The 144,179-nt window shown below is 43.0% G+C and overlaps 3 protein-coding genes and 1 long non-coding RNA gene across 8 annotated transcripts; 2 read left to right on the top strand and 2 right to left on the bottom strand.

The window, feature by feature from the left end:
• Positions 1-8,602: 8,602 nt before the first annotated feature.
• On the bottom strand, positions 8,603-32,835 carry runx2a (RUNX family transcription factor 2a). Its single transcript, XM_064330708.1, has 6 exons — positions 32,557-32,835; positions 29,481-29,637; positions 25,276-25,380; positions 18,375-18,551; positions 16,966-17,127; positions 8,603-13,136 (listed from the first exon to the last, which is right to left on the bottom strand). The coding sequence occupies exons 1-6, from the start codon at positions 32,833-32,835 to the stop codon at positions 12,643-12,645; spliced, it is 1,374 nt and encodes a 457-aa protein (XP_064186778.1). The 3' UTR covers positions 8,603-12,642.
• supt3h (SPT3 homolog, SAGA and STAGA complex component) lies at positions 32,719-115,464 on the top strand. Of its 5 annotated transcripts, none has more exons than XM_064330739.1 (12): positions 32,719-32,858; positions 42,209-42,306; positions 82,952-83,060; positions 95,378-95,464; positions 96,438-96,531; positions 100,240-100,373; positions 104,839-104,914; positions 105,088-105,200; positions 106,400-106,510; positions 106,826-107,008; positions 107,187-107,297; positions 113,969-115,464. In XM_064330739.1, exons 2-12 carry the CDS (start codon positions 42,209-42,211, stop codon positions 114,008-114,010), a joined length of 1,158 nt encoding a protein of 385 aa, XP_064186809.1. In that variant the 5' UTR covers positions 32,719-32,858; the 3' UTR covers positions 114,011-115,464. The 5 variants fall into 5 exon arrangements, with proteins under 5 accessions (XP_064186809.1, XP_064186825.1, XP_064186790.1 ...); XM_064330755.1 differs by having other exon boundaries at positions 82,976-83,060; XM_064330730.1 differs by lacking the exon at positions 32,719-32,858 and adding an exon at positions 34,847-34,998.
• Positions 83,071-91,039, top strand: LOC135252555 (uncharacterized). The gene is made up of 2 exons (XR_010329424.1): positions 83,071-86,147; positions 86,499-91,039. It is a non-coding gene; the product is annotated as an uncharacterized LOC135252555 (long non-coding RNA).
• A 15,448-nt stretch (positions 115,465-130,912) lies between the features above and the next one.
• On the bottom strand, positions 130,913-142,594 carry cdc5l (CDC5 cell division cycle 5-like (S. pombe)). The gene is made up of 16 exons (XM_064330780.1): positions 142,407-142,594; positions 141,429-141,532; positions 140,927-141,088; positions 140,473-140,600; positions 140,196-140,295; positions 139,472-139,690; positions 138,960-139,104; positions 138,595-138,783; positions 136,851-136,999; positions 136,447-136,609; positions 136,159-136,323; positions 135,877-135,957; positions 135,246-135,488; positions 134,551-134,748; positions 132,182-132,394; positions 130,913-131,753 (listed from the first exon to the last, which is right to left on the bottom strand). The coding sequence occupies exons 1-16, from the start codon at positions 142,449-142,451 to the stop codon at positions 131,646-131,648; spliced, it is 2,412 nt and encodes an 803-aa protein (XP_064186850.1). The 5' UTR covers positions 142,452-142,594; the 3' UTR covers positions 130,913-131,645.
• Positions 142,595-144,179: the final 1,585 nt, after the last annotated feature.

Below are 144,179 nucleotides of genomic sequence, written 5' to 3' on the forward strand. Positions count from 1 at the left end.
TGTTTGTGTAAAGAGAACTTGCGTGTAGACATGTAGAGAAAAAGGGTGCACATGTGTGTGAGTGTGTTCATAGAAAGCCATTGTGAGTTTGTTTTTACAGTGGAAATGAGTGCATGTCTGTATATTTCTAACGTAGGAGTTGTCAACTCTGGTCCTGGACACCCAAAGTGGTCTGTGGGTTTTTTGTTTTTACCTTAAAATGTGTTCTGTTCCCCCTCTTCTTGGACAGAATAAATGCCTCAATACTGAGCCATCTATCAGGGCAAGAGTTAATCTGTACCCTGTTCTACAGATTCATCCAGTAAATAATGGGCCTAGCTGTGCACGATGCTAGCCTAGTTTCCATGAGCCTCTTAGTCTTCCTCTTTTTAAATGAAAAAAAGAAACATTTATCTGCTTTGCCATGTAGCTTGCAAGCCAACAAATAAAGCTACTAGCACATGTGCAGACTGAAGATTTTTATAATTGTTTTGTGTGACATTCATAAATTACTGCAAACCAAATATTCCAGCTTGCTGTTTAAGCAAAGCAACCAACAGTGTCCACCAACATTTTTTAAATATTATTTTTATATTATGTAGTATATATTATTTTTGCTGTATACTTAAAGGGTAATTACACTTGATAACACTTCTGCTTCTCGTGACTGATATTGTCCTTCTGATGAATGTGTCGCCTTTCATTTTTCGATTAGTTATTTCATTATGTTATGTTTTATAATATTTTACGCTGTTTTGTTGTTTTCCTTTACAAATGCAGGAAGTAGACCCAGGCAGTTTAGTGTCAAACTCGAGGATGCTGATGCTGTTGCACAGGCGTTTCCTTTTGCATGGATTGTTTGGCTATATTGTTTATTATCTTCTTTAGAATTTCCATGCTTTCACTGCAGCCATTTTTCAGTTTAATTTTTGTTTTGGGGGTGGGGAGTGGGGATTCTTCAGTCTCCTTTTCAGAAAGTGAAATGCATGCTTGACTGGATTTAAATCAGGTGACTGACTTGGCCAGTCCAAAGCTTTCCACTTATTTCCATTGAACACCATTTTTTTGGTTGCATAGGCAGTGTGTTTGGGGTCATTGTCTTGCTGCAGGATGAAGTGCCGGCTGATGAGGTTGGAGGAATTTCTTAGACAGATAAAATCTGTCTGTATGCCACTGAATTCTTTCTGCTGCTGCAGCCATCTTCCACTACATTGTCAATAAAGACAAGTGAGCTTGTTCCAGATGCTGCCATACATACCTGCTGATTTTTTCTAGATCGTAGGCCATTCCTTCCTTTCTCCAAATTTTCAGCTTTCCATTGCTTTGTTTTATTTTATTTTATTTTATTTTTTGATTTCATCTGACCTTAAGCCTTTGTTCCACAACGCTTCTGGCTCAACTTCGTAATTTTTTGACAAATTCTAATCTGGCCTTTCAATTCTTGCTGCCAATGAGAGGTTTGCAGCGTGCAGTTTTCCTCTATAATTCTTCTCTCTAAGTCTTCTGCCTGTTGTGACTTAACATTTTCACCCCTGCCTTCTGGATACTGCAGACGATGTTACTGACTGTTGCTTCAGAGTTTTTCTTCAAAGCTCTGAGGATTTATCTATAATTGCAGTTGTCCTTGGCTGCCCTGCACGGTGAGGTCCACCAATGGTTTCTTTCTTTTTCAAGACTTTCCAAACTGCTGTACTTGATATACCCAGTTTCTCCACTATCCTTGTAAATTACTTCTTCTGTTCCCTCAGCTTGCAGATTAGTTGTTTTTTTTTTAGCCATAGTTAGGTCTTCATGATGATGTACCCCTCTGACTTCAAATGCAGTCTCCACAAATGAAAACAAAGGTTAAAACCAAGACTAGACACTCACTGCTTTTTTATGTGTGAACAGCCCACTCAGAAGAAAGCACCAAAGCAACTGTTATCACCTGTCAGTCACCCATTTTGCACAGCTGAAAATGGGAGGCTGAACACAAAAACAGTTGTTTCTGTAAAATGGTGAAACATATGCGCATGCAAATGCCATGAAATAAAAGCTGATTGTCTGTACTTTAATCTCACATTCATCTTTTGATCTCAAATCCAAATGCCTTGAAGTATACAGCCAAAATAACAACTTTCGCTCTACTATTCTCATACCTTTGGATGGCACAGCACCTTAAGTCAAAGTGTTTTTATTTATCAAGTGCACAGTATAACACAGGGTCATTCTGAACAATGAAATTCTTAGGACATGGCAATCAACAACTACGTAGTAAGAAAAAATATAACAAGAATAGCAAAAATATCACTAAGCACTAAGTATATTTAGTTATTCCAAAAAGTTTTTTGGAGGGGGGGCAGGGGGGCTCATAATCAGAACCTTGGACAGCAACTGTGGTTTAGAAGAAAGCAGCTGCTAAATCAGCAACATTTACAGGAAAGAACAAAGAAATGTATCCTTCATTGATGTGCCTGCATCCAGTAAATAATCGCTGTAGCTGGGCCACATTCTCTCATCCAGATCAGAGATGCAAAAGCTTGATATTCACCTAGATCTGGTCTGATAATACTACCTTCGCCTGGAACATTGCTCTGCCATCGCAACACCAGCCATTTTATCTTTCTTACAGCAATCAGCAATGGGATTTCTGTGATCACACCTGCACTGTCTGTTCCTTGTTGATTCTGACCACCTCTGGCACCAAAGTAGCCAGGTAGCCAGGTATGTGGTCTGTGAAATCCCTATGGAACAGGGATTCCAAAAGCCATCATTACAGTGGTTCGCCAGAAGAGGACGCCAAATCCCAGTCTATTTAGATCTTACTTTTTCCTGGTGTCAAAACTGCAGCTTTTTTGACTGCTGGATGGCTAATCCTGTTAGGAACTGCTCTAGTTGCCGGGTGGGCCCATGGTCTGGAATTGAATCCAGACTGTGCCAGTGCCAACTGTGTCTTAGTCCTAGGGCCCCATGGGGAAAAGAACTGCAATTCGATCTAGTGTATTCCAGTGATGGAGGAGTTTCTGACAGCTAGGATAACAGGGTCTCATTGCACATCAAAAACCCTCTGGTCAGTTGGACACTTGTGGTATAATTGTTGAGAAGCACATGACGTGCCTTGCTCTGATTCATGCCTGTGTGAGCTGCACTTGTGAGCTGAAAAGTGGTTGAGATCACATACTTCACAGGACAACACATGTCTGTCCATCAACAAAGCTTGAGGTGTGAGCATGACTGGGATTTCCAAACTGGTTAGAGAATGGGGAAAACAAACATTTGACAGTTGAAATGTCTGAACACTTGTTTGTATTGGACAGCCTTTCTTTTTGAATGATCCTCTGTGCTCAGAATTGTGTTTGCTTTTGGGTCAGGCCATTTTTGGTTCAACTGCTTATGAAAAACAGTTGGGTGCTTTTAAAATGCATTTTCTGGTTTTAGACTCTACTCACCCTAAACACCCTTTCAGCAATCAGGACTCCATTGACTTCAATTAAATAATAAGGCCTCTTTCTGAATGTCATTTCAAATAATTCTAAGTCCTGAGACATGAATATAAAATATGTATGCTGCATATAATATGGCTTTAAAAGGGCAAACCAGCCTTCAATAGACCTTAAAAGGGTGTCAATCTACAGCTCATTACAATATAGAGTGGAATGAAAATTCAAAATTCAGAGTAGAATTATTGTTGGAATGAAAAACAGGATACACATTGGGACTGTATGTGTTTCAGAACCGCAGAAGGATAAATAAAAATTATGTGATTTTTGTACTGTATAAATGATACGTTAATAATCAGCTGCACAATGGCGAAATCTTAAGATTTTTAATGCAGTATTTTTTTGACAACCATATTTACTGTATTTTCATTAGGTTAAAAAATATATGATAATCGATGCAGTTTTATAATTTTGTTATAATTTATATGTACCTAGATGAATATATCAGAAATTGCTATTCCCAGCCCTGTTGTGTGATATTCACTATTGCGTTTTTGATAAAAGCAAGCAGTCATTTATTCTAAAAGGGAAGCAGTACCATCTAGTGTTACAAAAATGTAATGTATTGCTTCCTTCTCCTCTATATTTTCTTCCACTAGCCTGCATGGATCTAAATTAAAGCTCAGTTTTGCTCAGATCTGTCCTTAACTTTTATAACTTGGTACCAATAAAAGTTTGAGTGCTGTTTTGTAAACTCCAGATCCTTGTTTTTGTTTCATGCTCTTAAAAGGCAATCCTTCTACAGTGCCTATTTGCATGAAGTTGACATCCGATGATAGATTTGGAGACTTTGTGTCTACAGCACGCAGCCAAGTTTTATGGGTTTCCAACTGTAGCCTTAGGGTCTTCACCCAAAAAATGCATTGTGCAGGGGACAGGACGATGCACTTGTATCCTCTACCAAGCAGGTGGTTTTAAACTTTTTAATTATTGGCTGAATGGTGCAAAGTGTGCCATTGGTTTTTTTTAATTTTTTAAAAATTTAATTAAATTTTTTGTACTTTTCAAGATTTGCAGAAGTCAATAATTCTTTGTCTTGTCTCTTCTGAAAGTTCTTTGCCTTTCCCCATGGTGATGGATGTCCTGCCCTGTGCCACCTTATTTATGCACTCCAGCAAAACAGAAAGCCGTAAAAACGCCCTGTCATATAGGGGCAAGTTCACTCATGATTGAGGTGAGGAACTTATGCACAGTAGCACAATTAATTCCATAATGTAATTGTGTGTTGTATTAAAAATAACTATTAGACTGATTAGGTCGGGTATGCTACATGAATAGGGTGGACAGAGCTTATGGGAACTCATACTACTGCACAGTTTGTGCAAAGATTTTATTTGAAATAAGATCACTTCATTTCAGTAAGGTACAACCAAAGTGCACAAACACCTATTAAAATAAAAATCTATTTTCACAAAGAACTGGCAACTCTTGACTTTTCTCACAGGACACAAAGACGCGTCCAACAAAAACAGAGAAATGATTAGCTAAGTTGAATATTTGTTCATTTTTAGGCTTTCGTTTAGACATTTCCTGTGGTTCAAATAAAATCTTTTTTGTTTTGTCTACTGGTAAACTCTGTGGTTTTATTTACTACCAACCGGAAGGGCTGAATGTGTTTGGATTGGTGTGCCACTGAATTTCATGAACCACTGCTTTCAGGCATGAGTTTGGTAATCTTTATTAATATGGTAATGCAGACCAATGACTATAAAATTACATTTCATACATGGTGGCTTTCAGATTAAAAAAAAAAAATAGTACAAGCAAAATAAAGATATTGAACATTAGACACAAACTTCAAACTTGTTGATATTAGCAATACTAGTAAAGCGTTCACCTGTTTCTAAATTTTATACCACCATACACTCTTTTCCCACAAGTCTTATGCAAGTTACAGAGCTTGCTTCTGAAAAATGTAAACCTGTGAACCCAAAATGTATGGAGGATAGACGAGACCACTATCCACTTTCTTGGGATCCCCCTGCAGTGGACAGAGTGAGGGTATGACTGCAGTAGCACAACATTTACAACAGGTGATGCTATAACCTATTGCAGAACGCCTGTGCAATTACATCCCATTTAATTGTATGATTGTGCAGGTGTACGGCATCAAACACCTACACCTATACCGCTTGACAGTGGTATATTAGTCCACGGTATATTATGTATTTTTGCATGGTATAGCCTACTATAGAATGCCGTTCATTTAAAGAGCACTTGGAGTATTATCTGTAGCAATGTTTCAAGATGCAGTCCCTTTCTCTCTTGTTTGGTGTTACAATATTATTTAAAAAGAAAAAGGTTTAATGGACATTCATCTGTAGCTTATAGTCCTTCTTCACAAAGAGCGACTGAACTTAGTAGTAGGGCCTAATACGAATCTGAATACTTTCTCTTGATGACCACATTCGATATATTGCTGTGTAACATTTAATTCATGTTTATTTGTGGAATTAAATCGTTGGAACTGCCCCCTTTTTGCCACAATACTGCAAGTATAATCTCACGGTTCGAATGAAGAATAAACGACTCGGTGCGTGCTAAATTTGTATGTTTAGCATGTTTAACACAAACTTTGTAATGTCAACAGTAATTTGATTTCAAAGAAAACAGACATTTGGAAATAATCAGGGGGCGAAACTGGATGTGACAGGGGCAGTGACGGGCGAGGTGCCGATAACGTGCGACCCTCGTTCCACGCCGGCCCCTGACAGGTCGAGTAATCAGAGCACAACCCTGTTTGCGAGGCTCCTCTGAATTAAGATCGCAGACATGGATGCAGATGGTTTGAATTTCCGATGAAAGAATGTGTCGGAGCCGAGCGACTTCGGGAAACGGTTTCCTCTACAGGAATCCCAGTAATGATATCCCGTGAGACGTCGCGTCGAATCCCAAGAGAAGCCGGTCGGTAGAAGGAGACTCTAGTTTCTTCGTTGACAGCGCCAATCTGATCTCCTAACGGGGATTAAATTGCTGAAATATTATTCTCCAGAATAATGAACACTGCACTAATAAATCACAGAGAGGAAAAACAAAAATTAGATGTCGAAGTTGAAGTGGAGCTGGTTTTCATTCGTTGCGTTCTATCTGAATAATTACAACAGGACGGCTCCGAAGAGAAACCCTGCCGAGAAAGATGTCAAGCATGTCTGCGTTTCCATCGTATTTGAGATTTGACTAAAGTTTCCTGTATTTATGAAATGTGTCAACATTGTCGAAAAAACTTTTTTGAACGGTATTCTTCCACTAATTACTGCCTAAATCCTAAAGTTGTGTTATTGGGAGAGACAATGTGCTGTATCTGAAAAGTACTGTAACAGAAACTGGTTTTTACAAAACACGTTAAAGAGAACAATATGCTCTGGCTTAAAATATTTAACTCAAAGCATTTACAACACTTAAATTGTCAAAACCTCTATTGTTAACCTCCATTGAATAATATGTAAAAACGTCAAAATATTTAAAACATGACTTCTCAAATCCTGGAAAAGAACATTAATGAAAACAGTGTGCAGCTACAAGTCAACAATTCATCCCACCAGCTGAGCTGCACAGTCATTGTGTTTGAAGAGGACACTTCATGCACAATAGACCACAAGAGTTGTACTTGCTCAATAGGATAGGGGCAATTCCACTGACTGAATTCTTTTTCTCGATGATGCTGGATGCCTAGGTGCAGCAGGCATATACCCGCTCAACGTCTCAACTGAAGCATGCCAGTGTCGACGTTGTTTTGAAAACAATGTTGATACTGTGCCTCAGTACACTGGTGTACTTTGACTGGGACTAGTGCGGAAAAAGTAAGTTGATGTACTTAGGTAGAAAGTAGTTTTCAATTAAACCGTGCACACCAAGGTTTGTGGATGTCCGTGAGCAACAGTGTCATTATATTTGTAAAGAGACTTTTCTGTTGAGCTTTTTGAATTTACATTTCTAGCGCTTTGAATGCCGCAAACATTAGTCCATTTGAGGTTTGTTGTATCAGGTTGAGGTGCAGTGGATATCTAGAAAACCCATCAAATTTCAACATAACTATCTGGATGGATAGATAGCACTTTGGGTAAGTGGAAATACAGCTTTTTTTGGGTGAACTGGCATTTTAACATATACTTCAGATGGCACACCTTGTAGGAACTTATGGTAAATATAATGGGTTATGATAATTCTGATGGAATAGTCGGTAGCATACATGGTGTACTGACCATGCCCACTAACATTCTGCATAATGCATTTTACCTCTGTTTGATCCAACATTCTCAAAAACCTTCAGAGGTTTAAAATTTCACCCCCTTTTTGATACTTTGCATTAAACATGCTGGATCACTGCAATCAGTCCGTATGGTGAGCATTATTTCTATTGAAAGTCATTTCTCCAGATCTAATGCTTATATAACCTTACTTTGTAAAGAGGTTCAAAATGCGACCTGCCAGAATTACTTCGCATCAAATATGTCAGTTCCTGGGTTGGCAGCCATGTTGCATGCAACAAATACATGCTAATGTTGTGGAAATTCATTTCTCCCTGAGCATTGCCCACATAAACTTCACATTGTAAACACGGAGGCGTTTTGAATTGCAAAGTTGGACATTCTTGAAGGGTGTTTTGGGATTTTTTTTTCATTAAACAGGCCTTGGAAGCCTCCAATGGTGCCAGCCGCATCAAGTTTTTATTTTCATTTTTTTTTTTCATGTCAGGAAAGAAAACAGTCAAATCCACTAGAGAGGGCAGTGTGCTGCCTGCCGGTGAACTTTACAGTTCCTTTAATAGACCCACATTTCTGCAATGTTCAGGAAAAATATTCTTGACAGTTTTTAATATTCTCATCCACTACCCACCCTTCACATTATTTAAATCTTCTTTTCTGTTTTCAGCACAGCAGAGAAGAAAACATTTCAAGACAATAGCACATCTTCTAACAACTGTGAGCTCTAACATTCTTTTTGTGATGTATGTCCATTTTAATAAACTATTGTGTTATTTGGAGCACATTTGTTGCCTTTCCCCCCAAGTTATATCACTAATTTAGGAATGGAAGCCTTTTTGAGCCTGTAATATTTTCTACATGACAGATTTTCCCCAGGAATTTCAAGACAAAAAAGGTAGGCTGTTAAAAAAAAAGAAGAAATACAATGAAAGAGCTCCATTCTTACAAAAAGGTTTTTTATTCTTTGAAAAACAAATATTACAACCAAAACCAGACATATCAGACCGCAAACCGGTCGGTGTGGCTAGTTTTTGATCATCCTGAAAAAGAAACTATTTCCAAAATCAATGGAGTATCAGACACAAAGACAATCTGAGCAAACAACCAAACTGGACAGTCTGTACAGGATGTGCTCGGAGCACGACAGATGACTCAGTTTTTATACATGGTACAATAACGTCTTCTCTTTACCTCTGTTTGCAGCACTCGGAAAAAATGAGAAGTGTAACAGAAGAACAAACTCAGAGTAAAAATGCAAAACAGAGGTCTGCATGGAAATACGACCGGCAGATTCTACATCCAGCATTGTGTAGATGTTTATGATAAAAGTCTGCTGAGAAAGAACTTCCATTATGTAAACAAAGTCCAGCTCTTCTCTCTGTTTAAAACAACATAGTGTTATAAATCCTTGGTTTCAGAGTCAGAGACAGCAGTATGTTCTCATCAGAATCAGCTATTCTGCTTCACGATCACACGTCTACTTTTGTAATATTGGATCATATATTTTTGCAATATCGAATCATATGACTGCTGTCACACAAACATACACCAGGGGGCATTTCAAGTCCTCATTTAGCCAATTTCCATCTTCCCTTCACAGTCAAGGGACATTAAAGCCTCATATTACAATGTGGTCCAGAATACGTATATATGCATCTGTGCTGGAAAGATCATTTCATTTGTGTGTCAATAACTGTATATCCTCCGATGTTCACTTTCATAGGTCTTTTAAATGTAATTCAATTTGAGGCACAAATGTATGGTTTGTAGTCATATTCTGCTAGGGAATGCAAAAAAGAAGAATAATTCTCTGTTAGTATGTTATGAAGGCACTGATCCAATGTGCAGCCTTCTTCAAATTTGGTTTATCTAACTTTCGAATAAGGAGGGGAGGTCTAATTGTTTAAATATTTCAAGCATCACCAGTCTTTTGTTTAAAGTAACAAAAAAACATGCTGAAATTGGTTAAATACTTAAACACTTTACTTTTAAATACTTAAACAATTTGCGATAAATTGCAATTCATTTAGAATGAAAGAAGGCAAAGGCTTAATTCAATCTAATTGCAATTTGCTTTGGCCATATCTTTGAGGGGCTAATACAAGCATGTCTTATCCTATTCCTTATGTTCCTACACTACATATTTCATAAAAGTAAAACTCTAAACCTTGTGTCTGTCAGGCACTAAGTTGAGCATATTGTACATTGTAGTTCAGGACTAGGTGCTGAAGTCTTATGCTGCCCAAGTTTCATGTTTTGTGATGTTGCAACTGTGGCCTCTAAATAAGACTGTACTGTCCACGGACCCATTTTCCAAGAATTTATCAAGGCCTCAGGTTTTAGAGATGAAACCACCAAACAATAAGTGCCATACTGTACATATACTGTACACACAAAATCATTATTATTACATATCATGCTTTCCCTGGGTGCTGCCTGCAGCCTGTTTTTTAAAAATGACATTTTACAAAACATTTTTAAAGCATACCTACTGTACCACTCATTACAAGAGTATAACATTGTTATACATTTCACTGAAGCCCTTTTCACCAATTATTAAAAAAATATGAATACAAATATAGTACCTTTTTTCTTTTTGTAAAATAGATGACATTTTGAAATGGTAGCATTATTCTCATGAATCCTGTAGTCAGACACTTTCATATAAGTGCTGATATAAAATGACTGACACAGGACATGAATATCATTCGCAACAAATAAAGGAATTCTGAACACATTAGGAACTAATTCTTTTCTCATATCAAAATAGCTCAGGCAATAAAACAATGGCATTGCACTCCTTCTATTAAATGCCATAGTTTCTTCAGTTTTAGAGGGCATTTGATTTGTTTTTTCTGTGGAAGCACTAGTGAAAACACTTTCAAATATTTTGTTCAGCATACTATGTTAAGCACAACTTTATTGCTTACTTTTCATCTTTTCACTTTCCTTGAACGGAAGTCTTGAAAGAAACAGATTTTAAGAGTTAAAGTCTAGTTACTATAAAACCCGAGCATATGAAGAAATAATTAGTTGAAAGTACCCGTTACTCATTCAGATAGAGCCAATGAGTAAACCTGTGCCGTGTGCAGTATCTGCATGTAAACTAACAAAACTTTTTACAGCCTGTTTTTGATTATGACAATAATCCTGCAATGTCAGCTTTCCCTTAAACCTGTACACACTTGAAATATTTAATTTTACCTCAGTAATTTGTTTGGGATCATAATTTATAGGTAACATATCTATATACTATCATAGACTAAGTAAGAATTATTTCAAAGGTAATGCTCCAATTGAAGTTCAAAGGCCGGGTGTGAGATGACAGAGCAAACCTGTCTATGAAAGAAAAATCAAGCAGTGAGAATATTAAGGAGGGTTTTTGCATTCTTTAGTGAGGCTAACCTCAAGGGGGAAATGGTGTTTCATTCATTATGATGCAGACAGAGAAACTACTGCATGTAGATGATTTTATTGTCTCATTGTTGCCTGTTTGAGATTTCGATGGCGACTGAAGCCTTGCCCATGTTTAAGCGCAAAGCTCGATTATTAATGTATCATCACCCATTCATTTTTGAGTGACCACCAGCTTTTCAAGATCAAAGAGAACAAAGATTGTCCATGTTTATATTAGTATTTCTATTTTTTACACATACTGTAAGGCAGCATGTATATAAAATAAGAAAGGCTCACAAACTAGCTTCAGTTAACGAAAATATTCTAATCCTTGGGTAATTGTGGATTTTTAAAGAAAGCATGTGAAAATAAATTAGTTCAAGAGAAGGAACCAAATATAATTAACTTTAAACTCGGAGAGAGAAGAATGCCCTCTCTTCATGTACAATATTGGTTTTTCCATAATGGAGGGAAAATATAAGCCTGTTGCATATGATTATCATGATCATCCTTTTCACAATACATGTATGTACAGCTTCATTACACATTAAATACAATGTCTCAGAAAGAACCAGCATGCATATTTCAGCTTTTCGTTTTTGCTTACCATGATGCGTGTCTTGACAGCCGATGTTTGCTCTTCCAGTACCGTACTGTACATTACTGTAACTCATAATAAAATGAAGTTTCAGATTGGTGATTAGGCCAATGAGATGGAGATGTGTTCACAAAAAAACAATTCTGAAAAACATACATCTTGTTTTTTTTTTTACAAATCATAGCTGACAGTTAAAAATCTGACCTTCATAGTTTTCTTAACTTAACACAAGTTAACAAACAGCATGTCTTTGGCTGCTTCAAAATAAAATATATTGCTTAAATTACTAACATGAATACATTATTAACTTATAAGAGATGATTCAAAAATAGTATTCAAGCGTCAAAGAGTCCCCTTACGCTAACATTATATAACTTATGGCTTTATAAGACATTTAATCTGCGCCAGATTTCCAGCTACAATTTACCATTTAAATAAAAGTCTGTAAGACAGCACAAACACAGAGATGTACCGCTGGTGTTCAACATGAACCTGTGCTTCTGTCACATGCTAAAATACAGCCAAGGCGAGTATGGACATTCAGTGTTAAAACTGAGTCAAGTTCAGTTTGTATAGAAAAATATGCTTCGATGACAAAAACTATGAGCGGGGAGATGCTGCCGCTGGCTATGACCAGAACCAGCAGTGGAATGTGGAAAATATGGGGGTGACGCCTGTACCCAGTGCCGCTTTTATCTGCCCCAACCCCCCCAGTGCAGCTCTGAGAAAAGTCTGCTCTGTTCCAGTCGCACACAGGTCTTCAGTGGCAATGGCGTTCAACGGCGAATCCTGGTCACCACTGAATTTATACAAAAAAAGAAAAAAATTGATGGTTCCTGTAAATGGAACAATTATTCCTCATGATGGTTTGTGCCTTAGAAAAACAACAACAAAAAAAAAGATCCTGGTTTCTGACTGGTGATGCTCTACTTGAAGGCTGTAGGGCCCTTGAGTTGACTCCGGGTCTTCTGACCATCAGGCGCTTTCAGTATGGCCGCCAAACAGACTCATCCATTCGTCCGCTGGAGTTCAGCACTGTCGGTGAGCTGCTGTGGCTTCCGTCAGCCTCCGTCACCTCCGCCTGACTGACCAGGGTGGGGTTGAGGGAGGAGCCTCCAGTGGAGACGCTGGTGCAAGGAGGGAGCATCCTGGACGGTGAGCGATCCCCCCCAGGGACCATGGAGAATTGGTACGATCCAGAGGAGGCCCCATAGTAGAGATAGGGTGTGCTGCTGGTCTGGAATGGTCCACTCTGGTTTTGGGTGGAGCCAGGGTAAGGTGGCGGCAGGTATGTGTGGTAATGGCTGGAAGATGACATGCCCAGAGACATGGCAGAGGTGACGGGGGTAGGCGTGTAGGTGAAGGTGCCAGGGTAGTGCATTCTGGGATTGGAGAAGCGGCCCTCGGTGATGGAGGAAAGGCCAGGGAACTGCCGCTCAAATTGCCTCGGGTCCGAGAAAGGGCTCAGGTCAGCAGCACCTGCAAAAAATGAAATAATTAAAAAAAAAATTTAATGGCATTCAAAAAATAAATCAATGAATAAAATGACATACAGGTCCAGTATTTACGACACCTGTGATGAAGCTGGCAAAAAAGCTTTTTTTCTTTATCAAGGGTGCCAATCATTATGGACATGACGTGACAAATCCCTAATTTATATGAAAAAATAGTTATTTATTTTTTCCCTTTTCCTTTTATTGTGAAATCTATGGGATTTATATTACACACAGGGCAATAATAATAATAAAATGATAATGTAATCATTTGGTAAACCTGACCATAACTCTATCCCACTAACTCTTAACAGTGACATGAATTCACTCCAGCACTCCGCCAAACAAGAGGCTCTAACCGACGGAGCCAAGATGTGTTTATACACAAAAATTAAACAGTCCAATCGTAAAATCATTCTCTCCATTACCTCTAAGCACTCAGCTCCCAACCCTAGAAGCGATAATAATGGATATACTGCTGAACACAACGCCTTCGTCAGCACTGTCTGGCAGCATAAAATAAAATTTTGGATCACGGAGGGTATAATTTCATTAGCAGCCCATATTTTGAAATTAAATATCAGCGTAATAAATCACATGCACACACACACACACACACACATACACACACAGGCTGGCTATGCTAAACTGAATAATTGCATTATTGCTTCCTTGTGGAAAAAAAGCTTCATGGCTTTTTTTTAATAGGGTAGCTTTACTAACACAGCGCTGAAGAAGTTGATAATGGAGAAGTAGTGAAATGTTTTTAATCGGTTTTGAAGAATTAATTGGCCACATTCACGCCGCATCAGAGAGACTCTGCACAGGAGTTATGGAACAGGTGGGGACACAGGTATGAAGAGCTTTTTGATCTTCTGGCTTTTTGAAGTTGCTCTGTTGGTATCTGAATAATAATAAATGCCCCGCGCGTCTGAAAAGAGACTTTGAACAAAAGCGTCGAATCAAAAGAGCCTTGCTGGCCTCAGACACTTTCATTCTACACCCGGGTGGCTATCAAACCAGGGTAATCAAAGACAGATTTGTAATAAAAAATTATGAAGATTAAAAAATTTTTTTGACTCCAGTAAAAACTTATTACATTGTATTTACAAAGCATTCCTGTAAAGTTTGTAGCTTCATATTCTTTGGCAGAAAAAACTGTTTTTTTTTAAAATGGATTGTTGTTCAGCGTGTTCAAGTGCGAAGTAAATGGTCGTAAGTGGGGGCATGATCCAGCCATGGCCTTGGTTGAAAAACATACACAGATACAAAGAGGTAATGATTATGAGTGTCGTCACGCTCACATCTTGCCCGCAGGAGAGTTTCCAAAATCATGATGGGAGTGATGGGTGTGGCCATATCTTCTTTCCTGGGAGTTCCACAGAACTTGGTGTGTTCATAAACATGTGCGTTTGTGTTTGCACATACGTGCGTGTGCACGCATTTCTGCACATTTCCAGAAAATCCAGCAGGATAAATTGGGAGCTGCACATATGGAAACACTTTCTCTTTTTTTTTGCGAAGAAAAAAAGTTTCCATGGAGACACATAATGGGTCCTGGCCACCCTTAGAAGTGGCTGCGTGTCTGCCATTTGAGGGTGGGGGGGGGGTGGAGGGGTGGTTAGATTGCCTCTCTCAGACCTTCTCTTGGGTTTTCTAAAAATGAAAAAAACCACTAACAGGCTGCTCTGTATAAGAGTCCTTGGGGCTGTCCCCACAGGACTTGGTTATGGGCCTGAAGCAGGACGGTGCGGGTTGGCCTGGCCTGTGCCCGATAACATGAGGCCCATTAGAACTACTCCCTCCTCTCAGTTTCAGGTCTCTGCCCTAGAATCCGCCCTGAAATCAAGTCTGTATTGGACACAGATCATCCCTACGGTTTGAGAAGTGGTCTTCTAGAGACGGTTTATCGCTTGTTTCTTCCTTCATATATTTATCTCATATATTTATATATTCTCAATCACTTCTAATGTACAGTGATTGTCAGCTGGTACCTAAAAATGTCACTGGATTTGGTGCTAAGCTGCAGAATTAGCAAACAAAAAAATGAAAGTATGAAGTAGCATATCGAGTGCACTGCCCACAGCAACAGCTTTCTGTGTGGATATCGCTTCTCTATTGACAGTACTAAATAAAGGTTCCCTCCAGCCTTCATTGGACATGTAGAGTGACAACTATGCTAATACTGTGACAACTTCTCCTGATATTATTTACTACATTGAACAGACCTTTGCATTCCCTACCTGAAGAGCCACCAAGATCAATCAGGTTACATGGTTATTCCTGTAATCAGGAACATACACCATAGAGTCTAATTCTATCTGAATTAAGAGGTTTTAACTCACTGGAATACAATTTCATCACAGAAGAGAAGCAGACAGAGCAATGGGGAAACTACGAGGGAAGTTCAAATATGAAATATTAAACACAACGTCGGCGGCTTGGACAACATCTTTTCCCTCCTGTCGAGTGGCCGTGACCTGATACGGCATGCTGGGAAAACTGAGATGCCGGCAGCCAGATAGAACCATGGCAATAAAAAAAACACACACACACACACACACACTCACACCTGAGACAGTGAGTCAGAGGCGAACCACGCCCTGAGCCTGTTGCCCCTGAGGACAGCAAAGCTCCACGTCCCTTCGAGATTAAAGACGGCGAAACCCGGAACGACGGGACTCCGACCGAGCGTTGGCGGGGGCGGGGGCGGGGGCGCTGCAGTCGCCTCGCGGCTCAGTGAGAAACGGCTGGAGGCAGAGCCGCGAACAGCGCGAAACTGTCCGGCAGGAGGTCAGTCAGGTGCACGGGAGAAAACCCAGCGTGCGGCCGAACTTTAAAGGAGCTCTCTGGTAAAGCAATAGAAATAAACCGGCAGACGTCTTCAGAAGCACCTCGGTTATAACAGCACGCTGAGGCTCCAACGGCCTGCCAGTCAGTGCTAAACGAGCCGCCCGGATCGCTAAAATTGACCCTATTGGCACCCATTGCTGAGAAAGTTCTCAAGATCAAAGCCTTCGGTGGAGGAAACGAGTAAACCTCATTTTGTTTATGGATTAAACCCTTCTCTAAACGACCTTCTTTTTCTGTGAAGGCCCTTGAGGCTTGGAAACATTGGCACCAGGTACTTTTTCCACGTCTCGAAAGGATTTGTTAATAGGAAGAAATGAAAACTACGGTTTAGCGTAAATTTGTGGGTGTAGACCCAGAGGTTTGAACACACAAACAGAATAATTTTTATACAGATGAAGATTAACCGACAAATTGAGGAGAAAGCACACAATCCGGATTTAGAGCTAAATTTGCCATTATTCACCTACTCAGAAAAACTCCTTTTCTATGGGGACTCGGTTTTTACACATTTTCCAGTGATAGAGCCTGATGTTCACGGTAAGTGCTGCTATCTCAAGGGCACTACAGCAGGATCTCACCTGGGATTCAAACCTACTACCTTCTGGTTATACTACAAAAAGTACCTACTACTCCTGACCCCTCAGCCTCCGACCCACTGCACCGCAAACAGAACCCCCCCCCCCCCCCCCACACAGCCACCCACCCCTGCCTTGTCCCCGTCCCCCTCCCACTTATCAAAGTTGACCCCACAATATGCTTCTCACCATGTGATTTAGTAGAAGCACGCCTACACCTGGTGGGACAAGGTGGTTTGATGGGGAGTGGGGAAGGCAGGTTTGCAGAGAGACGGGAGTGTGAGCTTGGTGAGATTGGGCATCCAGTTAGAAGTGGGGAGGGACAGGCTCAGGGACAGATGGGGGGGTGGGGGCCGGGTGAGAGACGGGTGGGGGCAGGTGAGTTACCTGACAGCCGGCGTGGCACATCGCTGATGGCGGGGAGCCCTGTCGCGCGGGTGGAGGAGAGGGGCGCGGTGGGGTGGATGGCAGGGGGTGTCACCTGGCTCAGGTAGGGCGTGTAGGGCTGCTCGTAGGACCAGGGGGGCGGGGACTGGGACTGCCGTGGGTCTGTGGAGAGAGACGGGGCAGCTGTTCCTCAAAGGTGCATGTACTGTAACTCACAGTGCCGACACTATGAAATGCAGACCAGTGCAGCTTAATTTTGTAATAGAGCTCCTTTCAACACTGCGACTCTGACAAAGGCCATAAACCTGCATATGCAACTTGCTGAGGTAACTAAATCCTTGACAGTTAATGTCTGATAACAAAGATGTCTGATGATGATACGATCAACAAGACACCACAAAAAGATAAGCAACATTAAAGCAACGTACTGTATGCTTTGCAGGTATTTACCGTCATAAGCACTGTATACTTATATACTCATGTTTAGATCTTTAAAAATCTCATTTAGCAATTTAGAAATTACAGATTAAAATGTATAAACTACCTGAAAGACTGTTGTAAAGCACCAGGGCATATTCTATATCTTGCAACTCTTCACACTTAGTTTGAAAAGATTCTGTGAAGTAAACGAAAGCTAAATTACAATCTTACCTTTAATCTCAGATCAAATTATCATATTTCTCAGACTGACTAATCAGTGCACCGCCCGGGGAACGCAGGATTAACTCAAACAAATTTAGTTGGCAGAGGTACAGCAGAGAGATCTAACTGCAAAAATACCAAATAAAACCAATCGTCTCTCCACTGGGCGACACCAGTATTCAAATTCAACTTTGCCCGAGCCAAGCATGCCTTACTGTTCCACCGGTAAGCAAAGTGCCTCTGCTCGCACAAGTTCGGCTGGCCTCTGTCCAAGGCAGCGCAACACACCGACATTCCCGAGCGAACCGAATTTGCATAGCAGCCTGTTCTGTTGAATTGCAGATCTCTGTTTACAGTAGGCACTGTTCACCTTGTCAAAAAAACAGCTTTATCTCCAGAGAGACTGAGAGCAGGAAGTACTACGGTTTTTCAGTTCTTGGACTATAAATTAAAAAGACAGAGTTCTGATAGACTGTAGAACTCACACGAAAAGTGATCTCCTCTTGTTTTGATTGGCAGCATTATGGAACACAACTCTTATATACTACGCATGAATTTTATTAATAAGTACTTAATTTTCATGCGTTTCATGAGAGAGAAACTTACGTCGACAGGATTTGTTCATTTTTATTTTGATAAATAAAAAAACGTTTTTCTCAGGAAAAGTGGTGTCACGTGACTGAAGCAAGGCCCACATTCAGACTTGCACCCTCTTTCTCACTCTCTCAGTCTCTCTTTACACTTCCCTCCTCTCTCTCTCTCCTCACCCGATAGCTGCGTTTGTCCCTGGGGGGTGTAAGAGTTTGGCCCCGCGTTCAGTGTCGGGCGGGGGCTTTGTGTCGGCATGGCGACCCTCATGGTGGTGTGGCGCAGTCGCTCCAGCTCGCTCAGGCGATCGGCGAACAGGCCAGCCTTTGGCGCGTCCTCCAGCTTCTGCCTGTGTCCTGCAAGGACATCGCCATTGTCATAAGAAATGTTACGGTTATTACGCTCACGGTCTGTCGACTAAACTTAATGATAATTATCAAATAAAAACCAGTTTTTTTTTTTCATTTGGGCTCAGCCTCACTGCACCTGCTTTTATAAACAGCGAGCCACACCCTTCGCCTGCCCTCCTGTCTGTTAGAAAATATCACTTAGGAGACAATAACACGTTAAACCCAGCCAAGGTCTATCTGCACAGAGACAAAAAAACCCACAGCTACCGGCAAACAGAACAGAGCCCGTTTCTGCCATTGCAGTGAACAGTAACTTTGCCACTGGGACAAAATGGCACAGGCCATCCTCCAGCAAGGAGCACCTATCCCAGCATGCACCTGCCCCAGCCCCTCATTCACTGTGCCTCAAAACACCAGATGCCGTACTCTGCTATATTCATGTGATAAAGGCTACACACACAGGCACGCATGGAAGCATGCACACACTCACACACACACACACACACAGACACACACACTCTATACTATGCGTTGGCAAAGAGGGCTGTGTCTGTTTTAGCATTTCATGCCAACTTCTGCACTTAGCTATTTAATTAGCTCAACAATTTATGCAATCCAACATTTCAGCCACATTTCTTCATGACAGGTGATGATTTCGTATCATTATATGAAATACTGTACTAATTGAGCCAGGGCAATTAACCCAACCTAACAATTAACCTAACAAAAACAACCCAACACACCAGCCCTCCACAAATGGATTGCCCACCTCAGCACTATACACTGCAATATTAACCTGAAAGCCACACACACACACACACACACACAGACACAGACACACAGACACACACAGTTTGACTTGGGGTACTGTTATTGTGTCATATGCAGTGAGAATAGAGAGTTTCATTGGCAGAAGCCTTTCTGTGCCTTACAGTGAGAACAGTGTGATACACTGGGAGAACCATGTCTGTGTCATACAGAGTGAAGACAGGCGGAGTGCCCTCAGAGTGTCAAGCCCATTCTTCTCAGCAGAACAGGCCTTCCCGTCAAACCTTGTGAAAAGTTGGAAACACATGGCAGAGAGAGAGAGAGAGAGAGAGAGATGCCTGCAGGACCTGGCCCATGACCAAATGGCAAAGTCAAAGCTGCTCCCTCCGAACTCGCTAAACCGGCCCTGTGCCTGGGCCCTGAGCAAACAGCAAACTCCATTACAGCCTGCCTTTATGAAGCAGGCTACAGGTGAACTTCTTTAAAGAGCCTTCTCTTTCAGAGCAAACTGCAGGCTGTGTGTACAGCCTAATCCCCAGAGTATTCTCCACACATGTCAGCACAGGGAACACACAACTGAGGACCGAAGAAATGTTCCCATTGGACCGATGAGTTCAGGGAACACCTGACTGCGCACAGCCTACTGTATTTTACATCTCATAAAAGGGGACAGGATCAAAGCCTTCTGTGACTGATTTACGGGCTTATGGGCGCAACAATAGTGCTCTCCCATATCCAAAATCTGTGTTGTTCATGCTTCTCACAAAAACATTTCCATAACCTGAATTGGTGATTAAATCTACCAAACAAGAATAATTAAATATTTGAATTGATTGAGTGCAACATGCACCGTCAACTTTCTTTAGTTTATGAAGGCACTAAAGGCCTAATCTACAAATATCTTTAGCATGTGGAAAACCAATAACATGACCAATGATTGGTCATGGTACTTGTTTTACACCAATCACTAGTTGTGTTATTAGTTTTGTGTGTGCTAAAAGGTTTTGCATGTGCTAAAGGTTTTAGTAATCTGGCTCTAAATGTATAATAGTTTGTGCTAAGTTCTCAGACTGAGCAGGCATAAATTAAGGTTGTCACTAATTCTTGCTTTAATTGTCTCTGAATCATATGGATTTGGACCATGTGTCCGATCAAATGTCCAAAGCTTTTAAAATTTCTGTGTTGTCACTGTACAATGACAACCTTCACCCAGCTCTTTCTCAGATTAAAATAACCCACACCCTTGCCTGAACAGGACACAGTTATTACACAATCCACTGAATAAGAAAAGGTTGCAGATTTGCAGAATTTTAAACACTTCATGACTACCACAAGCTCAGAGTACAAAACACTTTGCTATCGCATTGCAACAAGACCCTGTGGGTCACTGTTGACACTGGCCTGCCTTAAAACATCCCATTCCATCTCAGATCTAGATGATCCAGATGAGAATGATATATGAATGTACAGACTATAGAAGCACACCTTTCCAAAATAACATACTCAATCCAGATCACATTCATCCAGCATAATTTACTCATTCAAAGCCCACACCCAAAATAACATACTGTTCCATAACACATTTACTGTGGGTGGCACTGTACCAGGCACACATGCAAGCACATACACACAGACACACAGACGCACACACACACACACACACACACACACACACACACATACAGATATGTGTGGATGACCATGCAGGTGTTGACCAAGGGGGTTATTTCAGTTTTCAGAGAGCAGAATGAGCAAAGAAGGAGAAGTGAAATGGCTCCAGACATCCATCTACTACTGGGGTCTACAGAAGGAAAAACAGAGAGAGAGAGAGAGAGAGAGAGAGAGGGAGAGAGAGGGATAGAGAGGGGAAAGGGGAGCCAGGCTGCAGTGGATTGAGGCCAGAAGCCTGTGTGGTCCAAGGGCAGGAAGCAGCGAGGGCCAGGAAAGAGTATACACTCACACACACACACACACACACACACACACACTTTATACACACACACACACACACACACACATACACACTCTTTCACACACACACACACATACACACTCTTTCATACACGCACACACATACACACAGAACGGGAAATGTCTGCTTGTAGCTGGGATGTTTTAAGACTCAATTTAAAAATCAGTAATTATAGAGTTTTTCTATTTGTACCAGGGGCTCTGGCAAAATGCGAAACACAAGTCCTTTCCATTACACAGAATCTCACACATACATTTTTCACACACCCAGATTCACACTCCCTCTCACCCTCTTTCTCTCTCTCTCCCTCTCTCTCTCTCTCTCTCTCTCTCTCACACACACACACACACACACACACATAAACACACACTCTGTGGAGGAGCTCATAGTGTGGAGGGAACACCCTTCAGGCTAGAATGGTTTTCTCTTAGTCATAAATAACTCATATTTTTATCACACAGCAAACATTCATTTAGGCATGAGAGACAATGTTGGGGGGTAAGACACTCCCTCTCAGCAATGTGCCAAACTGGACTGACTCCTGATGCCATTGGTGGATATGAAGACCAATGGTGTCAGATCATTTTCTGTACACATGGTCACATTATCTCATGCTGGTGGGCTTTGGAGGGTGGCTGAAAAAATACACTTCAGGAGAGAGCATGTGCTTGTCAGCACTCTCCCAAATGAATGGAGGACATTTCAGATGGGAGAAAAACAGCAAATAAAACTGTTAAATCTGACAGCAGTGAGACATAACAGTGAGACAGCAACACGGGGTGTATTAAGAGACTCAAAGACGCTGTGGTGCTTGATATTGCTCTTTCCTCTATCGCTGCCAGTTGTGGGAGCCCCATCAAGGCATACAGTGAGTTTTACATAATTTCCCACTTAACTAGTCCATCAAAAGATTAACAAAAAACATTAATAAATTTCCACTTACATCTCTGATCAGAAACCCACAGTATTCTTCCTCACTGTCTTAACCGTTCCTCAAGAAGCCTTGTAAAAAATGGAAGCTGGCCTCCTCTGACAATCACTTCTAATATGCTTGATCAAAGCATCATCACCAGTTTCATAATAATCTAACAGTCAAAAATATTGTTTTGATTAATCTCAAAATATTCAACATGTATTTTTCTATCTTGGACAAAGGGATTGTTTTACCAGCTGGTGACAGATTTCATTTTAGCTTCTTGTTTTTACCAGGCTGCCTAACTCCGGAACCCTTTAATGGAGCTCCCTTCTACACAGAGGTACACATGGCACAGGGGGGAAGGGGCATACCTTCAAAAACACATCTTTGAGGTGATATTTCTGGATGGTAGCATAGTGCAGTGGTTAAGGAACTGGATGTGGATTTGTTGGTTTGGCTGCATGTTAAAATCCCATATGGGGCACTGATGTAATGTTGTACACCTTAGCAAAAGGCACCTGACCAGTTCTTCAGTAAACACCTCGCTGCATGGATGAATAATATGCAAATTTAAAATACTAATTGCAGAAGAAAAGTGATAAACACATCTGCAATGTGATAATATTTCCCGCCTGTAGCTGAAAGCCCGAGGCAAACAACAGCTCTTCTCAAGGCATGACTGAACCTGCGGACACAATGGGAGCTTTACCCAGGTGAGCCGAGCACCTGAAGCACCTTAACTCAAACAGAGGCGTGCCCCACCCCCCATCCCCCAAACCGGGAAACAATTCCAAGTTTAAACGCAGCGAGCCTGAGCAATGCTAACGTGCTAGCCGTCTGCATAACGTGCTACATAATAATTTTGGTATTTAAAGACGTCTTGCCGTTCGACGTAAAACGGCGGCTCGTGAACGCACGCACGCCCACCCGCAGACACATGAAGCTTTCATGTTTACGTCGCTCGGTCGTCTGAGTGTTTTGGAAGCCGTCCTGAAGCTTCTTGCTTTCATGTGCGGTTGAAAAACCCTGGCAGATGACTCAAAAGGTTCGCGAGATCAAAGGGAGGGCGCGTCGGGAGTGCTACGGGGCGCGTTTAATCCCGTAATGAATGAGCGACCGGCCCTGGAATGAAGCGCGTCGGGCCCCGCCGCCAGATGTGTTCGTCTGGAGGAGAGAGAGCGAACGGCGGCGACCGAATCAGGGCCCAGAACGGCGGGGGGAGAAAAAGACACACAGTTATTTTTATGAATTAAAAAAAAAAAAGGCTTCTCAGAGCAGCTGCATGCCAGACAGGCTGGCATCACACACGGTGTCTCTCGCCCCCACCTCCCGCCTCCCCTCTCTCTCTCTAAGCCCCATTAAAATGCGCTGAGGCTAGCTCTACTCTGGAACAATATGTTCATGGGCAGTATGTGGGAGAAATTATTAATTGCTTTCTCTGAAGGAGGAGGGAAAGGGGGAGGGGTAAAAAAAAAACAACATGACTGTAATCACAGTGCCAGTGTGGCCCTAAAACATCAATATGGGGCAGCAGTGGTGGGGGGGCGGGGGTTAGCAAGCCTGCCTCATATTACCATGTGTTGTGAAATAATGCACATGCATGTTTTTTATTTAGTGGAGTATTTACTGAAAGCAATCATAAATGAATATAGATTTATACTACAACGTTTATATAAACTATCTTAAAGTTTCATGTTTTAAAAACTGGTTTAAATGTTGCATGGTTTAAGTGTTATTATAACCTTGTGCTGTGTGTGGCATAAACACATCATGCTTCCAAATTGTTGGCAAGTGTGATTGCGTGGTTCCAAGTCATCTCATCCAATATGTCTACTATTGCATAACTGCATAATTGTTTAGGGGGATTTTGAAGGCTGTTTGAGTTTAAAAAAAGAAAAAAAACCTCTCCATTAAAATGTTTAATATCGGATGCCAATGATGTCAGCAGCCATGTCAATGCTGTCATGCCTTACCCATAATTAAGACCTGCATTATCCAAGCAGTGAGACAAACAAAAATCGCTTTTTGCAAAGTTACAGCCAGACACGTTAAAATGCACAAGGTATTTCATATGCGCTCATCTGTGTACCCTCCTCCAAAATTTCTTTCAGTCTTGGACATTGAAAATTCCAGAAATACATTACAAACTGCAAAATACAGCGGCCTCAGCTTTAATCACACTTCTTGTACGCTAAATCTAAGCGCCGGTTTTGTGAATATGCGCAGGTACTGTGTACATAGTGCATTATGGCAGGTTAGCATGCACGTTTACCACGCGGGCGCTAATGCTAGGTAAATCTGGCCCGCAGGGAGCAGATGTAGTTTGTTCTCACAGGGGAAGAGAGCAGAGTTTCTCTGCTGTAGTCTGTTTGGTTTCAGCCGTACGGTAAGGATGACAGGGGAGTTACCTGCCCGGGCTCCGCTAAAGAGAACAAACAGCCGAACGACAGCGAACCCTGGAATTCATCTGGAGGGACGACAATAACAAACACACCTGCTGATTGTTCAGCTTGGCCCCGCGATTCGCCCGCACCTGCGGAGCATTCGTCTCCGCGCTGTTTCATCCCGGCAGCTGCCAGCGAACAATGCCGCTCTGAACAACAGCGCCGCGGCCACAAAGAAAACCGGCACAAAAACCGCTTTAAAAAAGAATCACGGCTCATTTCTTTCCCCCGTGAGCCGGGTCAACCGGGTACAGAGGCGTACCCTTAAAGATGACTCTGATATAGCAATCCACAGAAAAACAAACCCTATCTCAGACAACGAGATCAGAACCAAACATATACTTAGAAAATGGCTGCCTAAAAATGCTAATGTGTCAACCTTCGCCACTTTTCTCTTTTTCTCACATATTATGATTGCACAATGGAGGCCTTGGCAGATGAATGACTATTGAGGGCAAAGGTGTATCAAAGTAAATGATTACTGGGGCAGTGGTCACCAAAGTCAAAAATCAATAGGGTACCGGGTTACCATTGTAAATGGCTATTGGGCTGGTGGGTTATTCCTGTATATGGCTATTGGAGCAGTGGGTTACCCTAGCAACTGGTTATTGAGGGTTTGAGGTTACTCACGGCGTGGTTCACGTGGTCCATCCACAGTAACCTTGATGGCTCGGTGGTAGGTGGCCACCTGGGGCAGGTTGGAGAACACAGTGATGGTCAAAGTGAAGCTCTTACCTGCAAACACAAAAGGGTTAAAGCTCTGTGAGTCACATGCATGACATATGCTTTTACTAGCACTAACCCCACCCCCCTCACACACATACAGCTCAGAGCTCTGTTTGAGGGGGTTCAAGGCTTTTGAAGGGACAGCTTTGTGAGTGCTTGTTGGACTCCACAGTAATGAGTGAAGTATGCGGGTGGTTAGAGGAGTCACACAGTGAGGCCTGCAATCTGCTGAAGAAGCAGGAAGAGGTGGGCAGGGCAGGAAGAAGTGGGTGGAGAGCTGGTGAGTCAGTATACCGGCCAGCCGCATGCAGCTCCAGCCATGTGTCAGACTGGACGGTGGGCCATCTTGCCCCTCCTACTTCTGTGGCCAATAACCCACTGGGCAAACACTCTTACACCAATCAGCAGGCATATGTTAATTATGCTGACCAGCAGTCAAATTCATCTTTTTGAAAAAAAAAAAAAAAAAAAAAAAAAACAATAACAGAAAAGGTTTTCACACTTTAAACCAAACTGCAACGTCCCTCCCAAACCTGTTCATGTTTGCCCTGATGGGAGGTGTCATGTGCTGTTTGTCCATGAGGCTCTGAGCCTCTCTCTCTCTCTCTCTCTCTCTCTCTCTCTCTGACCGCCTTCTGTCTCTGTCTCTCTCTCACATCCTATGTGATGGAGACCCTGTTCCTTTTGAGACCTTTCTAAGATTGCTAGCATGGCACATCCTCCTGCTATGCAGTGACTCTGAAATTTGAGTGATTCACTGCCCCCATCTGAGCTGGCGAAATGTTGAGCTCCATACCAAAGTTCTTTGATCTGAATTTCCAAGCACTCCTCAAACCTTGTGACACATGATCATTCCTGACAGACAGAAGGTCACTCTGTGCTATGAGATCTCTCAAACAAACAGAAACTAAACAATAAACATATTGACATCTAACAGCAGATTAAACAGCTTAGTCTCAGCGAACAAAAAGCAAGTGTTCTGGGGCTTTGTTGCATTGTGCATTTGAGGAACAATAGAGGTTGTCCTGCACTGCTATTCCACCTATAAACACTTTGAGCATCTCCACAAAAAAACCCATGACACCTGCACATGACTTCACTTTACCTAAGGATAATGAACGTGGAGCTAATGGACAGACTGCGCCTATCAGATTTATTTGTTGGGTGATGAGACAGGGGAGGCTGAAACCCTCTCTCCCCGAGTGAGTTCTGATAATGCTCCGCCCCTGTGCTGCTGCCCATCAGCAATGACACAGTTAGGAATCAACACCAGACCGTGGCATGTGTAACTGCAGTGAGAAGCAGTGCTTTAGCAGGTCAAGCCATTGAACAGTGGTCCAGTCCAGTGATGAGAGAGGTTCCAACCCTGAGTGGGGCATAGCCAAGCCAGTGCAAACCACAGCCCACTGTTCAACCCCTCAAACTTAATTGCATATCTTCTGCTTCTGAAGAACAAACAGAGGTTCTGTCTTTGTGGGGCACCATCTGGGGGAAAACCAGGGGTATTACACACCATGTTCAAGTAGTGTTGAGGATTGTGACATGTATTTTCATGTTCTGAAAGTAACTAAGCGGCAGGGGATTCACACCATTCTGTTTTAGACCAGTGACAGCTACTCATACTTGTGATAGCAATTCCCTAAACCAGTGTTTCTCAACCCTGGTCCTGGGTACCCACTGCCCTGCATGTTTTAGATGTCTCACTGCTCCAACACCCCTGATACAAATGAATGGGTCGTTATCAGTCTTCTGCAGAGCTTGATGATGACCCTTTCATTTGAATCAGGTGTGTTGGAGCAGGGAAACATGCAGGGCAGTGGGTCCCCAGGACCAGGGTTGAGAAACACTTCCCTAAACCATCTACGTAATACATTAAATAATATATGTGCTAAGGCCACTGACAACTACTTTTGTGATAGCTATTCTCTAAACATTCAAGGTAACACATTATGTATGCGCAAAGGCTGGCCAGTAAAAATCCGGCAGCAGGCAAGGGAACGACAAAGGGAAAGTGTGTCCCAAAGTGCCTGTTCTGAAACTATCACCTTCTTCCCGCACCTCACTACAAGCCTTCTCTGCTGGTTCACTGATGATGCAAAATGGCTCACTGAGGGGCCCTGACATGAAAGGAAGAGGGTTGAAGGGGTGGTTTGAGCCATAGGGAGGGAGCTAGAGAAGGGAAGAGGGAGGGCAGATAGATTGGGAGGGAACACCAGAAATATAGCCATGGAGGAACAGATGGAGAGAGAGACAGTAAAGCACTCCTCCTTGGGACACAGAGGCAAGTCTGGACTACACTCGCTCCTTCCCTCTCACCCTCCCTCGCTCCCTCAGGCACAGGGCCGCCCGTAACCTTGATCCAGCTGCTGGCCCCACCCTCTCGAAAGGACCCAGAGTGAAGCAGGCCACTTCAGCCCTCATGACAAGAATGGAGTATCAGGGAGGGGGGCCTTATTTTTCATCTTCACATGAAAAGTCGGCCAGCTCCGACTGCACAAACATCTTCACGTGTTCAAAGAGATATATCTAGAAATCTACAAGCGCCCCCAACATCAAATGCTAGCACTGCTACATACGCTCACACTGTCTGAGCTCTGCAGTTAAGCATGTGCGTGTGTTTCCTAAGCGCGTGAGTGTGTGTCGATAAGCAGTTAGGGTGTGCCGCTGCGTGTACTGTATGTCTCAGTGTTTGTGAACGCGAATGTATGCGCATGATTATGTTTTATGTGTGCATTGCGCGTCTTCGTTTTAATGAGCAAACAGTTCCACATACAGCTGGTGTAAGCATGCTGGTGCGTCTCCAACTTTGATATCGGTAGAAAGGAGGAGTCCTTATAGAGAGTTCTCATTCCATTTTTTTCATATTTATATTGATATATTCTGAGCTTTTGCTACAGAAATGAAAAAAACTGACAAAACATACAAGTATGGTATCAATAGTCAACTCCCTTGTCATGAAGGATTCCCCATGAAAAGATTTTATATCTTGGTGAAACTTTCCTAGAAAAATTAATAAAATCAATACCACGAAAACTACCCAATGAAACCACCCTATTCAATTTCAAGTCAGAGTAATTAGTTTATTTGTAAATTTCAAATGTTACACAAAGGAGGGGGACATCTTTTAATTTATCCAGTGCTCAGTTTACCTCATGGCGCATTCTGTCACTGATAGTAATAGCTGGCTTATAGTAACAAAAATGTTTCCGATATCTACAACTGCATTTGTGCTCTGTGTCAGCTTATCGCATGCTCAAAATAGAGCCCCTCATCTTCCGGGAAAATATCTACCACCTTGAAAAACATGAACAGATGCACCTCCAGTAGCGCCTGTGTTATTTCACCGTAGGCTGTTCATTGCACAGCTACTTTGAAACATAATTATCAGATTCCTCACGCGTGCAGTGGATAAATAAGAAACACCGTAACACCCTCTAAAAAATTATGCTACATTTTAGTGGCTAACCACATGTAAAGGGGTTGCTTCTGTAAAGTAAAATGACTTTGTCTTTTCATGTGGGTTGGGATGTAGTTTGACAGGTATACCGTGTCAAAAGAATAAACACAGACGCTCTTCTACCTCAGGACATAACCTTTACATGACAGATGTGGTTACACGCAGGGCAACCTCATAACAGACGCACAATTGGAGTCTTAAGTAGTTTAAATACTCATGACAGGGCACGGAGCACAACTTCACATACTCAAGAGCAACGTAACGTGCGGCTCAGTCTGAATGGAATTCCACCAACTCAAGCAGCTCAAACGGTCAGCAGACCGACTGGGAAACCAGGCCCGTAGCCACAGACCAGGTTTTATTTTATTATTAAATAATAATATGATGAATTAAGGTTCATTCATGCATGCATTACTTGCCTCAATAAACAAAAACAATACATTAAATAAGTACTACATTGTAAAAAAGTACAAATTCAAAAAATGTGTTTTAGATTATACTGAATTCTGATTTTATTTAAATATATTACTTACTCCAATAAATAGAACTGATAGGCTTTAAGAATATTTTGGGAATATACAATATTATTAATTGATATATTAATATGCAAACATAAAAGATATGTAAACATTCAGTGAGCGAGTTGACTGACCTCTTCCACTCCGGCCCACGAACCTCAGGTCATTGAAGCGGGCCACCTGGTTCTTCATCACAGCCGAGGCATTCCGAAGTTCAGCCGAATAGTTCTCATCGTTGCCCGCCATCACCGTGACAACTGTCCCATCAGGCACCTCTCCCAGTGCCACCACCTGCGTGGCCAAGAGTGCAGCCGTTGAGGAGACGATCTAACGCATAATGCCCAGGCCCCGCAGTGAATCATATTCCTCTCTACTCGCACGCACAGAGAGCTGTGGAATGAAAGGACTCTGGCAGAGTCTGCACAGTACCGTGACAGCTGAAGATCTTTCACTTAACAGCTGATTGTAACGGCACGAACCTTGCTGAAGATCTTTCAGTCTACAGCTGACTGTGCAGGCCCTGCCGAAGACCTTTCAGTCTACAGCTGACTGTGACTGTGCAGGCCCTGCCAAAAACCTTTCACTCACTGCAACTGTGCAGGTCCTGTTGAAGATCTTTCACTCTACAGCTGACTGTGCAGGCCCTGCCAAAGACCTTTCACTCACTGTGACAGTGCAGGCCCTGCCGAAGATCTTTCACTCTATGGCTCACTGTGACTGTGCAGGCCCTGCCAAACTACTTTTCACTGTGGATCTTACTGTATGCTGCAACATAAACTGTTCAAATGAACTCCAGATGGTGAACCCATCCACAGACCTTATGTTTGTTGGTTGGTTGGTTGTTAATAACCCATTTGTAATAATAATAATAATAATAAGCATTTAGTTTGAACATGCAACGTTCCCAGTGAGCATACATGACACTGTACATGTTTCTGTTATCATGAGCAAACTTAAATGGCTTTAAGCTGCATTTTAAAAAGTACCATCTCTCTCTCTGGGATTACAACCAGGGGCCATGTGGTGTAAAGATATTAACTAAACCACCAATCTACCAAATGGCCTCGTCTTGTGCTTCCAGATCAAAGGAATGTTGAGTGGCTGATTTCTAAATGACCAAACCAAATAGAGAAATCCATATGAGTCCAAATATACAATTATCTATTAGGACTTTGCGATATTTATTACTTAGACCTGTGCAACATCAATAAGAAGATGAAGAAGAATTAATTAATGAATTTATAGCCAGGTTGGTGTAGAATATACTGTGACTCTCAATAACTGGACGTTACATCATTTTGTATACAGCAATAGCAACAAACTTTTCAGTCATGTCTCACTGGTAATGAATATTCAAGAGCTCCTGCCTTGACCAGCAGTGTGTCAGTATAACGACAGCAGGGGAAGATCTTTCAGTGTGAAATAATGAGTGGAAACGGCCCACAAAATGCTGAGAGGAACATGTGACTGAAGCTTTACCTTATCTATACGTTCAGTATACGAAGCAGAAGTAGCTCTTTTGCGCAGTTACTTAAAATGCAACTCTGCTGCCAAAGTGGGTGATCTATTGACATTTTATTGTCTTGTATAATATTTGAACAATTCCAACTCTCTCTTCTGTGACTGTCTTGTGAGGTGTTTCTGAAACTATGCAGGGAGTCAACTGAATTTTTTGTGATAAAGAAAAAAAAAATCTGAATGAGCTTTGGTCAATATTCTCATATATTATGATATGCCACATTCCAGATATTGTCAATATCTTCCTCCTAGGTGCACCACTACAGTGTGATGGTAGAAACTGAGGCTCACTTGAATGTACATGTCTTGATTCCTGTCAGGGTGAAGGGTACGTGGGTAATTTTTGGTAGCCTAAATTCTTGATCAATATTTTCGGCACAGCTTGGAGACTTCTTGAAAAAAAAATTTTTTAAAAATCTGTGCGTGCTTCTTCATGGTCCCATGACCAGAGTATTTTCTGTGAGCTTTTGTCATAACCCTAAATAACCCTGGAATATTTTTAAACACTTAAATCAATGCCTGTGCTATGTTTTCATTTAATCCATAACACACACATGCACACGCACACACACGCACAACACACACACACAACACACCCACACACATTTTATGGGATTGATTAATACTGTTTACAAGGAACAAAATATTTTCCTTTTCGTTTTGAAAAATATCACTATAACATCACTATCAAGGCCTTCTGTTATGCATCTGCAGTCCAATCTCGTAGCTCTTTATATATTAATATAGTCACTTAGTCAGGTTACTGTCCTTTCATAAACAGTGAATATTTTTTTGACTGATTGTCCCGGCGACAGTTTGCCTTTTATGCTAATTTCATTATAATAACCCTGTATCTTAATTTTACATTTATTTTTTATAAATATATATCCCAATGTAAGTAATGTAATCTCAGATTAGCAAATGAATAAAGGGAACAAAAAAATTATTTGTCCAAGTTCCACAAAAAGTTCCGTATCAATACAGAGACTGACACTTTCAAAGTATCCTATTTTAGGTGTTAAAAACTGTGTAAATAGTTACAGTAAAACTTTATCATCCTATCGTGTCCCATCACTACATTTAAAAATGTGTAACGTAAAAAACGTCCCAAAAGATATACGCGCGTCACTGTGCAGTGAAACAACTGTCTGAGAATACTGCCCTGAACCATGATTATTAACTGTTTCTGACAACAACAAAAAAAAAAATACTGAAAGACACGCACATTTCAGCTGTAATGAAATTCCCCGTTTTTTATTAGCCACGCGATCGCAAATTAATGAAAGATGCATGCGTCCGTCGCTATGAATAGCATGCCTTTCTCGGATTTCAGGTGTTTCCAACAGTGCGGTAAACATGTGCGGTAGCCCTTCTATTTTTAAACATCGACTATACTTGTAACTGCATAAAAAACTTAATTATTTATCTCATTCCAAGCATGGTATTGGGAATACAATCTGCTTTCCGCATCAGACCTAATTAGAATTCAGTGCTTTTAAAAAATATATAATTTATGGAAATTATCCTGATCATTTCCAAAAAATAAAGATCTAGGCTGCTGTAAACAAAACTAGCTTTTAGTTCGGGTAATGTGCAGAAGTGATGCATTTCTTACGATTGTTTCACAAAGATATCGAGCAACTATTAGCTGAGAACATTAAGATAAAAATGTGAACAAAAACACGAGCTTACCTTGAAAGCGACGGGTAGAGTTTTATTACACCTCCAATGAGATGGCAGGATGGAGCAAAGGAAATTTGGACTGTCAGTCCGGACAAGTTCGGCGGGGTGGTCAGCGATGATTTCCACCATGGTGCGGTTATCGTGCGGCCGAAGTCTCGGCACAGCTGGAGACGTGTCTTGCTGCCCTGTCGCTGTGTTCACATCGCTCATTTTCCCCGGGACAGGCTGCAGACTACTGGACGGGGGGCTGAACCTGCGGCTCGTGCTGGGATCTACGGGAATGCGCATCACAACACTCTATATTATAGAAGGTAAGACGGCTGAAACAGACATACAACTTAGTTTTTTTGAACGATAAAATTTCCCCTTCTAAGGTAGCAAGTAGGCTACAGCTGCGCAGACAATACAGAAGTTCGTTCTGAACAGCGCAAGTGTCGGAGTGAATATCTTCGGCGTTCTCTTGACACACGAACTTGGGCTAAACTTTGATCACTGCAGATGTTCGTTAAAAAGTCACTTTTTCCTTTGCAGCTGTCCTAAAATAACTCCTTGCCGATTCCTGTCGTTGTGAATATGAGCGCTTCCTTGTCAAAGAAAAAAAGAAAGAAAGAAACCAGTCTGGCCAGCATGTAGTACTGTTGAAGCAATTTTTTTGCTTTTAGTTTTCGCGAAAGAATAACAAAAAGTCTTCGTCGAATTTGGTATCCCACACACCAAGTGACACTAAACACCACACGATCAGTCTACCACAAGAACAAAGCCAGAAGCCTTTTCCAAGTAAATGTGATATTGCGTAATTCGAACAGGACATTAAAGGAAAACAAGTTAAACAAAAGCCAAACAAAAACTTTCACGGCCGCCAAAATATCTCAGTTCAATTATATTTCTTCTTTCTTCTTTCATATTGTAGCCAACTCGACATAGTTGCCTATTTCCCCTTTTGAAACTGGCAGGTAAACTTTTTCAAATGTATCCACAAAAAATAAAGAAGCGTTTGATAGGGTTAAGGGGTGATGTAAGAATTGCGGTTGTAGGATGAAGAAGCCGAAAACTGCCACAAATTTGTGTCCCGAAAGTGTGGTTAGTCTTTGGAGGGAGGGATGCCCAGCGCTTGGGTTTTGTGGTTTATATATGTATATAGCCTATAGTCAGAGAGACGATCATTATGCTGATGAGACCCAAACACGTGGTAGCCTGTTCAACGCCCGTCATCAAAGTGTATTCAAAATAAATACTGCAATGTGGGAAGCTCTGATCCAATCGCTCTGTATAGTCCATTCACTTCTTGACCTAGATATATCCTTATCATAATATAAAATCTAAAAAAAGAAGAAAAAAAAACTCTCAAATATAAAAGCCCCTATGTCCCTGTAACATTTCCGCGAGAGAATGAAACGCTAAGGCTCCGCCATCGGGTAATAATATAGCCTATAGCCTACATACGGGTTTGCGGAAAAAAAACAACATAACAAAGCACGTCTTTGTTAACTTTTAGTGTAAGCCTGTCACATGAAACAGAAAAATCATCCAAGGATCCGAATGTTCAACTTATAAGGAGACGTTTCCTGAATAACACAACACACCTGAGTGTAGCGATAAACTACTTCCACTTTCGCAGCATTTCTCCTCTACTTCCAACTGCAGGATGCATTCTGACAGACCTATGTACCGTTAAACTTGACATATAGCATATTCTCATAGCTTTCATAAAAAATAGAATTAGCCTATATGAATGGGAGAAACTACCGATTTAAGGAAATCTCACAAATCTCTTTATTTTCTTGAACAAACAGAACCTCCAACGAACAATCTGGCCGTGAGGATAAATGAATGACTCATTTCCTTTAGTCTGAGTCAGAGAAAAAGACATTCAGCTATATTTCGGTCATAGACGACCGATGTATCATGAGGGCAGTGCATGTCTGTTGCCCTCATTCTTATTTATAAATATAGCTTAGCCTACTTGTCTTTGTTAGGCCTACATGTTGGCTAGTATTGCGACATAACAACAACAGCAATAATAAAAATGATGATGATAATAATAATAATAAAGAAGAATTACAGCCAAAAACCAATAACAGCTAAAGGGAGATTAAATACACAGGAGCTATTAGGTTACTATACATAGGCTATCACATAGGCTATCTTTTTCTGTCATAAAATGTATATTTTGTTCTCTTGTTAAAAGACTGGTAATTGCACAGACTTTTATAAACAATGAGCACATTGCGAGAACACACTGGTCGCGCGACAGTCATTGCTGCGTGTAGTTGAACGCGTCACAAAAACTACAAGACTTGCATTTACTAGCGAGGAACGTTGAGTTATGTAACAAATAAGAACTACAACGACCAGCACACAGTACTTCCGTAGGTTGTTTTGACGTCAAAAAAAGTTGCTGAATTGCGGTGTGTACGAAAAAGAACGTTTTGAAGTACATAGCTAATAAAGGTAAGGAGACGCTTTCACACGCAGCTCACTGAGTTTGTGCCACGAAAGCTGAAAAAACAGCGTGCATTAGTTATACCATTTGTTGTAGATAGATAATCGATCGACATATTTATCCAGATTATCTCCATTTTGGTGGAAAGTGACTCGTAGCTAGCTAGTTGGTAGTTTTGATTATTGTATTGTGTTAAGGCTCACATGATCGCCAGCCAATCTGTTCAGTTAACTAGACGAGTTCGCTATAAAAATGCAAATTGCATACTTTTACATTCATATATGGCTGGCTTGATTGCAGTTTGTTTTACTAGACAGCGGTGCAGATAGCAGATAGCTGGTCAATGCCACGGGAATGCCCAAACTATTCCTATTACTTATCGTGAATACTAACGAGATGCTGTTGTTACTCGCTTACTTTTTAAAACGGCGATTAGCGTCTGAATATAACGTTAACATAACGATAACATAAAGATAACTTGTCGTTGGCTACCATGTTACCAGCTTTATAGTGGTCCCGTTATTAAATACGCTACAACGGCTTCCAGTTTTGCTGTGTTTTTGATTGGACCAGAATGTTTTTTATGTGCGATTAAGGCTAGTTTATACACTTACAGTAGTTACTGACAACCTGTCCACTTTATAATGACCGTATATGGGCATGGGGTCCGTGGTTTTAAACGAGAAAATATACTTGAAGTTGTTCAATGCGGCTTATATAGCGATGCTATGTTTTCAAAGGCCCTACATATGGACACATTCGTTACATAGACTTTATTAACAATAATAAACACAAAATCAGTTTTTATTTCAGTCCAGTACGTCTTTCCTTCTTCGTTTATATGCACATGAAGTTCTTGTCTGTGTGAATGTGAATGCCTTAGCCTACATTAGCCAAGATACTTAAAATGGGAGGGATTATATGGAAAAAGGGCTGTAATTTGGACACGGGTCACTTGATAGATGTAAATACCATCACATTAAAACCTCACATTAAAGCTGAAAGTGTAGCTGCATATTAATTGTTTTCTTAGAAATCCACTGTACTGGAGTACAAACCCAAAACAAGAAACATTTTCTCACTGTCCAAATACTTTTGCATTTAGCTGTAGGTGTGTCGAAAGCTACCATAAAGACGACTACACCAACATTACCTCAGAGTGTTCACTGCAAGATACAAACTACTGGTAAGGCCAGCTTAGTGTTTGCTAAAAAAGTAAATTACAGAACTTTTGAGTTTTGGAACAGTCTTATGGACAGATGAAAGGAGCATTAACCTATACCAGAGTGATGGAAACAGGAACGTATGGAGATAGAAAGGAACTGCTCATGTTCCAAAGTACCCCCGTCATCTGTGAAACATAGTGGAGGTAGTGTTATGGCTTGGGCGTGTGTGGCTGCACTGGAACTGGCTCAATTGTCTTCACCGATGATGTGACTGCTGACGGGAGTAGCACAGTGAATTCTGAAGTATAAATAACCATTTTATCTGCTCAGATCCAACCAAATGCCTCAAAACACATTGGATGGTGCAGCAGGGCCAAGGAATAGAATGTTCTCGACTGGCCAAGTCAATCACTCGTCCTGAATCTAATGGAACACGTGTTTAACTCACTTAAGGCAAAGTGCCCCAGAAACAAAACAGAAGCTGAAGATGGCTGCAGTACAAGCCTGGCAGAGGATCACCAGGGAACATACCTGTCTGGTGATGTCTATGTGTCGTTGACTTCAGGCAGTCATCAGATGCAAAGGATTTGCAACCAAGTACTAAATATGACAACTATCATATTATGTCAAGTTGTCCAGTTACTTTCGTTTCCTTAAAATGGGAGGTGCTGGGACGCTATAAAAAGGGCTGTAATTCCTACACTGATCACCCGATATGGATTAAGGCCGATAGTCGGCACTTCAACCTCATATTCACTGTTTTATTTTAAATCTGGTGTGCTGGAGTACAGACCAAAACCAACAAAAATGATGGCACCCTCCCAGTACTTTGCATTTAACCTTACTTCCAACGGAAAATAACACATTTAAAAAATCAGGTACACACGCGCAACCTCTAGTAACACCGATGTTCGGAGAATCCTGTTAATTGTGGTTCTACAGACATGATTAACATGAAGACTCACTAGATTAATTATTTTACGGCCCAATGGAATCTATTGGTTTTAATATGCATTATTGCGCATGTAGTACATGCGGAAATAACATACGATGACCGACCTACGGCTTGGCGTACATTAGTGAAATATTAATTTCTGTTGCTTTTTTAGGATGTGTGTGGGTGGCTGTGTGGGCAGGGGTCTATTTTAGATCACTATTTTGGATCCACGTTGAAAACATTTCGAAGTGAAACATATTTAGGATTTACACGCCTACACTGTTTCGAATTTACGAGAAGATACAATATTATGTAGCCTATTTTTTCCTATTTTTTAAATTGGACCAGACTAGCTTGCGAACAACAAATTGCTTTCTTATAATGTCAAGAATGCGTGTGCATATTCATTGAGACTGGTTCCAATTATTTTTTCTTAGTGTTTTCTTATAGTGTCTAAGGCAAATTGGATCTGGATGCAATACATTTTCTCCAGGGGGACCTATGAATAAAACATCATCATAAGAGTGTTTGGGCATGACAGAGGCACGCAGGCACTTAGCGAATACAATTATTGAATGGGACGGTGGAATTCCCCGGCGCATATGGGGCCAGACCGGGAGAAATTCCACATCACTGTCTGAAATTAAACTGAGTCACTAAGACGTGCAGTGAGACGTTTCCAGGGGATTGAGGCAGGAAGAGAAAATACCTACTGCAGCCGAATATTGTTTCGTGTGTGTTTCGTAGGCACTGTCTGTCAGCTTGTCAAACGAAATTACAGAGTACCGTTCTTCCCATTCTGTGCTATAAGGCTCTTGGCTGTTGTGTGTTCGATATGCGTTCTTTTACAGCGGATTCATAATATGCAAGAAGCACGACGTGCACTAAGCTACTTCGCATATGGAATATTAAAACGCACAAACACGAGAATAAAATAATATAAAATATCTAGTATTTAGACGTGTAATGCAAGTTGTCATTTCAATCAAGGCGTTTTAATTTCTGGAGAGTCCGTGTATATTTTTCCCGCCAGAAACTAATCTCGGATTTTATCAATTACATGGCCTATTTTAGTGGCATATTTGCAAGGCCTGTTGGTTCCTTTTGTGGTAGGGGCTCAGAATTGGCGAGTAATATCTCAAGTATAGATGAAGCATTGTTATTAATTTTATTTTAATTTTTTGTAACGTATTTCAGAGCAAATGTCACATCTTAATTGGGATGTATTATGTATTTGATAGGCTATATGATATGTTTGGTCGGCCAAGGCAATGTTTGGGATGTTGATTCTTTGATATCTTAACCAAAACAAATCTGTTCTTTACAATGTAATAACTGTGCGCCTGATTTTTTAATTAAACGACGTTGCCTCATCTCTTGTATTTATTTTAAAAAAAGAAAATTATTTGAGGAAACCTAGTTCAGAAGAAGCGGGTAAGTAGAAAGGGCATTTTTAATATAGGCTACACTTCTCTGTTTTATTGTGAGGCCATCCCACCCCATCCTTTCAATTATAGGCTAAATATCCAATAGCCGTGAATACTGGTTTTTGAAAAGGAGGAGAATGGATTTTACATTAGCCTATATGTAAAGCAGAGAAGAGGATCAGGCCCGGGACGGCCGTGTGTGGCTGCTGCTGCGGATGTGGCAGAAAAATAATAAATTTTGAAAAGCTCTGAGACGTTATTGGCACCTCATTACAGTGCAGAAAAAGAAGTGCTATTGGATTACATTTCCTCTCTCGCTGCTCGGCGCACCAAATATGTTTTTGATTTCCTAAAATTAAACGGATCGACTATAGATTTATAGCACTGATGAATTGGAATAATTAGCCCATAATGCGTTCTGTAAACCGATTTTTAATCAACGGAGCAAATACTTTTGGGTGAGGTTTAATTATGCGGAGTGTTTCCCGCATTGATACCATTTTATGTGAATCTTTATTTTAAATTGTAGTTCTGTTGCCATTTGCTGCGCTCTTGGCAGATTACGTGAACAATTACATGAAATAGTCATAAAGGAGGACGTCTTAAAATGTGACGCCTTTATTAATGATTCCATATAATTCAAACCACAAAACCCTACAGTAACCCAGAAAAAAAAAAAATATATATATCCCATGTTCTGTGTCTCTAGGTCAAGATAACAGTAAATCAATAAAATTAATTAAGCGTCTGTAGACTTTAAAACTTAAAGCTGCTTAAAAGTATTTAATTATTGTGGGGGGGAAAATGAATAGAAAATGCTCCTTTATTCTATATATTCAAGTTGAGCATCATGTTAAAACCATACACATTGAAGCAATCTGAATTAATTCACCACATCTGAGTTCATTTGGCTAAATATGGTAGCCATCTGCCTCGCAATTCAAAGCGAAACTTCAGCTTTCATCCACGGTTGGGATGATTACAGTAGGATTTCAAATTTTGTGTTCAGTGTCGGCAACTTATTGAATAAAGCTGTCTTGAAAGTTGTGCTTCTGCATTTGACACTACAGACCGCATCCGATGCCAGGAAACATTCTGACTGAACGTCCAAAAAAATGTTAGTCTAACGTTCATAACGTTGGAAGGAAATCTATTTGCATAGTCGTCCTTTGATCCATTGAAAATATTGAAGATGTCAGGTCCGGTTTTATAAGCACCAACCTCCTGGCTCATTGTGTCGTGGCTCGCTCAGAAAAGGCTGTCCACCTGCGCGATTTGACAGTCAGATAACATGGCGGACCATAGGAAGCCGGCGGTTTCCCGCTCTGTCGAAACCGCAGCTGTGCTCCAGGTAATGTTGTTCAAGTATGGCCAGCAGAGCGTGAAATTTCACATGACTACATCTCCAAATGTAAAAACGTCTCTGCACAGGTCAGCGGTCGCGCATGAATTTGACTGTGTTTGGATACGGGATAGGACATCCTGTCGGGAGGCCTGCGTTGGGCAAGTGGTCGCATTAGGGGCAGGCGAGCAGCAAGGGATGAAGGGTGAGGTATCACTGCACCACATGATGTTGTGGCGTAAACACACTCTTGATTAAGGCCGCAGTCAGAGCTGTGATTTAGTTTTTTTAGCTTAAATCTTTTTTTGTGAATTTCTGTAAACTTTGTCAGCTGTCTCTGTGTCTCAGATTTTTTTAGATGAACTGCCTTTTCTGAAGAGAGGAGAGCTGTTGGTTGTTTGGTCCTTATTAGCTGATGACTGTGGGGGGCTTGTGCTCTCTCAGCCTCAGACAGGTCTCAGGTCTGCCGTGCATGGTTTTCCCTGGATTATCTCCCTTACACACTGGTCTCAGATCAGTGCTCAGCACGTCGTGCAGCACTTATTTTTTATTTCACTGGGGCCTGGAGTCGCAATTTTTGTCCAGACTCAACTTTTAAAAACATTACATAGATTAACACCATAGGTAATGTAATGAGTCAGTACTCTCAAGCTAAGTAGTTTCTCTGGTGTCTTGTTTGCAACGTCCACCTTGTAGGCTACATAATACATTACTTGTGCATGGGAATAATCAAGTTGTTGGATAGTATCTTACTGACCTTTTATTACTAGTAAGCAAGGGTGGGCAGGCAGCCATGAGCTATGGTTGGTGGAGTACCTGCTTTTGGCCAACAGATTAAATCAACACTTGTGCTCTTGTTGTTGCTTCCTGTGATACTGCAATAGTCCGAGCATTTGTATGAGGTTCACTTGCGGCACACTCTTATATTTCAACAATTATAGCTTTGTACCACGCTTTGGATATTTCTGATCTCAGACCCTTTGAGCAAAGGCACCTGGAGTAGTTCAATCAGTAAAAATGTAGTCTAAATAAAACTACCAGGAATTTATAAACACAACAGACATATTGATTTTTTATGTCTGGTAAAAGGCTTTATGAAAGCAGCACTAAATCACAAAATGTGGCAAAATGTATGAAGGCCCATTACTTAGAAGCCACAGTGATAATTTACTTCACTGTCATTTACTACACCTTTTTGCAGTATGTATTCTTAATCAGCCGGTTGAAATTGGGAAATTCAGTGGCCCACTTTTCTTGAAAACCTAGACATGGAAAGATTCACACTTACATGGAACTAGGATTTTAGTGCAGAGTGAGTCATAATTTAGTTTTAGAGTAAACGGGTTCAGAAACAGCATTGGTTTATGGAAGCACAGTGTTTTCTTAGTCTTTTGATTTGAGATGCAATGCAGAATATTGCCCTTCCTATTTGGTGTCATCCAGCATGTAAAGTGTTTATGTGAATGGCCGAAGCGAAACATGGCAGTCAGTAGATGTGCTCATGTAGAATCGGCCATCAAGCGCGTCAGGCATGAATCTCGTGCGTGAAGGACCAATCTCACAATCACACGCCTAGGTCAGACATTTCAGTGAAAACGACTGCTGGATTTTCAGAACGCCAAAGAGCAAATTTGGCATAGGCCTAATTTGATACAGTAGGTAGTGTATGTGCAAGTGCTGCATTTCAGAAGGAAATGTGTCAGTTCTCCCCCACTCAACAGTGTATTTCACACCTCCCCTGGCGATGGTTCCTCCCAATCCCCTAACGATTTCTGTAAATGTGCGTGTGGATTTTCGAAACTAGAGATCTAGCAGCTGTTTTTCCCCCAGATTTTTTGGAAGGGAAGTGCCTGCTGTCACTGTTGCATAGCTGTCCATCACGGGACACACGATTTCTTGAATGCTGACCGGCGAATACATGCTCAAACAGAACCCTCCATTACTCTGCACAAGACATTCAACAGAACAAAATTGTCTTCACTGTCTGGCTGTAATGTTTTTCCCACGGTGCACAGGAACTGCCGCCGCGGGCTGTGCATGGCAAATTGTGGTCACTCACTCACTCACTCACGGACGACCTTTGAGGGACGTTTTGTGGGACGCAGGCGCGGGTGGTGCCAGCTAAAATGTGTCTGCGGAAGTGAGTTGCGCCGTGGGTCTGGACGGTTACGTGCCTGTTTTTTCTTTTTTGGGAAGGGGCTGACTGTGCCCTTAGCACACGTATCGTGGTACTACTTGCCTCAGCAAGGAAACATTTTCTCTGTGAAGTGGCTTTCTAATCGCTAACACGTCGGGAGAAAATTTGGCCGGTTGCCACAACACTGAGTGCTTTGATTTGCCCCGCAGATGAGCTCCAACGCCGCGAGCCCTGTGTCGGGCAGCGCCAGTGCCGGGAGGACTTCCGGAAAGGCCACCAGTTTCATCCCCGAGCTGCAGAGCATGATGTAAGTGCCCCTCTCTCTTTTTGTCATTCATTCTCAAAAGGATCCAGGTGGAATATTCTTTATTAGCATGACTGGATTTGTCCACTGTTGTCAAATCATTTTAGAACACTAGCTAGGAAGAATGCACTCAGTAGAGTGCAGACCACTGCCAGGGCACTACAATCTCTCCACACATGAATGTGCACAGCAAATATCTTGGCAGTCCAGTCGTTACATTTGGATGTATGTTTGGCCTGATGGTAGCGGAGGAAAGGTCATGGGGTCACCTCTTGGATCATGAATGTGCCCCGCTAATTGGTGATGCGGCCATTGCTTTTCTAGATTTGTCAATCACAAATTGAAAGTTTCGCCTGATGGTGGCGCTAATGGAAAGATCATGGGATCACCAAAGTCAATAACTTTCTTCCCTTTGGGAACGTGAATGTGCACAATAAATTTTATGGCAATCCGGCCATTACTTCTCTGGATATGTCTGTCACAAATGGATGGAGGAACGGATGGACAGACGTCATTACATAACCTGCTTAGCAGAGGTAAACATAACCCTCCTGCCTTCAGGGTGAAACAAGATGGTGTACACACAAAATATAAAAATAATGTATTTAAATATATTAAAAAAAAAATTTAAAAAAATGGATGTTTCCCACTCCCAAAATACAGTATAGTGGCAACAAACGTTTGCTGTCTGGCAGCAGTGGAAAGGCAGTCGAAATTTAATCCTTTCTTGAGAACGTGTGGCATGGCTCAAAAAGGTGAAATTTAAGAATACAGTAAAAAAGCTAATTGAGTTCAAATACAAAAAGAAACAAATACAAATGTAGAGATGGAAATGGATGCACCCAAAATATGTATTGATGCCTTTTATTTTCTCACTAGTTCTCAATGCAGACAGCCTTATGAAACAAAGGAAAAGTTGGGGATTATCATGCTCGCCTATTCTATCAAGTGTTGGGTGCCTTGAACTGGCAGGATTGCACACCTCTATTTTGTCACTTCTCAGAAGCTACGCAGCTAGCTGTTTATGGCGCCACGTTTCCATGGCGAGGCTGTGGTCACTGAATCTGCATTTGATTAACTTCTGGGCTTGTATGGGATCTTACTCTGACAAGGTATTGTGCCATGGTATAATCCTTGTTCAATCTCTTTTGTGTTTGATTAGTTTTGTTTTGTCAATGTTTAAAGTACCGTGTTCAGTTTTCTGTCGGAGTCAGCTGCTTTTTATTTAATACATTTTCAGTTTGTACTGTTAACACTGCAGTTAACCGGGTGTTTGTGAGCTGATTTGCTTCAGAAAGTTTTTTTTCCCAGGGCATACCAAGCTTCATTAGTGCATCTCTTTCTCTCCCTCCCTTAAAAATAAAATCTCTTTATCACAGTTCATCATGTAGATGCATATAGGATGCTGAGTGACTCTGGTGAATATAAGACAGTGTTTTGTACAGGGTGTTTGGCACATAGTGTTCTGTGTGGAACAGTTATTCCCCTTCTGCTGAGGTACGTTTCAAACAAATAATCATTTTCTCCTTCGTGATTATCAAACGCAGATTAGTTTGGGCCGCACAACTACTACTTGTCCTGCAATTCCGCCTTGCTTTTGAGAAAAACAAAATTCCCTTGGATGGTGAAAACAAATCTCTCTCTCTCTCTCATATTGCTGTTTACTCTGGTGTCACTGCTGATTGCAGGGATCGGGTAGCGGAAAGCCGGTGGTCTTTTTCCGCACTGAAGCGGATCCCACCCTCATCAAAGTGAGAAATTTGCTCTGCCCAATCCCGTACTCCACATGTTGTGAGGATGTTTCAGCAGTCTCTGCCACTTCAGAGCAACCCCCCCAACCTCCACCCTTGCGCCCATGTTCTGGAGCTCTGGAGCCAGGGGGATAGCCAGAGTGCCCCACCCCTTCCCTGCCTCACCCTACTGTTGCCTTCAGGGAAAGTTAAGGGACGAATTCCAATTAAGCTCGTCTGCCAAAGAGCCATAGAGGCTATGGGACTTCCCCAGTGAAGTCTACGAGACTCAGCTTAGTGTAACATACAAGAAGTAGTGTGGACAGCCAGGAGGGAACTGAAAGCTTGTATGGGCTGTTAGCGTCAGGGTTATAGCTGCAGACCGCGGTCTGTCTGGCCAACTATTCAGCCTTTGTCCGTTTCTGTTTAATCAGACGCCTAATGAGATGACTCAAAACAAACCCTCCACCATGTCTAATGTAGAATGAAAAAAGGGTCTCTTTAATGTACTAATCATTGCCAAATGGACATGCGTGTTCATAAATCACGCCCAGGATCGACTGTGTTTAACACTGCAGTCTTAATTTAAGTTGCTAACTTATTTTCCAGTTCAGGATGACATAACAAGCCCTGAGTCTTTCCTTGATTTTTTTCTCTCTCCAAAGTTCCTGGAGCGGCAGTGAAAGGCTTATAAAGCTCTCCAAGTGCTCCATCTTTGCAGACCCATATTTTGCAAGACTCTTAATTGCAGCTTTAAAGAGGAGCCTCGTAGCCCTCCAGTTCAGAGTGCTGTTTTTTCGGTCTTTGGCAGGATATGACCTAACCAAAATGTGGATATGAAGAAATGATGTTTCCTTACTATATCCAGAGGGCTTGGAGCGTATTGCTGATCCATGGTGGTTGCGGGCCCACCCAGGATTTGGTCCAAGGTCGTGCTTAATTTTTTTCAGTGTGCTATGAAACGCCTCATCGGTAACGAAGAGGTAAAGGTAGCAGTCACTGCATATCTGGGTATACCTGGTGATATCAGACTTAGCAGCATAAGAGGGCAAGAGGCAGATTTGCTTCTATGATGCATTAAAACCTTTCCTTAATCAGCCAGTTGTATGCTACTCTGCCCTGAAGCTGTTCAAAGATTGGCATTTTGGGTACTGTGGTGGAGTTGGTCAAGAGCTGGACACTCCTACTGTGCCATTGTGTGAAACTCTTGAATCTGTATCCAGCTGTGTAAATAGTAAGTAGCATGTTAGTTGTACCGGTTTAAAGCTTCTGTTAAGGAAATGAAAACTAGGTATTAATATAATGGCAGCAGTTCAGAGAAAAGTATGTAGGCTACTTGTTATTATTTACCCAGCAGATGCCTGTACTTAAATGTGTATTGTGTGGCAAGGGAGCTGCGGTGGTCGTGAGGGTAAAATCCTGAACCCATCGGGGAGAAAGTGCCGCCGATGGCATCCGCTCCCGGCGGACGAACTGAAGCGTTTTCCGCTTCCTCCCGCCGTGGCGCTGGGCCCGCCTGCCGCCTTCGCGGAGGTCTCTAATTGACATCACTTGTGCTCGCGGTATAAATAGCAGCGAGCTCTGCGGCTCGTCAGAGGGGGAAGAGCGCAACTGCCGAGCGGTACTGCCCCGCGTTTCGCCGGCTCGGTGACGCCACCGACGTTCCCGTCGGCACAGAGTGGCGGCACGGGGGAACGTTAAGCCCAGCGCGCGCATGCCACCCAGTTCGCGATGAGCAAAGGTGACACAAAGCAGCCGCGTTTGAAAGCGGGCTGGTAACTACGGGCTACAGAGTCAGAGCAGACAGCAGGTTTACTGTACCAAGCATATGTCAGTCAGGTAACTCTGGGACACCCAGAATTAGCAGTGTGTTTAGTGTCTGCACGTCCGACTCGTAACTCTGGGATGAACAGTGCTTTCAGTGTGAGTCCACCTGTGTTCGACAGCAGAGCAACAGGCAGAAGCCATTCTCGTCACATCAAAAATATGATTTGAACAAATTCCCGAGTATTTTGAGTGTACATTCTAAAAAAGCCCATAAATATTAGCTGTGCAAAGTGCTTATTTTGGGCAGAGAGCCCCAGTGCTCAGCACCAGGTGCTAAAGATAACAGAGGTTCGGACACATTCCGACCCGCACACTTTCCTCTTCAGCGAACTCGACTAGCCGACATCCTCCCTCCGAACTGCTGGAGAGTATTTATAGTACTGTACATCTGTAAGACAAGCCCTTCTGTTAAAGCCATGTCTGGTGTTATTCATTAGGGGACTCATAACTAATATCACATTTCTCCTGTAAAGGGAGAAATTTGCCGGGTTCAGACTTTCCTGTAGTAGATAGTTTTGTAGGTCATGCAAGACTCACTAGAGACACAAGGCGGAGCGCCCATCACGGCTACTGTAAGGCCCGCCCTTTCTGTCGCTGCTGCATCTGGCGTGTGAATCCTTTTTTTTTTTTTTTTAAAGAAATAAACTGCGCAAATATTTGGGAGAGTGGTTGTTAAACCTTCAGGAGATATTTTCCCATTGTCTTTTGTTTCTCCATTCATAATATGTTTACTCGTGTATTTATGCTTGTCCGTGCCTGTGTTCGCGTTTGAACGTTTTTGTTTGCATGTGCCTGTGCGTGTTTGCGGTGATGAATCGCATCACGAAGAAATGACACGCTGAGTGTTTGTTGCCAATATCTACCGAACGGACAAATACAAAACGAATCAAACACACCGTTTTAAAACGACAAAATTATGTAAAAATTTGTAAACGAATGAATGAAGCGTAGGAAATGTGCAGGGGACCAGTAACTGCTGAACAGGTTCTGAGGAGTGGAATTCCAGTTGAATGTAATTTTTAAGAAAAGGCATGGCTAATTGTTCCTGCCGGTTCTCTTGCGATTGGCATCTGTGGATTTTGTGCTGTCTGCCTCTTACTTCACTACTGATGCCATTGTTCCCGTACATGTGCAGCAGGTAGGCTGTAACTGCAGCATGTCCTAAGTGAGTGCTATGAGTTCCTCAATGTGTTGGTGTTTCTCCTGAAAACAACACACATACACACAAATGCTGAGTATGTACACATACACACTCCCACATACTGTAGGATGCTACTGAAGGTTCCCTACAGTTCCTCTTGAGTGGTTGAGTCCTTAGGGAAAGTGTTTGGGTTGGACGCACTGTGGATTTTAAATACTGTCTATCTGTTTGATACGTCCAGCCAGATACTTTTTTTACCGGTTTCATTTTTCTTGTTTTTTAAGCAGTTCCAGGGAATTGTTGTCCCTTTAGGCTTTGGTGATTGTCTGCAGTGGTTCTTGTGTGTTATATTATACTGAGGGTACTATCGGTGCTTTGTTATATGGCGAAGACTGCCAGTATTTCCAAACCATTTTATGTTGTTAAAAAACATTTTTTTTTTTTACAGTTGGCTTGAGATGAGTGACACTAGAAACGCACAGCAGTAATAAGCTGCCTCCCGTTGCCTGGGTGACCAGACTGTATGGAACCTCTCGTCTCTGGGGCAGTTGTTTGGTAGGAAGATGAGCTTTAGTTTCTGAGAGGACCACTGTGTGAACCCCTGAAGTTCACCCACAGCATTAAGCCTATGAGATGAGACACACTATTGTGTGTGTGTGTGTGTGTCTGTATTTGTGTGCGTGTGTGTTTGTGTGCCGTTCTATGTGCATTTGCAAGCATGTGTGGGATTGTGTGTGCACACGTGAGTGTATCCGTGGGTGATGTGTAGATGGGCGTGTGTGATTGGTTTAGTTTCCTCTGTTTCCTCTGTCCTACGTAGAGTGTGCCTGGAACATTCTCAGCCATTCACAGGATGAGGTCGGGGTTGGCATGGAGTGATTAACGCACTGATATCAGTTTCCTTCTAAAGGCACATATCGTCCTGCTGTGTTCTGGGAGCCCGGTGTACAGAATAACTGGTACCACTGTACCATGCTTCATACACTTCCACAGGGAGGCAAAGGGCAGACCTTAATGCAGAATTGTCGATCCTGCACTAGTAACGGGTGGAACAATATGTAATTCAGGCACGACTAAAAGTACTTTTCATCATCGGCTGGTATTTTATGGTAAATGGTAAATGGACTGCATTTATATAGCGCTTTTATCCAAAGCGCTTTACATTGATCTCTCTTCGCCAGAGCATTAAGGGTTAGTGTCTGTGCTCAAGGACACTTCAGACATTCCCGGGTGGGAGTTTTGAACCGACAACCTCCGACTGCAGACATCGGTCTACCCCTCAAGCTATGTCGCCCCTTTATCTTTTTGCAAAAGAAGCGCGATTTCTTTCGGCAAGCGTGTGCATGTGGAAGGCTGCGCTGTTAAATGGCGGTGTAGTAGGATTGTTTGCATGGAATAATGGTTTGTCCCACTGACTGTCTTCAAAAGCACATCTTCATATTGAGCTTTCTCGGGGAACAGAGGAGTTCTCTGTTCGTAAAACATGCCGGAGTCTGCGGAGGGCATTTTCACAGACCTCAAATGAGTTCAGACACAAAGGCAATTTACTCATTTAAGAACTCGTGGGGGGAAAAAAATGCACGCTTGCGTCGTTTCCAGAGGTCTGTCTGCGCTTCTCGTTTTTCGTCCGAAGTTTTGGGCGCGTCTGCCGTGCTGCGTTCGCCAGGCGGCGGATCAAAGCTCTCTATTTATCTTTTACGAAGGCGCGCTCCCTCCGCCTGCGTCAGCGTTCGTCTTTCCGTCGTCGGATTTGCGTTAGCGGCGCAGGCTCGCGGCGCGTTAGGCAAACTTCATTTCCCGAAACTTTCTGGGCTGACGCTCTGCCTGCTTGCTGGTCTCCTTTGTTAACTCTTTAAAAAAAAAAAAAATATTTTCGCACTCGGTGAAAGTTCCGGCGTTTTAGAAACGGCGCCGTTTCTGAAGACGAGAAAAAAAAAAAACGGAGCCGGCGTTGCTACGCGCAATATTTGTCAGCACAATGTCGCAGTCGGCGCGGGCGAGCGCCAAACACAAAGCTTTACCGCCTCCCGGTTTTCTTTTTTTTTTTAACGTTGATAAACACTGCAGATTTCACAGCGTTTGGAGGGGGAAAGGATCGCATTCAATTACACGACTGGTGAAACATTGCTTTCATTTAGTTTTGACTAAAGATTACGCCCTTATTATTCTGGCTTTAAAAGCTCCGACAGAAAGCCTCGCGCTGCGTTTAAAGCGCGCGGGAACGGCGTTGTTGGCGGTGCCAGGTCCTTTGGGAGACCCCTTCTGATTAATTTTGCATCAGTTTTTTTTTTTTTGTTTGAGTTTTCGAGAGGATTTTTGGTTCGACGGCGGGGGAAGCGCGTCGCGGATCTGAGGGCCGTACATTAAAGGGCGGCGGGAACTATAATGCCTCCGTCAGCACGGCGAGTCAACAGGGGGAACCACACACACACACACACACACGCACACACGTACACAAACACAACACACAGCGGCACTCAAGCACAGGCCTGTTCTCTTTAGAGCTCGCGCCCCACATCTTTGCCTCACTCAAAGATTCCACTTCACAACGCAAAACCAAAAAGACGACTGAGTCTTCCACTGCGCAACACAGATGCTAATTATAAAGTTAGGGAGATACCTCGAGAAGTTTGAGTGAGACGGCTGTAAACTTTTTCTCTCAACCGGTTTTGGCGTGATGGGATTGCTTTTCAGTCCACATTCACATCTCTGAAGCGATGAGACCAACCTTTATAAAGGTGAGAGTGGGGATAATAAACACACGGTCTTGCTGTTTGCCCTCCTCTTTTGAAGGATGGAGGAAGGGAGAGAGAGAAAGAGAGAGAGAGAGAGACCAAGGTTTTTGTCACATTCAGTAATCGGTCTGGTCAGATTGTGGTCAAATGGCGGTCATCTCGTGGTCAGATTTTGATGAAAGCCTCAGAAGGATGTTTTGTATCCCTGGCAGCAGTCAGGTTCCCTCAGGTGTGTTTACAGTACTCTCAGGACATGACACTCAGGTGGCAAACAGGTGAGACACGATACCCCCGCCTCTTCTCCTGTGTCCCCGTCTCTCGGTCTCTTATTCCTGAGCTTACTCACGCTGCTTGGAAGAGCAGCATTAGAGATCGTATCCGTGTGTGTGTGACAGCATTAATCACTGCCACACTGCCACTCCTTTTTTAGTCCAACATGAACCTATACCAAAGTTGTGCTGTGCGCTACGGTGGAGAATAGGCTAGGTGGGGTCAGCATTGATGTTGGTTTATATGGTCCAGAAGCACTTTAGGTAATTTTCTGTTTGTTGAACTAACCCTTACTAATGCTACAGGAAGTTAAATGGGGTTGACAACTTCTAAAAAGTGAGGAAAAACATTCCCGAAGGTAAACTGTTAACGGAAGCTGACACATTAATAGAAGAAGTGCTGAGGGGAGATTTTTATTCCTAAAACGCTTTAAATCTGTTTATTAACCCTTTCAGCTCGGATGACTGTATCATCTTTGGCCTTTGTTTGACACTGAGGAGATGTCTGGTTTTGTCCTCCAGTGTAAAATGTATCGTTTAGTTTAGTTCCTATTCAGGTTAGCCAGTATGATTTATAGAAATGTGTGTATTTAATACTCTGTTGCGTTGTTTTTTTGCAGTAGATAATCTTCCGTAGCAGCACATTGAGGCACCTTAGCGAGACACATTAAAGGTGTTTAAAATGTTCTTAAAGCAGTGGAGGGGAACAGGCAGTTTCTAGAAGTCTGAATCTGGAACAGTTCCTGCTCTCATTTAAACAGATACCAATCTTTACCACTATAAAAAATTAAATTGAGTACAACCACAAACAAAGACTCAAAATTGGAACAATACAGTTTCCCCCTTCTCTTAAATTTTGCAGAAAGCTTAATTAGCTTCTTGAGTTGTTGTTAAGTGTCAAGTTAAACAGAATGCTTCGATATTCTATCCCGTAATGACATAAGCTGAAACACAACATTGAGATTCAATTGATGATTAAGTGCTTTAAAGTTTATCATTAAATTATATCGGTGAATTGAGAAGTTTTTTCTATCTGTAGATGTCACAGATTATTAAAAATAAAAGCGTGTATGCTTAGCGACATTCCAAAATGGTGCAAGGTGAATGAGGTTTTATTTATTCTTAATTATGTCTATTTTGTTATGAAACCATGCATGCACAATGCTGTTCATACAGTAACTTATGTTTGTCTTCACGTGTTTGGACAATAATGTATTTGGGGCTCATTAAAGCAGAAAAGGTAATTTATCTTCCTGTTGGAGAGAGATTAAGACTCAGTTTATTCCACATTCCCCTGAAGGTTAAATAAATGAAATAAAAATATTTGGCCCCTTTTCCTGTTAAGGTTAAATAAATACTGCGAAACAATTTGGCCCATTTTCTGTATTGAGGAGAACAGTCTGCTTCTCTACGCTGGAGAAATTCTTCATTGCAGTATTGACTCAGCCCCTCATTTAAATGCTTCTAGCTGAAAATTCCCCTAATCTGCAGAACTGCCTTCTTCATTTCCCTGAATGTTAAAGAGGATATTTATAATGCTGATGATGGTTTTATGCGTAGCGTCTATTCTTTCTTATTCTATTTGCAACTATCAAACATATTGTCAGTTCCGTAGAAGAGTCTTGAGAGAATGACAAGTAGGCATGGTTCAGGTATTGTGAGTCTGATTAGCTGCGTATGTGATATGTGGGTCCTGTAGAGTCTTAGAGAAGAAACGTAAGTCTCGAACACACAGTGAGGGTTTACAGTGTTTTCATAACATACTAGGGATGATCTCCACAGTCTGTCCAAAGATGTAAAGCTATGAATTTAAGCTGGGGGGGCTTTACTTTGTATATTAACAAAAAAAATGAAACAAAAAGTCCCTTACTCAGGCAGCCTTATGGTGTGCTGAAAGCTTTTAAGTGTGAAACAGTAGGATTAAGACACAGCAGTTATGCCGCATTTTCTCGTCCGGTTGTGTGTTTTTGCTTGCCTCGGATGCGTTTCCCACATACTTGCATTTGGTCTAGCTTTGCAAAATGAATGCACTTTTGATTGTATCAGCATGAAAGAGCCAAGCCTGCATCGTACCGTATGATTGTCTTCACTAGCTTCTCTTGACTACTTCACTAGTACTTGTCTGGACTCGGCATTCAACACTGAATTTGTTTTTGTTTTTTTTTGATCATCTAACCCTTTGCATCTGAAAGCAGCGGAAATGTGGCAATCATCTGTTCAGTTGTAGCTAATTAAGATGTCTCCTCGAATCACCTCAGGATTGTGCGAACCGGGTCTCTCTGGTTCACAATTGATTGAGTGGGTCTGATTCGGGGATGGTTTGCTCCTGCCTGTGTTGAGGTTTCTGTGCTACGCCTTAGAGGGGCTGACTGTTTATTATTGTCCCGTTTGTGAGGTTGTGTTTGGCTGGGTGTGACTCTGGAGTTTGAAGCGTTTGATTATTTTAAGGAGCTTTCTCCAGGTTTGCTCAATCCAACCCCGCATGTCTGTACGGTGTTTGAATTGTTTATTTCACTGTTTCAGAATGGGAAAACCGAATTAAGTTGTATGTTATTTTAGAAAATTACTATTCTTCTCTTTTAAATATGTTTTATTTTGTTTAATATTTCTTTATTGTCATGAATCTCTGTTTTTGTTTCTGTATTTTTTGTAACTACCGAACTGGAAATGGAGTTTTCTGAGAGTGCTTTGTGCAGTGAATGAGACACATGTCTGTCAGTGTTTCAAGCATAACACTGTCATTCGCTAAGTCTTCTTCTGTGGTGGTGGCGCGTGCTGTGTGTTCCCTATATGCGTGTGTTTCCGCATGTGTCCATGTTTGCTTTAGAGTTTATCTTGGGTGCTTTTCAGATGCCTATTTATCAGACATAATGTGAGATCTGAGACATTAGCTTATACTGTAGAATCAAGTCCAGAAATACTCAGTTTTCTTCAAATCTGTCGGGGTAGAATATGGGGATTTGTGTCAGTTTTACTCTTCAAAATCGGTCAGATGACTTTTCTTGTCTGTTAATTTGAATTTTACCTGTGTGTGTGTGTGTGTGTTTTCGTTCATGTGTGCTTGTTTGTATCTATGTGTGGGGTCACATGGTCACGGTGTTTTGGTATAAATTCAGTTTCATTATTAGGTATTAGTCCCAAACAATTTCTGTACGTTCCAGAAAAACATTCCAGGCATAGTACATACAAACTTATGTGCTAAATTCAATGACGATAATTGATTAGTCATAAAAAACATCCCGTAGAGAATGGCCTTCAAGTCCAGTCACTCCCAGTGCCTTGAACCTCGCACCTGTGCTGTACCGAAACTGTGAATTCCCGCCTTTTTCGTTTTTCACATCCTCGTGTGGCTTCCTGAAAGGACACAGGCCCGCTTTCTTCCCTAACCTGCACGTCCGACTTCCCCATTTGCTCCTTTAATTCAGCTTTTGTTGTACCCGGGCCAGTTGTGATAACAAATTAAATAAATTGGACCCGCGCTGCTCGGCCTTCCTTTGGACCACCGCACGCATAAATCAGGAGCACATGGACTTCACAGCGAGAGAGAGCCCGGCGTGTAATTGATTAGTAACTGTTAAGAGTGTGTGTGTAAGGGGGGGTGTAGGCGTGTAGAACACGTGTGCCGTTCTCAGAGTAAAGTGCCGGTTTCTGTTCCCTTGAGACTGGACCGTCTCTGGCCAGCTTCCCTCTACCTCTGTCCCTCACTTTATAGCCCCCCCCCCCCCTTTCCGACTAATAGCACTCTTTTCTTTTCAGATCTCATTCACATAGTGGACCAAGTCTTATCATTGTTATTGTATTTTCTTAATTACTTTGCTTAGTGGGTGGAATTGTCGAAGGCATAGACTGTTATCAGTGTGCCCATTAATGCCCAAGTGAAGCATTTAGAGTTTGGTTTCTTATCATTGAAATAACAAACTGAAGGTTTAAAGGTTTTGTTTTTTTATTATTCTTATAACCAACTGTTTAAGTGTTTAGGTCCAGTTTCTTACTCAAGCGCCACAGCTCAGTATCCTACAAGGGAGCCAAGCCTATAGCATTGTGCTAATGAATACAAAATTTAGCCAATTTCTGTGAGCTGTAATGTAATATAGGTTGTGTTTAGCACATTGCGGCATGCTGTAAGGTACGTACCCATTGCCATGTGCTTTAATGTAAATAAATTTAGCGCATTACGTCGTAATGTAAGTACACGTCGCCCTGCGCTACAACGTGCTGTAATGCAAGTATATTTAGTGGATTGCAGTGTGCTGTTATGCAAGTGCATTTTGTGCATTGCACGTGTTGTAATGTCGCAGACTGCAGCCCTGGATTTGCAGGCTGGATCCATCACCTCATTCAGACGGCTGCTGGATTTACCTGTCTCAGACCTGTCCTAATCTGTGGGCTGACACGCTGCTTGTCGAACCCGCCTACTGTATCTGCGAGATTACACCAGACATGCTTATGTGCTGTTTGTACTTTTCATCATTGTAGTTTATTTTAATAAGAAACGATTCGTTAAACTGAGAGGTTTTTTAACACATTTGCAGGTGGTTTTCCCTGTCTAAACAGAGTAACAGTAAAATCCTACAGACATTTCGTTGTAGGTGTGTGGTTTCCACTGCAACTGAAATGGGTTACAGGATTTTACTGTTCTGCAAAGTTTTATAGCTCTTTTAATAAAGACGAGAATGAAATGGATGCAATCTGTAATTCAGTACACAGGGATATCTGATGAAGCATTGTCGCTTGGAGGACAAGTTCTTAATTACATTGATGTAGATATTCATTTTTAAATATTTAAGCAGAATATCTGAACAATTGACAGAGCTTAAGATGCTGGATAAAATTAGATACTTAGAATTATTTTCTTATATCCCAAATCCCAGTTTTCTTCTTGAAGGTTAAGTTTTTTTAATAGTCTTCATGAGTACCAGTGATTTAGGTTATTGTCTTAGAGATTAGGTATAATTTTACAGTGAAGAACAGGAGCAAAAGCAAAAGGCAGTCTCTATATAGCTAGCTATGGTAGACAGGTAAACATGCTGCTAGACTGATGATATAATCATTCTGCAGACCGGTAGCATGGTAAACGAGCAAATGCGCTTCTGACTGTATGATAGTGTGAGAAACACGGGTTTGTTCTTATTTGTTTTTCCTGTCCGTATTTTTGGGAAGATGTAAATAGACTCATTAGACTAGTCTCTTTCTGTGACTCTCCCTGTGGTCGATGCTGGGTTTTGGGTTTTCATTCCGCAAGCTGAACCGATGACCAAATAAACCAATCAGCCAATGAAAGGGTTGGGAGTGGGTTTTAGGAGAGAGACATTTGCCCCAGGATAACTGCATCCTGGCCTTTTTTAAACGCTTTAGACATGAAGCACACCATTCAGAAAATGCTGTAAGTCTGACCTGGCATTACTGTGTGTTTGTGCACGAGTGTGCAAATATAGAGCAATATTTTATCTAGATAAATTATTATTTATATTTATAAATAATTTATGAAGGGAAGTTTTTGTATTGCTGTGACCTGGTTGTGTTTTATGACAGTTTAATTTTAAATGCGCTTAGTTAATATTTTAGTCCCTATTTATTTATTTTTTTTGCTCAATCAGAAATTTACAGATGGCACGTGGATTATTTGGGACGATTCAGTTTTGCCTTCTGCGGTTCTACGTTGTGCACGTTGTACGTTGAGTTCTGTTTCAGCACGTTTTTATTACACGCCGATGTTATATATTTAACTCGCGCTGTGCGTTTTTGCTCTTGGCACTGCCAGGGCATAATAGTTCCCTTTCGCCTCAGAGTGGGGTCTCACAGCGCAGCTCTGCCTGTGTCCGGAGTCTTTATTTCCGATAGCCGCTTCCTGGAATTCGTAGCGAAAAAGGTGTAGGAACGAGCTGCGGTTCCGGACGTTTTGTGCACGCGTGCGAGGGGGGGGGAGAAGCCGACGGTGCGTGTGCAGGCGAGGAGGGTAATTTCCCGCAGACGGGCGAGCGCGTGTGTTTTTGGGGCCCGGGGAGGCGGACCGGCACCGCCACGCGGAGCTCCCGCAGACCCCGTTCGCCTTACCGAGGGGTCTGAACCACGAACGCCGGGGAAAAAAAAAAGAGACCAAACAAAACACCCGACCGCGCTCCCGCACGGCAGCCGCTCCACATCTTGTTTCAATGCAAGTAGGCAAAGCCGATCCAAGTCACTGTTTACGCTCGCCGGATTTCTCTTTGCACCTCCTCGGTCCTTTCACACAACTCCCCGCTTAAGCTGTCCGAACATGTCAGAGGTAGCGCACGCTCGCAAAGACAAAAAAAAAAAAGGAAAAGTCCCGGCGAGCATCGGCGTTTCGGAAGCACCTTTGTGTTCCGCGCGCTGCCGGGGCCACTTTTTTTTTTGTTGTTGATCTGAGCGGATTCTTTGAGGAGATCAACTCGGAGTCTCGCGGGGGAAAAACCAGGCTGCAGTGAAAGCGAGAGGTAATGTTCTCAGGGCTTACCCCAGAAGAAGTTCTGCTGACATGGTGTGACGGAGCCGAAGAGGCTGTTGGATGCCATAGCCTGTCCCAGCGACGCCCGTCTCCGCTACCCTCCCAGCTATCCTCGCGCCGCTTGTTGCTTCCCAGGACCCTCGAATTCCTGAACTGGGGAGAAAACAAAGCGGTATCGTTGGAGACGGAGGTGGAAAGCTTCCATAATGAAACGTTGGGGGGTTTTTTTTTTCTTTTCTTTTCTTGCGGGCGCCCGGTGTCGCGATGCACGAAGGGGGGGGGGAGAGAAGGCAGAGTTGAGCGCGAGCTCACGGGGGGACGGAGCGGGGTGTGCGCGGACGGAGACGCGCGTGGTTAGATTGTACTTACCACCGTGTTCAGCCGCCGTGACTGGAGGTGACCCGCGCGGGTTAACTCTTTACATGCCGGGGGGCCCTCCCTGCCGTCGTCTGGGGGTGAAAGTCGCGCACCGCACTTGTGGTTCTGTGGTTGTTTGTTGGGCGAATGAAGCTTTCGCACAATCCAAAAACACAAAAACACATAGGCTTTAAACCTCTCCTTTCCCCCTCGTGCGCTGTTACTGGAGGGGGAGGGGCCACATGCCCGTGACATCACAGCACCCGGGGAGGAAGGACGGCCCAACGCCTCCTCTGTCGTTTGCTTCGCTCTGCAGCTCTTCCTGCCATTCAGAGGGATGCAGAGTATGTGAGTCATGAGAAGGGAGGGAAGAAAGTTTAAAAACCAGCCTTCTTTTTTTCCTCTTTTTTCTCTCTTGCCCTCTTTCCCTCTTTCTCTCTCTCTCTCTCTGTCTCTCTCTGCCTCCCTCTCTCTCTGATTTCTCTTGGTGATTGACACTGTCAAATACCAACAATTTGGTCTCAGGGTCAAAGCAGCAGTATTGATTGACAGTTCATTCACAACCCAGCAGCAGTTGCACACTAAGGTCTGCTCTCTCTCTCCCACTCTCTTCCCTCACTCCCTCTCTCCCCTCACTTTCTCTGGCTGTCTTCATTCTCTCTCCTTGTTTGCTCTCTCAGCGTATCTCTTTCTCTCACTCTCTCATGTTGTGTCATAGCGTAGGCGACATGTTATTGGTCCTCCCTGGCTGAATTGCACCCTCTGTAATTGGCCGAGTAGAACGCTAAGAGCTGTAATTGGATGAATGCAGGGCTCTAATCTGTACTTGGCTGTCACAGAAGGCCCGTTACAGCAAGGGGGATTCTTTCTGTGTCTCAGTATAAGGAGCGCAATAATGACAGTTGGCAGCTGTGATTCACCTGCATGTGTTACGCAAGGCTGGTACCTGCAGTATGCCACCACTGCCCTGTGGTGACCTGTCGTACATGTTTGCCTTTGTGGGTGAAATAATGTGTTGGGGCGCAAAATGCTAATGACCGGAAAAAATTACGATAATTATTATTATTGTAATAATGGTACATGGTACTTTAACTTCGAGAGTGAGGCTTGTCACAGCCTTTGGGCCATGCACTGTTCGTGGTGGGAGTGTACTCATTTTATTGCTTGTTCGTCTGTCGAAACATTGATGTTTAGGGGGTTTTGTTTTCCTGCAGAGCTGATTTTCATTTGTAATCCGCGTAATGCCGCAAATATTCGTTTAAATGCCATTCGCAGTATGTTAAACACTTTCCGCTTTTATAATTCTTTGCTTGTTTTTCTCCTGCGGCGCATTGACGGTGAATTTGTCGGCCCAGCTAGCATTAATTCTGTCGGTGATCTTTCTGTTCTCACCGTCTCCTCTCAGGACTGTTTAAGTCACTGCACACATCAGGCATTACTGGAGAAAAAGTACTCTTGCGACACAGGCCCATTGAATAATCACAGCTTAATTATTTTTTTCATTAAAATTTTTTGTTGAAGGTTGAGCCGAACGTAATTATTGCATTTCAATTCACATTAGAGGGTATCAATCAATTCAGCCAATTATGTGTAGCCAGTCATTCCGTGGATACGGTGCATGGGATCCCTTCAGTGCTCTGCTGTGGTATTCTGCTCCTTATTGGCTGCTATCATAGAGACACAGTAGTTTATTTTTGTATATTTGGGCGCTGTAATGGAAAGCTGTCAGTTGCTCTCGTCCCAGTTTGAGTGAATAAAAAACAGAGGAAAGTTTGTGTCTGTGTAAAGAGTGCATAAAGTATATAGCTTATTAATATAATCTTGATGAAATTGCTCCTGCATGTTTTGGAGGTGGAACTTAATCTGTTTCTATAACTCGTACATTACTATTTGGGTAATATATACTCGCAATATACACCATGCATTTTCCAGATAATGTAAACTGTAGTATGATTAAGTGCGTACATGCTGTACTTCTGTCCTCTGTGTGGACTGTTCTGTTCTGTGGTTCCTATCCCTTGCAGTCTCTGCTTTTAAATGAGTTCATAGCTTTTGGGTGTTTGGTATTGGGATAAAATAATGATGGGCATTTCATCATTCTACAGATTATTCTGGGTGTTGTTTAATTTTATTGGTGTTTTCTGCAGGAAGCAGTATTGTGACCTTCTTTTTAATGCTGGATTTTTGTGTACATTTATAATAAAAATGTTGAACGAATAGGCTTGAGACCCAAAAAGTAATATAATATAGAATGGGAAGATAGTTTCTCAGCATGCTTAACTATATGGAATTTATGAAGTATTAAACTTTACTGCATTTTCTACAGATTTATTGCATTCTTGGTTATTACATTTAGCAAATGTCATTTCTATTCCAAGGGAAAGTTTCAATGACAGGATTTAGTCTAAATCATTATGCTCTGAGAGTTGTATAGTTGTGGCTAAGTTAGTGGAATATATTATTCCTGTCTTTTAGAATGAAATGTTCATAATTTATGTTTTATATTCCTCAGTAGAAAAGTGATGTATTAGCGATTTTTATTTATTGTAGTATGTTTGAAAGCTGAATTGCATATGGTTTGATTTATAAATGATTTTCAGCACACTAGCGAGTGCTTACTGTAACGGAGTCCCACCATTTCCTGAAGTCCCCTCTCTTTTTAACTTTTCTTCTTTTTGAAGTGGAGATGGATATAAAATCATGGAAAACCGGGCTCAAATGACAACAGAGGATGTGGCTAAGCTAAAACAGGAAACCTATTCTCCCACAATGCAGTGTGCACTCAACTGTGACTTAATGGAGCCGGTTGTAAACATGAATCCAGAGCGTAAGTATTCACCCCCCTATGGTGGATAGTGTACTTCATGGTTATTAAACGTGGAGTTTGTAATTGTTTGTCGTCTCCTGTCTGTACTCAACAGCATCTTGTGGTTTTTTTTTTTTTTTTTTAGTGTGTGTAGGAGAAAATAATTTAAACAAATCTAAGATGTGCTGTTCAACTTGGCGTTAACAGGACAACAAAGCAACAAGGTTTTGTGATGAGAGAGTAATAATAATAATAATAATAATAATAATAATTTTAAAAAATAATAATAATAATTGTTTGCTTTTCAGTCCAGAATTTCAAAGCTCTTTACTTTCAGAAAGCAAAAAAAAAAATTGAATGGTCAAATAAAAGAATAATGCTGAAGAATAATAAGTAGAGGAGTAATTATATGTATGAAGATGAAAAGTGTAAGGTTTTTTTATGTTTAAATGCTGTACTTTACTGAGGTAGTGAGGAAGGGCTTACAGAGGTTTGGATGACAAAACAGAAAGCCTGATTCCCCAGGTGCAGAGCCCAGTTCTTAGTTATGGACCATAGTCTGGAACTGCTGGATCTGAGACTGTACTGATGGACTGTGGAAGAACAGCTCTTTTATGTAGGCAAGGCCGGTAACATTCTTACAAACTTAGGATCTTACAAACTAAGAGTAAACTTCAAATCAGTTTTAAATTTCACCTGTAGCCGGTGCAAGGATGACAGGGCAGGAGAGGGCTTCACAGGATTGGTGTGGGCAGATTTGGGTTTTTGGTGAGAAACCCAGCAACGCTATTTTATAGAAACCTGTAGCTCATGTAGCGATTTGGCTGGGGGAGCCCACAGAGAAATGTGTTGTGGCAATCTGCGGATTATAACGGAATTGTAACAAGATGGTTGCCGGAAGGTTGCCAGGATGGGGCTGTCGGATGGGGCTTTAATGGGGCTCTCGGAACCTGCATTCTGGTCTGGGATTGGCAGGAGCTTGGCTTCCCTCCCATCAGTTATGCCTTAAGACCGTGCAGACCCTTAAATACATTAAACTGAAATCATTATTAAATTGTACTGTGTTCACGAAATAGCATTTTAATAACCTTTTCAATTACTTGTGATATAAATCCAAAAAAAAATAAATGTCAGCCGTCCTCTGTGAATATTGTTGCTGATACATGATAATGAATTACAGTGTAGTGATCATTACTTATATTTTGGTATTGCACTCGTATTGAGCTTTCTTTTATTTGCGTTATATAGGCTAAATGTATTTAAATAAAGTGAGTATAGTGGCTGGTTCAATGGTGATTTAAACGTCCATTTCATTTATTTTTTATTTATTGTTTTACTGTCTCGGGCTGAGGAAGATCCTTCAGACTGAAATGTTGATACATGAGACATTAATATTGTTGAAGTTCTGAATGAGGGGTGGTGTGCAGGAATATCGACTTGTTATTTTTTAAATTTCCTCTATCCTGGTCTGTGTTATACTTTCAGATATATGTACCGTCCAAAGTAGACTGTTACACATTTATTGTAACTTTTGGAGTTATCACAAACTAATCTGATGTGCATGCAGTTAAATTTGATATTTTTAAAGCTTCTTAATCTCTGATTACATGGATGGATTTATTTTAGTTAAATGAAATTTAATTCGTAGTATGTCTGTGAAAAGTCATATTTCTTTAGATTAGATTATTTATTTTCTAGAGAAAATGTATTACCACAAGCCATACAGTGTACATGCCTCAATACAACACAGCTCAATATATACATAAATAAATATAAGTATACATATACAAAACAAAAAGCATGATTTTAACAAAATAATCCAGCTTGTTTTAGTTATGTTTTAGCCTGCTCAAAAGGAAGCATTCACTGCTGTCAGGTCTCAATGGCCTTGCTTTTTTGGAGCTAAAGTGTAATATGTTCATACGTTAAAGCACTTAATCCACGTTTGTAATTCGGATGAAACCATTTCACAATGGTAGATGTGCAGTAAAAAATACGATTTAAAAACGGTCGGCCAAAAACTGAACAAAAACTGGAGGCAACGCAAAGAGGCCGTTGGTATTGTAAGAGTCGGAGGGCCTTGTGGAGTATTTATTTCATATCTGTATTTCATATTCCATAATGAGAATAGCCTCCCTTGAAAGTGTAGTTTATCCTTGGGGGGCTCCAGCCGACCGGCTCCATTCTCGGTGGATGAAAGCCCCTCTCCCCCCTTTTTTTTTTGGGGGGGGGCTCTCTGCTTGGAAGAAAAACATGGGGGGCGGAGGGGTTGAAAACGCCGAGTGGCGTCTTTACAAGCCAAACACGAAAATAAAATTAGCCCTCAGAAGTCGATCTTTCATCTCTAATTGCGCAACGAGCAAATGGGGATTATTGGAAAGCTGCGGTGACATAATTTTGGTTTTGGTGGCTGGCTGGCGCGAACGCAAACCGTTCTCGCTTCCTTCCGCGCGATTCGGGGCGACCTTCCAGAGTAAACGGCGGCATCGCCCGCCCCCGGTGCCTGGGGCCCCCCCTGGGGGGCCGGCGAGCGGCGGACCCTGACTCACAGTTATCGCATCAGCAGTCTGCCGAGTTCTGCCCCCACCGCCCCCCCGCCCCATTCATCCCACTGGGACCCAGTCCGGCGGGTATTTCGCCACGCGGGATTGGCGGGCGATGAAAGGGGCGCGTGGGTTTTTTTTTTCCGGATAGCTGACTTTGACCCCCGGGGGGGGGGGAGCCGGGCGTTCGGGCTTCTGGGGACAGCGTTGCCGGCGGAGACTAGCCAAACCGCGACCATAAACCCCTGGGGGGGACGGAGTGCGCGGAGCGTGAACCTCAGAACTTCATCGCTGCCCCCATCCCCCCCCTCGCCCGCCCATGCCCCCCCCCACCCCCCTCGCCCTCGCCTTGCCCAAACGCCTGACGCAGCCCCCGGGCCGCTCTGCTCCGCTGCGCTCCGGCCGCCACGGGTTTCTTGTGGCCCGGGCGTGTCTGGAAAGCGGTAATTACGGGAGGCCAGCCTGTCATTTTGGGCCCGGTAATCACAGGGCTCGCCCCGCCGGTCCGGCCCCCATCGCCGGGGCGCGGGGCCTGGGGAATGACGCTCGGAGAACACCTGCAGGGGCCCTGACTCACCCCGCTCGGGGCCGCGTGACGTCGGCGCCGGGCCCTTCGCGGGGAAACGGCGAGACGACGCATCGCGCCGATGACGGCGCCGCCGGTCCGCGCGCCGGAAACGCACCGCGTCACCGTGAGGGCGCCAGACTCGCGCAGAGTAACTCCTCGGGGGGTGGGGGGGGGGTTGGGTGGCGGGGGTCGGGTGGGGGGGGGTGGGGTTGGGGGGGTTGTGGGGGAAGCGACCGTTGCGAAAGCCGAGTCCGGCACCCCTGCTGCTGGCGGAGCCGCGGGGAGTTCAAGTTCAGGGTCTCTGGCTTCTCACGTGGCAGCTCATTGGCTCTGAGCGATTCTGCAGTTGGCTCCGCAGCCACTCATCATTCAGTAGTTTGTAATACAATAGAGCTTCTGGGAATAAAACCTGTAATTCTGACATTGTTTAAAAAAAATGTGTTTTTCTTCTTTATCTAATTTTAGAAAGGCATAAACAAATCTCATACTTCTGTAACTGTATTCTCTCTCTCTCTCACACTCTCTCTCACATATGCACAGGCGCACACACATGCACACACACTCACAGACACCGTAGTCCTACATACACCCACACGTGTGCCCAAATGCATAAGCACACACACTGTCGAACTTCAGGCTGACTCGACAATACTGCCGTTTTGTAGGTCATTGTGGCTTTTTCTGAACGCACAAAGAGAATTATTCCTCTAGCCACCGCCGTTACACAGTTGCATTAGCTGATGACCCTCCTTGATTGGTTCTTGGAACTGCAGTAGCAACCGACCTATCTGTAAAAACAAGAACAGAACCTAATCCATTATGCTGTAAAATACTTAAGATGGAATTACTATTTGCTCTGGTTTAAATTAGATCGTCATTGGCTTGGGGTTTTCTGAATTGCATGCATATGTACAGTAGGGCTTCTTTGTGTAAATCAAAGCTGGCTGGCTGTTTGCGGCAGGCTCACTGAGCACACCGGATTCCCTTTGTCTTCCTGGCCTGGGAGAGACAGTCTGTCTGTTGCAGACTTTTACTTTGCACAGATTGCAGTTTTTTTTTTTTTCCACTGACACCTTTCCATCATTCCTGCTTTCTCATATTTTGTAATATGGTCACAGTAATTGCCAATGAATTTGGCTCCTGCATTTGTTCAAGTTACTATATTAAAAAATGAATAGTAGCCTAATTCTCATTTCAATTTTCCAGACATGTAAATGTATCTTGAATATGCGACGAAGTACAAAGGTAGTTGTAGTCATCAGTATTTCTGCACCACCTAGATACCCAAGTACCCATGCAAAATCAGGTGGAAGAAGCTGTATTTGTGGCTGAGGCAGAAATTCTGTGTAATTTGTATGCTGAGGGCAGGAATGTCTATGCTGAAGGTCCTCAGAAACCAGAAATGTGCTCTGAATAACATTACTCTGTTTGCCGTTGCAATAAAAAATAAAAAAATCGAAATTATCTTTACATAATGGTGTCTGTCAGAGCAAGGTGCTTACATATGACCTCTGTGCCAACCATTCCCTCCATTTTAAGGGCTTTTATCATCAAAGAACTCGGCCTCAAGACTAATGAAGATCATATGGGGTTCTTCTATTCGCTTTGTTTATTCTCTATGCGTCTATCTGTATTCATATATTCTATTCTGTGTCTGTGCGGTCTCAGTGTCGTTTTCATTCATCTTGTACCAAAACGTGTCTTTAATACAGTGTTCTGGTAAAGTATAGGCTTAACCGGCTCTCACACCATGACACTCTACAGTGCGGTTATCAGAATCAGATCTTTGAAGGACACGTGTTATTTCATCTGCCCTTGAAATGCTATGCTTCTAAAAAAAAAGGTTTCTGGAAGCCCAGTTTTCTTCATTATAGATGATGAAAATAGCACTCGGGCATGTTAGCTGACCATTCCTGGAAAATAATAACCGGCTCGCTGGAGATAAGACAGGCCTGCTGTGCACACACTTCTTTTGCGCTTATTTGTTTTTTTTTGTTTTTTTCTGCGTCTATTTATAAGTTATTGCCGTATTTACATGTCGGACATGTTTGGCTGGCTTTACGCGCTGTTGTGTCTTTGAAAGCCTCCTCGCGGCATTTACGCGCTGTTTTTCCACAGTGCCAGCAAGGCCATTCTACACGACAACAAGGGACCCCGCCGTACACATCGACTGGAAACCGAAAACACTTTCACCAGACTGCTCTTATTATAGCTTTCGGAGGGACCACAGGCATGCACACTCATATCAGCACTGGACACGCTCGACTTTTTCATTTCATTTCGTCTGTTTATTTCACTGCGCAAAGTTTATTTGTCTGCCAGCTATTTATTTATGGTAATCAGGCGCAGAATCTTATTGGGACGTTCATTGTTCACCGCCGTTCTGATGCTACCGGAATGCCTTGTAATCATGAATTGCGTTTTTGTAGCGCACTCCGTGGGATATGAAGTAGGCTGTGGAGAGGAAGGGCGTTGAATGACTCACCTCGACCAGCACCAGTGTAAAGCCCCCACCAGTGTAATGTATGGCAGCCATTTTGCAACACAATGCTCACCACACATCAGGTGAGGTCAGTAGCTGTATTGTTCCTGAAGCATTTCAGGTTTTATACCGCCTACTGTATCAGACCAGTGCCCCACTTGGAACTCAAACCTACACCCCTCTGATGACAGGTCTATCTCAAGATGGATGAAATGTCCAACAAGGGGGCCGTGCACAAATGTAGACTTGTTTTCATACACACAGGATAAAAACTGTAAATATAAATCTGGTCTACTTATTCAAACTCGTTTTACCTAAGCGGTGGCAGTAGAATGACCAGAAGCACATACCACAGTATCAAACCACATTGTTCCTCACAAGCCATTATGGCAAAATGAGTTGTCTGATAGAAGGCAGGGTTAACTTTGGACCACTTAGAGCAACCTTATTCCAGCATAGCTCAGGCCGACCTGTAACTGTGGTCACTGTTCAGTTTGAGCTATTACTTATGGGAAAAATCAGTTTAAAAAATGAATGGTTGTGGAGCTGCTGGAAGTCATTCACAGAAGGTCCCCTTATGTGTCGTGTATTTGATGTGTTATTTTCCTAATTGAGTTGTGTGGAATAGGATTGGAGGCTGCACTGTTTGAGGAGTTAGCAGGTCTGAATGCGTTGCTGGTTGAATGTGTGGCCATTCTGGGGCACAGCGTACGGATTTGTTTGTAGATTTCTTTATCTTAAACGGCTTTTGAGGAAGACGCCCTGCGGGACCGGGAAGTAACAGAGCTCTCGGCCTCCAGAGTAGAACCGCACCCCGACATCATTCAGTTACCTTGTTCCAGTAAGCCTGCCACACTGTCGGGTTTGGAATCATATGAGAAGCTTTAGCGGGCTTGGCGTGGTGCCAGTTGCTTAATGCCGCAGGCCTGGTGGTCCATTACAGGGAGGGTGAACAGAACTTCTGGGATGGCTTTTAAAGGGACGGTGAACAGAGCCACTGGGATCATTTTTAGGGTACGGCAAAGAGAACCCCGAGGACTGTGTTAAAGGGACGGCGAACAGAACGTCTGGGATCGTTTTAAAGGGACGGAAAACAGAACCTCTGGGACTGTTTTAAAGCGATGGTGGGCACAACCTCCGGGGATTGCTTCATCTTGTTGGCAGACCAAAAATAAGCATATAAATCACACTTTTATGCTTTCAAATAAAATTAATCATATAAAGATGTCTGCAGTAAGCAGTAATGCAGTAGTAGTGATCACATTAACCATTGGAGAAATTCAGCTCAGTTTTTAAAAAGAAATAAAAGGTTGAAAATTTTAGCATCGAACGCTATGTTGGTTATGAAATGCTGACTGTCCACATTGTCTCTGAGACCTGGTGCTGCGTGTTCAGTTCTTAACCTAAGCACACACAGCGTGGGGAAACACTCGCATACAAACCTGAACATGCTGCTCTGATAAGCACATGCTGTGCTGTATGTTCTCCTCTCTCTGTGTCAGCATGCACACGGGAATCTTGGGTTTGAATCCTGAGTTGGCAAGTTCTCCCCATGCCTGCGTGGGTTTTTTCCTGCAATCCAAAGACATGATGGTTAGCCTACATGGAGGGGCATTCACAGGATGTTGCTGCAAAAGAACATGCATGCTTCGTCAACCTACCCAGTATAAATAAAGGTTAATGAATAAAAATGACCTAGTCGGGTATCCTTTGTGGAGTTTGCATGTCCTACCCCTGCCCACGTGGGTTTGCCCTGCATGTGTGCCCTGTGATGGATTGGCGTACTGTCCAGGGTATATTCTTGACTCTCATAAATGCTGGGATAGGCTCCAGCACCCCCCGTGACCCTGACCAGCAGGTTAGATAATGGAAGGATGTCTGGGTGGAATAGGCCTACAAATGTGATTGGCCATTAGTACAGACCTACTGGTATGATTGGCCATTAGAGCAGGCTGTGACTGGACATCAGACTGGTCTTCAGGTCATTTCCTTAATGTGAAGTGATTGATCTATCATCAGATTCCAAAATGCACTGCATTTTCATAGCAATTCAAAGCAATCATACTGCACATTCATTCTCAAGTGTGATGGGCCTTTACATGACCCAAGTCACCCAGTTAATCTTAAAAGTGGCAACCTTTTATTTCTGTCTGCCAAAGTTCAATGTATTCTTGTGCTGTTCTTATTTTGCAAGTCGTTGCAAAATAAGCTACTCGATCTCCTGTTAAGGGACCTGAAAAAACTTCAAGTTTTAAAGAGGTGCTTGACAAACAATGTGGAAACGGACTGATGGTTAAGTTCAGTGGTGTTACCTGTACAAATGTAATTGCGTGAAAAAAATGAACGTTACGTAAAAAAATAAGCCTGTTTAAAAAACACAAAACAAAACCATCTGCGCACTTTTAAATACGCCTATGTGACAAGTTGAAACCAAGGACAGACAGACAGACAGACAGACGGGCTCAGGCAAACAGCAGGAAGACAGACGGACAAACACAGAAACAGGACAGACAGACAAAGGCTCTCTGTGTTTATGACTGCGGGGGAATGATCCTGATTGCATGTCGTAGGTCTGTGCTCCTCACTTCATCACTGTTTGTTTCTGCAGGCTTATGATCATAATTGCTGTGAAAATACGTCCAGGGGAAATGTGCTTTGGCACCGGGGCTGGACAGGGAGATGAACCCGAGCCAGGCATGATTGCTGGTTCCCATTTCAAAGGAAGAGAAATGTTTGATGGCCAAAATGAATTTAGTCTGCCGATGTTCAGCCACCATTTTGAACCGGAGTGGAGATGTTTAGTGTTGCGCACACACAATGGCGTAGTGCCTCTCCGCACGGATGAGGTTTTGTGCCCCTGTACGTGCGACTGTGTCGAGGTTGTTGTCAGAGACAGCGGTGGTTTATGAGGTAATGAGGTTGAGATTATTGTAGATTTAGTTGTCTGAGCCAAGGAGTGATGTCATCAGACACCTGCCTCTATGCGAGCCTCACCTTGAACAAAGGCTCATCATGTCATAGCATCGTCTTTCCAGGTAAATCCACTCTCCTGTTGTGTACTGGGAGTAATCGCAGCATCATCTGACTGTTGGGCATTTTGTCTTCAACCTGGCTCTTACCGTAGATGGCTCTGTTATTATTCATGTATTTATTGAACTGAAGCGCTTTTCTAGGTGGCAATTTTAGGCTACGTATTATCCATTAAAGCAACAGTATTAATTTTCTCCAAGCAAGTTAAGTACACGGGTGCATTTGTATCACCCCATCAAGGTTTGACCTTCTGATAAACAAATGTGACATCATTCCAATATATAATCTTTTCTGTGCTTATATCATGCTGATAAGAGACTTAACTAAAGTAGAGGACTCTAAAGGCTACACCTGTTCATAAAGAAATGCATGCAGGCAACCCAACCCAACATGCCCAAGGAGCACCCACCATAGGCTTTATCATGAGAAATTTTGATGCTGAAGTGACAATGATAAGACGTCGAGTCGAGTGCCTGCATGTAAAATGTATTCTGCGGTGAGCTAAATTACATGATTTTCCCGAGGAATTTCTCAGATTTACATTAAAGACATGGAGCTCACTGTTGCAAATTGAAGCCATAACAAGAATGTTTTATTAACATGTATAAATTTGCCAAAGAGAAAAGAAACAGCCCCGACTGGAGTCAAAAGCAGTGAGATATTCAACAAAAACCATGGGGCTGTAATGAACTGTTTATGTTCAGCAAGAAATAAGAAGTACCTTAAGACGTTGAGGACCAAACTGCTGCTTGAAAGTGTTCTTTTTAGAGAGAGGAGAAAAAACTCAATATGTTGTTTTTTTTTTTTTTTTGGCAAAAGTGTAAATGGAAATACAAAAAGATTTTCTTGCCAGCTTATATATTTCTAAAGAATCAGCGATGGTGAAACCCATACAAAGAGAAGAGGTTTTATGATGGAGAAGGGTAGCTCTGGAACCCTTGTTGGTGTATCTAGGGCTTCGTCTATACAAGTGCCATAAGTGAAGATTAAGAAAACAATTTTTTAATGGCAATGTGATCATGAGAAAATAATTCATGCAATTTTTCAGCTTCCGTAGCATTAAATTGAACTACGACTTTTGTTTCTATGGGGTAAATCTGCCCTGGTGTGAAGTTCTTCCCTCTGCAGCAGTAATGCAGGATCAGCTGGACTCTTTTATGATCCGTCAGGATCTGTCGTGTTTGCAGAATGTGATTTGCATTAATATTTTCTGCCACGTAACACCCACTCCCCCCCCCCCCATCCGCACACCCCCGTCAAACAAATGTTTTTGTCTGGGCTGTGTGGCACCAGTGAAAGACTTCAGACTGGAAGTGGTCAAAATGAGTCCTTCAAAGCTGCTGGAAGACTTGCAGCCCTGTCTGCTCTGAATAATTTGTCCAATCAATGAACATATAATTTTGGGGTTGCTGTCATCCTTTAACATCTTTGAAAATCCTGAAAGAAGAAACAAAACAAAATAATTTAAAAAAAAACAAAACTTGATCCTGGAAAAAAGTGATAGAAAATGAACAAATATCCCACAATCCTGCTCAGGGCAGCCTAAATCTCAGAAGTTTTCCTTGTGAGAAACATTTTTATTTCTTTAAGGCGAAGTATTGTCTTTAACGTGATTGTCCGCTTTCAGCGACTCTGGTTATAAACACTGAAGTGTTCAGGGTTTTCTTTGAGTCGCCTTGCCCAAGTGTTAACCATTAGGCCACGTAATTAAGACAACTACTGGGGATAATAAATAACTAATTTTCCCACAGAGTCTCATAAATCTTTTTTTTTCTTCTTCCACTAAATACCACCTAAGTAGCCGGAATCAGGTTGAAACGGTGTGCTTTTAATGGCGTGCAGTTTGCGGCTGTTTCCTCTTGCGGGCCGACATCGGGGGTCAGAAAGCGTAGCCCTCCGTATAATGTGGGGATTTCTGCTCGACGTCCCCGTTTAATTCCTGAAACAGCTTAGCTTGCATTTATAGGTGTAAGTAAAAATAACAAAGTTAAACCGTACGGGGTTTCCGCTCAGAGAGCAGCAGTGGGGCTGTGCAGCATGAACGCGCTCTGTGTTAATTCAGTCTGATTTGAACCCAGCCTGCTTTGCCTCACCACAGGTTCTCAAATGCGAACAGTGCCATTAGTAGCGGACGTGGCTAAAAAAGCAGCGACTGTAATGTATTGAGTTTTTAAGCAGGGTAAGTGCAGATACCTGTGTAAGGTATTGCCATTCTTCTGACTCCATGAACAGAATTAGAACAGGATAATTTGTGGCCCTGTTTGGAAATCTTCTGCTAGTGCTCTTATGACAGTGAATAAAAACACATGTCACGCTACGTGTTATGGTATGTTTCAGTAAGCAGATGAGTTCTGGTGACTCACATGCTGACGTCTGCATTTTAAAGCAACGAAAGATTTGTAATAAAGGGCACCTCCATGATTCATTGTGTGAGCCCATACTACTGCAGCAAAGATTTGTTTGATCTGGTTCTAGTTGGGAACACCACATTTAGCATTTCTTGAAATTTGACTCATTCATACACATGTGCACAAACACAGATGAATGTACATGTTTGTACAATAAAGAGTAGTTTAGGTAATGTTGAACTAGTGTCTCCTGTTGTAAATCTAAAATAGCACATGAGTATTGTGATAAACTGAATTTTACTGATCGGTAAAAATACCGAACGGTGTATGAATATTTCCGGGTAAGTCTAAATTAAAACTTCCCGTTTACTGTCAGTCATTTTGGTCTTTATTTATGTCACTTCATAAATATTTTTGTGGCTTCATATTCACACACACACACACACACACAAACACACACACACAGTATGGTTTGTTTAATAATTTAAGGGCTGTGCTCCAGAAAAATCCATCGAGTCTGCAAGTGGCACAACGCTCTGAACTGGCAGGAGGGCCCTGTGTTCATTTCAGACATATATTACATTTTTGTTGCCAATTTCCATGTCCTTTCAAAAGTGCTGAAGCGTACATTTGCTATTTACGTTTTCCTTATGCACGGTACGTTTTACTATTTGTGGTTTCAGAAACTGGAAACAACCAAACATTGTTGCTATGGCCTAAAAAATAAATGTCAAACAGCTGTACGCTTGTATTTTTAGATGTGCTGCGTTGTGTTGAGACACTGTTTTGTCTGCTCAAGCTTTGTGATGTCTAAGCACCATTATGAAAATGTAACTTGCTTTCAGAGTGGATTTCCATATTTCATACTAATATATTACCAGCTACATCAGAAGGTGTTGCGTTTGAAGCCAGCAAAGACTATATTCGAGATTCTGCATAGTGGAATGGCATATCAGGACAGGTAACATTTGTAAATCAAAATAATTATGTTACAACAGCAAAAAATGAATAGCAGACTAGTGTGGTAACGTGAAAACATTGGAGTTTTGCATTGAATAAGGTCAATATGTTACAAACCAAAACCAGTGATTAAATGACCCTGTGTGAATGATCAGTTAGGAGTATAGACAAAGATTTTTAATAAACCCGGTAGTGTTCTCTACGGATAAGAAATGGTAGATTATTAAAATGCCTACTTTTTCTTTGCTCTACTTTCTTTTTTTCTATTTGTTTCTGCTCACAGTAGCAAAAATCCTGCTCCCTCTAATCATTTAGGAAAAATAAATGTTTTTCTAGATGATGTAACAGGAGACAGAAAACTGCAGAGCGCTTACAAGCCAAAAGTCTTGCATGCTTACAGGCCAAAAGCTGCAGTTCATCAGAAATATTCTAAGACCCATTTAATGAACAAATTCATCCTCTGTGACCCACCCTTATTGTAAAGCAGACTAGCATTGGGCTGCTGGGTGGCACAGATGGGCTCTGCAGACTGGTATTGAATCTGAACTGTGCCAATACTAACTGAAGCTGGCAGCCTTTACAGGGTGGCACAAAATTGGTTCTAACCTCACCCAGTGATGGGACGGTTTCAGTTTACCAGGATGACAGCACATCAATGCTCTCCAGCTACCCATACTTTTTAGGTTGCGTATTAAGGGCCTGATGTACCAAGACCCTTAGCACATGCAGAAACCTTTAGCGCATGCTAACCTAATAACACAACCAATGATTGGTGCAAAACCATTACCTTGGCCCCTGGTTATTGGTTTTGCATGTGCTAAAAGATTTTGCACGGGTTTGTGCTAACGGCATTAGTAGATGAGTCCAAAAATGTCTTCCTCTGACTCATATTTGTCCCTGCCTGACTTTTGAACCGCAGAGTGATAAGAAACAATGCTTAGCTCAAACGAGTCTTTTTATAACAATGTGCTGGAAGAAGTGCCTTGATGGTTGGTTTGTAAGAACAAAAAACCAGCTTGTAGAGAAGCTTAGGAAAGCTTTAATGCCAAGTATGCCTAAGGCCAGCCTGTTAGATAAAATAGTGTAGCTAGTGCATAAATACAGCTGCTTAGTCAGCCAGCTAGATAAAGTGGTGTAGCTAAAACATAAGGCCAGCTGCTTAGGTAAGTATTTTGATAAATAAATAAAAAAAAAGTCTGGGTTTGCATATTTTTACTTCTGCAAGTTCTGTAGAAGGTGGCGCTGTGGGTGTCTGGGCTTTGCAGAGGAACAGGAGCCTGGCTGGGGCAGGAAGGGAGAGGGGCAGGCCGTCAGCCTTCCTTGCCCAGAGCCTGTGGACGTTATTAGATTATGCACAATTCTTCATACCCCACAGTAATGTTTGCTGTAGATGAGGCAACAGTGCAGACATACCTTACAGAGAATGAGTCACTTACCCCAAGCTTTCAGACATTCTTTTGGAGGAAGTTAAATTTCCCCCTTTGAAGATTTGTTGTAGTCTTATTTGGATATCATGATGTCTGCTGGGTACTTTGTCTGTATTTATTGTCTGCTGAGATGATATTCCTTAGAGAAGTGGATTGGAAACACTGTGTGTGGTGATCTGTGCAAGGATGACACTGTGTCGTGGTGTGGAAGTGGCTGAAGTGAGGTATCCATCAACAGTATTTAGGTGACAGTGTGGTGAGGGCAACCTTGGCTAATTGTTTCTCGGTGCTGTGTGGAGCGATCCAATCTTTACCTCTCGAGAGGACCCTTAGCGTGTCATCTGGCCTCTATGTTTCCCCTTGGCCGTAGGCTTTCGCTGTTCGCGGCTGTGGTTTCAGTGTTTTTTTTGTTAGGTAAAACCCTGTACCCAAATGATACGGATGCAAGCCATTAGCAGGTCCCTTCCTGTGAAAGGTGTGCTCCAGGTGCGGTGGCCTCTGTCCCTCAGGATGTGGCTTTGGCTAGACCCTGTTCACACCCGACGGGGGGTTGGGAAGTGGGGGGGAGCAGACCTATTATGCAAAACCAGGGAGGAAGAGGGCTGGCACACTGTTAGTCGTTACCTATCCTGCACTATCATCTCTAATTGGTGAATTCACTCCGCATTTGTGCAGGCAACAGGCTATTATATTATTAAATTATGAGTTTGCAGAGATATTTCATATAGGTCCACATATTCCCTTGTGTTCGAGGCAGGTTTGATTAGGTCATGTTCTCAACTGTCTAACATGTTCTTTTTTACTTTGGTCTTACCTTATACCTTGTCCCGTTGTTCCCTTCCTCCTATAGTTCCCTTGTTCCCCATCATATCAGGCTCTGCTCTTCTTTGGTCCCTCAGTCCTTTGCATTGGTGAAAGGTTGTAAATGTGTGTTATTGCCTCTTGTTGGGAGGTTTAATTGTCTCCTTTTCCCTTTTCTAGCCCCACTTAGGATTGATTCAATAAAACTATGCACGTTATTGAGTTTACGAGGCGAGATTTTAAAAGCAAGCCTCGTAAGAGCGAAAGCCCAGACTTAGTCAAACAAGTCGCAAAAAGGTGAAATTTCCTAGAAACGGGGTGGTTCCCCTCGGAGCTTTCTCAGAAGAAGCTATGGATGTTTTTCAGTGCTATTTTCAGTATCACCAATGCTAACAATATTGTGTCATTGAAAGACACCCATGGTCATTTTATTGTGAATGGTGAAAGAGAAGAGTGCGTGATGTTCCTGACTCAAAGCTTGCTGAAGGTGCATGTGCTTTATCAGCAGATCTGGTTGTTTGCTAGCGGTGACAGTCATTATGTGAAACTGTGCTGTGTGGGGCTGCATCTGGACAAAATAGTCTTTGGAAGCTTGCATGGTCATTATTTCGTTTACTGCGGTCTTGATCACTGTTGGGGTCACCAGCTTTCTGTTGGGGTATGTCTGTATGCATGGCTGTGTTCTGCACGTCTTGTACTGGTGCGGTGCTCTACATTTGTTTATTTTATTGTTTTAGGAGTTTCAAATATTTACTTTGCAGGGACATTTGTTACTGGTTCATGACTGTTCCAATCAATTGCACAGCATACAGTATGTATTCCAACCATATCCAATGTACAGTGCTACCTTAAAGTTGCAACATCAGTATAAGTACCGTATATTGGCTGGCTCCCTTCCCTGGTTCTTGTTAGAAAATGCATGCCATAACTATTTTTACATTTATAATAGTAATCTTTATGAATCATAATAGTCTGAATTATAGTATAAGTACAAAATGGCTTTATAATTGAGCTATTATTCCTTTGCTATTATTCCAGGGGGGGGAAAAAGAAAACATTGAGACTTCTCTTATTAAACGGAGACTAGTGAGGAGCAAACTTATACGATACATGTCCAGCCTTTTTTAATTAAGATAGTAAAAAATAAAGGTAAAGAAAGTATGGCACTATTCATTCTTCTGTCTTGTGTGGACGTGAAAGGAAAGCTCCGGGGTCGTTTCCCGAGTGCCAGCGGACCGTGCCTCGGCGGGAGGCGGACAGGCTGACAGTCGAGCCGGATGGGCGGGGGTTGGGATGTGTGTGGGATCCGCTGCATTAATCAATCACGCTAATTCCTCAAAGACGCCCCCGTGCTCTCTGAATTTACAGAGAGCCGCCTCTCGCCCCCCCCCCCCCCCCCGCTCCCTGCTCAGTCCAAAACACATGGGGTACGGCTGCTCTCCTACCCAGCCTGGGGATGTAGCCAGTCATGGTTTTGAGGGTTTGCTCCCCCCTTTGATTCTCCGCGCTAATGTGATTAGGAGCGATGCGTTTCAATAATCACCCACTTTGCCTGGGTTATGGGGTTGCCAGAGTGGCGGGGGTCCGCAGGTAGGCGACATGTGTTCGCAATAAAGGGATTCTCCCCTTGGGAGGATTATGTGAAAAGGGGAATTGCGCTACAGAGCTGGAACAGCGCTGCAGTCCAGGTGCACTGCAAAGGCCGCGTTTTAAGAAGAAAAACTCTACTGTTCGGCGTTTCAAAGGATTTTACAAGGAAGAGAGGTATTTGAAATACACGTTTGCCAGAAGCCTTTTTAATTCCACTGCATTTCTATAAATAATTTTATCAACACATTACTATATATGATACAGCTGCATTGTCAAAGCTACGGAATATCTGTATCAATTTACAATTTAACAGTTTACACCAGTGTAGAAGAGATAGACTGAGACGGGTCTGCAACCCTGGACCTGGAGAGCCACAGGCTCTTCTGGTTTTTTTTGTTACTCTGGTCTTAATTAATCAATTAGAGCAGTTGATTACAAGCTTAACTCATTTCCCATTTGGGTGCTGATTTAAGCTGAAAACAATAACCGTCAGAGCTTGTGGCCAAGAGGTGCACGATTGCAGAGACTAAAGAACATTAGACTCAAAAAAGAAAATACTTCATTACATTACAGGCATTTAGCAGACGCTCTTATCCAGAGCGACTTACACAACTTTTTTACATTGTATCCATTTATACAGCTGGATATAGCTATACTGAAGCAATTTCGGTTAAGTACCTTGCTCAAGGGTACAACGGCTGTGTCCTACCCGGGAATCGAACCTGCGACCTTTCGGTTACAAGTCCAGTTCCTTACCCACTGTGCTACACTCCGTCCTATACTTCAACAATCTCCTCTAACCGTAGCTCTCCCATATGCAAATACAAGTTTTGTAATAGTGGATTCTCATTGTACACAGTGCAATTACCCACTAATAACTAATAATGAATTGCATGGTTAGAGAATAGAGCTGGCCCCTCCCAGCCCCTCATCCACCTACTCAGCTTCTCCCTGTCATTCCGGTAGCTGGCAGATCAGCAGTGTGACCTAGTGGTCAAGGAGCAGAGCCTCAAACTAGTGCTACTGTTGGTAGTTGGGAGTCCTTTTTAGTAGATTATCCAACTTTATTTCTCCTGTTACTGCTACTGTTGTGGCTACTACTACTGCCACTTATACTACTACTAAGTCTACTACAACTGTTACTACTACTGCTATTGCTAATGCTGCTACTACTATTACTACCACCACTACTACCACAATATCCAACTTTATTTCTCCTATTACTGTGCTGATGTGCATACTACTACCACCACCACCACTTCTACTACTGCCAGCACCACCACCACTAATAAAAAAAAATATATATCTGGCTTTACAAAAATGAGTTTTGTTGTAATATATTCATCGATGGATCACCTAAGAGAAAGCAGAGATCAGTATAGTATAAAGCAATCCCACCAATATATTTATGTATGAATTGGCATAAAGCGAGTGTTTGAGGATAACTGTCAGAATCTATTTAAAAAAGAACAGCTATTTTTCTTTCTTCTGTGGATTATTTCACAGCTGTAGTTGTGTAATGAAAAGGGATGTGGCAAATTTTGAGAAAGCAAATCTTTCTCCTTGGCAGATATCTAAACGGATATTTTCGACAGGAAAAAAAAAATTGAGAAATGGAAGCTGTCAAGTCGCTCTCTTTTGTCTCTGTTTTTATTTTGTCTGATGTGCAAAGCTTTCTGTGATCACAACTTGTGCAAGTGACATTTTACAGATCCCCTGCAATTAAGCCATTTCCCCAGCCGTTAATACACTGTTTTTATTTATTTTGATGCGCGTACGCTGTTTTTTTTTTTTTGCAGTCACGCTTTGATAATGTAAAAAACAGTTGGGGCTGTTTCCATTAGGGTTTGGTACAGGAGTGACATTGATCGAGTCTGCCCTCTTTGACAGGTTATTAAGTCACACGCACTTCATTCATCACGGTGGAAGGGTTTAGCGGAGGTCAGAAGTTAAAGCTGATGGATGGCTTACTCGCTGCAATGTACGATGTCTGTTCATTAAAATATTTCTTGCTCACGTGAAATGTTGAATTCGGTGTCCCTTCAACTTCAAGGTCAACCTCTGGGGGGGATTAAAAACTCGAATGGAATTTTGGGATGAAAATACATACCTGTTGTATGCTTTTTGGATCCCGCCATCTTATATTCATCTGTGTGTGTTTGGGTTGCCACTACATACTTGATTTTCCTCTCGTCACTGCCCTGCTCAGAACGTGTGTTCACATGATTCAAATGGCACTACTGCTCTGTGTGCCCTTGTGTTAGCCTTCTGTAATGCTGAGAGAGATAATCACTGTACCACAGGAACAGAACACCCCAGTGCACCCTGCAGAACCTAGACTGTCTCCTGTACACACTCCAAATACACAGGTCCTCCAGCCCAGGCGGGGTCCTGTGTAGCTACAAACCTTCTCCTTAGACTTGCGTAAGACCAGGGGCTAAATCACCAGAGTGCATTTTGGGAAATGGAGTTTAGTGCAGTATTGAAACTAGTTGCTGTTTAAAGTATTTAAACTGAGTGTGTTTGTCTGTGTGGGAGACTGTCTGCCTGTCTGTATGATGCTGAGACCTGAATATGAGCTGCTTATCATGAGTTGCTAGAGGGGCTGAATAGCATGTTCTTATCATCCAACATTCTTATGTCCTGATTCTGGGGGCAGTACCTGCTGAGTAATGACTAACATTAGATACTGAATTTAGTAATCACGGTTTTGATGTGAATGTTTTCAGAGCATTATTTTTACTGCCAGTATTGGCTAGCATGCTAGCTGACATGGCTTTCCAATTCTTCCTTGCAACACGACTAACGTTACAGCAAATGAGGAGGTGACATTTCCTGAACATCGCCCTCTTCGTTAGTTTCTAGCAAACTGAATTCTAATGAGCACAAATGTTACTACTTGTGATGAATCAGTGTTATTTCCTGTGTACACGATTAAGCATGCTTGACGCATGTCTTCACCTATCCCCTAACTGCTTTCCTCAAAGTTTCCACACATTTACTGGGGAAAACAGAGCATTCCCCTTATTCCCTCGTAAACGGGGCTTTACAGTATTTTGGGGACTTTTTTGAGACCAGAAAGAATTGCGTCCTGGCTTGTCAGTGGGGGATCCCTCTGATCGGCGTCCAGTACGCCCGTGTCTGGAACAGCAACCGTCGCCGGACCCCGCTGGTCAGTCTGGAGGAGTCCTCTAATGACGGAACACACAGAGCGCTTGATGCAACCTGGAATCAATGATAGATTTTTCTCAGAAGTCCTTTGGATCCATTACTTTCAAAAAATGTATTTATGTTGATGGACAAAAATGAAAGGAGTACGTAATAAAAGCCAGTCGACAGGATTATTGGAGCAATCTTCACAATCCGGCTTTGAGGAGCCAAATTCTGTCTTTCATGGAGTCGGTTTAGCCGCTCTTGTGATTTGTTACCAGAAAACACATGCTAGTACGTGTACTGTGGATATGTTTATTTACAGCTAAGGTTTTTACCATCTTCGGCAGTTGCGGTAGGTGATAGGCATGGGTGTGCGGTAAATTGTTTATACGTCCGTGTGACTTAAGCTCCCTGTTGGTCATTTGCTGGTAAAATGATCATTTTTCTGTCTTGAATGCAGCACTACTCTCAATATAGTTATTTCTCCAGAGCAGTAACTGGCCTTCCTCTGAGTTACACAGCCATTTCGACAGATATATTTCAGGGAACATCTATCTGTCCTCGCATCCATACTTTTGGGATGAATTAGGAGTCTAATTTCAGGTAACATATTTGCCTCTGCTCCAGCCATTATGTGCAGCAGACAACCCGTGTGCATGGATAGTAACTTAAATAAAAACGTAAATACAGGAAGCCGCGTAGGAGAGTTGTTTCAGAGGGGAGTTGGGGAGTCCATGTGCCATGCATATTTCCTTTTGAACGGCAGTTCCCTCCTACACATCAGCTTTGGGGACATCAAACGTAGATCAGGGTGGTCCTGTTCACTTTGTACTTTGTATTGTAGGTGCACAAATTATTTTAATATGCTCACTTAACACAGAGTGCTGTGTGCTTAATACTGCACACTCCCTGCTAATCATGAGGTAATGTGTTAACCTTCACGAATGATCAAATATTCAGAAATCAGTGTGTACTGGAAATTCAGGGATTTGTTTTTGCACAGGGTTTCAAGAATCTGTGAATCTTTGTGTTGAATCTTTAAGTAGCGATTCAGCTGTGTATAGTGTGAATGGTATGCAGATGTGTCCTTTTTCTTTTCAATGCCTTTTTGTCATCCTAGTCCCTTCATTGCTCAGAGGTCTCATTGGGTTAAATGGTCCTTTCCTCCACAGCACAGCTGATGCGTCGGATTTTTCCGCCTATAAAGTAGTTTCACAGAGATATTTTAAGGTGAATTTTATAAACAGACTGAAGTTTGGCAAATCTGTTTCAACATGAAACCTGTGTCTTTTAAGGTATTGAAGCTAGTACTGTAGCACCAAAAGCTTGTTTTCAAAGAAACACTAACCATCTTCGCTAACAGAGTGGACAGCGTAAGAGTGGATAAGGAAATAGTGTCAAAAAACAAAATTAATTTACGAGAATCATTGGTGTCCCAGAAGTCATTTAAAGGGGGCGGAAAATGATTTATTTTGTTTTGCTTCTGGCCTCTGTCTCTTCCTCTTTCTGTTGCCCTCCGGGACATAATCTGTGCCCTTAGCATGGCTTAAACTCTAAAGGGTGTGATGTAATGATAACAGAGGCACAAAACGCACTCCATGGAAAATATTGGGAAACGCTGATGAATGTAGCGGCGATGACGGCATTTTTCATTTTGAGCCAGACGTGCAGCCAGTTGGGTTTTCCTGACATTTTTATTTGAGGAGCCAGTTCCGTGTGCTCATCAGTCCAAGGATCCTGTGCGAGGATATTTTTACAGCGCGCTCTATGAGGCAGTGAGTGTCATGTCATTTCCTGGGGGGAGAGTCAATAAACTGTGGAGCTGAGTCCGTTAAAGGAAATGGTTTTGCTGTCTTTTATTGGTTACACACCAGATACAAATGACTGCGAATCACAGTGCTAGAATAACCTTTATAGTATGATATTTATGTAACACATAATACATGTATTGTCATGTATAAATGGAAGATTTTTTTTTCAGTTACAGGCAAGCACAGTGGTTTCTTTTCCCACGTACTGAGTGGTCTTTACTGAAATTATTACCAGTGACAGTTTTCATGGAAGCACTATGGATAAGAACTTTGTGCAATTACCCAGACAGAAACACAAGGGCAAAAACTCTTGACAAGGCAGAACGGGTTTTGATGCAGTGCCATTCTGGCCAATCAGGCTTTTAGATTTAAAGGGAGATAAATGATTAACAGGCACCAGCTGCGGTCCTTCTTGTACAGTGTTAATCTGGAGACCCCACTTCTGTGATAATCATGTTTAGCATGGTCTGCTTCCACTTTAGATCATTTTTAAAGATCTCAAATTACTTTAAACAGCTCATGCCTCCTAATGTTTAGTGTACTAGTGTGTATTAGTGTTTAGTGTGTATTTTTAACGTTAGGAGTGTGATTATACACAATGTGCTGATCCAGACACCCAGCAGTTAAATCCCTATGTTATTAGCCGTGAAGTGAGGTAAGTTTTTGTCTGTTTACTTCTCTTATGGAGAAACTGACTTCCACTGGCTGTTAATTTGTGAATCTAACAGGTGAATATCCTACAGTACTGTTGCGATCATGCCTGTCAGTTATGTTGGAGCCAAATGTAATTTCATTCATAAGCTTGGTCTCAAATGAGTTAGTGTGTGTGTCGGCTAAAGTTACTTGAAACGGGTAAGATCTGACATAAAGGAATGTTCTGTCTACCAAGCTGGCTAGGAATTAATTCTATATGTATCCATTATCCGGTTGCTATATCGGTACATATCCCCCCCCCAGACTTTCCGCTTGTTTCAGTTATAAATCCTTTCTTCACTTGCCCGAAGGAGATAAGCTCGCTCGCTTTCTGGGTTGTGTCATTGTCAAGAGCTTGCTAGCTGTGCGGGTTTGTGAATGTGGAAAACCTGCTAGCTGAGCGAGCTTGCGAATGTGGAGAGCCTGCTGGCTATGAGGGTTTGTGAATGTGGAGAGCCTGCTGGCTATGAGGGTTTGTGAACGTGGAGAGCCTGCTGGCTATGAGGGTTTGTGAATTCAGAGTGCTTGCTTGCCATGCGGGTTTGTGAATGTGGAGGGCCTGTACGATGTGGTATTTTGTCTTTCTGTAACATTTAAAATATCCAGCTCCAGGCAAATCGAGGGGAGTTTCTGAATCGTCGGCCTCAGTAACTGAGTCCATTCTGCGTGACCTGTCACATTTACCATCTCCTTTGTGGTTTCCATGGCAACGCCTGCACAATCCCTCCTAAACTGCATCCTCACCGTGAGTGTACCCTTGATTTACGAGAGGGGAAAAAAGAAACAGACTGATGATACCGCATTTCCCTGCCTCCCACCTCTTTCCACAGTTGACCAACACACCCCTCCTCCCCCCAAATCATCTTTTCCACCTACCCTCTGTACTAGTCACCAGTCCTACCTAAATACACTATACCTAGCCTGGAACATACTGCCTATCGTACCCACCCACGGTCTCATGCGAAGGGGCCGCAGTTGTCCTCGCGTGCGAGAGGAGTTTCTTCACAAGCTTTTATGGCGTTCTGTTTTTCCACGCGTCGCAGTGAAAAGGGCGCTTTGATGTGATCGAGTGGAAGCACTGAGGGGCGTTTATTGTGAGCCCTGTCACGTTATCAGCTGTCGATAAACGCAGATGCTTTGCATACGCGGCTTCCCAGGAACAACTGAACATGGCATTAAAATGGCCGCCTCCTAACGACGCGGCTCCCTTTTCATTTTGCGCAGCCACAAAAATGCCCCGACTTGGCTTTGCGTTCGGGTTCTTTTGTTTTCTCCTTTATGCGCTCTCTCGGGCCTTTTATGGACTCCTTTCTTTAAAAAAAAGCCTTTGATGCTGCGTGTTTATGATGCAGCAAAGTGATCTCTGTGAATGAGTCCGTCTTTCCGTGGAGAATATTAAGTGTTGAAGAAAAATAGAATGCAAAACACTTAGAATTTTCTGTTTGTAAAGTAATTTTATATCAGTTGCGCTTCTCACACAAGTTTGGAATTAAGGCCGATGGTACTGTCAGTTATTGGAATATGATGCCATTCTGCAGTTAGTCTTGGATTGCTACTGAAAATATAATTTAAATTTTTTTTTCCCACTCTTTCCCTCTATTTAGCTGCTTGTCAAGATCCAATGCACAAATGCAGTAGATTTGCCTTGTATAGGTTGTCAATGTAATATGAAACAGTGTCCACATGCTATTGTAATAATTACTGTGGGAGATGTTTAGTGTCTGTAGTTACATCTTCAGTGTTCAGTCGTTTTTAGTTCCGTAACATTTGGTGTTCCGTAACGTTTAGTGTTCTGCAGTGTTTAGTGTTCCGTAATGTTTAGCAGTGTTCTGTAATGTTTAATGTTCTGTCGTTTTTTAGTGCTCTGTGCTGTTTAGCGTTCCGCAGTGTTTGGCGTTTATCGAGCAGCAGCGCTTGTTTGTCTGTCCTGCGCAGGTTTGCTCTGGGAGACGCCCGCAGGCCTCTACACGAGACGGCGGCGCTGGTGGAGGACATCGTGCACACCCAGCTCATCAATCTGGTATGACTGACACGGCTTCGTCCCCGCACCACCCACACACAAGTGCACGCACAAACACACGCATACTGTACACTCAGGTAAATACAGTGTGAGTGTAGACACACAATGCACGCAAGTATGTAAAGTATGTACAAGCGCGCACGCTCTCACGGACAACCCGTGAGCACACAGCACTGTCACTCTTGTGACTGTCACTCTCACAGAGCAGTGTAGGTGATGCGCGCAGCAGATCCGCCGAACAAAATTAGGCCCGTGGAATTTGTTTATTTTGGCCTGTAATTAAATCAGAACAGGGATACCGCAGCCTGCCTCGTCACTTAAAGGGCCGTTTTACTGTCCTGGATACTCCGTGACTTAGAGGCAAAAGGCGCTGGTAGTGGTGCTCTGGTGAGAAAGACTGTGTTAAATACAGAGTAATGTTAATGCCAGGCTTACTGCACCAAAATGCCTTGCCTTCAGGCATCTTTTACGAGACTCAGTCAGCAGATGAAAGACTACAGTCAGAAAAACGAGTGAGCAAAACCAAACCACAGTAAAATGAAAACAACAGACAGCTCTGTTATCGAGTTGAAGGGGGGTGGGGGGGGGGGCAGGAACTGCATTCCTCTGTATGCAGTCACTTCATTAAAGCCAATGTGAATATTGCTAATTCCACACAGGAACCAACGCCGCGCACCTGATGGAAAGTAGACGCAACATTTCGGTAAAAACGATCGCGTGAAGGGAAAAATGTTACCCCTCCCTCGCGCTGCGCGATAATCTCTGTCGTAAAGTTAGCCTGAAGGTATTTTTTTTTTCTCCTTTGAAAAGCATTAAAAAAAACCACAAACCTGAGAGATGTTCTCCCAGATGGTCTTGTGGGTGTGTGTTTCCCCGCTGCAGGGTTTTCTGGTATGCCGATTCACCGTAAAACGCTGAGGCGGATTAAGATCTTTTTTTTTAAAGTGCGTCTTTGTTCTTGGATGATGAGGGGGCGTGTCTTGTGCTTTACACGGTTGTAGCTTTTAATGACTCCGAATAGCTAGGTTAAGGAGCCGGAGCACTGCGGAGGCGATGTCTTGTCAGCGCGTGCGGCCAACAGGTGCTCGTCCAGGGGGGCACGCTTCGCTCGTTTGACCTCTGACCCTGGACTGCTGCAGACTCTGAGTAGGGGAAGCGGGAAGCCAGACTTTCTCTTCGGCTTGTTCACCTTTGACCTCTAGAGGCCTGGGTTCACATGTATAAGACCACTCATAGCGAATGTTCGCTCTCAAGTATAGGAAGATTCCTGTATATTTATGTAGGAAAGAACAGGATAATTGTGTAACTGCGCTACTGGAAGTAAGAATAACACACTTATCGTCAGTGACGCTGTAGGGCTGTCCAAGTGTCAGTTGAAGAGTTGTGACTCAGACACTTCGGCTGTTTCTGTGTCACACAGTGAAAAGATTAATTGATTTCCTAACCAGTCCAGGATGTCCAACAAAAACAGTTGCGTTTTCATTTCCAGTATTACTACATGATCTTCCTGACCTGTCTGTCCTTCAGGTTTAATATTAACAATCAAATGTGTAAGATCTAGCTGGCAGTACACCTTCCTGAAAAAAATGAATGGCTAGTTAGCAAACGTAACCTCCATTACCAGTTGCATTAGTTTACTGCTAGCTACCTACTATCTACTGTAACAAGCTAGTTAGCGAGTATATATTCTCCTGCAGGAAAGAAATAATTTTTATTTTGTAGTTGCTGTCATCATGATTCATAGTTATTCATGCTCATAGCATGATGTCTGACAGGTAGGTCAGGTGAATCAGGTAGGCTAGGTCATGCAGGGAAAGTTGTCTTCCTGTAACACCTGCTTCGGTTGTGCGTTGGCATTCATGTGTGAATTGTCGCTCTGTGTGAAAGTTTTGAGAAGCCAATAACTTCATTCTCAAACCCTCATTTTATGTCATTTAATGCATCTCTCAAAACTGTAAAGCGAATCTTAAAGGTACTCCTAAGAACTGGTCCGGTTCTTTGATAAGAGTTACTTTTAAGCAGCTTTATGGCATATTCTTGTGTGCAACTTTTGGCTAAGAATTGTTTTCAATTTTGAAAGCTTTCTGAATGTGTTTCTGGCGTAATTCTCAGAAGGTTTATTCCTACAAGTCTAGATGTCAGAGGCCACTTGGAGAGCTTAAATGGTCCAAGCACGAGAAAATGTGTTTGGGGATTTGACTTTTTCCTCTCTCCACATCAGTCCTCCTGTTTGATTTCATATTTCATATCCTGAGCCTTATTATTTAATAAAAATAATAGACGTTAACGGGAATAACTGCTGTCTGTCTGTATTCTTTCTCATGCTAAACTAGGCCCTGATTCTGAACTGCCTGGTTGCTTCACTGAGCATACCTGTGCATAACTGCACATCGGTGTGAGTGATCTCTCACCTGTCATCTTCTCACCCTCTGGCATTCAAGCACACAGAAATGACGTCACCATCATAAACGTGTTCACGGCCCTGAATTGAGCAATTTGGCTCAGTTTTGAAGTTGAATGGGTGGTCTTTTTCAGTGCTGCACTTCCTTATGCAGTGGAGAATTTGTTTCCTAAAGCTGGATCTCTAAGAATGAAACCCCCCCTCTCCCATCCGAAGGAGAATGTACCTGTCACATCCCCTTAACATCTTAATGTTAATCGTGACGGACGCACCCCTCAACATTGTAACGTTAGCCGTGACAGGAAGCTTCCCCGTGTGCTTTGTCAGCGGAGGCTGCTTCCGAAGAGATATGTTGTCGTATGGGTTTCAGTCAGGTGAGCAAAAAGCCAAGCCTAGACTATTCAGGAGCTCCTCACTGCCAAAATGCGAACACACACATAGACGGGCCTAAGTAATTTACTGTCTGCTCCCAGTCGTCCTCTCCACTCGTTGTGGGGTCCGAGGCTGTATATTACTGCTGGACCTTCGGAGAGAGCAATAAAGCCATAATACATTGCCTAAATATTGGGTTTCATAAAGTGCTCAGCAATGTTATGGAGAGGGATTTAGGTTCAGCCTTTTGATATTCTCTTTCCCCAGCCTTCTGCTCATGAGAATGACAACGCTGGTAAAACACGTAACTGTGTGTGAGTAAATCTTTTATTGACTCATTTATTTATTTATTGTTTTTTTTTGTATTTTGGAATTGCAAGTTTTTTTTCCTCTTGAGGTACTGCTGTGCCACCCACGCGCACAGACTACCGGCTGAGCTTTTCAATGTCCTGTTGAATGTGAGCTCAGTTCTGTGTTCCTATACGGCACTGATGTGCTGAAAGAACCACATGTGAGCCAGTGAAATCTGATCACTTTGCACTTTAGCGAAAGGGTCCTACTGCTTTTGGTCCCGCTCTCTGTCTGCCCTTTGATTGTTCGGATGGCTCCCTGTCTGCCCAGCGATTGGCTGAACGGCTCGTGCTCTGTGTTCTGCTCCTCTTCAGGGACCCTGGATTCGAGGTGTGACGCAGGGTGGGCTCGTGCTACTGATGCAGAGACCACAGCAGCAATGAACCCCCTGGTTACACAGTGAACTACCCAGATGGCCAACAAACATCTCTCTCTGTGTTTGGCATGTGTTATGCACATGCACACGCACAGTTTGCATGCATATATGGGGTATATGAAAGAAAGATTGCTTCCTTGCTGCCATTTATTAGGACACACAGTCCCCCTTATCCTATCCCCTAGCACAGGTGTAGCCTACGTCCACATTGTTAATGATGTCACTTCCTGTACCCTATCTGGGATAGAGGCTGTGTTAGTGGACAGTTTTGTCACCTGCAGTTGTGATGCAGAGAAGTGTGCTCAGTATTGAATGGTTATGAACAAAAGCTGGCATAGTTAATATGTTATTTAGTTATGGCTGTTTGGCTGTTTTATCAGCCTTAATACTGGGGGGATGTTTTAAATCAGTAAAGTTCCTTTAATGGCAGTATAATTTAGCACTTACCCTACACTACAGGCTACAGGAGCTGAATTCTGCCTGTAAAATTATGCCGTGAGGCAGTTGTGGTAACTGAAGCTCTGTCTCTGTTTACACTGTGCTTTTTACGTTACGGTCTTTTTCCCTGGCCTGTGTATTTTCTGGATTTCTCACCTGAAGCCTTTGCAAACAGCGACTGACAGCCGGCCAGACCTTGTACAGGTTATTTGAGTTAAAAACCTCAGTGGGTTATACTGCCCCCTGGTGTTCGCTCAGGTCACTGGCGCAGCATGGACACCGGTCTCTCTTAAATCCCTGCGGTGTGTGTGTGTATGTGAGTGTGAGAGAGACTCAGAGAGAGAAGGAGAGACCTCATCAGTGTCCTTACATACTGTGAATCCAGGGGTGTTTCTAAGACTGGCTGTACATTACTGCCTGAGAAATATGAATCCTATGAATGGAGCAGTATGTGAACATGTGCAGAGTAGAGAAAAGATTTTCTTTGATCATGATTTATGACATGGGTTTATTCTGGTAAATTGAAACATTGGCTTTGAAAGTTGTAATCCGCATGGTAGTTACAGTAAGGGTAATGGAGATAATGTGCATGATTTATGACAAAAAGTGGTGATGACTTTTATCAGAAATTTCTTCATTTGTCATTCATGTATTAGAGCTTTTATGCATAGCACAAGATAAAAAAATAAGAATACACTATATACGTACTATTGAAGTATTTGCATATTTATCTTTTCATATCTCAGAATATCTTTTTACATTCACAATTCACTGTACCTCTTTTGTGTCAGTCACGTTTTCTGCAAGCTTATCTAGTCGTAACTGGAGTGAGGTTTTAGTGAGCTTTGAGATTCCTTTCAAATGTTTGTCAGCTCATGTTCCATTCCCATATACAGTACTAAATGCACTGGAGGGCATTCATTTAAGTTCTGTAAAATTTGATATACTTTTACTTGAAAGGGACAGATTACTTTTGGTTAGCTCCCTGCCTGGCCTGTGATTGGTTAGATGTCTTTCATGTTAGAGATGTAGGAGACCGCTCCTCTCGCCAGCCCAAACCCCATGGGGAAAAAGATGTCTCGCGAGTCAGACATACTGAGAAACTCAGCCGTTCCCCAAACACCAGGTGCTGAAATTGACTGGGTTTGTTTTTGCGCCAGTAGTTATTCTGTGGAACTTTTCTGTCCACAGTTTTTATAGAGCTCTGGATGACCATTTCCCACCTAGTGTCATTTCTTTCATCCATCTCCTTAAACTGCTTTTTATCTGCTTTTCAGCAGGTGAAACAGAAGGTCTGCATTGCTGTGCATTCCAGCAGGTGAAGCAGCATGTATGCACTGCTGTGCATTTCAGTACGTGAAGCAGCATGTATTCACTACTGTCCATTTCAGAAGGTGAAAGAGCAGGTCTTCACTGCTGGGCATTTCAGCTGGAAAAACTAAGCATGTCGGCATTATTGAGCATCTTTAGGCCACCATTTTGCTAATTGTCATTTTGAATTTAATCCATTAGTTACTGTCTTTGCAACTGTGTATAACAATGGGGAGATATCCAAATCTAGTTACTGTATTTGCCAACTAGGTCTGTCAATCTTCAAGCTTCCAGTCCTCACAGTGTTATAAAAAGCTGTTTCATTTTAAATACTTATTCTGTCATCATTTTAGAATGTGGGGGAGAGTTTAAATCACCTTGAATGTAATCTGTTAGATAATGGAGTTAAATTGACTCACATGTGCAGTAATCCTGTTGTGGAGTGAAGTTTAAATGCCTGTGCTTTAATGCTGTTAGATGATGGAGTGATGTTTAAATACCTGTGTTTAATCCTGTTAGATAGTGGAGTGAAGTTTAAATGCCTGTGTTTAATCCTGTTAGATTGTGGAGTGGAGTTTGTAATGAATGTGTTTAATCCTGTTAGATTGTGAAGTTTGAATGACTGTGTTTAATCCTTCTACATTGTGGAGTGAAGTCTAAATGGCGGTTTAATCCTGTTACAGTAGCTACACTTTCTGTTGACCGAATGTTGTGGTTTGTGATGAAATCCTGGTGATTCAAACAGCAGGTGTTTGAGGAGCAGGTTTTCTGCAGTGAATACCGAAGCCGGTATGCGGTCTGTCGCATTTCAAGGGTACGGACGCATAGTTGTGGTGTGTGGGCTATTAGTCCGCCGGTATCTGAGCGAGCGATACTGAACAAATGGGAAGCACTTGTTTTATTTACCCATCAAATTGGCTCTCAGGGACTTTACATTTCAGTAAAGCCCTGATAGCAGCGTTCTTTATTAAGACCTCCCACACAAACACAGGGATGTGTTTCCACATCCCTGACACAGCCTCGGCTCATGTTGATAACCACATGCTTTCTGCGATACCAGCCTTCCCTTGTTATTCCGGACTTTTCTGGGGTTTTACTGGAATCCGAAGGCTGTCTGTTATCTGTTCAAATAGCCTGCGCACAAGCACTGTCATATTTGCCTCTGTTGTTCATGACGCGTTGAGGTGCCACCATCGATGGGAAGCGAATTCTCATTTACGCATTTCTTGCAGTTCATTTGTTTATTAAGTGAAAAAGACATCGGCTGATATTGACTATTTGTCCTTAACTATGACTACAAATTAAGTGCTATTTAGAAAATTATTTTGTCATCACACAACTCGTCAAGTTCACCTAGCGCTAAAATAGGCTTGCTGAACTGAGTTCGTAAAACGTTTACTTGTTTGTCAAAGTTAAGTGTTGACTTAATACAGGCTACAGAGTATCTGCATTGTCTTGTATGTGTAATGAGCTCAGATTGGCAATGAAGTATAAAATTATGTCTTGGTTCAGGTTAGGCATAATTAGGCTACAGTTGGACATTGTTAGGCTGTGGGTGTGGCCTGGTTATGCTGCGGTTAGGCACGGTCGGGCTGTGGTCTGGCTTTGGTTTGGTCACAGCTCTAAGGGCATATCTCAGCATAGCTATCAGTGGCTATCATTATGTGGGCGTTCTTACACATTATGTGTATTCGTTCTTTTCCGAATCTCTTGGATGGCAGTGGACTGTTGGTCCATTTGACAGGACCTTCTGTTCCTCTTGCTACATTTTTGGAGTGGTGATGAGATGAGTAGATCTCGTGGTGGTTAAATTGATTTAAGAATCCTTTTTTTTTTACTTACTCTCTCAAAGTACGACGATGTTTGTGATCTCAGGAGCGTTTAAAACGTGGAAACTGGTCTCAGAGAAACAGAGTAATCGATCTTCTCATGGAAGCTGTCGCAGGAATGGTCCACTATACCTGCTGTCTAATCGAATCACGCGCTTCACGTCGAGACGTTGCGCGGTAGCCGTGAAAAGAGGAAATGGCTTTGGGCGGCGTGTTTGTTTTTGCTCGCCGCCAGGCCGTGAGTGACACGAAGCAGCCTTGCCGGAGCCCGCGCGGGCTGGGAGGAGAGGACCTGCGCGTTGGGGCCGCGAGGCTGGTATAGACCCCCCCGCTCGCGGGCGACGGCTGCTACGTGCTCCGAGGAAGGGGGTCGTTCCGGGGTCGCCGGTTAGCAGGAGAGACGGGTGACCTCAGTCGCTGGTTTTGCCGTGGGACTGCGCTGGAACAGTTGGTCGTTCAGTCGCTCAACTCACACCTGTCAGCTCGGAATAATGCATTAAACCTGGTCTTATGGGTTTTTTTTTTCTTCCACATAACTTGCACAGCATGTTGAAAACTTCCACTTTCACTGGAATTTGTGTCCTGTTCAAACCAAGTGCATTGGGAATGGACTGTGTAAAGCCCACCTGGACTGGAGCTTTAGGATACTGTACATTGATCACATTGTGTAACCTGCACATCTGTCACCATGATGTAGAATTTAATCGAATTCAAGCAATGGGATGAGTTTTGGGTTTTGTGTAATGTGAAAAAGATGTTGAGTATGGTACGTTCATGTACTTTCCAGGCAATTCATGCTTTGTGAGTTATAAGTATTACATTTGTTAAATTGAAAACAGGTATACCTGTCTTCATCCTGTTTCTGATTAATAAAGCTCATATCCTTTTTGTTTGTAATCTTTTCTGACTAAACCCTGAGTGTTTTTGATATTAAAGCTTCAGTACAGCATTTAAATTACAATTACATCTTGCAGGAAATGTATAAAATATGTATTAAATTGCTGGTAGGTATATGTGTGCTTCAGCAGGCCAAAGGCAGAGCGGTTTTTTCAGACAGTTTTGGGCCTCTCTGTTAGGGTGAGTCTGTATTTAGAATCCAATCCCACCCCATGTTTCTGTTAATGCAGTAATGGCCTTCAGTTGCCTAGAGCGGTCATCCATAGATGGTAACCATAACTTTCCGGTACTGCCTGTCAGTAAATGGAAAGTGTTTCGGCAAGCAGAGAAACATACTGAAATAAAACTGTGGTTTAGGACAGAGTACAGCTACCACAGTGATGGCCAAGAGCGGGAGCTAATACCGTCCAGCATGAACAGTGACCAGTCTGAACCATTCCAAAATGTGTGTGTGGTGTCTGTGTGTATCTGTGTATGCATGCTTCACTCTCAACAGATACATTTACATTGTACCAGAAGACTGGTAATTGGTAAATATTTTGATTGCTCTGGCATTGCCAATGTCATAACAGTCCTTTGTCTGGAAGCGAGCGGTCCGCAGACCTGGTTATCTGAGTCTGCCAACTCACCCAGCAATGACCCATCTTTATCCTGTGGTGACCTCAGCCAACATGAGGGATGGCCTGTACGGTGTAGTTCATACTCACACACGTTGGTGCATAAGAAAGTAATATAAAGGTTATTTCAGTACTTTGGTGGAGCTACTCAGTTAATCTGTCAGTCTGACAGTCAGTCAGTCAGAGAGGGTCACTCTTTTCATGGGCTGCTACACCCATTCACATTCACAGTGTGGCTTCTCAAAGTGCGTTTAAACTTTGTATGCAGTTTTTTTTAAAACGCAGAATAAAGCTTAAATGCAGGAAGAAATATCCTGCATACTATAAATACAGATATTCTGAGGTTTTTTAAAAATATTACAATGGGCAATGACCCAGACTTGAACCACAACAAAATAATTGCTCCTGTTTCTTTGAGCCAATCGTATTTTGGTGCCTGGCTTGTGTGATATTTATTGATCATAATATTTACACAGCTGTTGGTAGCATTATGAGATTTAAAGAGCAAGCACTTTATGTGAATGAAATGTTGAAAATGATATGTCACGCTCTCGATGCTAGCTTGCTCAACATGAGTAAATTAAAACTGAATTCACTCCTAGAGTATTTAATGTCATTAGCCTGTATGACAAACATTTGTTTTTATCAGAATGACAGAACATTATCTGTAGCTTATTTCATCCCACTAATCCTGCTATTTCATCCTGCTTTTGTTACAAGTGTCAGAAAAATTATGAATGACATACATTATTGTGCTATTATTGTGGGTAGAAATATCATGGTGGTAAAATTAGTTAATTTCATTAGAATGCAAATGAATTAGTGTGAAACTTTTTTAAATGTGCTTGTTCCAACAAAGCAAGTGGCATGACCACTGGTGTCATATGTTCATGTGTTTGTCCATATGTACTTGCTTAACACAGAAGGCTACATGACTAGGCCTTTCTGAATGTCAACAGAACCCATTAAATGCAACCATAATGTATAACAATACAGTTGATCCTTTCTGTAGCACCCCCTTTTTAACCCCTTCGTGCAAGCCCCCTAGTGGCCAGGACACCAGCATCCCGAAATTGCTCAACTCTGACATTCAATGCTTCTGCAAGCAGACTATGAGTGGAAACAACAAACTGTGTTCTAGTTTTATTAGTAGACAAAACAGGACAACTTGCTTCATTCTGATTTGATTGATAGCTCTTTTATCTGGCAGTGGACAGTATGAGCTTTTCAGTGGTGTGACATGTCTCATTGGAAGTTTATAAGGACGATCGTGTGACAGAATGAATGGTTGCTTCAGCACAGTGTTGCGCAGTCAACCATGACATTACGCAATAATATACAAGATGAGACACAATTGTTGTTTTCCTTTGGTTTTTGTAACATTTTATTAATTTGTCCAACTCATCACCATAGCTAAAGCAGATTCTCGCTATGCTCAATTGGATTTGGGGAGTGGGTCAGAAGAGAAGGCTAGCTGTTAGTATAGGGGCAGTGTTAGCGTACAGACATTCTATCGATGTTTCTCTGAGTTTGTATGTTTTTGGGACTAAATACAACTATGGCTTTTGTTTGCTGGACCCTGTGATAAGGATACTGGCTTAACTGTGATTTGTGTCATCTGTGAATTTACAAAAGGCATAGAAGGTGTTTTGCTCCACATGTTACAAAATAAGGAACCGTTGTCGCTAAACATTGGATTGCCATTTAAAATAATTGTATAATAGTTATAGAGATAGAACTGTCAGTTTTAATACTTTCAAGCGGTCCATTGTGTGACCAGATTGATTGAAATAAACCCACTCCAGCCTGAATTAGGGGTTAAGTACAACAGTAGTGTACAGTAAAGATGCGGTTATTTAGTCTTAATGTACAGTCGTGTGGTTCTGTCACTATGTGAAATGCTGCTGGCCACAGGGCTTAAACCAAAGTTGTCTGGCACAAGGAATAGTGGAATTTTTTTTCTGTTACATTTTTACTTAAAAAAAAAAAATTCTTTTATCATCATGAGGTCCTATTACCCAATCTGCAGGTGCTGTTTTGAAAAAGCAACACCATGTTTTTATTATCTGTAAAACATTTAGCGATAAAATATTTAGCATTTGTGTTTGGTGAATTTTCTTTTTCTCTCTTTATAGCTCTGTCTGTCTCAGCCACACTGATGTTCTCTCCTGCCCAATTTGTCCTTGACTGAATGAAAATAAAATGTTGCTGTAGTTATGTTTAGATGGCTTGTGAATAGTTGTAAATTTTGCTTGTGCAATAATGGAAGTGGAAGTCATATGCAGTGTATGAGATTAGACACGTGATTAGACATTTGAGGCATTTTCTATAAAGTAAATTGTAACTCTTTGGAAGAAAACAGTAGGTCTTCATACATACAAGAGATTTCTGAGGAGGTTTAAACAGACAATCAGTAAATGTAGCTGTTTTGGTATGAGAAGCATCATTTAATAATGCAAAAACCTTATGCTTTATGTATTTGCTGTCTGTTATGACTGCGGAATGTAGGAGTAGTAGTGTTTTGTAATGTACTGTGTACTACAGTCATTCATGATTGTGAAAGTGCACTTCATTCACTGGAATAGCTTGTATTTATTTATTTGTTTACTTATTTTAGCTGATCTGGAGCAGTTTTTTTAGCTTTATATAGTTGAGCTCAAAAAAACAAAATTTTGGTTGTGCTCTGGAGCACTAGATCGATGCGCACACAGATTTTTGTAGAGAAGTTTCTCTATATTCCAAGGCGTGCGGTTTATTCTCAGATTTGCATGTGGGCGGCTATCATTTTGTGGAGATGACGACAGTGACAAACGAGGTGTTTTGACTTTCAGGCAGTAAAATGAAATTACGGCATTTAACTGAAAGTACATTCTTCATTTTCTTTCTTCTGCCCTCACTGGAGGTTGCAGATTGCTTCCATGTGATTGTAACCTCCCCCTTTCTGAGTTATGTAGCTTAATGCAAGAAAGATGAACACATTTCATTTCAGTGTGATGGGGGATTCCAGAGTTAAGTCAGAAAACTCTAAAGATGTTTTAATAGCCATGTTCCGAGATGCGATAACAGAGGTCCTGCATGTATTGGCGCTGATAAACATTTTCAACTCTTCGCAGGATTTTTGTCTCGCCCGTGAACTCTTTATCTCAAAGACAGCGGAAAGAATTACTCCCACACTCCTTTGGTCTTTATAATGTGGTAGTGTCGCCAAAGCCACATTATCAAGGAGCTTTAATGATATTGCGGCATGAGCTCAGCGAGCAATAATTGTCTCCGGTCCAAATATGATTTATGGACTGAAACTCACAGTGAACAGTAGCCAAAATGAAAACAAATTCCAAATGATTTTTTTTCCCCCCTACATATATTAAAGACAGCTACGGCCCTTTGGGTTAATGGGTCCAGCACATGTGTTATTAGCAGGAGGGTTGAGATTCGTATTGAAGAATGAGTCGTTCTGAATGGTTTAGAGAGCCAGAGGTGCTGAGTATCATATGCACATCTTTGCTCTAAGAATCTGTTCAGCGCAACTGCTACAACAGGGTTCATTAAAGTGTTTATTTAAACATTTACTTGTATGTGTAATAACTTTTTTGAGGATAGATGAGGACATGCTGAGTTTGGCCTAAGAAATTGCCTGTATATTGTTAGTATGCAGTGTTTGGGAGGAAGTGCATTAATTTAATTAACAATATTTTTAATTGACTGTATTTCTCCTTTATTTGTAGCTCCATCAGGCTGCTGAGGTGTCACTTTTAAGAGGAGCTCGGGTTATATCAGCTGAAGACCTCTTGTTTCTAATGAGAAAAGACAAGGTAACCGTGGCAACATGTCATGATAGCATGAATACTTGTGCGCATGCATGTGAGTGCTTAATGGGTTAAAGGTTGTATTTGAACAGTTAGGCATACAGATGCATATTGGATATCACCTCTGGGCTGTGTGTTTGGCAGTGTTTCAAATTCAAATGTGAAAAACATGCCGAAGTGACTCCCGTGTGCAAAAAAAAAAAAAACATAGCCAAAGTTGTCGAGCGAGTGGTACAACTGCGATGGGTAAGGCCTAACTCAATACAGGTGATGTGCGAGTGTACCGACATGAAACAAAATGAAAGAGGCAAATCAAACACCACACCCCAAGACGGGAAATGAAATGAACTCAGACTTTCTATAAGCAACTGTTTTAATGTCACAATTAGCCCAGTCTTCAGGCCAATACCAATAGCAAGGCCCTGGCCCTGATTTGCTTCCCTCTATTTTGGTAGGTAGGGATATAGTTTGTTTATTTGCGCTGGGCAAACATTGCGTAAATCAAAGCAAACACAAACATGTCAACGTCCAAGACATTTCAAAACTGTTTCTCCAAAACTAAAGTTTGGACAGTAATTGGAATAAAGCATCTGCCAACTTTCAGAGTCTCATAAGTCATTTTGTATCCCATCAAGGTCCGGTATGTACAAATAGATGTTCATCAAATTAATTCCCTTAGTGTAGCAATCCCTCAAAGTACCTAAACCTGAAAGTTTTAGGTAATTAGGTTTCGGTGTCTCAAAATACTAATACAACCAAAACTTTCATGGGATAGCATGTGCATGAATTCGTTTTTCAATAAAGCATTGTATAAACTTTTGCTTCTATACTTTCTACGGTAAAGAAGTGAGGGGTTGGGGGCTATGACAGTTCTCAGTAACTCTTTATAAGTCACACGGGGTCCGTCTCTCAGTCTATCACCATCTCATCTTTCATGCTGTTTCTCCTGCACTCTCTCTCGCTCTCTTTTCTCCTCAAGAAAAAAGTACGCAGGTTGCTGAAGTACATGCAGTTCAGAGACTACAAGTCCAAGATACTCAAAAGTATTGAAGATGAAGATCCACTTGATTCAGGTACCCTTTTGCCATAACAATTACGATCAAATGACCATAGACGTATATTGTGGTGTGCACAATGCAAAAATGTCAGGCCTGTCTTAGAGACATTCATTCATCACAATATCCGAAGACATGCACCTCAAACTTGATGAGTACACGTATTGTAACCTGTCGCGCCTTAACACAGTTACTGTATAACAGTAATAATGTGCTTAGTGACATAATAAATAAAAGACTATTCTTATTTTGCTGCATCAGTGTTTTTGTGGCCTGTTTTTCCTAACAGTCTGATTAATTATACAGCATAATTATACGTATCTGAAATGCAGAAGTGTCGGGGCCATCTTTTGCCAGCGGTTTTAGCTGGGTTTGAAGTAAAGTTTCCTTGGCTGGAAATTTCAATTTATCCTCTTATGGTCCTCGGACAAAATTATATCTATTTCGGTCGCAGTGAAAGTTTTATTTGCCTCTTGATTGCGCCATTTTTCCCCACAGGCAGAACCAACTGAGAGCCTTTTATTTTCCCTAATTTGGCGAGTTATGGGCATTTTAGGGCTGTTGTTTGAAACTTGAAGACAAATTCCTTTGCCCAAACCAGTATGACAATTTAGGACCTATCAGATTTTATACTGGTTTGTACAAAGGAATCTCAGTCATATACCTGACAACATTTCTAAAGAAGTAAGGAACCGATTTTGGAAATGTTTATGAAAGAGGCATCTGTTAATGTGAGATTGTGTCTCTTATTACTTGAGTAGCTGAACCTTTGTGGAGGTAAATTACCCAGTAGAGTTGAATAGAGTCCTGTTTTTCTTTTTAAAATACGGGCCTGATATGGATTAAGATATGTAGCCCTATATGTACTGTAGAACTGAGCTGTATGTGTTTTACTGAGCCTGTATATACCATAGGAATGAGCCGCTTTTGCCATTGGCATAAGCCTGCATATGCTATAGGAATATGTATTGCTATAGTGTTGGCTGCGGTATTTTAAAAAGCAAGCTGCTTAAGAAAATAAATGCCTTCCAACGGATTAAAAACAAAATTTCACCCAAATCAAAAAAAGGAAATAAAGCGTAATGGTGACGATCCCCAAAGTGACCCGGCGGTTCAAAAATAGTGAAAAGGGACGCTCTCCAAAAATAATCGCTCATGTGCTTTTATTTCATTTTTCTTTAGTCTTCAGAATGTTTTGAAAGGGCAGAGGAGTGGGGCTGTGGTGTTTAGAAAGAACAGTCTGGCAGTCTGTCGCAGAGGAGTCGTCCTGTCTGCGAATAACTGTTTTTCCCCCTATTATATATGAAACTTTTCTGCTTGGCTTCACTCAGCTTTGGGAACAGAGACTAAATAGAATACGTTTGAGTTTTTTTTTTTTTTTCCGACGCTGTGCTGAAACTGAGAACAAAGTCCAGGAGGAGGAGGCACCTTCAAACCCGGCAGAGCTGCTGGTCCTCTTCTTACATCCTTTTCAAACTGAGAGTACTGCTACCTTCCAGTCAGTAGCCTGTTGAGACTCAGAGACCTGCTCCCTCACAAGGTTTAAAGTCTGTTCAGACTCTGAGACCTGCTCCCTCACAAGGTTTAAAGTCTGTTCAGACTGAAAGCCCTGCTCCCTCACAAGGTTTAAAGTCTGTTCAGACTCAAAGTCCTGCTCCCTTACAAGGTTTAAAGTCTGTTCAGACTCAAAGTCCTGCTCCCTCACAAGGTTTAAAGTCTGTTCAGACTCCAAGTCCTGCTCCCTTACAAGGTTTAAAGTCTGTTCAGACTCAGAGTCCTGCTCTTTCACATTCTTATACATCGTTTAACAGTTATATATAAAAAACCAAAAAGCACAATGAGATCAAGCCTATTTTAGTCAGTGATGATTTTAAATCAGTTTTTTAAAATCCTAAATGCAAGAAAGTTCTTATACTGCCCACTACTGGAGGATTTAGTATTGGTCATTTGGACATGGCATGTAACATTTGATCAATCAGTGGGCACAACAGTTTAGGTGGCTGCCAATCAGAAGTGAACTTGAAATCAAATGTCCATACAGAACGGCATGTGCCCCGGTTCTTGGTTGTAGTACACAGTGCACATTAAAAGGAAATTTGATGATGTTATTGTTTTCCCATTTTGCGTTTTTAAATAGTAGTACTAGTATGCATCTTTATTTTGTGGCTTTAATAACACTGAACGTGACAAAAAAGTGATATCGCAGGGACTTTAAAAACTGCTGCAGGTTGCGTCTTCTAGTTCCCACAAAGAATAGCTGCCCATAGGGAATGAGAGCAACTGGTATCCCGCTGTTTTATAAGGAATAAACACATTCTGTGCCCCTTTAGACCCTGAAAAGCAAACAGAGTGAATACTGGGTCTCACATTCGGCCAAAGAGTGATTCGGTTCCAGATTTGAGGTTTATGAGTGTTTTCAAAGCCAAAAATCCTTGAACTGTTTGGGATATTTTCTGTAACTCCAGGCAGAATGACAGAGGGGGAAAAAAAAGAAGTTTTTTTTTTGTTCTTTATTGAGCTGATATTCCATGTGCCGTGTAGAATGGAAGTTTAGTTTTTGGTACGGTTGTTTATTTAGTCAGACTTAAAAGCACTGCCTCATCACTGGAGGTTAGCGCTGTTTATGATTGCTCCAGCTCTCTCATCTGTCTAAACATCCCTCTACAACAGACGGCAAAATTGGGCGGCATTAAAGTAAAAAACACAGAAGTAATTACATGTATCGGTGTATCAACATGCGTGTATCATGCAGAAAACGTCATGTGAAATGTAGTGTGTTCAAAGTTGCTTTTTTAGGATTTTGATATAATTGCCATGTTGACATAGACTGTCCATAATCACAGCTATTCTCCGGGCTCAATATCCACAGCTCTGTGAAAGCTGAGAGCTGGGGAAGGTTGTTATTAAGCTGTCATAAATCCTGGCTCCTTGATTAAACTATTTTTGTTTTTACGCATATTGCTGAAAAACACATGTAATTTGCTGCCAGACATCTCTGCTCAGAAACACACTTCACTGACAGCGTATCGTTTCATGAAGATAACCATTTCTCCGCTGCCACCGTCTCTGGAGTTAATTCCCAGCAGTATCAATCATAGAAGATTAAGGGGTTGCAGTAAACCAAGACTCTACAGAAGGATTTTTTCATTTGAGCTCTGAATAAATATTTGATACTGTATTTTGATACAGATTTTGTCCTATAAATTGAAAGGCACTCAAAGCCCATTAAGTTCAATACAGTTAAATACAGTATTTAAAATATATTTCCGTATTCTTTTGTTAAAATGGGGTTGTGTAATCGTGTAATTAAAATTTGCTACATGCATTGAAGACTGATGTGGCAGGGAGGGAGAGATGGGCATTTCAGGCGTGGCTTCATCTTTTGTTCAGCTTGACCTACACGATTCCATATCAAAGTTGGAAAACTCCTCTCTCCTTCTTGGAGACATACAGGTGGCAGTGTAGTACAGTGATTTGGGTGCTATGCTTGTGACTCAAAGGTTGCCGGTTCAGTTCCCAGCAGGGGCACTGTCATCCACTGTACCGTTGAGCGAGGTACTTATCTTGAATTGCCTGTATCCTAAATATCTACCTGTGCAAATGGATTGAATGTAAAAAAAAATTAATCTCTTTAGTCACTCTGGATAAGAGCACCTAGCTAAAATGTAAATGTAAAATTTAAACAGAAGCAACATCCCCCTCTGTCCTCTCTGTTTTCCTTCATAGATAAGTACAGTTCCAATATAAACAAGCGGCAGAGGCTTGCTCAGGACTTCCTGGCCTCCATTGACCAGACAGGAGAATTTCTGGCTTTGCTGGACGAAGAAGAAATTGATGAGGTCAGACAAGAGAGACTGGAGGTAAGGGCTACTACCACCAAATCACATGACTGAGTGGTTGGAAAATTGACCTCCCCCCTCTCCTGCCACTATAAGGGGAAAACAAACTACTAAAAAAATCAGGTTTTATACTGGTGTTTGAAACTTATGTTCTTATTTAGCCATAGGACAAACCATGTGCCTGGGACTAAGCTTGAAAAATTGCATTCATATAAATATTTAAAGAAACCGTGTGCTTTACTAGTCTGTGACATCCATATCACTGTAGAATTATTTGTGAAATGACTTTCAAAGGACATATCGCAATAACGTCACTATGGTATTAACTATAAAGAGTACTTCCATCAATTGACTGAATTCCATCTCATTTAAGAGGATCAGTATAAAGCTGCTTTAACCCTTTAAGGTATCAGATCACAAATATGTGATTATAAAGTTCTTAACTGAACGTTCTGATGCTGATGTAACAATCACTACTGGTAATTGAATGCAATGGACTTCTGGAACACTGACTTAAATGTTGAAAGAACACTCCGGAAAGCCTGCTCTTCAAAGGGTTAAACCAAAAAGAAGAAGAAAGGCTCCATTTTCAGAATCTGATTGAAATATGCTTTTTTTTTTTTGTAGCTGCCCAGTAATGTTCCACAGTGTCAAGGCTAAGATATGGAAATAAGCTCTCCGGCTTATATCAAACCCATGTCTTAAACTTTTCCTGTCTTTGTAAAGCACCAAGCATAAACAGCGAGCTGCCCTTCTTTAGTTGTGTAAATATTTACTAGACGATATAAAACATTTGGAGGTCATTTAGAATGCCTTGCTGTGGACGGTCACCTTATCACACTCCTCCCAATATGGTAGCAAAGAACCTTCCCATTAGAAAAGAAACTCACGGGCGTATATCATGCGTTTTAATGGAGAGAGAATCATGGTTTTGAGAAAGATTTCCGGAAGAAAGTTGCTTCATGTTTGAAATTGAACCCCAGCAAAGGTGCTTGGTACCTTGATAAGCCTAGTGTGTGTTCTGTTTTTTCGGACCTGTCTTAGAGCATTACAGTGGCATGTTTAGACCTGAGTCAAGGTTCCTCCTCCTCGTTTGTGTTCATTAGCTGCAGTGCTCTACAGAGGCCTGCTTAGCGTGTAGCGCCTTCAAGTGTCTTCCCTTGCGTTCTTGAGTGTTGTGGCACACCGGGGTGCCTGACAGCCTGTCTGTGTGTTTTCACAAAGGAGGTCTTCCTCAAAAACCCTGTAGCTTTCACGCCTGTTATTAACACGGCCTCTGTCAGATCCCAGCAGAGAGCACATGACCGCCCACGGTTAATCACCTGACGTGGCCGATAATGTAAAGGACAAGGTGGGGGGGGTGGGGTGGGGGGATGGGAGGTGACAGCGCGGCTCCCGCGCCGGTTTTTTGTGAGAATTTGCAGAATTTGATTCCTCCAGAGTCCTGGAATAGCATCCGTTCCTCACTGGCTGTCATCGCGGCCTTGGCGGAAAAAAGCAAAGCCGATCCCACACAAGATGACAGGGAGCCACTTAAACATTCCCATCTGAGCGCGGGGAGCGGGGAGCGGGGAAATAACAGGCTGTCAGGAGATCTTACGGAAACCCGCGCGTGATGGATGGCTTGCCCCGGGACAGAGGAGCCCGCGCCGCTGACAAAGGAGAGCCTCATCCGTCTGATCCACCGTCGCTAGCGCCTTAGCGCCGACGGCTCAGAAGAGCAGCCCCTCCGCTAAAGCCGTGGAAGCCAACCCGAATTACAGCCCGAGCCGCTAACGCCACGCCAATGCCCTCCGCCGCTAACGCTACAGAAATACCCTGAATTACATCCCTCTGGCCGAAATGCAGTAGAAACAACACTCCCTACTGCTAACACAACAGAAACACAGTGAATTACATCCCTTACGAAATAATGCTGTAGAAACACTCCCTACCGCTAACGCAACAGAAACACCGTGAATTACATCCCAGTTGTTAATGTTAACACTATAGAAACATCAAGGATCACGTTCCCCCCACTGTTAAGGCGAACACTACAGTCAGATGTAGCTACAGAATTTATAAGTTTTCCTTTATTGTTTTATATGGCCAAGAAATAAAAAAAATTTAAAATGTTTTTCCCAGTATAATCTGTCCAATCTGGGCCCTGTCCTGAATTTCAGGTTTACTCTGTCCTTAGCAGGTGGGTCAAAGTTTCCCCCGAATACAGCATTCCTCCCTGAAAGCTCGCAGCCAAACGTTTCTGTCAGCAGAGCCCGGGTCGTAACGTTCCTCCTGTTTTTCGCCGGCGGCGGGGACAGAGTTACTCTTGTTTGGCGGCTCCGGGCGTCAGTCACTCATGACCCAATCTGGAGCCGGACCCAGACAGCGAGACTGCAGCGGCTCCCCCGCCGGGCTCCGGCTACGCCTCCGCTCCGCTCCGCTCGGCGCTTAGCTCTTAGCGCCGCTAATAGAAATCGCAGTCTCTGCGCTGCTGCGCGGAGCTCGCTTTCAGGGCCATTAAAATGTATTTTCGGCGACTGCCAGCTCCCTGAATGGCGTCGCTGGGGCGGGTCGTACTACCCGGCCTCACGCTGGGCCCTGTTTTTTTCCCCGTGGGGCCCCTAAACCCAGCCAGACCTCCGGGTCTGCGGGGAGCGCTCTCCGTCTCCTTCCCCCGTGCCTGGAAACGCGGGCTCAGGCCGGGGGGGGAGGGCGTTTCCGCACGGCTCCGGGCTGTTAAACGGCCCCCCTTGTGCGACTCGCGGCTTCTGGGAAGCGGAGGCGCGGCCCTGCGCCGTGCCGCCGGTACGACAACCCGCGAAATGTGCCTCGCAGGCCCGCGGCGCTCGCGATTTTCCAAAACAGCGCCGGGCCCAAGTGCATAGTAGGAAACATTTCATTTCAGCTGCTGAGTAAGGACTTGACGCCGTAGGTCGTAAATTCCAGCAGACCGTTTTTAAATGGCGTTGTTTTTTTGTTTTTTTTTTAGTCATTATAGTAATGGAATGCGAGTCCTGAATCTGCAGGGGTATCTTACTGGCGCCTTAACTCTGGATTTGGACGTTCATGTAGCCAGTGGCTAACAGCATCGTGTGGTGGCATGATGAACATCCACAAATGGTATTTCACCCACCAGTATTGTGGAATGGTTAGATTATCACAGCTTAGGCTAGAGTATGACTTAAGTCATTGTGTGCCAAAATATGTAGTTGTCTGAGATAATATTCAAATTTTTAAAAAAATTAACAAAAAAACAGAACGGTGAGGGCGAGCGCCATGTGGTCGCGGTTATAAACGTGACTGGGGATGCCTGTCAGCATGAGCCTGACTGCAAGAATGCGAGAGTCTGCAAAATGCATTCCCCTGTGCTGATTGGAGCACGTCGTTGCGCGAGACCCATCATTTATCCCGGCCTGCTGGAAACCCCAGGTACTTACACCTGATGGAGGAGTCCAATTCGTCATGTTAAGGAGTCACCGGTACACGGCAGGCCCCGGGGTGCTTCGAGTACAATGCACGCTTGTTATCTGATGAACCCGGCGCGTTTACCGTAAGCGCGTCAAGGCGTACACAAAGAGCCCCTTTGAGGTGTGAAATGAATGGTTGGGGGGAGCTTTGATATGGGTGCCGGTGCCGGTGCTTGCTCAGCTCGTGCGTGATTAATGCCAGCGTGGGCCTGCGTGAGCAGTCTGGCCGGCTGCTGCTGCTGCTTTAAAAGCTGCCAGGTGCTCCAGCCCTGTCTGGCAGGGCCTTTAAGCGAAGGTTACGTGCCAACACCTGCAGATAAATCAATGCAAGTCGAATTCCTAGCGTAGCCTGCTTTACGAAATATGGAAGATGGGGGTGGGGGGTGGGGGGGGGACATTTTGCTGACCTAGAGGATTCTTGGGCTCTGAAGACTCTGGTGCTGGCACTGTCACGGCAAGCTTAAAAAGTACCATTGTATGTATTATAAAAACGTGAAATTTTGTCTAGCTAGTGTGAAGAGGGGAAATGCTAGCTTGCTAATTCTCATGTGTATGTATTTTTGCTGAATTTTTAAATTCATTTTAATTATGAATTAAATGGATATCTTTTATATTAACTTTGTCACAACAGCTATGAAGAATCCTAGCTTGTTTAGTCTACATAGATTTTTGACTCATTTAAATACTGCAAACAGAAATAGTATTGAAGACGTTATTGTTATGAGTTCTTCTTTCTAGCATAATTTCTGCCTTTTTTGGCTGGACCGCAACAGTGGGGCCAGCCCTACAAATGAAAATGTCTGTGACTGAGTGATGGAGTTGCACCATTGGTCAGCCGAGTTATGAAGTTACACCATTGGTCTGCCGGATCACGTTTGTTAGGTCCAGCCACTAGGTTTTAACCTGGTCTTGTTCTCTTGTTCATGTCGGAAAGTAGTAATACAACTAGTGTTAAAAATACAGGTCTGTATCTATGTTATTGTTGCTTATTGTACAGTAGTAATGGTCTCACTCTCTTGTAACTTATGTTTTGGCAGAGGTTGGAGAGGCAGACCAGAGTAATGGACTCTGCTCAGTACAGTGAATTCTGCGAGAGTCGACAGCTCAGCTTCTGTGAGTCTCTTGCGGAATGAAAACTACACGCACATGTACACATAAAAGCACACAGGCACTGGAGGTAGACTCCTCCCTGTGTAATGGGATGCACCTGCTCAGGGGATATAAAACCAACTGGGGGAAACACGCTCTCGTAAGACGTGGTGACCTGTAGCTGTGTTCTCTTTCAGCCAAAAAGGCCTCAAAGTTTCGCGAGTGGCTGGACTGCAGCAGCATGGAGGTGAAGCCCAATGCCGTTTCCATGGAGATCCTGTCCTACCTGGCGTACGAGACTGTGGCTCAGGTGTGGCACGTTGCGGCGACTCTGCTGAGACTTGTGGAAACGGAGGATGTGAATCCTTCACCAGATTTCTGAAACGCCTAGCAACAGTCTCCTGGTTTCTCATTTTGCATTTTACTATTTCACTAAATCTCACATGAAATGGACGTATCTTCAGCATCCAGCTAAAGCAGCGGTTTTCAGTGCAGTGATAGTTTCCACAGCCTGGTACTGAATCCTACTGTACCAGTGCAAACTGTAGCTGGCTGCCATATTGGGCGGCACATACTTAGCTGCAGTTTTTCCCCAAGAGTGACACCTATGGTCAATTGGGTAACTGCAGTCTGCCTGCTCCAGCTGCTTGTATAATGCAGTCCTCTGCACCAGAGACTAAGGATCCTACTGCTGTGGAAAACTGCCCATGTTAATTCAAATCAAATCAATTTTATTTTAATAGCACTTTTTACAGAGAACTGTCGCAAAGACTTTACAGAGTAACAAAAGGATAATTGGGAAAAAACCAGGCCTGAACCCTCAAAAAGCAAGTGAGGTAAAGAGAAAAACTCCCCAATGGGAAGAAAAACTAGTCATGTAGCAAGAAAAAATCTCTGCAGGCTGACCCAGTGCATAGTAGAGGCAGAATGGATGTAACAGAAATGTAGGAAGAGATCTATTACAGAAAATAATCAAATGGGTTGAGCAGGCTACAGTTGAAGTATTAAACTGGTGAAGTAGAAGGTCCAGGTGAAGGGATGTATAAATATGCAGTTCAGAGGGTCTGGGTGATCCATCTGGGGCTCCAGGTTGTGACTTGAACAATGGCTGGATCATTCCACAAACTCAGGGTGAGGGGTGGGCAGAAGGCCAAGGCAAAAAGAAGGAAAAAGGGTAGAAGATTAGGCACTGTAGGAATTAGGAGAGTTACTGCAAATTTGGAGTGTAATATGGGAAGCCCTAGGGCACTATGCTGTGGCAGCATATCCAAAAAGTGGAAAGAGGGATGCACGCAACCATGGAAGTGATCCTCGACTGACAGTACCCCAACACGGCACAGAACAGCAAACCTGAGCATTCACATGTAGTGGCAGGGCAAGAACACAGTCAGCAGATCTCACGTAACAGCTCTTTAAGGTTAGTCTTTGAGTGGACAAAGTGCTTTTTTGATGAGGTCTCACCCTCCCTCCTTCCCTCCCTATCTCTTCCTTTGTCTCTCGCTCCCTCAGTTGGTGGACCTGGCACTGCTCGTTAAACAGGACATGACTCAGAAGACTGGAGATCCCTTCAGCCATGCCATATCAGCCTCCTTCATCCAGTATCATAACTCCACTGGCGAGGTGACCAACTGCCAAATTTTACCCCTGTCCTGTAACTTCCTCATGCATTCCCACACATACCCAGCTACCATACTTTACCCCCAATGCCTTTCCCATTTTCCCACTGTATGTGTGTGTGTGTGTGTCTGTGTACGTGTGCGTGTGTGTGTGCGTGTGCGTATGTGTGTGTGTGTGTGTGTGTGTGTGTGCATTTGTTGATGAATGTGTGTGCATGTGTTCATATGTGTTTATGAATGTGTGCATGTGTGTGTGTTTCAGTATGTAATATGCAAAGTTGAGGCGTTTCATTAGATCAGGGCGTATGTCTCTGTGCAGGTTCACCTCGCAGGCCAGGCTGTAACTGTCAAGCGAGATCCCGACTCGCCGGAAAACACCCCCCCGTCCACGCCCGGCGCCCCGCTGGCCCCCGCGCATCCGGGGAAGCTTCACTCTGTCGCCCAGGGCAACGGGGGGCTGGGCCAAGACGGCGGAAAATTCAAACAGAGGAAGAGAAAGAAGGTTAGCGACCCGGCCCGTGGGCGGGAGTTTGTGGATTGCATCCGCGGTTCTGCCTGTTAGTTCTGACCGCGTGTTTGCGGTTCTGCCTGTTGGTTCTGACCGTGCGTTTGCGGTTCTGCCTGTTGGTTTTGACCGTGCGTTTGCGGTTCTAACTGTCGCTGTTGGCGTTCTCCTGCAGAGTGCGGCCGCCGGCAGCTCGGAGGCCCAGAGCAGTGCCATCCAGCCGGCCCATATCAGAGAGGCCATCCGGCGCTACAGCCAGAGCGCCAGCCCCCTGTCGCCCTTCTCCGTACGTAACTCTGCTCTCTGATCCACAGCCCCCTGCTGTCCGTCTGCATGCGTAACAGCTCTGAGCCCCGAAATGTACACCTACCCTCCCACCCTGTCCCCCTGTCCCCCTGTCCCCCCCTACACCCCTGTACCCCTGTACCCCTGTCCCCCTGTCCCCCTGTCCCCCTGTCCCCCTGTCCCCCCGTCCCCCTGTACCTCTGCCCCCTGTCCCCCTGTCCCCCTGATCCACAGCTCTGTGAAATCTACGGCCTCCTGTGTCTTCCTTCTCTGTATGTGACAGCTATATATGTATAATCTCACTGTAGCCCCTCAAGTACTGGCATCGCTGAGATCGGTTTGTGTTTAGTATAATTCTTTTGGAGAGTTAAAGTGGAGTGGTTTTTTTTCATCTTAGAAATAAGAGAGGTTTTCATATTTATTTTTGTATATCTTCATTTTGTTTTGTTGTTATGAAAAAAATCTAGAGAAATACGATTGCCATGAGAACATTTTCAGTTCTTTTTTGTGTTCCATTCGTCAGAATGTTGTGGGAGGACTTGGTGGAATTTCGCAGCTTGTATTCAAAAGATCTAATAGCTTAAATGCAATGAAGGGGTAATTTACAATTTACTGAAGATTGATTCATTCATTCTGAAGCCAAGAGCAGCATGAGGAAGCAACTATCTTACTGTATATTGAGGAGTCCATTTTCATTTAATGTTTGTGACTCATTTTACAGTAATATCCCAGACAATTTAAAGCCTTATAAGAGTTTAGTTCAATTGTAAATTGGTCATTAAGTTTCTTAAAATCCCTCAGTAAATTTCGATATTTATTGACATTTAGGTTTTCCCACACAGCGCACTGCCATGTTTGCTTAAACGTAATTACATCATAAATCTAATCACATCATAAAATATCATACTAAAATGTATAAATTTCATTTTCCATCTGGCCGGCCATGTTCAGCTCCTTTGAAACGGACTTCAAATGCGCACACAGCACAGTTAAAAAAAAAAACTTTTCGTATCAGAGAATGTTATTTTAAAATTTATTAACGTGAGGATTTTTTTTTCCCCGTACGTCTGCATGTGAAAGTGTTTATTTTAGCGCTGAGAGGCTTTCTGCGTTCAGGCGTCGGAGCGCCGCGCGCGGTTTTTTGGCCGTCCCGTCTTCACGCGTGTCTCCTGGCCCGTCAGCCGCGCTCCATTTGCTGCCGACTTTTCCTTCTGTGTGTTAGCCGGACTCCCCCCGCGGAGCGAGGGGGCGCGGCGCCGCTCTCTGCCGAGGCTCCTGAGTCACGCGGACGGCGGAGCCGCTTCTGCGCTCGCTGGCTCACGGGCCTGTGGCTTCAGGCGTCTGTAGTCCTGCCACTCTAATCCTTTTTCACGGAAATTTCTCAGATGCTGTCGTTCTTTAAGTGAGCCTTCTCCTCCTCTTCCAAATAACGTCCTCTTCTTCATCCTCTCCTCTCCTCTCCTTCTCAGCAAGGCAAGCTAGCGATGTGAGTTCATACTCTGGCTTGTTAGCCTGTCTTATTTAGGTGCAGAACATTACATTACATTACATTACAGGCATTTAGAAGACGCTCTTATCCAGAGCGACTTACACAACTTTTACATAGCATTTTGCATTGTATCCATTTATACAGCTGGATATATACTGAAGCAATTCCGGTTAAGTACCTTGCTCAAGGGTACAACGGCAGTGTCCTTACCCGGGAATCGAACCTGCGACCTTTTGGTTACAAGCCCAGTTCCTTACCCACTCTGCTACACTCCGTCCAGAACAAACGGAACAGTCTAAATCATATTTTTTCCGCTGATTATTGATGGAGTGCTCTTGGATCTTTGAGTCACAAACAGTTTTGTGGACATTCGAATGGGAGAAAGAAAATGACTTCTGACTTTTACCAATTCATTGCTTAATACTCTTTACATGGCAATAAGAGAAGTCATGCTATACTGTTGACAGTGCGTTCCTGTTGACAGAATACTGAGTTTTCCTGCCAGCTCTAGCGTTAACCAAAGAATTTGACTCGTGGCTAAATGGGAAGCTGAGGGATTCCTGGCTTCTATGACCTTGGATTGACTGGACCCAGATCAGTTCCAGCAGGCCCCAAATTTCTATGACCTCGGACTGGCTGGTCCTGGATCAGGTCCAGCGCGCCCCAGACTCGGCGTCTCCGGGCCGATGCGACGGCAGCACATCGGAGCGCGCCGGTCTGTAATGGAGCCGAAAGGCAGCGCGGCTCGCTCGCCCTCCTGGGGGCAGTCTCTCTCTCTCTTCCTCTCTCTCTCTCTCTCTCTCTCTCGCACACACATCTGCTCAGCCCCATTCATGAATATGGAGCTGCCGGCGCTCTGTTTATGAAAGCATCACGTTACAGCTGTGGAAATGCTCCTCACTGCCAGTTTCCATGCTCTAGTCTCTGTTCCGTATTTGGGTGCGTCACTCCAAGTTTCTCCATAGTCCTGTGCCCGCCTCCCCCCTTCAAGGCTGATTTTGGTTTGTATTTTTCCCCTTTTTTCTTTTTTTTCTGAGACGGACGACTGTCTGTCTGTTCCCGGCCTTCAAAAAAAAAAAGACACACCAGGTTTATTGGACGCCGTCTCCTGGTAGAACCAATGGAGGTTGTGATGACTTGCGGGGACATTGTTCGCAGTGTCCATAGGTTGTCTTTGTCTCGCAAGAAAATGGAGGACATTGGCACTGTTGCAGGATGTGTTACGTTAGTGCTCCTCTCACTCCGGTACTGCTGACCAAGGGGGTTAGAGTTTTCATGTATCCTCACACACTACCCGGGGATCAGTGTATGCGTGAGTGTGTGTGTGTGTGTGTGTGTGTGGGTGTATGCGTGAGTGTGTGTGTGCATGTGTCTGTGTGTGTGCGTGTGTGTGTTTCATGTATCCTCACACACTACCCTGGTATCAGTTGGCTGTGTGCATGTGTGTGTGTTAGTTCCTGCTTGTTTATGTTTGTTTGTGTGGGTGTGTGCGTGTGCATGCGTGTATGCGTGTATGTGTGCACGTGTGTTTAGTGTTTGTGTGTGTGTTTATTTGTGTACGTGAGTGCGTGTATGTGCGTGTGTACACGCGTGCACCCATGTGTTTGTGTGTGTTAGTGTGTGTGTGTGTGTTTGTGTGTACGCGCACGCATGCGTGTTTGTTTGTGTGGGTGTGTATATGTATGGCTGAGTGCGTGAGGTCTGTGGAGTAGTGTATTTAAAGTTGTCTGAAGGGGGAGGGCTGCTCCCTGCCTCACAGTGCCTCACTGTAAAAGTAAGATTTATGAATGACTGCCTGGAGCCTTGAAGCCGTACAGTATGAGAGCGGCGATAAGTGAAATATAATCTGCTGTGGAGCCAGCCATCCCATAGACTGTGTGGTGTGGTGGACCATGGGGGAAACAGATTTGGATGAATTGTGCTGTTTGGAAAGATAGTGTATTGAAAATTTGGAACATATATCTTTGGAAGGAGAATAATAAAATGAATGTGCAGTATCTTCCTGTCAATCACCGAAATGAATTTATTTTCTCACTTTCTTTGGCGTAATAAATTTGTTTATATTTTTGTGACCGTTCAAATTGAGTATAGCAGTTACAGATCTTCTGAAATCTCAAAACGTTCACGAAGCCGTGATTTTTCCTTTTTTTTAACATCGTAAAAAAGCCGAACCTTTCTGTGCTAAACAGGAGTCGCTGTGATCGTTTTTGGTCTGCACACGTGCGTCTCCATGGTTCTCAGCCACGCCCCTGTCCTGTCTTTATTAGCAGATGTGGGATGTTTTGGTCAGAGAGACATGTGAGAATAATCGGCTATTATTCTCCACTCCGGGAATAAAAATGATTAATAACAGAAACAAAGGAGAGCAGTGAAAGTGTCCAAGAGCGAGGAAAAGGGATTGCAGTTGGATTTTCTTAAAAGGATACTGAATCAGAGGCAGTGTTTCTGAACAGGAAGTTCATGTATGTTTCGACAGGAAGGCAATTGGTTTTGGGTACTGTACTGTTCGACTTGCCCTTTAGCTTCCCCTCATTAGCATTGGAAGTCATTTCTAATTATTTCGTTTTTTGTGGATTGAATTCACCCTTTTCCAAGTCCTGGCGAGTGAATTAGGTTGTGCGTTTAAGAGGATATCCATAAAATTGATCGAGACTACTGTAGTTAAGCCTTACACTGATGTAAATGATTTCCCATCAGGCCTTTCGTTCTGAATGCTAATGCTTCAAGTGGGCATGTACACCTTCGTTCCTATGTTCCATTGATACCAAATCCGTCTCTCTATGCAGAAGCGTTTTGAGAATTTTCCCTTTTTAACGAGTCTGCAGTTCCTGTTAATATTTTATGGTGGTTTAGGTACCACCAGCATCTTGCATCGCAAGCTTTGAACTGACTAATATAATAGATATTTTTTTCTAATATATGTATTAAATAAAACAGTTTGAGATAATGAGTCACACAGGGATGGACATAATGAAGCACACAGAGGTTTTCATTTGGGGAAAAAAGATCAGGAAAGACGCTTGACAGACAGCGGGAGCACGATTACAGGCAGGCTCGTTAAAAAGGGAAAATTCTCACGGGTGGCTCTGCCACTGACGTCCGCTTTGATGTAGGAGCTGAAAATCCAAAAAATGCTTTGCTATACTGTAATGATGATCGTATTCATTATTCCAGCGCACAAACAGAAGGCCGCACGTGGGGTTTGTAACTGTTTGCCAGCTGTAACAGGAGGAGTAGTATAAACAGCACAAAGGAGGGGGTTCTGAAAACAGCTCTGGTGTCCTCAAATGCCTCTACCCTGCCCCTCCACACCGCCTGACTGACTTTGGAGGGGCACCATTACCCCCAGTTCACACAGTGTGGCCAACATTTTATGTGCTTTGAGAAACCCAACCAAGCAAAACCATATAGTCCATTTGCCCTTCAAAAAGGAGCGTCAGTTCCCAGTTACCCTGATGTGATGGAGTAAAAACAATTACAGCTTTCTTTAATCATAAATTCTGAAATAGTCACCAAGAGTTGGCCGAACCTTGCATTTTGTCAAGTAAACAGAGTGTTCCAGCGTGATAAAGTTTATTGCTTCATCTGCCCATTCTCTATGGCTTGATTCTCAGCTCTTTGGCTGTTTTTTAACAGTGGGTCATGTTTTATAAACATGTTTAATTATGGGGGGGGGATGATTTGATTTGTTTTGGACTAAAGAATAAAAACTTTGAAGGATTGGGGGATTTTTTTTTTTTTTTAAAGTGAATACGGCTGAAAGCATTTGTGCTGATCTAGTTCCGTATTTCTATATTTTTATTCACACTCCCAAAACAGATGTAAAAATGTTCCCTTTTCTCTTGAAGCTGCTTTGGCAGATGTGATTGCTGCACACGCCTGTTTGGGGTGGTTTATGGAGTGTGCAGTATATTTTGAGCCGTAAGAATTTATTGCTTGTGGAGCTGATGTACGGACTGAGCCTTTTTCCAGATACATGTCCAGTTCGGTTTGTCCCAGGAGGCTGAAATGTCAGGCATATATTTGATGGCTCTCTTATCATATGGTGTATGTACTCCGTGTGTTATAAAGGCTTTACTGAGTCTTTTCCCAGTCCTGTGCGGTGGTGTTATGTCCTTATCGTATGAGGAAATTTGTGATCAGGTGGTCTATTGAAATAATTGATGTCATTACACTGAAATTCTGCATAATTCAGCAATTCAGGTTTAGGGAGTGAATTTTGCCTAGAGATTCTGCATTGTTCTCCATATTTTCAAATGTAATGGCTTATTGTTATAGATGGATTAAGATTGATATTTTTTACTGCTCTATCCAGTGGTTCAACCACATTAGTTTCTGTCAGAGTCCCTGCCTAGGGCAATGACTCAAGCGTGCACTCCAAAACTTGTTAAATATGTCACTGTTTAATAGCATTTTGTTATTGTCTTTGGTGTTGGCAGTAGAGATTGTGTGTTATTATCATGCAATGTAGGCGTTGTTAGCTACATTGGAGTCCACTAGTGAACACTTGTATGCCATGCTGTACTGGAAATCTGTGGTAGACAGTGTTAGGGAACATTTGAATCCTCAGCATCCCGCCCCACTGATCTGCCAAATGGTGAGCGACTTTTGCGTAAAATATATACCCACGGTTGGACTCAGTTTGAAAAGCAGTTTGTGTCGGAAAGTACTTGCCATGGCAACTTAAATTTAGAATGTAATTACTCACTTAAATTTCCCTTCTTTTTGACTTTGTGAACCCGAACGGTCACTTTAAATTTATTCTTTTTTTTTTGTCTGGAATTCTAATATGCTATTCCGTAAGGCACCGTAATCAAGTGCTCCATGATTAAACCAGTGACTTTCAGGAGAGAGTGTCTTTTTCACTGTTGGTATATTTCCTGTTCTTTTAATAGCAGGACTGGCCGTCTGTGCTTCCACAGCCAGAGATGTTTGGGTACCAAAACAAAATGTGACGTTCCTGCCAACACCGTCTACAACATCAGACAACAGGGTCTGTGACTCTCCTCTGTGATAATTAAAAGCAGATTTTCATCATTTTTTTCTCCGTCTCTTTCTCTTCCTCTCTCTCCCTGATTTCGCCCCCCTCTCTCTCTCTCTTTCTGCTTCTCTCTCTCTCTCTCTCTCTCTTTCTGCTTGTCTCTCTCTCTCTCTCGCTGTCTGTCTGTCTCTCTCTCTCTCAGAGTGCCTACCGCAGAAGCGGGATGACTTTCCTGGCCTGCTGATTGGCTGGGGGCCTCAGGAGCACACAACCGAATTGCCACTACCCAAAGAAGACGTTCCCCCTCCTCTTCCTCTCTCCTACCCCCATCAGAGGAAGGATATGCGGCCCCCATGTGTCTCTTGTTTACTGGCTGCAGCATTGGCTTAATTGAGGAAGGAAGTTTGGCAGCAGAGTGTAGGTTGTCAGGAATGTGGGCGGCGCCGTCTCTGTGTGGCTGGCAGGAGAAGCAGTGTCAGTCTGCAGAACTCCTTCAACAAAAACAAACTGGGTTTCATCTTGTGCGTATAAAACTTTACAGCTCAATTGAGTAAACGCTTTTGTACTTGTTATTTCATTTCATTGTACGTTTTCTTTACTGACAAAGCCGTTCTGATTTACGACGAAGAATGTCACGAAACCTCTTACTACAGTAGAACAAAGACCTGAAACAAATGTACAGATCTCTTACATTGACGTAAAGGTCAAACTGAGAAGTCAAGCAGTACTCAATAAAATATATACATATTTGTACGTCAAAATAAGTGTGCAGCGCTGGAATTAAGCTGCCTAGCCTAGCTATAATAGACTAACACTAGGTTTATATGCAGAATGCCATAGAGGGATGTTGGGCAGACGCTGAAGTCACCTCACTGCTGAGCAGCCCCTTGTAAAAATGTATTTAATGGGAGGTGTGACTTAGGGGGCAGTCGAGGGCTTTGGTTGCTGTGGGGTTCACTCCCTGGTAACTGTTAGCAGTGGGAGGCAGTGTGACAGTTCTCTTGCAGCAGTCAGGCAAACTAAGATAGAGGCACAGCGGTCAGGTAAACCCCATAATAAAATTACATTGAGTCCCCTATACAATATGAGTGTAAACCCAATACGGTATTTAAATAGACTTGTTGAGGTGTTGCTTCAAGCAGAGGAACAGCAGGTCTATGCACCATGGTAGAGAAACATAGACCATCCAACACCTCTGTAGAACTTGCACAGAGCAGTCCAGAACATAGCTTTAGGTGCCATGTTGGTTCAGGGACTTGGGGGTTGGGAACCGTTTCTGTGACATAAGCATGAGGTCATCTTCCTTCATTTATATTCTCCATCCCTCCCAGTCCTCCACTGCCTTGCTTGTTTACATATGCCCTGAGGTACCTGTGAGATTTTCAGAAGTTAAAAAAAATACAGATTCCATCACGTCATCAACTCGTTTTAGTCAACTAGTAGTGCCGCCTCCTATGATGCCTTGACTCGAGGGGTTTTTGAAAGTGGATAGTTATGTTTTCAGCCACTGATTAGAATGTTAAATTGTACTCCTAAGCAGTTGGATATAAAATTATCAACACATTGAATAACCAAGGCTTTGAATCTGGATTTGTGTCCTGTGATGTAGATGTTTTTTTTTTCCATTTAAGTAGTTGTATTGTTCAGTTTTGTAAATCCTTATGTCAAAATGGCACAATAAAGCATTGTTTTTTTTTTATTGAAATGGTTTGCGGGATCAATGTCTCTTTCCTGTATCATTGTCTCAATGTCTCTTTCCTGTATCATTTAAAGTGTTATTACTCAAGAACTGCTAACTGAGTTTGGAGCTTAAAATTTCAGGTAGGGCACTGCTATTGTACCCATGAGGACAGTGCTTATCCTGAATTGCTTCTGTAAGTACCGAGCGTTTAAAACATTTAAGCTCTGCAGGTCTCTCTGGACAAGTGCATTTGCTATGCAAATGATAATAAAACTGCTAATTAAAATCATGTTACTATAAGACTACGGCCAGTAGTCTAACATGTCAGTGCAAACCAAAAGACATGTTTGGAAGTATTATAAATTATTTATAAACCACATATACTGAGACATCTAACCATTACTGTTGTGTCATTACACTGTTTGTTACATGAATGCTGTGCATTCATCGTCATTAAGGAGCACAGACTCTATTAATGAGTAATTTGTATAACTAGTTACAGTATGAAGCAAAGTGACTATTCCAAATGGGCTGCTAGCCATGAGCTGACCAGCCCTCCCACCCCCTTCTAACTGCTGGTGATGTCACTGGAGCCGGGCTGCTTCTGTAAGTCAGGAAGTGTGGAGTTATCAGCAAAAATAAATATTTCGGAATGACGGAATATCCACCGTACGTAAAAAGAACATTGATATTCTCAGAGACTTCATGCAGGCAGCCAATTTAGCTCAAAACACAACGCAAGCCTGTACCGCAAACACATTAGCATGCAGAACATATTCAGAGTGTTTGTAGATCCGACACTGTAATGGGATTATGCTTATTTATTTGTCTGCAGTCGGAAGCACCTGCATTAATTCAAAACCTGACTTTAACTTGGCTTTATAACGGTCTTAAAACCCTAGATCCAAGCGTTTGGCTCCATCCAAAGAAATATATATCCTCAAGTATACGAGTATCTAAAACAAATCGGGTCTCCAGCGAAAGTAAATAAATGAAGCTGCGGCCTTTAAAAGTGCATAAAGCATGGTACATTCTGCATACTTTCCCTCTGTTTTTACAGCGTGAATTTAAACACTGTTTATTATTGTGACTCTTTCTGCCAGGATATGGCCGACTTTTTTCCCCCTGTGCAGAGGGTCATTAGAGCTGCTTTTAAGCGCTCAGTGTTTAGGCAAAACTCCGCGCCGTACAAAGATCTCTTGCTCACACCAAAGGAGTCTTCCTTTAGCTTTTGTCTCGGGCTCCAGCCAAACACACCACAAGGACATCTTTGTTTTCGAAGAATACTCTCTTTCTTTCTGGGGTGTCTCTGTTCCTGCGTTTCGGTGTCTGTCTGCTGTGGGGTTGAATCTGGAGCAAAGCAGCTCATTACCTTTTGACGGTTTAGAGCGAAGACAGCGGAGGTCACGCGGGGCTGAAAACCAGAACCAGGCAGGCTGCCAAGCAACATCTCAGGGACACGCGCCCACCGTCTTTCTCAGTCTCATTATCACCTCGGATGCACTTGCCATCAACTTCATCTCTGCCATTGTCGTCCCCACACGTACGCACACAGTTGTCTTCACGTACGCACGTACGCACACAGTTGTCTTCACCACAACACAGTTGTGTTCACCACAACTGCCTAAGGTACATCACCACCACCACCATCATCATCAGCACTACCTGAGGCACAGGTCAGCATATTCATTAGTGCCATCAGCCATGGTTTGGAACTAATGCCAATGCCATCCCAATGACAACTATTGTAAGTGACCAAAAAAATGGAAGAATTAATTTTTGGCCTATACTTTTTCTGTGGTACCATGCAACCATGAGGGGATGTATTTCCCAAACACTGATGCTTTGCTTTGAAGTAAGATATCATCATGCAGCATCACACCAACACTTTGGATCTTGGGCAGTTCCTTCTGGCCTTCACACTTTGCTCTTGCCATCACTCTGATACAAGTGAATCTTGGTCTTATCTGTCCACAAGACCTTTTTCCAGAACTCTGCAGGCTTTTTTAGGTACTTCTTAGCTAACTGTAACCTGGCCATCATGTTTTTGCAGCTAACTAGTGCTTTGCATCTTGCAGTGTAGCCTATGTAGTTCTGTTCCTGAAGTCTTCTGCTGACTGTAGTCACTGACACATCCATACCTGGCTCCTGAAAAGTGTTTCTGATGTGTAGGGTTTTTTTCTCTATTATGGTGAGAATTCTTCATTCTGCAACTGTAGAGGTCTTCCAGGTCTTTTTGTGATTTGTGGGCTGACCAGTGCTCTTTTCTTAATGATATTCCAAACAGTTTATTTTAGTATGCCAAAGGTTTGGCCTGTCTAGGACTGCTTTTCCTATTCCTCAGCCTCATAATGGCTTCCTTGACTTTCATTGGCACAATGTCCTCATGTTGACAAATGCCAATACCAGCCTCCAAAGACAATGAAAAGCCTAGAATTAAGACAAGATACTGAAAGCTCTCTAATATCAGCACTAAGGAAACACGTGTGAAGCCATTCCCTAACATGGTGCTCTGAAATGAGGGGATTGTGTTAAAAGTGCTGTAATTTCTACATGTTGAAATCAAAATGTATAAAAATGCAATTTAATGAAAGCTGAGTGTACTCTTTAACCATGTCTGACTTGTTTGATTACAAATCTAAAACTGTGTAGTACAGAGCCTAATCAAGAAAGGATCTTTGTTTTTGCCCTAAAGTATGGAGCTCACTGTATATGTATGTATGTATTAATTTGATTCATTATTCTGTATCCAACCAGATTACCCAAGCAAAGCAGCCTCCAACTCACATGTGAAACACAAAGAGGGAAGAAATATCATGGGTAACTGAAACATGTGATAAGTAGCCTTTGTCCTGTGATAAACTTGTTCTCATCACACTTTGGGAACGGGCTCCAGCCAGTGCTAACCCCTCCCCACCCCCCACCCCCCACCCCCACTCCCAAAAACCCAGGCCTTTCACACGCCGCCGGCCCAGCTAATTATTTTAAAATAACAGCCAGTTTCGAACAACTTCGTTTTTCTTCTAGAGTGGGAGAAAGTAATCTGTTTTGCTTAGCTTGGCGTTTGAAAGTGGCTCTGGATATCGGACACCTCTCGGAGGGGGAACTTGGCAGGCGGAGCCGTATCTGGGAGGCCGCGGGGGCACCTGGGTGTCCAGCCGCCTGACGAGAAACAGGCAGCGATTCACGAGCACGGCGGCAGAACCGCGTCTCTTTAAACAGGTGGTCCTGGAGCGCGCCGTGTTTATCCTGGGGCCGCGGAGCCTTCCTGAGCAGCGTCTGCGCTCGCGGCGGCGCGATGGGATTGATGGCTACGCTTCCACCGGCGTGAATTTATGCGACTCCGGATTTTCCCGATTTTGTGAAACTTTTTTTTTTTTTGAATGGAAAGGAGCCTTGTGTGCTTAAAAATTAAACGTGTTCAACTTTATAAATCCATTGGGGTTGGGGGGGGGGCATTTGGCCTGACTGCGTATTAAGGCAGAAACGGTTGTTGGCTTAATTTAACCTCTCACCTTGTTGAGATTAGTAACAAACCATTCTGATGGCCTAATTCAAGGTAGCATAGGGCTGATGTAGACGTAGACCTACTCAAATAACGTCTTACCACTTTTCCAGACAAAAGTATTTGTTTCAAAACATATTTCTTGCGTCGCTTTTTTGTTTGCCTCTTTTTTGTCTGGTAATTTCACATGTAAATCCTAATGGAAACATTGAGATGTGACAAGTTTCCATTTTTAAAATGCAAAAAAAAATAATACAAGAACTAGCAAATAATAAAGATTAATGTCCGAAAGTAGGCCTACTTGAGTAAATGGAATGTCATTACATGCCATTTGTGTGAACTCCATTGAATAAATAGTTGAGGTGTTGGTTTTGTCATCATACTACGGGTATCAAACATAAAAATGTTCAAAAAGATATCAGTCTGCTTATATCTATCCACGTCTGTGTGTCATTCTGTTGATTCTGTGATATGCATGTCATGTTATCCAGTCGTGTGTCTGGCAAGTAAATCATTTTGGGGAAAAATCATCTTGTTATTTAAACTTTTCTGTGTGTGAGAGAGAGAGAGAGTGAGTCATTCTTGCATTGTTCCTCTCCTCTGTTGTTTGTCCTTGTGGTTTTCAGTTCCAGTCTCTCATTTAAAAACAAATCTGAGCTGGTTTGGTCTGTGCCCATCAGTGACTGTCAGATTAAAAGGCAACATCATCATATTATCTCAATCAGGACTCTCTAGACACAGTGTCTGTTTCCAGTGTTGAATGCCCTCTTGATTGAGGGATATCATGGTGTATATTTAGAAATTGTATGATGGGGGAGAATTTCGATTTGTGTATACTGTGGATTGCATAATCGCTTGGTGGAATTTTGTCGTATTTCCCAGAATTCACTATGCCTACTCTGTGCAGACAAGCCCAGACTCTCTCCTCTCTCCCCTCTCCCCTCTCCTCTCCGTGGGCAGCCAGTTTCTTTACTCCAGTTTATCTGGAGCCTGACAGTGCTGGGAGAGTTGTAGCCTACGAGAAAGCACTTTCAGCAGTAACAAAAATAAAATCTGCAGTGATTTCTTTTTTCCAAAAAAATCAGGCTTCCTGTGTGTTTCATGGAGACAGCTCAGTAGACACCTCATCTCGCTGGTTTACTCTAAATGTGGAAATATCATTTCATTCCGCCTCTGTGTTACACATCCTGTCCTGCCAACACACACACATGCTGTTCTCCTCTCCTGCTCTCTTGGCTGTCAAACATTGTCCCCTTCCAGTTGGAGACCAAATATTTGTCAACAAATGATAGGATGTGTATATCTGGGTATCCTCGAAATAGGATACAGAAGAAAAAAAATTCAGTGGATATACCGCTTCCTTTTTTTTTTCAAAAGGGAAAGATGCTAAAAGATGCTGATGCTGAATAGAGCTTCTAAAACTACGTAAACTTCAGAAATGGATTGTGAAATAGCGAAAGGCTGCCCATGTTTGCACATAATCCACAGTGCAGTACTGCACGCTATCCTCCTGTGAACAAGCAAACAGAGAGAGACAAAGTGTGACACCTCTGGCTCCAGACAGACCGGGCCTGCAACGCCCTCTACTGGCCATATGCAGCCATTCGCTCTGTGCCTCTCTGTGGTTCTATCCCAAGTGGGAATCATTTTAGTCAGACAGGCCCATAGGACAGACAGGGGGATAGCCATGTTAAGACTAGGCTGCACAAAAAGAGCCGGTACACTGTGTTACAATTATGTTTTAAAAATTTTCATTAGGCAGAGCACTCACTTGAAGAAATGAAATACTACATTTGAAGTGGCAAAATAAATTACAGACAAAAAAGCAGTTTTGAAATGTTTCTCTTGGTAGGTATTTTCTTTTTCTTTTTTGCACCGGTAAAAGGAAATGTTTGTACCCGGAAAGATACATTTGTACATAATTCTAAAAGAAATGCAGCAGCAATTCTACAGTTTATAATCGCTTATAGTTATTGTTTCATAGGTATAGTATAATATAGTAGGCACTTATGTCCAATGTGGATTCCAACAGAGATAAGTAAAAAACGGTACTTAACCGTTAAACAATTTTTATATGATATTACGATACATGACAATATACTGTGCGTTTTATCTCAGGCAGAAAAACATCCTGGCACTGTTCTCTATTTCCAGTAGCCTAAGATACTCTGGTTGTAGTGGGCCTGGACTGGTCCAGCAGAGGCTGGTCTAGCTGTGCTGAATCTGGCTGATGACAGAAGAGACCTGAGTTGGAGGCCTCAGAAACTGCAGCTGGTTGTAAAGCTGGGACTCCTGTAGCTTCCCCTTATAGATTTCTAGCTTGAGCCAAAATGGCTCAGTTTTGTAACAGAGACTTTGGGATCCTAGGTCCTTACAAGCCTGTCTCCACCACTCTCATTTTACATAAGGAGCAGAAGGTCAAGCTCTGTCCCATCTCACCGTATCAGTAATAGCAGAAATACTTGTCGGATCATCTATGTGTCCATGCTTCCTGTTCCACACAGGAGAAGTATGCCTTACCATGTGAATGTGCTCCCACACAGCCAAAACTGCTGCTGGGGCAGGAAGAAGCTCTCTTGGGGAATCCCCAGATGTCCTAGCACAGTCTTGTTTGGAAGCTTTAAAAATGGCAAAAACTTTTATGCTTTTTGTGGAAGTGTGATTACAGAGTTTGTGTGAGTCAGTGCCAGTGATATAGCAGACACAGTTGCCTGTATTATGCAATTAAAGAGCCATGTTCATCATAATTAAGCACATATAATGCTGTATGACAGTATACCATCTACAGCAGACACCATGTTATCATGATGTGCTTAAACTGCAGCTCTGAAATAATATTTAATTTACAGTGAGAAAGCTAGCTGTTTGTTGGGTGCTGGCTAGAAAGCTGCAATCACACACAACAATGTAAAACCTTCTACCTTGGATTCAGATGTCCGTGTAAAGATTGTGCTGAAACCACACTGAAAAAATGCTTCATTGAATAAACACAATGTAATTAAAATGTATTGTTCCTATACTTTTAAGGTTTTCTCAGTAGAATTTTTTTTTGTTCATGCGAACGAATGAGAACATTTCAACTAAGAAAGCCTCAAAATTATAAGTGTAACAAATAAAAGAAAAGGTTTAGGTTAATTTACTGAAACATTTTCCTAAGTGTGAGGTAATATTTTATTGTGAGGAAACCTTAAAAATGATTAATGTGGCTGCACAAGATTTCTACAGGCCTTTTCTACTGTGTATAAATATGTCAAAGACATTTCCTTCTGTTAAACAGGATATGTACTGCACAGAGCTGGTTAGCACCCAGGTGTGTACTGTAATGCTATGTGTTCAAAAGGTTTCTGTTCTGTGGTAAAAAGAAAGGGTGAAATTAAATGTGACGAGGTATATAGAGGATGTTCTGTCAATAAGATATATGATATTTTATTTCCTCCTCTTACATCCACGATTAACCCAGAATAGGGCAGGCACCTAACACATACAATATAGCATGGTTATAGTCTGTACGTGTGCATAATAACAAGACAACAATCCAGTATTTTAGCTCCACAGGTAGTCATATCCATTATGCTGACTGTGCCTTGTCACCTGATCCTGTATTTTTGAGTTTTTTTTTTTTTTTTTTTTTTCCAAACTTAGAGCACTGCCATGGCTGCATTGTTTTCACCCAGATATGTCAAATTATATATGGGACTTTAGGAAATGAAATTTATCAATACTGTTTCCAATCCTTTCTATTTGTTTATTTCTTTGTGGAGGAGATATATTAACAATGTGTTTTTACTGTACTTCAGGTCAGGAACTGAATCTCAGTTATTAGAATTCATCAGTTACATTAACCAAATGCAATGAAAATGTAAAATTTAAACATGAGCTTAGCAATCAGTCAACCAATTTCTTAGAGTTACAAATATAGAGAAGTAATACATTACTGCAAAAACCCCCTTTTTTTTAACCAACCCCACTGATCGGAACACTGTTTTTTCCCGCTAAAATTCAACATCCAAGACTTAATTCGAAATATTCCTGTGGGACAGCTTTTACGTGACAGAAGAAATTGTAGTAGGTCTACAGAAGGAGAATTTCAATTGAAGTCAGATGTTTTATACAATAAATTGAAAGACCGCAGTTATAATGATCAAATATTATCTACTACCCTTGAACGAGGTCGATCGACTGACAGGGGTTTTTTACGTTGCCAAAAATCGCAAGAGAATGAAACTCGAGTAGATGAGACCATTTATTGTTCTATTGAATATTCGCTTCTCTCCACTCAAATTAAGAAAATGCTATAAAAACATCATTCTATAATAGTAATGATCCTGCCCAGAGACGTTTTATGTACCCGACCCCCTAGGATGTGTCTTAGGCGAACATCCAATTTAAAGGATAGTGAAAACATTGTGCTCTAAAACTCAAACGTCAAGCTGGCTTCCCACTGGATCAGATAGTCATTTTAAGTGTGGTAATTGTATTCATTTTTCAAATACTTTTAATACCAAACCCTTTTCCCATCCACATTCTGGTCAACCAATAAAAAATAGGGGACTCATTAGTTTGTCAGAGGTGTGATTTATATGTTAATTTGCATTTGTGCTATGTCGTATGTGGGGCAAACTAAACGTTCTCTCAAGTTAATTTTCGCGGAACGCAAAACGTCGATTCGCAATCGTAATTTAGGCTATTTCATCGGCAAACATTATGCTGCGGAGGGACATGATTCTTCCACACACACCTTGTGAGCAAAGAGCAGGTAAGAGTCTTTGAAAGAGGTGGAGACTTAATTCAATTGCTTCTTAAAAGAGAGGCATATTGGATTTTACGCTGACAAACTTTGACGCCTTTGGGCTTAAATGAAGGTTAATTCCCCTATGATTTAATTTCTCGCAACCAGTCTGTTATTCGGATTTGTGTTTCTGTGATTTGTTATTGAGTATTTGATTGATTAATTGATGTCTTTGGTCACACGTGGGTACACTGAGTGATTGCCTCATGGTTGTTACTGACTGAAGTGATTACATTTCCTTTTTCTTTCTGTCTGATACAATGTCCATTCACTCTGATGAAGGAGCTTTGCTCCGAAACTGGTCAGTCTTTCCCCCCTCAATTTAATGAATTATTTTTAGAAGTGTTGTCCTTAAATGGTAAGCACCACATAACAGCATCCCCCCAAAGATATTAGACCAATTATTTTTAGTCTAGTGACTTTTCACTAAATTAAGCTGAAATTGCTGTTAGTATGGCTCCACATTTGACAAATGGATCACTCCTGGGAGACACCCTGTGATGTGTGACGTAATAGGGAAAACACAAACAGCTCTGCTGTTATACATTTAGGTTGTAAGATGACAGAAATGGACAATATTTGGTTACAAAGATGACAAAAATGGACAGGACTGAAATATTTCAGTCTGAATCAAAGGACATTATCAGTGACTGAGGTGACCCTGATGAGTCTGTAACGACCTAATCACTGAGCCTCATACCAATACAGCTGTTCAAGTTTGAGCCAGAGGTGATTGCAGTTGGTTGAAGTTGACAACCTGAGCACTTCTTGAAAAATTCGCTTTTAAGCTATTTTGCCCAGATTCATATGAGAAGACTGATACCATTGTGGTAACATTGATACTGATTGTAACATTGTGAATAATAAAATAGGACAACTTCCATTTCGCTGGCGTATTCAATTTTTTAAATGTCTGTTGCTTACCCTTTATGCATTAACATTACATCCAGTTTTTTTCCAAGTTATTAATTGACTTATGAAAAAGCAAGAAAAGTCTTATCAGATATGTATCGAATGTAGTGCGTTTGAATGTAAAAGCCATCAGACTCTTAGTTTAATCTCTTAGTTGTACAGTGAAATTCATCGCTGGAACTGCCTCTTGATTTCCTCGGAAACAGTCTTATACCAGAGAATCTCATCTCTCATTCAGCTGTGGCGTATTTGGCAGCCTTGGAGCCAAGCAGCTGAAAAAGAAGTTCAATCAGTTTCGCCCGGCTGTAAATTACAACCCTGCATTTTTTAATTTCCTTTCCACACAATCTCTCATTCATTTGGTTCCAACCCAAACACAGGCCCTCACAGAACCAACCGTCAGAGAACAATCTGTCCCCTCTCCAGAGCCATTACCTGACAGAAATGCAATTAGGCACATTCGTCTCTGGCGCGTGGCCCGACTCCTTTCAAAAAGAAACGGCGACCTGCCAAAGACCGCACCAAAAAAACAGTCAAACAGCCTCGTGACCATTCCAGAGCCTTTTGCTGTTGTCTCTGATGTGGTTCTTTAGTTCTTGGGATGGGGTTAAGTAGGGTATCACGCCCAGAAGATACAGATAAAAATTACTGTGGAGAATTTCTAAAGAATGTTTTTAGGTCTTGTCCGACCTGCTTTATTTGGGTTTTTTGGGGTTTTTTATTGGGTTGTCTATTTACTTCAGCTTTGCAGTTATGTAATCCCTTGTATGTAAGTGGTTGAAATCCCTCAAATCAGTATTCTGAATGCTGATAGTCAGATGGTATATTGCTGTGTTAAACCTAGTATACATATGATACTTTGCTGAAATATTACTTAAATATCTGGATTTTATTTGAGCCTTTTTGTCAAAAGCTGTTAAAGTGTGTTGAGCATAAGATTTAACAATGCAGGCTCAAACCACTGTAAGCGAATATTTGAGTCATTTTAATTTTTGACAATCCAATCCATGGAACAGCGCAGAAGATATTTTCTGTCTGAATAATACCTCACGTTAGCATATTTTGTTACATTTTCTGCATCTCTCTCTCTCTGTCTTGGGAGAAAAGGACGAGAGAGCCCTGCGATCACACAGGGAGAGGTCACATGGGGTGAGTCGCAACCATTAAAGGCATTTCACACAAATCACTGCGACTCCGTTTGTAATTACGCATCCTCTGATTCAGCTCCAAAATAGTTTGAATTATTCCGCTCGACTCGAGCGTTCTCCCCAGAGTCGTTTGGGCTGTGTGCGAAATGAGACTCGTGCAACAAGCCTGATTTGTAACGGAATGCAGTTCTCCCTGTGGGATCCCGGGCTGAATGGTAATAACACACCAGCCTCACACTCCTCATTACTGTGCTCTTCATCGTATTTCCGTTAAAGAGTGGATCCTGGGACAAAGCAGCTAGTGACAGACCTAAACTGAGAAAATGAATAAATACTTGGCGAAATCATTTCTATCCATCTGAAATAAAAACTGGTCACTGGAGAAGAGGCAAGATTTGTGTGCTTTGTTTGGCTGTACAGAGAGAGGACAGCTAGATACATGTCATATTTGCACTAGCAGACTGGCATTTTGTTGTGTCATATTGTGCTTTGAGACCTCCTGGTCTTAATTTTGGATCACATTTGTCTGCGAACTATTCCTCAGTTAGTTCACTGGAGGACAAGGCTTACTTGGCCCAACAGCCAGTCTGACTGTGTCGACCATTGTGAGAAACGTTTTCGGCGCTTTGGCAGTTTCAGACTTCCTCCTGTCAGTTCTGTCCATTTCTGTCCTTTGTTCTTGTACTTAATTTATGTAAATATTCATTTTTTTTCCCATCCCTTTCACAGGCTTTGTTCCCTCAGGGTTCCTCTCGATGTGTCTTGTCTTTCCATCAAAGGCCCCCGCCTCCGTCTCCCCATCTTTATCCCTCCATCTAAATCCGGGATGTAATAAAAACCGTTGGAGCAAAGCGGTCAGGTTTTCAGCCCTGAACATGTGCGGAACTGCGGGGGGACTCTGACTGTGAGAATGGCTAAAGGCTCCTGCAGGCCCCACAGGGGTGGTGTTAATGAGCACAGGCACTATTATAAGATCTGCAGATTGGCTAATGACCGCTGTCTCTCAGTGTTCTCTAATGACGGTACTGTTCGTGAATTAGCCAGAGTTGACCTTTTACGGGTTAAATACTCCACACTCCATCATCTCTGCGTGAGACTCTGTCTGCCGTTACGGGGAACTCCACAGCGGCCGTGTGCTGACTCACATCTTGCTTGCTTACAGTTTCCTGTTTTTCAGTTCCTGTGTCTTTCATGGCTGAGGGAATCTGAGAAGTAGATAAGGTTTTCACACTAGCCGCCTGTGAAATGCTCCCTTCCTGTGCGAGCTAATGACAGATGACATCATGGGAAAGTATGTCTGCTGGCATCTTCATAGGATCTCAGGTCAATGAATACAGTTGTGCAGAGTAACTACGGGAAGTCATACTAGATTAAACATACTAGATTAAAATCTCATACATGACATCAGATTCCTGGTTAAGACAAAGAGGTTAACGTTCTATATGGAGGACACCTCCTTGGTTAAGAATGCACAATGATACAGATAAGAAGTAAGAATTCTCAGATTATGTTTTTGTTTTTTGTTTACATACAACAGAAAAATGTGTGTCCTATTTACCTAGAAAACAGAAATTAATTGAAAGAGACATTAGTTGCATATTAATAAGCTATTAAAAACCAAGTGGCATATTCAATTGCCAACTCAATCTTGTGGTAGCGAAATAACACATTAGCAAAAAACAGTTTTAAAGTAATAAAGACTAAATCCCTTCAGCGTCCCATGAATGGCAAATACTGCTTCACCGTCAGCATGGTGCCGTGCTGGCACTGACTGCCAACAGCTGTCCAATGACTTTTCAGCACGTTTGTCATTTAGTTGCAGATTTATAGCAGCTGAGTCTGCTTGCTGGGCACAGTTTCTGGAGCAGAACAGGGCTTTGAGTCATGATCAGCACCTGGCAGATCAGGACTCAGCCTGAGATTGTGCATCCGAGTCCAAGTGCGGAAGCATGCTCTGTAATGCCGTAGAAGTGTGTCTGACGCGTGTCTCCCGGTCAGCCCCATCAATCTGCATTTTACCAGTGATATGTATCCCATAAGCCCCCTCACCCTCCGCTGAGAATGAGCTTTAAATCATGAACACAGAACTAGTCTTATTATAAGCACAGAACATGGGAAAAGCTGACCAAGAGCATGGAGAACTCAAGTGAGAGTATCAAAAATGATCTAGAATTATAGCAGGCAGACAGTTTTGTGAGACCACAGAAAAAAATCAGAGTGAGGTCAGTGATAATATGAGCTTGCAAAGAAACTGGGCTTGTCACTGAATTATATGCACCTAAATAGTTGTTTTTCCATGCTCCACTTGGCACAACACTCACGCCTAAAATATAAGTCTGAAGTTGCCCCCGACTTCACTCTGAGAGAGGACACACTAACCTTAAATAATTTCGTTACATTAATATAGCCACCACTCCTGTCCTGTTCTGAGACCACATCAGACATGCAGTGTAGGATGGTTATGGTGTGGTCTGACCATATTGTGGTAAAAAAGCAAATTACATTTAGATTAATTTGGCTGATGCGCAAATTCTAAGGACACTATGAACAGGAGATACGTGTAAAATACGTGGGCTAATTATATTGTAATTTGTTTTTCAATAACATATTGTAAAATGAGCCGTGTGCATTTAAACCACTTCTGAGCCGTCACTTCCCTCAGGACAACAGTCATAACCAAGGCCATTTGCGCTTGTGGTTAAAAAGGCTGACCTCCATGGCAAAGCACTTTGACTGAATCATACAAGTGAGTTCACAACTGGTTTTGTATGACGCATGAGTGCAGATCCCTCCGCCTGCACTGTCACTGTGAATCTGTAAATTCCACATCACTGAAATAAAATGGGATTTATTTTTTACCCTTCGTAGAAAACCAAAATGTCACTCATAAAATGTTCCATTTTCCTGAAATTGCATGCCCATTCCGGGTGCAGTAAATCTACCAGGCTCATCTATTCAGTAAAACGTTGTTCTTTTGCATCTGTGTAGATTTGAAACCCCATTATCTGTCTTTTATAGCTTTCATACAAAATTTCATGAATATGATAAAACAGGTTTGCATTATCAGCTGCTTGTGTCAGTGCAAATCCTTTAACTTCAAAAGAAAACTGGGCTTTTGGTTCTGCTGCTTTCAATTATATACACCTGGTTTTGTTTTTGCCTATACTCAAGGGTGTTTTCAAAGGACAACACTGGACTATTTAAGAATGCATTGTACGCATTGAGTAATACTTAAGAAACTGTTTGCTTCGATAGATTGATAGTTAAGAACTTCAGCATATTTTTAAAAATAAGTCCAAATGGTCAAACAATTCTGCTTTGTCCAAATGTCCAGTAACAAGCTGTGCAATGTAATGGAAATTGTTTTCGGATGTTGAATATGTCACAATGAATTTTTACAGGAACACAGGACGTCAGTAAAGATTTACAAGGCCATTTTGAAATGAAACTCAAAATACAGTACTACTGGCGTCTCCTATTCAGATTCTGAATTTGTTGTCCATGTAGTTTTACGATTGAATGATAATTTTTTTTCTTGTATTTTGTATTCTGTCAGCAAGATAGTCTTTCTCACCCTGACTGAAGAGAACTGTTGTTGCCTACTGTTCCAGTGCCCAGTCCTTGAATAGAAACCGGAAATATCATTAGCTTTAGCCTAGCTCTCAAATTCCTCAGCTGCAGGCAAAATTTCATGCCAATTACGGATTGTAAGCAGCAGTAATGACAGCCTTAAATTCATGACGCATTCAGGGGCACCTCCGTCTGTTGGCTCACGCTGCGTTTGATCTGTTACTGTACGTTGTTTAAACTGTACACTCCAGTGGGAGACTCGCGCTTTTGGAAACCTGCACTTAAAATCCATATACACAGAGATTCAGTTACCTTCTACTCGCCCTGAAGTTCCAAGGCTGTGTATATTTAAAGAGTTAATGACAGGTTGTGTTGGCTTAAACAAATACCAGGCCTTCAGTGGGACATAACTGCAGTGAACTGAACTATTGCCCCCCTCTTACACTGGTTAGCATCAAACAATTATTTCGAATTCATTCTCAAATAGTCATTTTTACAGATAAATACCAGATCACTTCTTTTCTCGAACTACTCATTCGTTGCACAAATGACAGTACAATTGACTATGTACAAGGAACTTTCAATGTGTGAAACTGTCAGGAGTCAGTTGACTAAACCCATTTGAATAGTTCAAGCCACTAGACTAGTGGGGCCCAATCATGTGCCATGGAGGGCCTTGAGTACATAGGTTTTCATTCCTGCCAACCACTTCACCCGCTGATTTCACCAATTAGTTCCTCCTCTCTAGGTGAAGGTGGTAATCAGTGAAATCAGCAGGTGAAGTGATTGGTTGGAATGAAAATCTGCATACGCTCAGCCCTCCGTGACACGATTGGACACCACTGCACTAGACCATTGTTATTTTACTCGCAATGCTAGTCAAATACAAGTTGGTGAATAATTCAAGCATCCTAGGTTGTTTATTTTGTCCTTTACTTAGTGTGGCTCTGAAATCTGTGCTGGCCCACCTGCATGCATACAAGGAGCACTAATGTCGACACACTCACCTGTCAGTAAGGGGTTTATATCAGGGATACTCAAATCGGGCCCTCAAGGTCAGCAGTGCTTGCTGGTTCCCTCTTCTGCCTGATAGTCATTAGTCCGCAGTCAAATAATGTCGCTGATTGGCCATAAGATGACACTCAGCTGGTGTGTCAGGTTTAAATCAGTCCCAGATAGATTAAAGGGGCGGAATGAAACCCAGCAGTACTACAGGCCCCCAGGGCCAGATCTGAGCAGTCCTGGGCTATATCCACACAGCTACTGGAGAAAGCGTGCCCAGACTGTACGAGGGGTACACGTCTCTTATTGCAGACTGCCGGTGGGCTGCACGAGCCTGGGGAGCCTTAGGACTCGGTGATGTCGGCCAATCGAAAACAGCCTTGGTTGACCTACCCTACCCCACCCCCTCCCCCAAGGAGAACTTGGTATACAGTATACAGACCCAGTGAGCGCACACCTTCACAAGCAGCAGCAACAACGGCACAAGCGCATTTAGGCTTTAATGGACTTTTTTTTAAAAAACACTGCAATAACAGCAGTGAAAACAACAGTGAATTTTATTCATCCCATAGAGAGACGGTGTAATCTCTCCTCAGTCAGTACAACACATAACAGACTTGAGAGCGTAAGAAAAAAAAAAATTCAACGGAAGGGACAGCCCCGTTTACACGTTCTCATTTGTCCAGCGGTCCAGGAAACCCACACAGAGGGCACAAAATATGAGCATTTAAAAAGTTTTTACCAAGCTGTGCAGACAGTGGGGACCGAGTCATTTCACACGCTGCTTTCTGTGAAAGAAACGCTTACTCATGGAAGAGAGCCCGCTTCTGAGAATAGCACAGATACGCTTGCTAGAATGGCGGGAAGAACCATGCATCAGCACAAAATCCCTTTCCATAATTAAAAAAAGAGGCGTTAAACTGTTTATTACGGTCAGTACGGATGTGTAAAACGACAGCACATTATTATAAGCCATGTCATACACAGAGAGCCATGAAAACACTGGTATGCATTTTTAATGATGCAGTCAACAGCCTACGCTACCATGTGAACTGGACTGGTTCTATGTTACGGTTCTAACTTGCAGGCCTTTTGAGCGACGGGTCCATTAGAAGCAGGAGCTACAACTAACAGATTCAGAGCAATTTATTACAGCCGGCACACAGAATGCAGGGATGTCATTGCAGAGGCAGGGGTGAGGGGGCAGGCCTTTGGGTTGGGGGGCGGAGCAAACTGCAGTGATGTCACAGTAAAGGGGGCGGGGGGATGGGTTTAGGCCTTGGAGGACAGCATGGTCTCTTTATCCAGCAGGAGGTCTGCAAACCTCTGCTGCAGCTCCTTCTCTCTCTCCTGCTGTCTCTGTACATCTTCCCTGAGGGCCTGTGGAACAGAGACATAAAAACTCTGCATTAGCAAGCGCTACATACCGCAACATTCTGCCGCTCCAAATATCTAATTTCCCAACAAACAAACGTCATGCTTTAGGGCGAAAACAGGAATCTCAATCTCCGCACGAATAATTAGTGTAGGGCGATTTGCATTCATTATTACTTCTAATTAGGAAAACAATGACCGGATTATTTGTGGCCTACTCAGGGTACTTGACGAGTACTTTATTTAAGAAACTCTTTTTAAAGATAAGTTACAAGCATTTAAATGCTAATCCAGGCGATCAATCTGATTTCATGGCTAAATGTACAAAAACACGCCGCTGAAAAGGACTAAACTCATTACTGAGAAAGCCAAGCGAGGCTCGACGGCACCGCAGCCGGGCTAATGGGGCCGGCGGCTCGGGCGTGACCTCTGACCTCTTGGCGCCGCGGGATGGCGGTGTCCTCCTGCTTCTTCAGCTCCTGGAAGGTGCGGAGCTCCACCTGCGCCTGCTCCACCTGGTCCCAGAGGTCGCCCAGCTGCTTCACCAGGCCCATGGCCCGCGACTGGTAGCCCCCCAGCAGCACCTTCATCTTCTTCTCCATCTTCGCCGCGCGCTTGGCCTCCGCCGTCATGTGGCCGCGGTTCACCTGCGGCGGGAACGGAGGCGCCCCTCGTGAGATAACGCTCTTCCTGAGGTAAATGCAGTTTTACATATTCTTTGCGCAACTATAGGAATAAAGCAACAGAACCTCCCATTGCCAGGCAGAACATAGTGGATCGAGGAACTAGAAGGAGGGATAGCAGGACCTGTCCATCCAGCTACTACTACGCACGCATACGCGCACGCACATACACACACACACACACACACAATCCTCAATCCGCTTATAAATCGGCACATGAAGCAAAAGCCCTGCAATCCCTCTGCAGAGCAAATAAAAATATCCAGCACTACTGGTGACAGAGCACGGTGTTGGATACCGAAGAGTACTACTGCCAAACCTAACACGTGCATGCGCGTGCGCGTGCACACACACACACACACACACAGGGACTTAGAATCAAATTTTACTTTTACAAATGTGCATGACACGCGAGAGAACAGCCAGTACTCTGTCAGAAAAAAATTGATTTTGGCAACAAAAAAAAAACCCCGCAACAACAACAGACTTTTCCCAACATCAACACACCAACACCCCCCCCCCCAGCTCCCCCCCTCCCGCCCCCCCGCCCCCGGGGCAGCCCCTCTAGTCCTGGATTGAACCGTCCCCCACCCCCGGCTTCCCAGCAGGGCTGGGCAGTTTTACTGGAACAGGCCGCGCGGAGCTGGGATTCCCGTCAGCAGGGCCGCTGTACGCGAGCGCTGTAATCCGAGCGCTCCGCCTCGCTGACGCGAACCAGCGCCGACGGAGGAGGAGGAGGGAAACCAAATAAAAATAAAAAAAACCCCAAACTCGCAGCTTCCCGTCAGAGTTTCTGTAAAAAGGCTAAAGAAACCCGGAGCCCTCCGTTAGCTCAGACGGCTCTGGCGCTCTGCGGTCCTGACGCTGCACGAGACGACCAGCAGGGGGCACCCTCGCGCCTCTCCCGCGCGCTTAGCGTGCGATAGGGGTGCTGACGAAGAGCTCCAGATCCAATAAGCGCTGTCCGGGAATCCTCTTTCCAGACGGCACGAAAGAGGATCCACGAACACATTACCAGACTCCAGCCAATCGCGTCACTATTCATTCGACGGACGGCGCTGTGATTGGCCGGCCTGCACCAGCTGCCTTTATATCCGTAATTAAAGTGGCTGCAGGTCCCAAATGCCTTCATTCAGAAGGCAGATGTTGTCTGAATCAAGGCCAAGCTCACGCCCCGATTTTCCAGCCAAGAAACGCAACCGCCTCCTCAATAACATTAACGTGTCTCTATCTACTGTCTGGAAGTACTTGGGCCAAATTTGTGTTTAATCTGTTTAGAAGGGAGGTGGGAAGACATAAAATAATGGGAAATAAAATTATACGCATTCACTTGCTGCATGCTACTTTGTATGCATAACTGACCATTTCTTGGGAATAACGTCCACCAAACTTCCATTATATTCGAGGTCTTATGAAACATCTGCTGCAGGTGATAATATTATGACAAACTATTTGATAAACATTAAAAGGGCTTGACTCACCAAATGTGTAAAAGACTACCGCATGGCAAGTTTATATCAACAGTACTGTGGTTTTCCACCCTAATTCAATGCTTCCAATAAAAATCTCCCATTAGAAATAAACAAACAATGCTGCCCCCTGCTGGAAGGACACCAAACAGACTTAGTGACAACTTTTGGACCCAACAGTTTGTGTGTGTAATGAAGGATATTTTAAATATTACTAGAGGTTCCTGATGACCTGCTGGTTTTACAAGCTGCTTTGGAGTTACCTAGTACCTTCCACAGTGTGGAATAGCTTGTCAGGTCATGAAGTAGAGGCAGAAACTCTGCAGGGTTTTCAAGACCAGGCTTGATAAGGTGCTAAATACTACCTAGATTGTAGGTAAACCGAGCACTAGGTACACTTCAGTGGTAGGAAAACGGCAAGGGTTGTTGGGCTGAATTGCCTTCTCATTATGTCATGTCATGCTAGTCTATGTTCTTGCTTTTGACGACGAACCCTTGAATGCCCCAATACCAGTTATTGTAAAGTTGGCTGGTAGTCAGAAACTTCTTTACTTACAACATTCTTAATTGCACTTAAGAACTGTCTGGGCCAATGGAAACAGCCAGTATCCCGACCCAGCAGAAACTGTGCTGAACGTATGCAGGGCTCACCTCCAGCTTCTTCTCCAGAGACTCGATGCGGTCCTTCTTGCTGGCCAGGTTGGCTCGGGTGTAGCGGCTCTGCCCGGGCAGGTACAGCACCTGGCTGTAGCACTCCTCCCACACCTGGCTGTAGGCCTCCATGGACAGGTCCCCGTGGCCCATGCCGTGCTTCACCACCTCCATCTCCTGCACCAGCAGCTCATCCGCCTGTCCAACGCACGCAGAGATGGAGACCACACTTACTAAACATGCCACCTCCACCTGTCTATCTAACACAGAGACTGTTCTTACTCAACATGCTACCTCCACCTGCCTATCTAACAGAGAGAGAGACTGTTCTTACTCAACATGCTACCTCCACCTGCCAGCCTATTAGAGACACAGACCGCAATTACTCAACATGGTTCCTGACTAACTGAGAAAAAGAGAGAGAGAGAGACACAGACAAGCATTCCAGCATGTTCATCTATGTGGTCATAACTACACTCCTGAATAGTCTGCTGGTAAACTAAAAGTCTAGATGGGCTGAACGACCACTACCTGTCATTATGATTTATTATGTTCCAGCTGAACCGCTGCAGCGTCACTTTTGAGCGAATGGTCAGAACTCGGTCAAAAAGCGTTTTTTAACCGTTGAGCTGTCCTGAAGTTGAGTTGTCTCTCAGTACCATTACAGGGACCCGACGAAGAGGAGAGCGACCCACCTTCCTCAGGTCGTCCTCGGTCACCTTGGTGTAGGGTATCTTGTCCAGGTAGGCGATGTGCTCAGCGTTGTTGGAGCTGGAGCCGGGGCCCTTGGTCTTCTTGCTGAGGGGCTCGCTGTAAGGGTGGTGCAGGCTGTCGTGGTGGATCATGGTGATCATCTCCCTCTTGATCAGCTCCTCCGCCTGCTGCAGGTCCGTCAGCGGAGGCTCCACGCTCTGCGGCCTCAGGATGGTCTCGTTCACCTGACCGGTCAATCGACACGCACACGTTCGTCAAACACCGAGCGCGTCCACGCACATCCTGCTTCTCTGCAGCGGAAAAACTGCGAATGGACTTGTGAAACTGAATGCAGTTGAGCGTTTAACTGGGGAGTTTTTCTAATTGAGTATTTAACTGAGTGGAGCTAAGAATGGCCATGGGATTGATCTCTGATGGGCGGGGCAAGCTGCAGGGCAGGAATATATATATCATTGTGGGATTGACCTCTGAGGGGTGGGGCCAAAGGTCATCACACATCTAACCTCTGAGGAAAACTGCAGGGAGGGGCTAAAGATTGTCATGCGAGTGACACTCTGAGGGGTAGGGAAAACTGTAGGGTGAGGTGGGGCCAAAGATTGTCATGTGACTGACCTCTGAGGGGCGGGGCAAAGCCCTCTGCACCGCCACGTGTCTCTGTTTCAGCTCCTTCTCACGCTCCGCATCTCTGGCAACCTGAAGAAGTCAAATGCATCATCTTTAGCAACGCACAGCACCGCATCATGGGACTATGAGATTGTGTGCTTCTCAACCCATACGCCAATCCCATGTGCGGCTAGGGACTGCAGACCGTAAAGAAAAAACTGCCATTTTCAAAACACATCTGTATTGTACTGACCAACCCTCTCCTACAGGGGGCCCAGGTTTGCTACAAACCTGTTTGCGCAGCTCTATTTCAGAGGCGTCCTCCACGAAGCTCTCGTCCATCTCGCGCTCCTCCAGCTCCCTCTCGGCGTTCTCCGGCAGCACGATCTCAAAGTCGTTCTTGGGCAGGGGCAGCCCCATGAGGCCCATCTTCAGCTGCTCTCGCGACTCCCTTTGCTATCACGGGGGGGGAAAAAAAGAAAAAAACACAGAGGGGTCAGGCTCGCCGCGCACACGCTCTGGGTTTCAGGCGCAGTCTCATAATCCCCTGCTTCCTGGGGCCAGGCACACGTGACCCACCAGGTGTTTGGCGAAGGCGGGGTCGGAGTAGTCCACCATCCCCTCCTCGGCGTTGATGTTGAGTTTGTCCCTCAGGGGGGTCCGGCTGGGGGTCACGCCCACTGGGGGCTTAGGGGTCAGTCCGCCCTGGGGGGTCAGGCCCTCTGCTCCGTGACTCGGGGTCCTGTGGGGAAACGCGGCAGGAAATGATGTCACAAACCAAGCTGGAACCCCGTCTACTGTCCACACATTTGGTAGGCATTCCAGACCCCACATCCAGAGGGTAAAGTTGTAAACCAAAACCACTGAATCCAAGTGCTTTATCTAGGCACAATTTAAAACCCCAAGTCATGAGTCCTAAACCGAGGAGCTCCAATAGAAGAGGATCACTGGAGGTCCCCTTGTGCATGCAGGATTGTCCTTACCTGAAGGGCGTAGCCAGCACCGTGTTGGGGGTCTGCACCACCTGTCTTTGAGGGGTGACCCCGGAGAAGTCGCTCTCGTGGAGAGGTGTGTTCAGACCACCTTTCAGAGGCGTGTCCACGTTGGTCAGAGCCATCAAATTCTGGGCTTCCTGTGGGAAACGCATAAAACACTGCAGTCAGACCAAAGGGAAATTGCCCTTACATTGAAATGACACCACAATATTATAATGACAGGCTGCTTCTCATCTTTCCAGCGTACCAGAAATCCAATTATAATATTGACAATTATACTATATTTATTAGTAAAACCATTTCATTCAAACAGTAATGTGAGATAATCTGAAATTTCATAATCAGCTCTTCAGCAATGCACGTCTCAAACAAACCCCAGAATGCATTGCACCTTGTGTCTCCAAACCGACTCATCGGTCAATAGGAGCTCTCATACCGTAGCTCCTTACAACCACAAACCTGACCACTGAGTGTGACCAGCGATGCACAGCCAAGGATATACAGCAACGGAAGCACAGCGACCAGCTAGCTAGCCAGATATTCCTTGTGTCTTTGTGAGGCTGGATTATAATACGTTTTATTTTTTATACACTTAACTTAAAAATAATTTGAGTATATCCAATTCCAACCCAGTATTGGAAGGTCCAATCATCTCCCACTGCTGTTTCAGGAACACAGACATCCACGGTTCTCCACCAAGATTCAGGGTGTAGCCAGCTGCTTCTTTACACACCACAGACTACACTTGAGCTCACAGAGTGGAGTCGGAGGAAGACCTTTCATATGCGGCTTTTGGCTGCGATTCATGGGCGCCCAATTGACCAGCAGGGGTTGCTACGCGGCAATGAACACGGAGCCCTGTGCGACTGAACCCTCCCATGTGAACCATGAACCCGCCAATTGCTACCGGTTGCGGGGCAGTTGCGACTGGCCTGGTTCAGATTTAACCTGAGGCCGAGAGGCTCATCCATTCACCACAGTAAGGTGCCTTAACCGAACGAGCCAATCCAGCAACCCGCTAAAATTTTATGATTTAAAAATTTAAAAGTAAAATGCTTGGCAGACAGAAAAAATGGGATGAATATAAAGCAAATTAGACCACGCTCATTCCAACACTGGCTGTGGCTCAACACGGAAATTTGCTCCAAGGCATCCACAGGTGCTCTCACACAATAACGTGTTGCACTGAGTCCTACTTTCTGCCAAACAGGAGCTCCTTCTGTCAGTGCGACCCCAGCTGCCACACATTGTTTAATTTTATCAGCAAAATTGTTTACATTACACACAGCTGGAGGACCTGTCACCTGTTTACTCTGTTGGATAAAGTTCAATACAGCTGGATGTCATCCTGCAGTAAATTGTTATAGAGCACTGTGTCTTTTTCAGACTGAGCCAGAGCTGGTCAACACTGCCACCGTCACTGTACTCAACTTGGCATTTACTCAGCCTGAGGTGTGTACAGAGGCACCGGTGCATAACGTGTGGTAGGTGTGCTAAGGTGTCGGTAAAAGGTATGTACACTATGTAAGGGACTTGTGTTTAAGAGGGTACCAGTGTATAATGTGAGTAAAATGCATGAAGGACCTGTGTGTAAGGTGGTACCTGTGTATATGGAGTGTAAAGTGTGTAAGGGAACGGTGTGTAAGGTGTATAAGTGGGTACCTGTGTATAAGGTGTGTAAGGTGTGAAGGGGGTACCTGTATATAAGGTGTGTAAGGTGTGAAGGGGGTACCTGTAGAATCTTGTCCTGGGCAGCAGGGGTTTTGGGGGTGCGCAGGGCCATGCTGCTGTTGGTGACGTTGTACTCGGACAGCAGGGCGCTGGAGGCGGAGTTGGTGATCCCAGACTCCTCAGCGGTCTGACGAGCGACCTCGCTGGCCTGGCCCAGCTTCACCACCTCCTCCAGCTCAGCGTCTGAGATCTACAATAACAACAAAATGAAGAACAGTCAGTAAAAATTGTTACCATAAGCTTATTAAGTATAATCACCTTGCTAAGGGTCCTGTATGAGCTTAGTAATTATGAACTGGGAAGAGCTGAGAGCAAACTGACAGACAGACAGACAGACAAACAGACAGACAGACACACACAGCTTACCTGTGGGGCAGGGAGGACCAGCTTGCTCCTCTTCTTGGTGAACTCGGACACTCCGCTGGTCTGTAGGATGGCTGAGGGAAGGTCAGACTCCTTCCTCTTCTTCATCTTCTGCCGATCCTTCTTCCGCTCCCTCTCCTCCTTTTCGCTGCACAAAGGAAGCACAACAAGTACAGCGTTAAAGTCACATTAAGGAACGCCTGCGGAGGTTATGGCACTTAAAGCTGTTACGCATGAATATGTACAGAAGCCAGCAGGCTAGTCCAATACAGAAAAATTCAACGCTAACCTGTAGGCAATTATTTCCCAACCAAAATATTTTTTCAGGTGAGTGCAATTCAGAAGATGTGTGTGTGTGTGTGCAAGAGAGAGAGAAGAAATTCATACTGTGCATCCTTAATGTAAATCTCCAGGTGCAAGTGGACTTCTAAAATTCTCTCACTAGGTGAATATGCAACGGTGTTCACAGTGTTTATCTGGTACAGGACCAGTGTGTTTGCACAGTCTTTACTCACTTCCTCAGCTCTCCGTCAAGGTGCTGCTGACGCAGGCGTTTGAAGTTGGGCTCCAGGGACTGGTAGTTCTCCATGGATGTGTCGTAGAATCCCTGTGCGGGCTTCTTCTCGAAGGGGATCTCTGCGTTGTAGTCCACACCTCGTTTCTTCTTCCTCTTCTTCTGGACGTCGATTCCAGCGGCCCTCAGCTCACGCCGCTTCTGCAGGGCGGCCAGGCGCCTGGGCGGGGCCAGGGCAGGGGGAGGGGGAGGGGTGAGGCAGGGCGGGGCCAGGGCAAGGGGAGGGGTGAGGCGGGCACAGGGTCATTCAAACTACCGTGTCGGGAGCCAACATCACGCGTGAACATGTCTTCGACTGACAGATGTCATCAGCAAAAGCATCGATTCCCATGAGTGCTGGACAATACAAGCATGCTACCAAGCGTCTTCAGTGAAATAATTGCTGTGACTTCAGTTCTACATTACAGAGACCAAAGTTATGTACAAAATCACCCACCGATTCAATGCATTCTGACTGTATAATACAAATTGATTCAGTTAAATGTAACTGAACAGTACTCAGTGATTCAGTACACTCTGACTGCACAGTACTTAGTGATTCAGTACATGCTGACTGGACAGTACCTATTGATTCAGTACAATCTGGCAATACAATACCCAATGATTCAATACATTTTGACAGTACAATACCCAGTCATTCAGACAGTACTCAGTGTGTGTTGTACCTGGCTTCTTCCAGCTGCTTCTCCCTGGCTTTCCGCTTGGCCTTCTTGCCCTGAGTGTTGGCCAGACGAGCCCTGGCCTCTGACAGCATCTCCAGCTCATCTGGGGATCAGACATACGGCGTTAAGCAGAAACCGCTACATTAAATTAGCTCAACTATCAGTGAAAATGCCTTGGGTTTATCAGACCTATAGCTAGGGTAATGTCTCAGGCATAACTCAGCCTGGGTCACTTTCAAAGTGGTCAGAGAAGTGGACACTCAGGATTCAAAAATGTCACCTTCGTCCATGTCCACAGGGTCTGGCCGGGCGGGCTTGGTCTCAGGGTTGGGGTCAATCTCTCCCGGTTTGAGTTTGCGAGGGTCATCCGCTGTGTCCTCTTCATTGTCTCTCTGAGCAGCTTTGTCTCTGGAGCAAACAGCACAAGTTCACTTCCTTCATCTGTTACCAATGCAGTTACCTCATTCATTGCAGCGTCTTTCTGTATTAAAACTTAAAGATGCATGGAGAAGGGGGGCGTGGCTTCTAATCGATCATGTGATGTCCACATCTAATTTTACATTGACATAGAGAGCGAACAAATTCAAGCACAGTGCACTGGCATGCCGTGCACAAACACTACATGTCAGCACTATGCACGTATGCTCCATACAGCACTGCGGATTTTCACTGTGCAATAATTTGCATCAACACCCCATGCATTTACACACTGTACTTCAACTCCCAACACTCACAGCAGGAACTCATAGTGCTCCAGGCACTGTGCGGCAGTTCTGCCGATGATGGGGGCGATGGTCCTCCATTGTGTGGGCATCAGCTTGGCCAGATGGAGCAGCTTCTCTTCCTCCTCCCGAGACCATTCTGTCTTCTTAATGCTGGGGTCCAACCACTCATACCTGCAGCCCGCAAGAGAACATTCTGGAGACTGCGCTCTGACCTTTACACAGGATATTACACACTCAACTTCACTCAAACTTGAAAGGGGATCCTGTCTGTTATATGTAATTCAACAGTGTGCATTTTCCTCTGCAATATTTCCTAAAGCAAGCTTGAAAAGTGAACACTTGTAATTACACTTTCATTTAGCCATTATGATTTGCTGACAGAAAATGTTTCCACAATGCCTGCAAAACAGATGGTATGAAATGGAAATTTGGTCAGTTATAGCAAACTAACCACTGTTCTAGCTAGGGTAGAACTAGTCACATACAGCTGCAGATCAGATACTGCACTCACCATCTGGCTTTACACTGTTTAGCGGACTTTCGGTGCAGTAGGGAGGCAATTCGAGACCACTGGTTTTTTCCATATTTCATAACCGCCGCCTTAAGGATTTCATCCTGGAAAGAGATGTTACATATATCAACCACCATAACGGAAGCACGGGAAAGGCGCATCTTTAGCAAAAACACCAGTACAAATGCAGAGCCACGTAGTAGGCTCTGTATCAGGATACGACTAGTACAACACCAGGAACTGATATGTGTTGCATGCTTCAAAACCAAGTATGGTCATCACGTTTGAAATCGATGCCTTTCTGACAGGACTCTCTCGCGCTGCTTTGAAACGGTTTCCCCTACATAACATGCACTGTCCAGAGGCGTCTAGACTTTACATTTCATATTACGTTAATGATATATTTGCTATAATGTCCCAACCCAAGATAAATTACATGAAGTCAATGATCACCTGACTCAAAAAGTGCAACTCAGAAAACATTACTATTGGTATTACCACAAGGCATCCAACTTTGAGGTTAAACAACATCAGTGGAAAAAGAGTTGTACCTGGCTGACTGGCTAGCTATGCAATCCTAGCCGTTCATTTCTTATTAGCTACCATATTTTAAACGTTAACAGGCAAATCAAAATGAAATTTCTAAGCAGTAAGTAAGCAAGCTAACTTACATCTAGCCAGCCTCTGACTGACCCAGTTGCAGCTTGCAATGCATTTAGCTAGCTAGCTACGAGCACCAAAGCTTGCCAACGTTAGCTTCACCTACTACAAGATTAAGCTACGTAAATGTAACACAGTACCGACAGCCAGTTTACAACCAGATGCATATAATTCACAGGCAATTCAATGTGCCATAAAAGGGTATAATGCCATAGCGAACTAACTTTAACTAGCGTTATTTGTTTAGCTAGCGTTAGCAAGTTAGCAAGCAGATATGGAAAAATATGTCCTCGTAGCTGAAGCTAGAAAAAAACATACCTCAGTGTTTCGCCACACGCCCCCTTTAATCATAATTCTCGGCATCTTGAAACCTGTGCCTTCTTACTCCCTATGCCAGAATAAAATGAAATGACCAAGACTATTATTTTAGAATAACAAAATAAAGCGATGTGGTTTCTAACTCGAATCCACTTCAATATGGCACCTGAATCCTATGACTTCCGGCATTGCATTATGGGATATTTGAGACTCCACATGTACGCATAAAGTTTTACTTTGTCTAACAGTGTCCCTACAGCGCCCCTTACGCCAGGAGGTAATACAACTCCGCAACTGGTCGACAGTTCTGCGAGCCTTTCGTCTTTTAAATACACGCACACAAATTCACACGCACACACGTACACAGACTTGGTCATTCGACCATTCTCTAGTTTATTGCCTTAATACCTATTTCCTTGCACTCTAGAAACAACAACAACAACAACAACAACAACAACAATAATAATAATAATAGTAATAATTATAATTATTATTATTTATGCCTGGCTTCTGGCCTTTCTGTGTGAGTCTGGGTATTTCTTGTGAGAAAAAATCTCTTAAAATCCAATTGCAAGCACAAGCCTTGTGAGCAAACTGCAGTGTTGCCACACATGTCAGCTGGGACCACTGGGAGCTAAGGAAGTACTGAGTGTTCCAGATCACAGAGTTTAGACGCCATCAAACATAGACGGTTCCCCGCTGCCAGAGTGGCCACTGCTCAGCCAGACATCTGGCCGAATGCCTTTCATGCGCACAGCAGGGTTCAACAGAGCCTCAGCACAAAATCACATACGTATTTTATTTTTATATGAATTTGTCCTTGATATTAAAAAGGTATTTAAAAGTTCTAGCAAAGATTTTCTCGCTCAGTTTAAAAGGAATAGGCTATTATGAATGATGACTGGTTTCCACAAGAACATAGACGATGTGATAGACATACAATAAGCTTTTGCGCAATACAAATTGGCATTATTTTGGCAGTATATCAAAATATTTTTGGTCAACATATGTTACTAGTTTTCTAGTCTTTAAATTAAGATATCTATACAATATCAATATTACCATGAATGTTACATGCTTTAAAACTATTCAATAAATCCACATCCTTCATTAATTTACAGGTGATGATATAAAGGGTAGGTTAAAAAAAAGAAAAAAGAAAAGAAAGTTCCATTCTGCAGTATCTCAACATTTCCCACGTGTGGAATGGGAATGGACAAACTGGTGCTTTGAACTGTTCAAATGACCATCTTCCTCACAGTAAATACACCAGGGTCAGAGATTAATGAAGGCCTTACCTGACTTAGACAGCTTTGTTTCAGGCACCATTTAATTAAAGTCTTTATATGATGACTGCATGGTCACATGCTGTGTCCTTTTATACGGATATAAACAAATTCCTTCGTTAAAGTCACAAATGACCCCGAAAATCAAATCCAGGGGGCAAGAATCACCCCTTGATAAAAAAAGTTAATATCTGACACTGTAGTACACGCAAATTGCAAACAATTTGTGCTAACTTAATTTATTAAAGCTATAATATTTCACTGGTGCAACCTCAATAAATGCACATGAATGCAATCAAAGGATGCCAGTGAGCGGCTTCACTCACATTCATTGGAATCCATAACATAATGAGTATAAATACACTTCTCTTTTACAAGCCTTGTTTTTCCATTTAGAAACATGTCTAGGCAATAGGAAAAGGGTTGGCAGTATAGTATAATGGGTAGGGAACTGGGCTTGTAACCTATAGGTTGCAGGTTTATTTCA

This window comes from Anguilla rostrata, chromosome 1 (assembly GCF_018555375.3).
Source record: "Anguilla rostrata isolate EN2019 chromosome 1, ASM1855537v3, whole genome shotgun sequence".
Lineage (NCBI taxonomy): Eukaryota > Metazoa > Chordata > Actinopteri > Anguilliformes > Anguillidae > Anguilla > Anguilla rostrata.

Excerpts from the sequence above, each read along its gene's own strand:
- runx2a (XM_064330708.1), bottom strand. The coding sequence starts at position 32,835 with ATGCGCATTCCCGTAGATCCCAGCACGAGCCGCAGGTTCAGCCCCCCG. Across the intron at positions 29,638-32,556 it reads CTCTACCCGTCGCTTTCAAG|GTGGTGGCACTGGGAGAGGT; the intron begins GTAAGCTCGTGT and ends TTGGCCACGCAG. Across the intron at positions 17,128-18,374 it reads GGGACAAACGCAGCTATCGG|ACCCACGGCAGTCCCAGTCC; the intron begins GTGAGGAGAGAG and ends CTCTCTCCACAG.
- supt3h (XM_064330739.1), top strand. The coding sequence starts at position 42,209 with ATGAGCTCCAACGCCGCGAGCCCTGTGTCGGGCAGCGCCAGTGCCGGG. Across the intron at positions 83,061-95,377 it reads ACACCCAGCTCATCAATCTG|CTCCATCAGGCTGCTGAGGT; the intron begins GTATGACTGACA and ends CTTTATTTGTAG. Across the intron at positions 107,009-107,186 it reads AACAGAGGAAGAGAAAGAAG|AGTGCGGCCGCCGGCAGCTC; the intron begins GTTAGCGACCCG and ends GTTCTCCTGCAG.
- cdc5l (XM_064330780.1), bottom strand. The coding sequence starts at position 142,451 with ATGCCGAGAATTATGATTAAAGGGGGCGTGTGGCGAAACACTGAG. Across the intron at positions 141,089-141,428 it reads AAACAGTGTAAAGCCAGATG|GTATGAGTGGTTGGACCCCA; the intron begins GTGAGTGCAGTA and ends TGCGGGCTGCAG. Across the intron at positions 136,324-136,446 it reads CCGCCTTCGCCAAACACCTG|CAAAGGGAGTCGCGAGAGCA; the intron begins GTGGGTCACGTG and ends CCCCCGTGATAG.